The following is a 139,122-nucleotide window of genomic DNA, read 5'->3' as shown; positions in this document are numbered from 1 at the left end:
AAGTAATGATCTGCAAGCTTTTGTCCAAACCCACGCACTTCTTTTCCCTATCGACCACTGCAGTATAAAGAAACAACGGGTCCAAGGACACAGCTATAACACAAGTGATCACAAATATCTTGTTCCAGTTCTGAAGAAATGACCCCTGAGGGTCAAGAATTTTCCTCCGAGAGCCTGATTCCCTTGCTGACCAGTTACCTACAGAAGTGGAACTTGGTGGTTTTTTCAAGCTTCTAATCCGATCAGAACCTCTCTCTAATCCTCTCCGGAGACCCCTGAAAACTGCATTCACAGATGGTCTAGCTCTTCTTGGATTTAGTCCATGACCAGTGGAAGCTTCGTGCTCAGAGCTTACAGATCGATCCGAATGCCAATCTTCAAACCTGGATAAAACAACAAACGTAACACAAAGTCACATGAATTTGTAACATCACAGAGGTGCACAAACAATTGTATAAAATAAGAATAGATACAAAAAGTAACACCAACAACATTGGACTTTATTGGTACTCAAGACATGAACAAACTAACCTTACAAACTTATGCCGCACGGAATTCATATTTTGGTATCAGGATTTGGTTCTTTTACTGCTTGAAAGAGCTAATATCCAGGCCCTGCAAGAACCCAACTTTTATATTGAAATTTTCTTCACTAGAAACTAGAGGCACACAACGATAGACTTAATCAGAACAGCATTAGTGATTAAAACAACAGCTTTCAATGAAAGTTTCAATATGAAAAGCCAGTCTAAAAAATCAATGTTTCGATGCTTGAAACAAAATAATTATGCAGTGATTATATTCTTCTAGGGATAGTATTACTGTCAAAGATCATTGTAAAAGCATTGACTGAAAAGACTGAACCAAAGATAGAAAATTATCAAAATAGGAGAAAGACAATGATGAACATAGCAATTGAAAATAAGTCATAAATCATTCTAAATAGCATCAAACATGAAAATAGAAACAATCACCCCTTACACAAGTTAACTTTCTTTTTGGTTTCTGAGATAAACAAAAAATCAACAGTTATGTGCTTTATGTTGTACCTTATATTCCTACAGCATGAAAAGCTGAAAACCCATGTCAAAAAAAGCAAGACTGCTGCATCAAATCAAACCCAACTGGATGAAGTTTCTTTCATTTATCAGATTCTATTTTTTTTCTTTTCTTTTCCCACCTTTTCTCAGGCCTCAAACAGAATCCTAAAACCAGAGAGAACCTGAAGAAATTACAGCAACAACAAGATGAAGAACTTGTAGAGAAATTTCGTTCTGACAATCAAGAGATGTTGCAGAGAGCTATAAATGGCAGTTAATACTGTGTGAGTTTCCAGGAGAGAGGTATAATAAATAGGGAGGGAAACAGGGTCCAAAAGGACAACACAGACACAGTCCACGCTTGAGAAGAGTCTCAAGTCAAGCCCAACGAACCTCCGGAGAAATTGATGATTGTTAAGCATTTTATTTTCCATGATTTTACTATATAATAAATACTGGTGGCCCTGTGGCTGTGAGGTATATTTCTGGGGCCCACCAACTACCATGTTGAGCATTTGAGTATGATATTTTAATTAAGGAAAATGATAGGCTTACCCTTTAATTAATAGTAGCCTAAATGTGGAAATAACATAAATTAAGGTTAAAATTAGTTTTTTTATATAGAGTTTTTCTATTTAAACCTCACACTTCTCGTTGTTCATCCCATATTCTAAGTTCACCCTAATTTCTAATTCAAATTTTCACAATTTCTAAGAAAACCTACTGTCTTCCCAAACTACTTCTAAATACACACCCAACAAAAAAATAAAAAAAACTCATCAACGTCACACCTTGCACTCCGCTGTCTTGACCCTCACCACTCTAAGTTCACCTTAACCTCACATTATTTAAAGAGATAAAATCACAGTTGTCAAATGTGTAGCAATATTGAGAATGAACTATGAGGTTTTGTGAAGAGAAGATGATAGTGTAGTAGGTTTCTTGAAAGATGAGTAATCTGGTAATAAGGTGTAGAAGAGTTTGTGTTTTTCCAAAACTTAATATGAAAAGTGGTGGGGTGTGTGTATATATGTTAGCGTTAAATGTTAAGTTGGATGACTCTTTTTTTATTTTTTATACATAATAATAAAACTTGAAGAGCTTAATTATTTAATTATTAGAGTGAACAAAAAAAATTATGGGGGGAAGAAAAAAAAAATGCCCAGTTAGATAGGAGGAGTTAAAAGGCTTGGTCAAATAACCAAGGTGGTTGGTGTTAGTGGTTCGGCACTCTCATTCCTTAAGAGAGGTCAGGGGTTCAATCCCCGCTCTTGTATGGAGTCACCACTTTGGCCAACACTTTACCCCTTACGGGCCGACCCGGTGTGAGCGGGGATTAGTCTGGGTTGTGGTTAAGGCTTAAAGGTGCCACTCATAGTTGGGGCCCATCCAGGACCACCTCGTGGTTCAGACCAAAAAACAAAAAGAGAAATGCTAGCAACCTTCTCTTTTGGACCTTCTCCCTTCTCCTCATGACAAGTGTCACTTTCCTTACACTTAAAACAATGTCATTAATTCATCACACAAGTTAGTTTTTGTTTTCCAAGTTTACCCTTTTAAAATGTATTGGCTTCTATATTTCCTTCAATTTATTCAAATTTTGTTACAACTTCTTTAGCACATTATTAAAAATTAAATAATAAAAAAACATAAGAAAAACGTCATATTTTATTTTAAAAAAAATAAAGTTCGTTTCATGACATTGTTATCATCTTTATTTTGTTTATAACAAAACACACGTTCTCTTTGGAAAGTTTTTTTTTTTATAAAAAACTTCAGTTTTTATTTTCTTATTTAATTTTTTAACAAGATGGTAAGAAAGTTGTAAAAAAATTAGCTTGTTATTAAAAAAAAAATTAATACATTTAATAAGGGTAAACTTGGAAAACAAAAACTAGTTTGTGTGATGCATTAATGACATTGTTTTAAGTGTAAGGAAAATGACACTTGTCATGAGTAGAAGGGAAGGTTAGAGAAAAGATTGCTAGCACTCCGAAAAAAAAAAAAGGCTTGGTCAAATCAAGTGACATATTTTCATATAAAAATTTCCACGTAAGATGACCAATATTTTAATTTTGAAATGTCAACCTATACTTGAACCGAGTGATGCATTCGAGTTCCAAAGCTGAGTTGAACCCGGATTGGTCACCTAACTCGTCCAACTCACTAAGATTTGCACCCTTTTCTGAGTAAATACTAGATTTGCACCATTTTTTTTAGTAAATACTGGATTTGATGTTCTTCAGCCTTAATTAATTAAAGCAACATTTTTTGTTATTGCCATTTAAATAAAATTATTCATTTTTAAAAATTAAAAATTAAAAAAAAAAAAAAAAAAAAAAAAAACTGTAGAAAAATGACCTCCCATCTGCATGTACATTGTAACGTCATTGGCACGTTTCCAAGAACAACAATAGTTGGTTTTGTGTTTCACGTAAGGAGGGACCCTTTTGCCCAATAATCCAACCATCCACAATCCCATCGTTTTCACAACGACATCGTTTTCTGTTGCATTTCTCAAGTTCTTCTCTTCCATCAAAGTCTCACAATCTAAACTTTATTAGATGATTTGAGCTCAATGTCTCACCAATTAAAACTTAGTCGAGAAATGGTTACGAAAAGGAATATTCAACTAACTCTACATGCAATTCACCACATGTCATTTATATCTCTTTTTTTATATTTTTGATTCACTAATCTCCTCACCGTGAATTTCAATGAATGAGATTTTGACATTATGTTTGATAAAAAAAAAGCATCATAAATCGTAGCTCAAATCATTACAGCTCAAATCATTACAGAAAGTTCAAAACTACCATTTGATTACTTAAGAAAATGAAGGATTAAGAGAAAATTGTTACATATTTTGAGGTACTTATAAAATTTAGGATTTTCATCGTTTTACCTCTTGAATTATGATCCTTATAGAAATTAACTCCCTAAACTAAAAATTCTTTCAACTTAGCATCCGAATTAATTAAAATAGTCAATTTAGCTCTTACTATTAATTTTTTAGAATTTCATCCATTTTTTTGTCTAAAAAGTCTTATGTGACATGTCATTCACGTTACTTACTATTTGATTTCTTTTATTATTATAAAAAACTAAAATAGTTACAAAATAGAAAAATGCAAAAATAAATAAATAAATAAATAACTCTTTCTCCCCATCTCTTCCCTCCCCCCGTCTCTTTCTCTCTCTCTCTCTCCACCCGTCTCTTCCCCTCTCCCCCCGTCTCTTCCCCTCTCTCTCCCCATCTCTTTCTCTCTCTCTCTCTCTCTCTCTCTCTCTCTCTCTCTCTCTCTCTCTCTCTCTCTCTCTCTCTCTCTCTTCCCCGTCTCAGAGTGAATCGCACATGAGTTTCACAATATTACAAGTCTTTTGGGCAATTTTTGGAAATAAAAGTTGGAGAGCTCTAAAAGTAAAAGGGGCGTTTCTTTTATATAAACCTTTTGAGTTAAATTAATGTTATTTACACTGCTAGTAAAAAATTATAAATGTGAAGATCAAGAAGGAAATTATTTGTGTATCTTTTGGGTACAAAGAGAGGCTATGAGGAGATGTGACTAGTAACAACTAAAAATAATATTAGCAGACGAGAGGTTGATGTTAAGGGAGCTGAGCTTGCATCGGATCGAGTTGAATGACTGACTTCAGCAGCAAAGAGATGTTTTTGACTTGAAGGGAATGATTGGCAGAAATTTTCCGCTTTATTCCATGTTATAAAAAATGATATAATTTTTGTACATAGAAAACCATCCGCTGTGAATGTCATATCACACATGAAGGTTGTATGGCTCATAAAACAAATGAACTCTCAATGGATCGAAAAGGAGAAATGAAGAAAAAAGCTAAGTTAGATACAGAGGGAGGAGGTTCACCAAGTCACCAATATATTACCATACACAGAAACCTCCAAGTATAAACTTGTATCTAGAAAGCAAAACTTAGACGCTAATCACTTCATAACAATGTACTACTAGTCATGATGCTCTGCGGTAAAATCAGGCTCAGCGGGCTTCTGAGGCAGCAGTGGCAGCAATGTCGGTGAAGGTCTAGTGTCGCGCTTACCATTTTTTCGCAAGTTTCGTAGTGCATTGGCTGCGAACTTTGATGCATATACAGTGGCAAGTAGGCTTGGTGAGCTTCCAGCTTCTCTTGTCAAAGCATCTTGCAGCCTGTCTTCTGCTTCACGTAAAGACTTCTCAAGCTTTCTCTTGCAGTGCCGGCGCCAAGCTGCTTGTATGAAACAGGCTGACCATGTCCTCCACTGCAGGGAGTAAAACCTGAAAAGTAGACATTATGGCATGAGAAAACTACGTACTGAAATCAAAAAAATCAAGAAGAATGGTAATCACATTCCAAATATAATGCTTTGATTTTGCATAATATAGCATGCTTGTTCTGTTGCATACTTGAAGAGAAAGCAATGTTATGAGGTATTTTGCTTAAAAATCAAATGAAGGTGGAAATATGAATCTTTCTGTAACTGTTCTCCTTTTTTCAGTTCATATATTAGTAGTCCATGATGAAAAAGGAAAAAGCATGGTTAGGTTATTTGAGCCTTGCCTGAAAGTGTGCTGGATCTGCTTGCTGTGTAGGCGCCGAAACTGGGAGGCAACAAACTTCAAATCATCAGCCATGAGAGCAAAGGCTTCAACTTCTGTTTTAGCTTCCACTGTCCTAGTTGAGATGGGAAGATTGGTGGAGGAGTTTGGATCCAAGGCCCATGTAAGAAGCTCTTCTCCACAAAAGTCACCAGCCTTAAGATCAGCAGTGTTGAAGAAGCCAGTTCTTCCACCATTGGTAGTCATAGTTGCTAAATATCCACGCATGATAAATAGCATCTCATCAACTGGATCGCCTTCTCGAGTGATAACACTCTTGTCTGTGTAAAGAACTGGCTTGAGACGATCACACAAGGCATCCATCAGTTGTTCATCCATTTTCTCAAACATTGGCACCTGAGATAATTAAGTGAGCTGATGAACACAACTGCTAATAGTTGGAGAGAAAAGGATGCATAAATTATTAGTGAAAGCACTCACTCTATTGAGAAGAGCCAAGCAAAGATGGCGCTTTATGTCCTTCCGCAGATCTTTGGGAAGGTTACGAACTAGGGTCTCTTCCTCAACACCTCTTGTTTCTTGCCATTTATACTGATCATAGCGTCTAATCCTTTCCCTCAATTTCTCGGGGAGCATTCGGTGTGACATCCACTGTTCTGCATCTCGCCTTTTCACTCTCATTTCTTCAACTCTCAAAGTTGTGGACTGCAGAAATTTCTGTAACATCACAAGAAACAAGGTTAGAATGTTAGGCTTTAGCTCATTCAATCCAAGAATAAAGTACATCAACTAAGAACACTGCTAGCGCTCAGAGATTTGATTTAAGACAGATATCGATGTGTTAATTTCATGTGCTCAATCCGTAGTCTAATTTTTGGCCTGGATGCCATGCATAAGAACAAAGCTGCGTACATCTTTTGTGTTACCCCATAATGCTTACAACATATATAGGTTGTCAAGAAAATCACGGCATCAAATATTACCTGCATATTGCCAATGAGTAATGAAAATAGCACCAATCCAAAGATAGATATGAACACGGCAAAGACTATCTCCCAAACAAAAGTGCTTGTTTTGAGGTTTTGACCAAGAGAACTGCAAAACCGGTACAAGTTAAAAACGGCTACATGCATGTACATGAAACCTGAAGAAAATTTTAGCTGCTAAACTCAGCATGCTAACTGATTAAGAATAAATTTAAAAAGTTTATGATTACAAACCTAAGGTTGCGTAGACCCCACCAGAAGCAGTATAAAAATTTCTTTGGAAAATCACGGGTCTCTAGCACACCAGACTGCAGAGCATCAGTAAATATTCCAAAGTTGAACACCGTTGAATTTTTTATTTCATCGGGGTCAATAAAAGGGCAAGAACCATTTAACTTCTCAATAAAGCTAGCATTATTGTCAGAATCACAGTACAGGGATTTCTTACAATCAGCATTCCCGTCACACTGATCACGCCAGCAACTATACTCTCGTTCCATGGAGAACAAGTACCAAAAGGCTCCAACTAGCTGGTATGACACATTCCTTATCAGATCAGAAATCCCACATAATTTCTTGGAGGATTCAAAAACTATCAAATCAAAGACTTACGTGACTGGCTAGCATGTAGAGCAAAAGATTGTAAGCAGCTCCAGCCCATGCTGTTTCAGTCAAGAAGCCCGAAGTTCTTGTTACTTCTTTGTATAATGGATAGATCCGCCAAAGCCTTGGCACATATTGGACAACAATTACAAACAGCAACAAGTCCTTTGAGATGCTGGGAACTGGACGTGATATTGGGATTATAAGAAAAACAACCATCTGAACAAATTAAGCAGAACAAAATCGTCGGTATTGTGAATTATGGACATAAGCTACAACCAGAGATATGGTTAATAAAGTCACTCTGTTCTAATAATAAAACTATGTAAAAACTTTAAAAACCTTTCAGATATTAAACAAAGAATTCAGTTTTCTGCAATTGATAATGATTGGACATTCTGTAAAAAGCCTGCAAATTCAACCTCCTGGCTATACACACAATTACACACATTGTTTCGAGGACATAAGATTAGGACCCCAACTTCTAGTTTGTTCCACTCACGATGGTGTTTTTTCTTTAGTTGTTTGGGTGTAAAAGAACCAAAGGAAAGGTATTGAAGTGGAATGCATGACATTAGAAAGCATATTCTGAGTTCTACTAAAACATGAATGCCATAATAGCGTATTTGATTGAAAGAACGTTTTCTGAGAATATCTTTATCAAAATAACTCAAGCAAATAAAAAAAGGGGGAGTCTGACAAGCAAAAGAAAAGTTAAAAGAATGGTTTGCAATAAAAGTTTAGGGGAACATAATCTGAACCTTCCATAATGTCATGAACCTAAATCTTTCTTATGAAATAAAGGGAAGGGCTGCTACCTGTGGCAGAGGAAGAATAGCTAGAACGTCAATGATGAAGTATGAGGACAAGTATCTTTTTGCAATGGCCACAGGATCGTCAATTAGCTCACCCCTTCCGAATACTCGAGAAGAGGGGGCAATAAAACCAGTGCGAAACTGAAAGATGATATGAAGTATGTGAAAGACATCAATGAAGGAACGAAGAACACAAGTAATGATCTGCAACCTTTCGTCCAAACCCACGCACTTATGTTTCCCATCGACCACTGCAGTATAAAGAAACAACGGGTCCAAGGACACAGCTATAACACAAGCGATCACAAATATCTTGTTCCAGTTCTGAAGAAATGACCCCTGAGGGTCAAGAATTTTCCTCCTAGAGCCTGACTCCCTTGCTGACCAGTTACCTACAGAGGCGGAACTTAGTGGTTTTTTCAAGCTTCTAATCCGATCAGAACCTCTCTCTAATCCTCTCCGGAGACCCCTAAAAACTGCATTCACAGATGGTCTAGCTCTTCTTGGATTTAGTCCATGACCAGTGGAAGCTTCGTGCTCAGAGCTTACAGATCGATCCGAATGCCAATCTTCAAACCTGGATAAAACAACAAACGTAACACAAAGTCACATGAATTTGTAACATCACAGAGGTGCACAAACAATTGTATAAAATAAGATCAGATACAAAAAGTAACACGAACAACATTGGACTTTATTGGTACTCAAGACTTGAACAAACTAACCTTACAAACTTATGCCCCACGGAATTCATATTTTGGTATCAGGATTTGGTTCTTTTACTGCTTGAAAGAGCTGATATCCAGGCCCTGCAAGAGCCCAACTTTTATATTGAAATTTTCTTCACTAGAAACCAGAGGCACACAACGATTGACTTAATCAGAACAGCATTACTTGACCCCAAAAAAAAAAAAAAATTCAGAACAGCATTAGTGATTAAAACAACAGCTTTCAATGAAAGTTTCAATATGAAAAGCCAGTCTAAAAAATCAATGTTTCGATACTTGAAATAAAATAATTATGCAGTGTAAAAGCATTGACTGAAAAGACTGAACCAAAGATAGAAAATTATCAAAATAGGAGAAAGACAATGATGAACATAGCAATTGAAAATAAGTCATAAATCATTCTAAATAGCATCAAACATGAAAATAGAAACAATCAACCCTTACACAAGTTAACTTTCTTTTTGGCTGCTGAGATAAACAAAAAATCAACAGTTATGTGCTTTATGTTGTACCTTGTATTCTACAGCATGAAAAGCTGAAAACCCATGTCAAAAAAAGCAAGACTGCTGCATCAAATCAAACCCAACTGGATGAAGTTTCTTTCATTTATCAGATTCTAGTCTTTTTCTTTTCTTTTCCCACCTTTTCTCAGGCCTCAAACAGAATCCTAAAACCAGAGAGAACCTGAAGAAATTAGAGCAACAAGAAGATGAAGAACTTGTAGAGAAATTTCGTTCTGACAATCAAGAGATGTGAGAGAGAGAATCTATAAATGGCAGTTAATACTGTGTGAGTTTCCAAGAGAGAGATATAATAAATAGGGAGGGAAACAGGGTCCAAAAGGACAACACAGACACAGTCCACGCTTGAGAAGAGTCTCAAGTCAAGCCCAACGAACCTCCTGAGAAATTGATGATGGTTAAGCTATTTTATTTTCCATGATTTTACTATATAATATATACTGGTGGCCTTGTGGCTGTGGGGTATATTTCTGGGGCCCACCAACTACCATGTTGAACATTTGACTATGATGTGGAAATAACATAAATTAAGGTTAAAATTAGTTTTATTTTATTTTATAGAGTTTTACTATTTAAACCTCACACTTCTCTTTGTTCACCTCATATTCTAAGTTCACCCTAATTTCTAATTCAAATTTTCACAATTTCTAAGAAAACCCCATTATTTTCCCAAACTACTCCTAACTACACACCCAACAGAAAAAGAAAAACAAAACTCATCAACGTCACACCTTGCACCCCGCTATCTTGCCCCTCACCACTCTAAGTTCGCCTCAACCTCACATTACTTAAAAAGATATAAAAACACGGTTGTCAAATGTGTAGCAACATTGAGAATGAACTAGGAGGTTTTGTGAAGAAAAGATGATAGTGTATTAGGTTTCTTGGATTGGAAGATGAGTAATCTGACAATAGGGTGTAGAGGAGTTTGTGTTTTTCTAAAACTTAATATGAAAAGTGGTGGGGTGTGTGTATAGATGTACTAGCATTAAGTGTTAAGTTGGATGACTTTTTTTGTTGTTGTCTTTTTACATAATAATAAAACTTAAGAGCTTAATTATTTAAGTATTGGGGTGGGCAAAGAAAAATCTAGGGTTTAAATAAAAAAACTCTTTTTTGAACTTAATCGAGAAATTGTTACGAAAAGGAATATTCAACTTACTCTACATGAAATGCACCACATGTCATTTATATCTCCTTTTTTGATATTTTTGATTCACTAATCTCATCACTGTGAAGTTTACTGAATGAGATTTTGACGTCATGTTTGATAATAAAAACATCATAAATCGTAGCTTAAATCGTTACATAAAGTTCAAAACTACCATTTGATTACTTAAGAAAATGAAGGATTAAGAGAAAATTGTTACATATTCTTAGGTACTTACAAAATTTAGGATTTTCATCATTTTACCTCTTGAATTATGATCCTTATGGAAATCAACTCCCTAAACTAAAAATTCTTTCAACTTAACATCCGAATTAATTAAAATCACGAATTGAGCTCTTACTATTAATTTTTTAGAATTTCATCCATTTTTCCGTCCAAAAAGTCTTCTATGACGTGTCGTTCACGTTACTTACTATTTGATTTTTTTTATTATTATAAAAAAACTAAAATAGTTACAAAATAGAAAAGTGCAAAAAAAAGAAACTCTTTCTCCTCGTATCTTTCTCTCTCCTCCCCATCTCTTCCCTCCTCCCGTCTCTTCCCCTCTCTCTCTCCCCGTCCATTTCTCTCTCTCTCTCTTCCCCGTCTCAGAGGAATGTTGAGACAGACAGAAAACAAACAAGAAGAATTGCTCAAGTAAACAATAGGTATCAGACCTTAGATACCAGTGCACTGACCCTTAAACATTGCCAACTATGCAAGAAAAATATGGAATCAGTCTTACTTGCTCGAGTGATCATTTGAGTAGGAGTAATTATGCGTGGTTCAGGCTAACACCTGTTGAAAGAGAAATGATGACTGGCTCTAAGAGCTGGAGCTCGGAGAAGGTAAGGACCAGTTCCCGAAGTCGCCGGCTCCGATTACGGCGTCGATTATGTTGTTGAGTTATTGGCTGAGGAGGCCAGGGATGGCAGCAACGGAGGTTGGGGGCTATTGGGTGGCTGAGATGGGTTGTGGCAAGGGGAATAGGGCTGGGATGGGTGGGTGGATGAGGAAGAGGTGGGTTGTTTTTTTATTTTTATTTTTTACCAATATAAATAACGTTATTTCATTATTATTTTGGCTTTATTATTTATTATTTTCATTTTATATGTATTGACTATTATTTTATTCAAATTTATAAATTTATAATATATGAAATTTCAAAAAAATTTAACAGCAAGGGTTAAATTGACCAATTTAATTAATTCGGTGTTAAATTGATTCACTTTTTAGTTTAGAAGTTAAGTTTGAATGGAGGGTTCAAAGAGGTGTATGGCAATTTACTCAAAAATTTATGTAGTGATCCCACCATGCGCTTTCCGGAAAAATAAAATAGAAAAGGGAACCTTCTTTCTAGTAACTAATAAAAGTAATCAAAACACAATAAGAATTTAATACTATTTATTCAAAGACTTCATTTTCCATATGTGAACATGTCATGGTTGTCCACAAAACATACGAAGTAAGCTTCATTACCAAATAAATTAGAAGAAATTGTCTTGTGTGTGGGTTTGCTTTAATTAATCAAAAGGCAGCCTTTCTAGATTGAGAATTAGTCAATTTTAACAATTTAAGAAGACACTTCAACTGTCCACAAGTTCAAAGGGGTATGCGGGTACGGCAATTTACTCTAAAATTTATATAGTGATTCCACCATGCGCTTTCCCCCAATAAAAAAAAGAGGAAACCTTCTTTCCAATAACTAATAAAAGTAATCAAAACACAGTAGGAATTTAAGACTATTTATTCAAAGACTTCATTTTCCATATGTGAACATGTCATGGTTGTCCCCAAAACATATGTAGTAAGCTTCATTATCAAATAAATTAGTAGAAATTGTCTTGTGTGTGGGTTTGCTTTAATTAGTGAAAAGGCAGTCTTTCTAGATTGAGAATTATTGAGAATTAGTCAATTCTAACAATTTAAGAAGGCACTTCCACTGTCCACAAGTTTTTTGGTTAAAGATAACGAAGAACTACACTTTCGATTGGGAGAAAAAAGAAAAATACAACAATGTTTTAATATTAAAATTAGGACTAAGGGGTTTGCACTTTAATAAAAATATGTTATTTGTTAATCTCAGTTCGTGTTAAAATTTGCAAAAACACAAATAATCACGCGATATGGGTGTTGAAAACATGGGACCTTTTTCCTCTTTTCAAGTCTTTAGATTTACAATCTGAAAATTTGGCAAAGTTTCACCCATCATGCATGGCACACGAGTTCAGTTCACTGTTACAATTTAAATTGATATATATCTGAAAATGCCTCGTCTTTTTTTTAATAATAAAATTGTTTTCCCCCTCGAACTCGAAGTCTCATGTTCAAGTCCCTCATCTTCCAATATCACTTGTACCAAAATATTGGTTTTCCGTTATGCAAACCATGGATGCAAGAGAGTCTAACGCTTACGCTGTTAGAAATAGTGATAAACTCAAAAATAAGGCTAATTTAATTTCTCCAATTCACGAATTATAAAACCAGCCAAAGCACGTTAAGTTATTTTCTGCAATTAGCGTGGCAGTAGGGGTTGAAACCAAAAAAGAAAAGCAGATTTGAGGTTGAACCTTCCTTGGGAGTCTTATTAAGCTCTCATTCATCGACAATAAATCAGCATCCATCAAAATTCTGTGTTGTTTGATGAGGTTTTGATCGCTATAATAGTTCTCTAGCTAATGTCCTATTATTACCAACATAATGCATATAACATGTAATTTTTCGTAGCATCGAAAGTAAATCGAAATCAATTATGTTCTGCTCTAATGTCCTACAAATGGGAGAAAATTCAATGTAACATTCAATCAGATTATTATGGCTGCAAATAGATGCCAATTTATCCAAATACATGACAAGAAGCCAATTATGGTCCTCAATGTTCTCAGATACTTTTCAGGGAAAAGAAAATTACAAATGCTAGTGATGTAACAACTTTCCTATCTGTATTCTAATACAGATCAAACTAGCTATCCAGAAAGATTCAGCTGTTGATAACAAGACCCTGAAATGCCTAGTAAATAGATATAACAAATTCTAACTGATTGATTGTCATTCCCTAACAATTAAAGTGAAAAGGGACTTTCCTCACCTTTGTCTAGGGTTTCTCCTCGTCTGATTGGGAGCACGGTGGCCCGGGGACAGAATCAACAAAGAACTCCTCCACTGAAGCAAGGTAAAGTAATTAATGATCTTCTGAGGGTGTATTTGCACATCCAACCAATACTTAAATCAGTAAAACCAATAAAGCATGTAGAATAACTTATGCAATTCCAATTACCTATACCCTCTTGCTCTGGAGAGTCAAGTAAAATTTCCGAATCAGACGGCAGAAAGGGGGAACCAGGATAGTTTCCTAAGGCTCCTAAATCTGCAAATAAAATCAAGGCAACGCATTAAAGAAACCATTAGATATAAGCATTATTCCAAAGCAGCTTTATTGCTAAATTCATGCTTGGATCCAACATGTCATTATATTTTCCCAGGCATGCAAGACCGAAATGCTATAAGCCTTTCAAACATCTTTAAACGTAAATACATGCTGCCATGGCAACAGAAGTTTTATGTTATTCAGAAGACCATTTACATAATGTAGAAGGTAGTAGGAAAGGGAAATATTCAAAAATTTGTTTCAATGATTCTAAACGCACACTTCCTTCTATGCATTTGGAGGAAGTTATGAAAGCTTGTCTAAGCTTTTGTAACTTAGCATGAATGCTTCCTGCTATAACTTGGAGACAACTTAAGTGTGACTAGACGGATATCACGTGTGGCTTTCAACAATTTATTCGCTTTCTTTTCAATGGCAACTTAGCTTGCCTTTATGTATTCACAACTATTTCCTTTTTTAGATTGAGTATTTGCAACTAATTATAATTAAAATCTCAGACATAATTGTAGATCTGCTAATTGCTCGACACTACAAATTACCTCCCAAGTTTGACAAATCTGCTGTAAGATCTGATAGGCTGAAATTCCACTGAATCTGGTCCAGTGATCTCAGAGAATCCCGAGAATTTCCAGCCCCGCCATCCGGTGCAAGTTGCAACCCAACAGAACTTGCCACATCAGATGTAAATGTTGTATCAAGTGTTGATGTGTCTACTCCGATTCCTGATATGTCTGACGCGGTGAATGGGAAGTGACCACTGGATGCAACTGATGTAGGACTTACAGGAATCTCTGACATCGATGACATGGCACTGTTTGGTGGAATGACAGGAACCACATCAGCACCGCTGCAATCCATCATCATACTTACAAAAAGGAGAAAAAACAGCTGCCATTAGCAACATTTCTATCAAACAAAACAGGATACAGGTGCACATGACAAGCCAATGTCATCCAATAAACATGTTCCCCAGGGAAAAGAACATGCTTGAACAATTGTATTTCTTATTAGAATGGGAAAGGGGGTACCAGAGGAACACAAGAGTCTTTATGGTTTTGGAAACAAATTAACTGTCATGTTAAATAGGTAATTAAAGAGAAAATGGGCAAAGGACAAATTCTCACTCATTCCCAGAATTCATCCGCATGGGATGAAAGTTGCTAGGTGCAGGTACTCCATTAACTACATGACAATTAGATATTCCACAGCCCATGGAATCAAGATGGGGTTGACCTGCTGCTGGCATTGGAGGTTGCTGAAGGACAGGGTATCCCATTGGTAAGTTGTTAACTGCACTGCAAACAAGTGACAGTGAGCACTTTCTTTTTTTGGGTCAACTATTATGAAAATTATTATATAGAAATGTCAAATTACACATTACCGCAAACTCGCAGGCTTATATAGATCTGTACCCACAATAGAACTCACAGAAACAATAATGCTTTAATACTCACTATCTAGAATCACATTTTAACTTTTAAAGTCAAGCAAGAGTTTATCCAAAGTTCTAAAGAAGGAAGCACAGCTCTGTTAGCATTGAGAAACCAACTTATGATCCCTATTCCTTCCTTATGCATCCAACAAAGGAGTAATGGGGATAAAGTAGAGCTACTGCTAAAGAGCTTTTTTGAAGGGGAAAAAATACCATAAAAGGATTAAGTCATGCTTTTCCACCACCATGTTACTGCAAGCAGAAAACTTACCAGGCATTGGATGAATCCCATTTTGTATAGGGGCCAAAGGAACCTTTGGAGACATGGGATTATACTTTGAGAGATGGTAATGATGCTCCAGTAAATGATTGAACAGGATGATTTGTTTTTTCAGTTTTAGCCTTATGTAATAAGCCCTGAAAAAGTCTGCATTTTCTTCTTCCAACTTCTGCCATACTGAATCAACAAAATCCAAAAAAAAGAAGAGCAAGTCAGCGTTTTCTTCCGACTTACTTTTGAAAAGAAAATGATAAGCATGTAGCTTCTCGAGATTGCATATTTGTTCATTAATTTCTCTTTGTAAGAAGAGAAAAGGTCATGTATAGTAGTAGTAACATGTCTAGTTATAATCATAACATGTCCGGTTCCACTTCATGGAGTCATGGATCCCTATGCCAAAGGAAAGGCAACGAGAGAAAATTTTAAATGAAAGTTCTGGAACATTCTATCTACAATAGCTAATGGAAAACAACTACGTCAGGATCATCTTTTTAGAAATCAATCAACTTACAATATAAACATGTAATGGCAGTAATCACAGTATAAATAGGTTTTAAGTTGCCTACCCAAAGTTGTAAATCCAGGATCTATCCTTGCGCGAGTCAAGAGGGTTTTAACTACCTCATCTCTATTCATATATAATTGTAAACACCGCTCTATTAGATTCTGGACCTAAAACGTTCATTTTGCAGAATATTCCATCACAAAGATGAGAAACAGATTAGTCAAGCTACTTCACAAACATTATTTGGGGAAAAAAAAGTAAAGAGTAAAAGAGAATAAAATAGCAAATGTACAAAAAGGAAAGAAAAGACTGCAAAATTAGGTTGAATTTGATATCTTACAAGTTCGATATCTTGACGTGATACTTTCTTACTGTCATTGCCTGAAGTGGATACAGAAGCTGAATCTGTTGCAGGAGCCTCGGCAGTTTGGTTTTTGACTTCACCTTGTGAATCATGTATAACTTGACTTGATGATTGGATTTCTTGAGTGCTCTGCACATCCCAAAATAGGACTTTTATATTGGTAAAAAGTCGTATGTGCAAGATATGACACACTAACAACATGAAAAATTATGAAGTGACACCTGTGAGGTCTTCATTTCAGCTGAATGCAGGTGGACGGCATGTCTTTACACTTCAGAATGACTCTGGTATCTTCCAAGCTAAGGTCATGTTTGCGGAATCAATATTTATTCACTTATAAATAGCAATGTAAACTAATGCAGTCTTTACCTGGAATGGAAGATCAAGGACAAAAAAGTCACTTACATATTTGAGTCAATAAAATCATGAACACTTATGAACGAAAACACATAAATTCATAGAAGCTAGATCTCTTCTATCAGTAAAATAATACTTATTCAAAATTTAGAAGCATTTAGATTATAAGTTTCTACAGGAATATAACGATCATAGATATGTTTTGCATTGTGAAACGCTCATCTAAACTTTTCCTTCACTAGGCTCAGTGCAAATCATTAACAAAATTTGGAAGGCATTATGGGGTCTTTCATCTACTATATTGGTCAGGAAAATTGGCCACTATAAGCCTGCAAATACACAAATAGTGCACGCAACAATCAGAGAGAGATTAAGCGGACACTTAAACAAAGTTATGTAGAAAGTTGAAAGCCTACATATGGTAAACACTTAATGTACCATGTTTCAACACATTGCATTAAAAACTCAATTTTATAAAATTCAATGAAGATCCCAACTGCTTCATTAATAATAGTTGCCTAGAAAAACTCATTTATCAAACTGGCTATGATTTACCACAACAAAACGGCGAATTGCCGTCCCAATGACAAGCATTGATGCTTAAGTAGCTTCCTCTTTTCAATGACACTAACAACACCAAACCTGAATAGATGTATTTCCAATCTGACAAATTTTATTCTGAAATCCTTAGAGTTTTCAATTCTGAGCAACAAAAACAGAATCCAAAGCTTGCTTGGAATTTTATTTTTTGCTATACTCTTTAAAAGGCAAACCAAACCAGCTTTGTTACCACAAAATCCTAGTGTTTAATACTATATAAGAATGCCTTACACCCTAAATAACTGAGAAACTCTACAAAATTCATAAATTTATAAGTACATTAACAAAAGGGTGCAACCTTGTAAATCTCAGGCAGATAAAGAATTTAAGAAACAAAAATAACTTCAATCAGATCTCAGCCAAGTATATATAATTTGCTACCTTACACATTACATACAAGCTTTGCCATTAAATAAACTAATAAATATCTTTAGAGAGAAGTAAATTTAAAATTGGAGAGAGACATACAGTCTGCAAACAGAGAGAGAGAGAGAGAATACACAAAATAAGTTAAAATAATCAAAAGAAGAAGAGGTGAAGATCTAACATATAAAAGGCAAAGACACTTTATTTCGACGAATTAAGAAAACCCAGCTGCTCTTTCAAGCTGAAGAGTCAGCAAAAATCCAGCAGAGACCAGTCTCCAGCAGAAAGAAAAAAGCTTCAGCAACTACAAAGAAACACACTTGGAAGCTCAAATTTACAGCTAGCTACTATTAGTTCAAGCACTGCTTAAGAACATCTTCCCCCATCAACGCTTAAAGGAAAAGAAGAAAAATGAAACATTGGTGGAGGCCCTGGAATGATATTTACACCAAAAGACTGAGGAAGAAGAAATAGTTGAAAGGTTGCTAACTTGCTAGCTATGACATTATTGTAAAGCTGAAGCGACTCAGAGATGGAGAGAGAGAGAGAGAGAGAGACTTAAAAAGACAAAGAGAAACATAGAAAAAGAAGAAAATCTCACACCGAATTGAGATGATATTTGGGTTTGGCTTTTATACAGTTGGGTTTTCTATTTTGATATGTATTTTTTTTTCCTGGAAAATAAATTACGCGAGAAACTTACTCGAAAGGGAAACGTTTTCTAAAAAACTATAAAAAGTAAAATAATATTAACAACGGTTGATATAGGCTTGGGACACGGGGTTTTTCGAGTGTACGGATTTTATTTTAATTATTTGTTGGTGTAAATAAATTATAATGGGTCACTGTTCACGGCTCACGAGCCCTCTGTGCCGCAGGCGCTTGTCATGGCTCACGAAAGCAGCCTCCTTTTGTTTTCCCGATTTGTTTTATTATTTAAAGGGAATAATAAAACCTTTTTAAAAAAAGGTTAAAGTTTTGTTTAAAATATTTGTTCCTTTTTAGTGATTTACTGTGCTAATTTTTATGGGACGATTGTGCACTTTTGTATACCCTTTGTAGATTTTTTTAGTAAACTCCCGAATTGCCCCCCAAACTATTATCTAATTTTCGATTTCCCCCGTAACTTTGTTTTTACAAACTGACTTTTTTCGCCAGTAACCCCATACCCTCAAATTCCAAATATTTCATCCATTTCTCCGTCAATATTAAAGGCAAAATTGTCCATTCCGCAGCCTTCTCCCTCTTTCCTTCCTTCTCCCTCAAATTCAATGCAACCACCACCTTCGTTTTTCTGTTCCATACGGTTCTGTAACTTCTTTCTTCTTCTTGTTTTTTTTTTTTTTGTTTTTTTTTTTCTGGTACGAACCTTCAATCCAGTCCCCTCCCTCTTCTCAGCTCTCTCTCTCTCCTACGATAAAGGACAACTATGCTCTCAATATTGACGAAGAAATAGATGAAATGTTTGGAAATTTGACGGTAGGGGTACATTGGCCAAAAAAATTAGTTTGTATTCTTAATTGAATAAAAATAGTTGAGGGGAAATCGAAAAAATTAAGTGATAATTTGCGGGGCAATTCGGTAGTTTACTTTTTTTTTTTTTTAAACAATTCTATAACTGTCATTTTACATTTTCAGTTTTCATAGTGCTTCTAGATGGGCGTGAAAGCATTTTTTTAACAACTAAAAACGTTTATGACTACACTTAGTACAACAATTTAAAAATACTTATGGATCATAAAAATGTTTTTTTAGAGAAGCACTAATCACTTCCAGGTACTTTTGAAAAAGCACTTGAATTTTTAATAAAAAGTTTGACGTTATTGTAATGAAAACGTTTATAACAATAAGTGCTTAATATAACAACCGTTCCAAATGAGCCCTAAATCACACATAAATCAAAATGTTGAATTGTTTTTAAATGTAACGCAACAATTTGTTGAAAAAAATGTAAGCGTCAATAATGGGAAAGAGAACAAAATTTATGGGTTTTGCGGTGTGTATTTATAGACCAGTCTTAATAAGATCATATAAGAAAATGACAACAGTGCTGTAATAATGCATGATATCCAAGTTGTTCATTGTTGTTTTTGTTTCACTCATTTTCTGGCCTCCACACTAAACACAGCATGGTGCATAATTATTTACCCATTATTTTTGTATATATGCATAGGAGGGAGGGAGGGGCCAATATCAGTGTGGTCCAAAACCATGGAAAAATCTCCTAGCCCATCAAGCTGATTCTTCGTTGTAATTTATAAAAGAGATATTCAAGATATTATTCTTCAAAAGGCCAAGGACCACTTTTCTACAACCATAGTGTCATAGTAAAATAAATTATGGGTAATGATGCACTCCTTATTTGTGAGCGGTTGAGGAGTGCCAAAATCATCCCGTTATACCACATTATTGGTCTGTAAAATTTTAAATTTCGCATCGGAAGGTAAGAAGATTGAAAAGATTTTTTTTATAAGTCAAATTCATGAGCCATATAGATCTCGTTTGTTTTTCTTAAAAGATATTTATTTTTACAATTGAATAAGTGATCTACAATTGAACACGTTTGTGAGTTGTCAAACCGTGAAAGTTGAGTAAAGGAGAGATGATGTGTATGTGTTTGGAAAAACCATGTGACTTGGAATGATGGTTTGGGTACTTTTCTCGACTAAATTTCTCATCTTTGTCTTCCCTCAAGTTAAGACGAGTCTCATCTCTCAGATCAAACAAAGAAAAGCAACAATAATTTGTCATACCCTCAACTTAGAGGAAAGAAAAGGCCAACATTTATATATGGCCGACCAACTAATATGAACTCCATTTACCTACCAAATCTAAGCCACAAAAATCTACCAACAACTATAATGTCTATTCTCCCATATATTGTATGTATTATGAACCATAATTATAATTTTTTTTTTTTCTATAGTGCGAATTCGTACGTATTGTATGCATATATTTCATAACGGGATAAATTTTTCATATTAGGGTTTAGATTTGTGTATCAAAGCTAAAAACAGAGAGTGGTCTTATTGACGTGAGAAGATTGAGAAAAATGGTGTTGGAGACAATCCCAAATATCACAGGTAGTGTCGTAACCAACTGTGGGATGAAGAATAGGCTCAGAGAGAGCACTTGTGAGATAGTTAATTAGGAGTTGATCTTGTTGATACCAAAGGGCATGAGCGGGGTTAGGTTGAATGAGAGTGGCAGTGGTGATGGTATTTGTATCGGTGATGGGAAGAGTAATAGTAGCAGAGGGTTGGGTATGAGTACCATCAACAAATTTCTATAAATCATGGCCAATTGGAAATGATTTGATTTGGCGAAACTAGAGAAGATAATTAGAATTGATAAGTTTGATGAAATGGGAGGAGTTTGGGAGGGAGGGCATAGTGGAAGAGGAAAAGGAAAAATCGGTGGACGCCATAGGGGTTGTCGGTGAGGAGAAAATGAGAGGTAGGATCAAGAGGAGATAATCCTAGGGTTTAAGCTAATACCATGTAGAAAACATGTTTTTGGTATTAGAATAATTGTAAGTACTACATATTTATATGTATACAAGTTGTCTAAATACAATAGGAAAGTAATACATGCCAAGATTACAGCCATGTCCTGTAAAGAAACTAATTATTTGGAGAGAAATTTGGAGTTGACTTGATTTGTTGCTTTCAATAACATAGGCATTTGCTCTCATCAGTGTGGGAGAAAATTTCCCCACAAGAATATTCGCCCAAGATTCCTTCGTCTTCTCCGCTTTCCTTTCTTCCTGCAAAATGAATAGCAATAAGAGGACCACACCCGGGGGGTGTTGGCCAAAGGCCCTTCGATGCCTAAGTTAGGTTGGGTGTTACAAGGAAAACCGGGTGGCCGGAGCCGTGTGTGGTGGCCGGAGCCTTGTGTGAGAGAGAGAAAGAACAGGAAGGGAGAAGGGTTTATGAGAAATAATTTATGCGGAGTTTCAGTAGGAATTCGGACGTACCTCTATCCTCATGTGTAGCCAATATTTATAGAGGGTCTCAGAGGCTTTAATTTGGCGAGGTTGGTGGGGTTGGTGTATTTAGGGGTTAGGGATTTAATCAAATCCCTAATTAAGACATAAATCAAAGACATCTAATTTAAATCAAATAACCTCCTAATTAATTCAAATAATTCCCAATTGAGCTAGGTAACTCCCAATTAGGTCAAATAATTTCCAAATTGGTTGGCCTAATTATTTGACCTAGAGTGAGATAATTTGCTTCCACAATCAGAATTCCATACTAGAGATAAATATTTGATTGAATTTTGAATTTGATTTAAGCATTCTTTTCAATCATGAACACAACAACACAAACTCAGAAAATGATGGTGCGAAGGAAAGCAAAAATACCTTTGTCTTTTGCCTAGCTCCTTTTTCCAATTCTAAAAAGTCAGTTTTCATGAGCAGCAGCGTGGCATCATCGTATTGGAAATTACTGTTTCAGGTTGAAAAGCATTATAGAAAAAAGCGGATTATATAAAAAGTCCCATTGTATGCATCAAGACGTCCAATCTAATTTCTTAGTATGCAACAGACAACTCAGACACCTCTTGAATCCAAAAAAAAAAACCTCTTTGATAAAAGGTTTTGTTGTGTTTGTTTGTTTGTAGCAATGTTTGGGGCCCGAAGGTTGTTCAGACCTATTAGGGAATTATTGGAGGGAGGCAAGGACCACTTTCATTCATATCATCTTTATCTTCTACCTTCTTTCTACTTCATGCTTATGTGACTTTTGTCCATGCTCTTGGTAATTTTGGTTTTTGCTCTTTAACAACTCAAGAGTTGTGTCAGCCCAAATAAGGGAGCATAGTACTTTAGGCCACTTCCGAGTCTTTCTAGATCTTGGTTATAAGCTTGATCAACGGTTGTTAGTCGTTCATTATTGATTCTAATAAACATTGCTTGCAGGGTTTTGCCGCTACACATTATTTTCCTCTTTGCCATCTCGAATTATTAAAAAGAAAATTATGTATTTAGTTTTTATTTTATTTTATGATTTTACTCTTTTTGTGTGTTATAATTTTATATTAGAGACATGCATATCTAATATAAAATTCGTGTCTAGAGGCGGGAAATCGGGGATGGATATGAGGGTGGTAAATTCGACCTCACCTTGCCTAGTGCGTAGCGAATTGTTTCTTCCATTTTTTTTTGGGTAAATAATTAAATTTATAGCAGATGTGGGTTAGACTGGTTCGTCAAGGCAGTGTGCCCGCCTCCATACACTCAAGTTTGATCCCCGTCCCCTACATATTCGCATTGTCAATTTTTCTTTAAAAAATTTCTAATTTATGGTTGGCCAAATTTGATGGTGTGAAATGCTTGGTGTCTCTTTGGCAGCAAACAAATGTTGATTTGGGCCAGACTAGTTTTGACAAAATTCCGAGTCTATGACGGGCCAGCCTTTGAAAAAGCAAAAAGGACCGAACGTCACTGGTGTGGGTTTATACACACCAGCACTCGAATAAAAACGGTGTCGTTTATGTTTGGAGCCTAAACCCAACCCTATCCTATCCTATCCTAAACTATAAAAACGATCACTTGCATTTCCGTAAAACCCTAAACCCTAAATCCCCATTTCGGGGACTTCTCACACCTCTCCACCACAAGAACCTCCATGAAAACGACGTCATTTTCGACTACGTTCATGCCCGTTAGACTCTTACCCCAACTCCGACTCCTCAGCACTTCTCTTCCGGCGACCCATTTCCCACCCATGAAGTTCGCGCCTACCCTTTCGTCCTCTCGGGCCGTGCCCATTTTGTCTCGGGTCTTCCCATTGAGGCTGAGGTACATGGGCTTAGGTTTTCGTCGTTCGTTGCAGACTGAGCGGGCATTCTCGACTCGTGCCTTCCGAGGCCCCAGAACTGGATCGGGCTCCGAGTTGCCACGTGGGTATGAGAGAAGGGCGGGTGGAGCTTCGAAGAGCCTGATAGAGGACGAGGCTGAGCTCAGTGACTGGGTCAGCGAGTTGAGGAGTGTCTCGCCCCGTGGCCGCGAGGACGAATTGGAGGGTCGTAGAGGTAGGGTTAGAGAGAGGGGTACTGACAGAGAGTCTTATCCGATGAAAAAGAGCAGGAGAGAGAGTGACTCGGGCGATTTTGGTGAGTCTAGAAGGCGAGATTTTCGGTCCCCAAATCAGTCATTTCCGAGAAATGGAGGTATAAGTAAGCGGTTCGATAATAAATCTGAGGGCGATAAGAAAGATAGACCATTTCCACCCAGAAACAATCGCGGGAATTCAAATTCAAGTGGCGAGTTTGGTGATTCGAGCAGGCGAAGATTTCCCAACCCAAATGAATCTTTTTCGAGAAATTCAGGGATAAGTAAGCGGTTTGATAACAAATTTCAGAGTGATGATGATAAGGAAGACGGGCTGTTTCCGCGCAGAAATAATCGCGGGAATTCAAATTCATTTTCGAAAGGGAATTCGAGTTCAAATTTGAAAGCGGATTCATTTACTAGGAATAGAGGTGTCGAGGGTCTAAGAAGAGGTGGAAGAGAGACTGGTAAAACATTGCGTGTGATGGATGATACTGAAGAGGAGGAGGAAAAACCGACGGGTGTTAGGATTGAGGATTTGCTTAGTGAGGAAGAGAGTGACACTGCTATTTCTGATGATGATGATGATGGCTATGGAGTATTAAGAGAAAAAAGTGCAACTTCTTTGTTTGGTTCGGATAATGAAGTGAGCGTAAAGGTTTTGCCGAAAAGTTCACCTGGAAGCTCTGACTCTTATTTGAGTGAATCTCGGTATATATAAATCACCATTTCTATAATGAATTTGGGTATACGTTTCTTGTTTAACTTGTCTTGAATGTTTTCAGGTTTGATCACTGTTCCGTCTCTCCGCTGTCCTTGAAAGGAATCAAGGATGCAGGATATGAAAAAATGACTGTAGTACAAGAGGCTACTCTTCCAGTAATACTCAAAGGTTTGTTTCTTTACAAAATGTTGCACGAAACCCTGAACTTTACGATAACTACTGTAAAATCCCAGTACCCATCTGGTTTTTTAACAATGGGTCTTTGAGATGACTACTGTAAAACCCCAGTAACCATCAATTTCATTGTTTAATCCGCAATAACCATAAGGTCAAGTTACTTGTGTCCTCATAAGTACGGCTGTTTTTTAATTTTTTAACTTTACCTCTTTAGAGTTTATTGTTCTGCCATGTGCGTCCATTTTATTAAAGTGCTTATTCTAATTAATTATGTTTTCTAGGTAAGGATGTTCTGGCCAAGGCTAAAACAGGGACTGGAAAAACTGTGGCGTTCTTGGTATGACACCTCATTTGTGTCTGTCTGTGTGAATGAATGGTCCATACTACCTTTTATTTATTTAAGGCACTGCATTTGTACTGTTAATATATATAGCGGCAGGGGATTTTTGATCCTATTTGATGTTGAAGTTCTTTGTTTCAGCTTCCATCAATTGAAGTTGTTGTAAAATCACCTCCTATTACCCGTGATCAAAAGCGACCCCCAATTCTGGTACTTGTAATATGCCCAACTAGAGAGCTGGCAAGTCAAGCTTCTGCAGAAGCCAATAAGTTATTGAAGTATCATCCTTCTATTGGCGTTCAAGTTGTGATTGGAGGTACAAGACTTGCTTTAGAGCAGAAACGCATACAAGCAAACCCTTGCCAGGTAAGATTTTTATCATTGCTGGAGGACTTTGTGATTTACGGTAATGTCCTGTTTTATTCACTTCACTGTCGATCATCAACTGAGCTTATACATTGACAAAGCGCTGGAATGTCATGGGATAGGCTTAAGAATGAATGGTTGATACTGGCTCTTTGCTATGAGTATGCTGTAATAATGGTGCCAACTATGGACAAAGATGAAAATTCACGTCAACATATACATGTTTATAGACGTTTATTTGTGATTTGACACATTAAAAACTTGCAGATTCTTGTAGCTACACCTGGAAGGCTCAAAGATCACATTGAGAATACCGCAGGTTTTGCAACTAGGCTGATGGGTGTCAAAGTCCTTGTACTTGACGAAGCTGATCATTTGCTGGATATGGGATTCCGTAAAGACATTGAAAGGATTATTTCAGCTGTCCCCAAACAACGGCAGACACTTCTGTTTTCTGCCACAGTTCCAGAAGAGGTTTCGTTCACTACTTTTTTGTGTGGTAATGTGTTTTTTTGGGGGAACAAAAATAAAAGAAACTTATATATATGTTATATGTGAACATCAATCTTTCCTGATTGTAGGTCCGTCAAATATGTCACATTGCTTTGAAAAGAGATCATGAGTATATCAATACAGTTCAAGAAGGCAGTGAAGAGACGCATGCACAGGTAGGTTCTTTTATATTATGTGTGTGTATATATATGTGTGTGTGTATATATATATATATATATATCTATTATGCATTGTTGATATTTCTATTCTAAAAAGATGGATGATTTCAGGTCAGACAGACGCATTTAGTCGCTCCATTGGACAAGCATTTTTCCCTAGTATATGCTCTTCTTAAAGAGCATATTGCAGATGATGTTGAATATAAGGTATGCATTGTATTACCACAAAAGCCCATGCTGTTGACTTCATGCATCTAAACTTTTGGTTGAACAGTTGATAGTGTTTGTCATTAGGACTACTTTATTGAATCGGTAATATCACGGACTTTTTTCAGAGAGGCATTTATGTTACCACCGTTATTACAATCTTGAACAAAACATGTGGGTCTTCATCACCATTATTGCAATCTTATCTAAACATGTCATCTTTTATTTTGCATAGGTTCTTGTATTCTGCACTACTGCTATGGTCACACGATTGGTTGCAGACCTTCTTGGTGAGCTGAACTTGAACGTCAGGGAGATCCATTCTAGGAAGCCACAGAGTTATAGAACCCGAGTTTCTGATGAATTTCGGAAATCAAAGGGTCTTATTCTTGTAACTTCTGATGTATCTGCACGTGGGGTCGATTATCCAGATGTTACCCTAGTCATACAGGTAATATACAATGTCAATTATTAGCTTATGCAGACTTTACTTGACTTCATGGCCATTTGTCATTGTTTTTAGCATGCAATATTTAGGACTTTGCATTTTAGTTGTTGCTTGTTAGATTCATTATTGTGACACATTGACAAGGTAAAAATATATATCTTGTTGCTTTATTCCTCCTTATGAATCTTTTACAGAGTTCCTAGGCATTTCAGAATTTGGCATTTAATTTGTAATGCAAGACTGGTTACTTTATTTGAACAAGACTTGAGTTTCTTTACCTTTGTTTAACCCCCAAGGTTAGTTTCGATAGATATTATTTTGGAACTTCAGCTGTCGCAGATTTAAACCCAAGCTTCCCCCACCCCCCTTTTGTTGCAATCACAGGTGGGCGTGCCAGCTGATAGACAACAGTATATACACCGACTTGGTAGAACCGGTCGTAAAGGCAAAGAAGGGCAAGGAATATTGTTACTGGCTCCTTGGGAGGAATTCTTCTTGTCCACTATTAATGATTTGCCAATAACCAAGGGTTCCGTACCTTCAGTTGATCCAGACACTACGAAGAAGGTGGGTTTCTCCGTCTCTCTCAGTTCTCTCTTCCCATTTTCCTTGAAGCATACAGTTTTATCCAAAATTAAATGTTGGCATTGTATCTAACAGGTGGAACGAGCGCTATCCAAAGTGGAGATGAAGAACAAAGAAGCAGCATATCAAGCGTGGCTTGGGTATTACAATTCGAATAAGAAAGTGGGGCGCGATAAGCATAGGCTTGTGGAGCTTGCTAACGAGTTTAGCCGAAGCATGGGGCTGGATAATCCTCCAGCCATTCCCAAGCTTGTTCTTGGCAAGATGGGGCTTAAGAATGTCCCTGGATTGCGTTCCAAGTAGTTAGCAGCTTCGGGTGTTGATTTGATTGCCCCAATTACTACTTGTTGACAACTGAAAAACTATATCAAATAGAAGAGATTTCTTATATTTTACGTTTTCCATTAAATTTGTATTTGAAGTTTAACCTTGGCTTCTGCCATGCACGGCTAACAACACGAAATTAAACATATTAGTTGAAAAATCTGGCTAGTTTTAAGAAAACTTATTTTGTCAACTAATAAGAAGTAATAAAAGAACGAATGCATTGCCAAGGGTCTAATCCGTGAACCAAATGCGCCCTTAGTCCTCATTTGCAAGCTTGGCTCCTTTGTTAATTTTATTTCTGATTTCTGCTTCGGGCAATCGTCCATTTTCAGTTTGTATAAAGAGTTTTGGGTGCTAATGGGCGTTTGTCTAATGACGTAAGCCCTTCATTTTGTTGGAGGTCATGGGTCTCATGGCCAACAGTTATTGACCTTTTCTTTGAGTGTTTGTTGTGAAGATTAAGCTGCACCAAAATGGGTTCAGTTGCATCCTCAACTTGTGATACTCGCAAGTGCACGAGCCGTTTGGTAGTATAGCATATGTAAGTGCGAGGTCGATCCCACGAGGATTGGTGATTGAATGATCCAATTCATTTTCCCTATACAAAACAGAAATGAAAAAGAAGGGAAATAAATCAAACAAGGAAGAAAGAAAATAACTAACTCAAGCAGATAAGTTCCCAAGTTCAATTAGATTAATGGATTGATTCTAGCTAAAGTATGGTTAAGCCATGGTGTGTGGTCATAACCTTGTGTTCCTAATTCCCTAATTTGATCATTTGTTGTCTAACCTAAAATTAAGCATTAGGAACCCATTAAGCATAGAAGAACAATTTAAACAACCAAGCATGTATCTAATCCCTGTTGTCGAATGTCCATACATACTCTTCCTATTCATAGTTCAATTCGAATTAAAGCATGGTGTATACTCTTAATTCAAACCAAGATAGCTAACATGCAAGCCTAAATGGTGATCAATCATTCAAACTAGCATATTAACTTATAAGCATAATGAATAAGAACAAAAATCATAATTGAAACTTGGAAACTAATCAAACTTGAAACTAAAGAAAAGAATTTACATAACAATGAAAATTAAGTAGAACTTGGAAAAACTTAAGGAGCTTTTCAGCACAAATATTTCATTACTACAATTGAAAACTAGAAAATGAAACTAAGAGAATTTGAGGGAGAGAAGGGAAGGGAGCTCTAGAGAAGTGTTTGAGAGCTCCCCCCCTTGGGGTGTGTTTACAAGCTTGGGAAACCTCACTATATATAGGCCTAAGGAAGCTGAAAATCTGAATTAAGTATGGCTAATGCATACAACACTTGTTTTATAAAATCTGAAATGGTTGATGCACTTCACTAATAAATCCCACCAGCAGCCCTAGCTCATCTTCTTGTCACCATGACCAAGCTTCCAACCAGAAATAATAGCTCATCCTGAGGTCAGCATGACTAGCAACTTCAAGGGCTTACGAATTGGGCTTCCCTTAAGCAAATTAAGCCTTTAAGCACTCAAACTTGAAGTTCAGAATGTCTTCTTTCCAGCCATATATCATTTGGGCCAATCCAAGGTCGGAGGAGGAAGTTAAGGCCAAAACAAATTGCTAACTCATTTTGCGCGCTGATAAAATCCATCCTGAGCATGGCTCTGTGTTTGCTAGGTAACAGACTCCATATTTATCCAATGGGGCTGAATTTTGGATATGTTATATTACACACCCATTGGAACAACTTTCATGAAGAATGTGGCCTCATCCGAACTATGTAGGTTGCTGAAACAAAGCTTGCAATATGACCTACGAAACTGGGCTGGCAGGGGACTGTAGCCAAAATTGAGTTTGTCTTTAAGCTCTTCATCCATTCATCCAAATTAGGCCCTAACATGCATGGATTGCATCATTTACTATCCAAAGCCCTCATTATTACCTAAAGCTCAATGAACTGAAAGATAAACACAAAAAGGATTAAAAGCACAAGTTTAACTCAAAAACATAACCAAATCATAAGCTAGAAGGGTACAAAATGATATACAATTATGAACCGATCAAATACCCCCAAACCTAGATTTTGCTAGTCCTCGAGCAAAACAACACAAAACAAAGTTAAAAACAAAACAAGAAGTTAACTAGACCACTTTCGTAGGTAACTCGATTGCATTGAGCGAATGCAACAAGCCTTTAAACCTCTAGGCATCCCTAGTAGGAGGAGTTGTGTCTCCTGAGGGTTTAACAGAAACGATACCCACAAACGTTTTACTAACTCTACAAAAAAAAGTGGTTAGAAAACTTATTAGATTTGTTAGTCTTTAAGCAAAATAAAAGAAACACAAAAACCAAAACAAAAATAATTACAAAAACAAAACAAAAACAAAAATAAAAATAAATAAATAAAAACTCAAAACCATCATTCCGAACATTTTCTGAAGAGAAATGACTCATGCACATGACTCAAAAGTTTTAACAATAAAAACTCAATTTTAGACATTATTTACAAGGTGGCAAAGTTCAAAACACAACATGCTCAAAGTGTATAGTGTGATAGCCAAATGCAACAAATTCTCCAATCTTAGTTTCCACATAATTTCAAAAATCATACAAAGCAAAAATTCAACTTCAAATCTCACCAAAATTGTCCTCTCACAAATGAATCACTCGGAAGAGGGCTACAATGCAACACTCAGTTATAAACATGAGATTAGAGTTAAACCATAAGGGACTTAACTCGCAATAGAAAGATGAAGAACTTGCATTAATATGATCTCAAGAAGGATGCAAAACACTTAAAAGTAGAAAAATAAATGCAATTCAACCACATGACATTTAAGATCAATTTAGGTCTTTAGCATAGGTTGTAATGGGGCCAAGGGTGTAAGGTGAGTAAGAAATGAAGGGTATGGATAAAACAAAGTCCAAGAAACTCAAAATATAAGAGCATAAAACAATTGTTTACAAGACTTCGAATCATCACGATTAGATTTTTTCTTTTACACGATCAAAACTCCTTATACCTTCATTTACATTGATTCATACTCCTTTCCAAACACCAAATTATTTTGAAGCCCCAAAAATGAAACCCAAAAACAAAATTTCATTCAACTACCATTTAATCATAACTTTTTTCTTTTCTTTTCTTTCACCAATTGTGTGATTTTCTTTTTTTTCTTTTTTTCTTCTATGTAATATCTCTTCCCAAACTTAGCATGAAAAACACATCCGAATTAGAGCTCATGAATTCCTTAGAAAGGTAAATATTTGTTTTTCGGGCTAAGGCGAGGAAATATAATTGGTAAAATGAAAGAAAAGGTTTACATGTAGGCTCAAAATGGTAAACAATGGAAAATCATGCTTAAGCATGCATAAGGTTAGCTTGAAAGGCACAAACGATCCAAAGAAGGCCTTAATATCACTTCTTTAAATGTCATGAAATCACATTGCATAAGAATGAATGACTTTTAAGTGTTCAACCAAATCAATGAATAATGAGATCAAACAACAACTTTGATGACAAGAAAATAAGAGTATGTGTATAACACTCATGAAATGAAGCACAAGGCTCAAAAGCTCACATTATATGGTTATATAAGTCTAATTTATGCTTGATACAATTCTTTGGGTCATGCAAATCCTTTAATTGGAAAATTATGAAACAAATGGCAAGTGCAAAGAAGGTTTCGAACATATCATGCTAGAACGATGCCAAATTAATCAATTAATTAATTATTATTTTTTTTACAATAAAAATTTACAAGGAAAAAAAAAATAAATAATAAATAAAATTCAATTTTCATTTAAGTCATGCAAACATTTATCACAATCTCATCAAATGTGTTCGGAAAGTGAATAAAATCAAAATCAAAATCAAAATCAAAATCAAAATCAAAATTAAAGCAAGACTTAACAAAATAAAATAAAAATAAAAACAAGCAAATAAAAAAAAAATTAAATTAAATTAAGGAAAAACCAATTTTACATGCTAAACTCCAATACCCCCAAACCTAGAAATGAACATTGTCCTCAATGTTTAAAAATTAGGAACAAGCAATGTCATAACAAGAAATGAAAGGTACTAAAGTAAATATAAAAAAATAATAAATAAAAAAAAACACAAATAAAATAAAATAATTACAAAAATAAAAATTACAAAACAAACAAACAAACAAATAAACAAAAAAGAAAAAAAATGAAACAGTAAAACACTCGAAACAGAAAGCCCTAAACAGACAAAACAGTAAGCCCTAAACAGACAGTCTTACGCAAACCAAAACCCAAACAATTGAAAGCCCAACCCAAAAGAAAGTTAACCCACCTTGAAACCTAACAACGGTGAAAACCTAACCCACAATGAAATCTGAAGCCCACACGTTTGTTATTATTATTATTATTATTATTTTTTAAATAAAATGAAACTTGAATTGGGAGCGCAAAGGCGGGATTTCTGAAAAGAAAGTGTGTGGTCCCTGATGCCTTGGTTCCTGGGAAGTCACGGGTGAAAGGGGTGAGGGACGTGTCGCTGCGCAGAAGCAGCTGTCACATCCCCCAAGCCAGAATTATTAGCTTCTTGGGTGAAGCGGGACGACTTTTTCACTAGAAGGTGGTGAAATGTGAAAATGCAATTAAGGGGGGTTGGGAAACGGGTGCGGCGACATATAGAGATAAGCCGTAAGGGCCGCACAGAACTCAGAACCCCAATGGCTAGGGTTAGCAAAAACTAAGTCTATAAAAGGTAAAAAGAAAGGGTAAAAAAAAACACAAACTCAGAAACACACAAAAGAGAAAAGAAAGAAAGAAGAAAAGAGAGTGAGAAATCAAATGGCCTCTAACTACCCATTTTCGTTGGATCTCAACCTAGCTCCACCGACTCAGACACGAGGCCAAGCAGCGGCACCAGTATGGATGCCCTACTTTGCTTCCGCACGGGGGCCTGTGACAGTAACTGACTCAATACTCCTAGACAACGATGTTGCCATTGGAGTGGCTAGAAATTTAGTGACTCCTAAAGATATACGTGTTCTGGGGACAAGGGATGACAACCGGGTCGTGAGCGATGCCCTGGCACTGAGCGTGCAGAGTACAGCAACAGTCGCAAGTTTGGGTCATCGCCTACTTGCGAAGTCCCATGAGGTAGAGGTGCTGAAAGGTCAGTTGGCGGCAGAGCGAAGTATGGTTGAGGAGTGTCAGACTGCTATAAAAAGCTTGAAAAGGGAGAGGTCAAGGATAGTGGAGGTGAATCGACACCAGCTAGAAGTATTGCGGGACGAGAATAGAAACCTATCAAAGATGGTAGAGTTGTACTCTCGCGACATGCGAAAACAGCTGGAAGACCTAGACCGACCGGGTAAACGCAAGCAAGCAGATCGTGAGAGTAGTTACGCTCAAGCTAAGATTGCGATCTTTGGGAGCTCAAGTGATGAGCCCCAAGAAGCTGTGCGTGAAGCCCCGGAAGAGGACAGCCAGAGGGCTAAACTCAAAGCTCCAATGGTCGAGACACCAAGCACCGAGAAGAAATGATTTCCTACTGCATTATTGTTGTTTTTATTTTATTTTGTTGTTTTTGTATTTTCGTTATTTTGTTTCGGAAATAAAAGAGTAAGGTTGCAGAAAGAAAAAGAAAAAGAAAAAGAAAAAGAAAACAAAGACGACAAACGGAAAAGAAAACACATTTCCCTAACTAAAATAAGATAAAGATGATAGCCGAAAGGGAAAAGCAAAAACACAAAGCTCTAGAAAATGAAAGTAACGGGCAAAAACATTAAACACCAGAAAACACGGAGGAAAAAAAAAAAAAAAAAAAAAAAAAAAAAAAAAGTAAAGTAAAGGTGCTCCCCCTTGAAGCGATTAGGTCGAGCATGCCCGGGAAATCCGAAATGGTGTTGGCTCTCTCTCATCAGCATATGTCTATTTAAACCACACCTCTGCAAGCAGATGATACCCAGCATTTCTTCCTGCAACTCAAGGAAAAACATCAAAAAATCCAGAAACAGAAAAAAATGGCATCCTCATGCACTCACCTTGATGATCTCAACCTTGAGCTCTCACTTGCACCACCGAATGCCCAGACAAGGGCTCCTCCAAACACTGTCTTTCCAAACTCTTCATATCATCACGGCACGGCCTCAAACTTTGCTGAGGCAATACCGAACTTTTCTGAGGCACTGTCGAACAGAGCAGTGCTGCTAGGAGGCATGATTAGCAGCAAGCTCACTCCGACAGATCATCTGCATGTGGCACAGAGGTCTGATAAGGCAGCGGTAGAGGAGTCCCACAATTTAACTGTGCTCCACGCGGTCTCCGCTACCAATTTGGGCATGCGATTACTGGCGAGGACAAGGGAGTGTGCCGCGATGAGCGAGGAAATAGCTTCCTTGAAGGCTATGGTGGCGGACTTGCAGAAGCGGCTCTACTGTGCCAATCAGCACGTGGAAGCACTGCAGAGAAAAAATGAGGACCATGTGGAGCTGCTGCAGATTCTACAAGTGCGAGAAAATAGAGGCAAGCCATGATGATGATGGAGATGAAGAAGATGAAGAAGATGATGAAGATGTTGTTTTTTTATTTTTATTGTTTTTTTTTTATTTGTTTGTTTTTTTATTTGTTTTTTGTTTTATTTTATGCAATGTTTGAAATAAAATAAAAAAAAGTTTTAACACTCAGAAATAAACTAACTAACCATACCACATAAATAAATAAATAAACTAACATAACAAAACAAAAACAGAAACAAAACAAAAACAAAGACTCAACAGAAAAGAAAACAAAGAAAATAAAGAAAACTTAATTTAAAAACACACGAATATACAAGCAACTCACGGATGACCAGTTAAGGGCCTCAGAAAACACAGCCAGGGGATCCGGGAAGGTTGGAGGGGTCACAATGGTCCCGCTTAAAACCCAAACTTCTTAGACACCGAAGGTGTCGCCTAAAGAACTCCTAGACACTGTATTAACGGAAGTGCTCACTGGGGTTACCATAAGTCGGCTCATATGAAAAATCTTTTTTTTTTTTTTTTTATTTTAAAATTTTTAAGATAAGAAATAAAAACAAATTAAGATAAAATGGAACAACAAACCATAAACGAAAATGAACTAAGTACTCTAAACAAATTCAAACAAACAACATAAATTGTTGTACTAAAAGAAACAAACCAATAAACCAAAGAAAAACACAAACAGCACTTTCTATCACCCGTTTATCACCATTTGGACAGATTCGTTTATCTGTTTTTCAGCTTCGACCTGTGTTCAGTTTTTAGGCTATAACTTTCCAACCGTAAGTCCAAATTTCACGTTCTTTATATGGTTGGATTCAGCATAGAAAAACAAAGAACTCAACGCGGACCAAAAGGCAAAAACAACTACGAAAATAAACAGAATTCAAAGAAGAGAAAGGATTGAAATGCTCCCCCTTGAAGCGATTAGGTCGAATGTGATGCACTTGGAGGTCGCGACTTCTCCCATTGCTCCACACTTCCCATTCTTATGATTGAGGTTGCCATCTCTCTCCATTTATTATTGAGCTATAATAAATTGCTAAAACAAACACACAAACTTGAAATGGAATTAAAAGGATTAGGAAATAAAAACTAAAATGAAAAGGAAAATCAACACACATCCAATTTCATGCTTCAAAGCAACAAGCACCAATGGGTTGTGTAAGCTGGGACTTAAACCCAGTTCTCTTGCTTGTTGGGCAATTGTCCTTTTCTGTTGGACTACAAACACAACTTGTCCATTAACGTCATTAACTTTAAAACTTGAAATTGTCTAGAAAAACATGAAAATGAAAAATAAAAATAAAACAAGTAGGGAAAAGAAATAGAACCAAACTAAGTTGCCAATCCCCGGCAACGGCGCCAAAAACTTGTTGTGAAGATTAAGCTGCACCAAAATGGGTTCAGTTGCATCCTCAACTTGTGATACTCGCAAGTGCACGAGCCGTTTGGTAGTATAGCATATGTAAGTGCGAGGTCGATCCCACGAGGATTGGTGATTGAATGATCCAATTCATTTTCCCTATACAAAACAGAAATGAAAAAGAAGGGAAATAAATCAAACAAGGAAGAAAGAAAATAACTAACTCAAGCAGATAAGTTCCCAAGTTCAATTAGATTAATGGATTGATTCTAGCTAAAGTATGGTTAAGCCATGGTGTGTGGTCATAACCTTGTGTTCCTAATTCCCTAATTTGATCATTTGTTGTCTAACCTAAAATTAAGCATTAGGAACCCATTAAGCATAGAAGAACAATTTAAACAACCAAGCATGTATCTAATCCCTGTTGTCGAATGTCCATACATACTCTTCCTATTCATAGTTCAATTCGAATTAAAGCATGGTGTATACTCTTAATTCAAACCAAGATAGCTAACATGCAAGCCTAAATGGTGATCAATCATTCAAACTAGCATATTAACTTATAAGCATAATGAATAAGAACAAAAATCATAATTGAAACTTGGAAACTAATCAAACTTGAAACTAAAGAAAAGAATTTACATAACAATGAAAATTAAGTAGAACTTGGAAAAACTTAAGGAGCTTTTCAGCACAAATATTTCATTACTACAATTGAAAACTAGAAAATGAAACTAAGAGAATTTGAGGGAGAGAAGGGAAGGGAGCTCTAGAGAAGTGTTTGAGAGCTCCCCCCCTTGGGGTGTGTTTACAAGCTTGGGAAACCTCACTATATATAGGCCTAAGGAAGCTGAAAATCTGAATTAAGTATGGCTAATGCATACAACACTTGTTTTATAAAATCTGAAATGGTTGATGCACTTCACTAATAAATCCCACCAGCAGCCCTAGCTCATCTTCTTGTCACCATGACCAAGCTTCCAACCAGAAATAATAGCTCATCCTGAGGTCAGCATGACTAGCAACTTCAAGGGCTTACGAATTGGGCTTCCCTTAAGCAAATTAAGACTTTAAGCACTCAAACTTGAAGTTCAGAATGTCTTCTTTCCAGCCATATATCATTTGGGCCAATCCAAGGTCGGAGGAGGAAGTTAAGGCCAAAACAAATTGCTAACTCATTTTGCGCGCTGATAAAATCCATCCTGAGCATGGCTCTGTGTTTGCTAGGTAACAGACTCCATATTTATCCAATGGGGCTGAATTTTGGATATGTTATATTACACACCCATTGGAACAACTTTCATGAAGAATGTGGCCTCATCCGAACTATGTAGGTTGCTGAAACAAAGCTTGCAATATGACCTACGAAACTGGGCTGGCAGGGGACTGTAGCCAAAATTGAGTTTGTCTTTAAGCTCTTCATCCATTCATCCAAATTAGGCCCTAACATGCATGGATTGCATCATTTACTATCCAAAGCCCTCATTATTACCTAAAGCTCAATGAACTGAAAGATAAACACAAAAAGGATTAAAAGCACAAGTTTAACTCAAAAACATAACCAAATCATAAGCTAGAAGGGTACAAAATGATATACAATTATGAACCGATCAGTGTTCTTACTCTGAACCTATCTGGAGACAGGTTATGTGTAAGTGTAGTGGAGTGGGCATTCCTCAATCTTGGCATCTGTTAATTCCTTGGGCCTCATCTTCTTGGAAAGGAAAATCTGTGAGATCCATTGTCAAGCGACTCTGTCTTGCTGCATCTGTCTACTACATTTGGAAGGAAAGAAACTGTAGGATTTTCAGAAACTCTTCTTGCCCCTGCTGTAACACTCAAGATGGTTTTGAATTCTGTTAGGAGTAGGCTTTGCTCTATAGGATTTAAAACCTCATATGCCAATGTCGTAGAATTATATAGTGAGGGCCTTATCTAAGACCCTTAGATGATGTCCTATCTCTTAACCGTTGGATCAAATTGGTTAGCCGCTAGATCTAATTCGTTAGTTTGATCCAATAATAAAAAGATAAGGTCTCATCTAAAGGCGTTATAAGACCCTCACTATAGAATGACTCTGCCAAGTGTCTTCTTTGATAACTATGCTCTCTTCTCCTTAATTCGGTGGGAGTGCCCTTCCGTCGAGTCCTTGTCACTAGCTTCATGTTCTTTTGAGGATTCCCTATTTATTGTTTCAAGTTCCAGTCTCAAATCCTTGGAGGTTAAGTATTGCATGGCTCAGAAAGTTGAAGTTGATGAATATGTGAATCTTGAATGTTTTACCCTCTTTTCTTCACAATTTCCGCTTGAGGAGATGTGTGAAAGGTTTTGAATATTCTCGATGATTTTCATTGAACAATCGTATGATAATTATATACAATACTTTGCTTGGTGTCTACACAAAGGATTTCCTTTTCTAGGCAAGAATCAAGTCCTTGAGAGACAAGGACTATATACAGCAAATCTATGAAATAAATACAAATAAAACACGAAACTAAATCACGTCTCATTACACCCTCGCAAGCTGACGGGGCGAGGGAGCACATGCAGCTTGGACTAAAGGAAAGAAAATCGAGCAGGAGATAGACCCTTAGTGAAGATATCAACAATCTGATCAATAGTAGAGCAATAAGCAACAAGCAACTCATTGCGCACCACCTTTTCATGAACAAAATGATAATCAATCTCAACATGGCTAGTGCGAGAGTGAAACATTAGATTAGAGGCAAGAGAGAGAGCACTAATATTGTCACACCAAAGCTCAGGGCACAGAACTAGAAGATGATCAAGAAATAAAGGTCGTAACAAAGACAGAGTGGCGGCAGTGTAGGCAAGCTGATGGTACTCTAACTCAGTACTAGAGCATGAGGCATCGCGTTGCTTTTTGGGGCTCCAAGAGATTAAGTTAGTACCCAAATAAACATAATAGCCACCAATGGAGCGACGATCGTCGAGTCCCCCACATAATCGGCATTAGAACAGGCACTGAGATGAATGGTGTTGGGCGAATAGAGCAACCCATGAGTAAGTGTGCCATTGAGATAACGAAGAATGCGCTTAACAGCGAGCCAATGAACAACAGTGGGTTGGTGCATAAACTGACAAACTTGATTAACAGCAAAGGCAATGTCTGGGCGAGTAAGGGTTAAGTACTGAAGAGCACCAACAATACTACGATACTCAGTAGGATCAGAGAGAAGATCATCATCAGAAAGGCTAAGACGACGACCACCGACAGCCGGGGTAGCACGGGTTTGGCTTCGTGGATGTTAGCACGCTTGAGGAGATCCATAACATATTTGGTATGAGTAAGAGATAGACCGGACGAAGTACGAGCAAGTTCCATGCCCAAAAAATAATGAGTGAGCCCAAGATCCTTCATAGAAAATTGACGACCCAAATCAGAAATAAGAGCTAGTGACAAGAATATCATCGACGTAAATCAACAAATAGATGCGAATAGAACCAAGAATGTAGATGAAGAGGGAAGAATCAGATTTAGAGGCAGTGAATCCCAACTGAAGAAGATGAGAAGAGAAACACTGAAACCAAGCGCGGGGAGCCTGCTTGAGACCATAAAGAGAGCGACGTAAACAACATACATGATCAGGATAGGTGGGATCCACAAACCCAACGGGCCGGCGCATATAAACCTCTTCATCTAGGTAACCATGCAAAAAGACATTTTGAACATCCAATTGACGAACGATCCAACCAAACTGCACAGAGAGAGCCAAGATAAGATGAATAATAGAATGATTAACAACTGGACTAAAGGTTTCACCATAGTCCAAGCCCAACTGTTGATGAAAACCATTGGCCACTAAGAGAGCCTTGTAATGTTGAATAGAGCCATCAGAATTACTCTTGATACGAAAAACCCACTTGTTCGGCAGCACATTCATAGTGGGAGTACGAGGGACCAAAGTCCAAGTCCCAGCACGAAGAAGGGCATTAAACTCATCTGCCATAGCAAAACACCATTCATGATGCTTATTAGCATGTGAAAAAGAGGTAGGCTCAAAAGTACAATTAGTAGAAGATAAAACCAACACATATTAGCATATTTAGGATTGGATTTACAGATACCGATTTGAGCACGAGTAATCATCGAATGAGCATGGGAGTCACTTACTAGAGACGTATCAGAAATAGGAGGAGAAGATGTACTAGATGAAACAGAAGTGGGAGGCAGGAAGAAAAGTTTGCGGTTAGGGTTCCTAGTGTAGGTTTGAGAGAATCAAGAAGCTGAAGGCACATGGGGACCAACCAGCGGGTGAGAAGGGCATAAGGGATCAGTGGGCACAACGGGAAAGGTGGGCGCAAAAGAAGGTGCGGCATGGGTGATGGCAGAGATGGACGGGACGGGGCTGGAAGCACGAGTTTCTGTGGAGGCAGAAGGGTTAGGTGCTGGAGAAGGGGGACTAGGTGGGGGCTGCGATGCTGGAAGGCGTGGGCTGCAAGAAGAAAAACTTGGGCCAGAGAGGATGATAGGCAGGTTCGATGACGGAGAATGGTCTGGAGCAGGAGCAGCATGGGCCTTGTTAAACGAAAAAGAAAATTCATCAAATAACACATGATGCGATAAAAAAAAACTCGATTAGAAACAAGATCCAAGCATCTATAACTAGGCCTCATCATTTGGCCCGCGGGCTCATGGGCTTACGGGGGCCCGCCCGGCCCGGCCCGGCCCGTTATGGGCTTTGAGAAAGCCCGGCCCGCTTGGGCTTGGGCTGGGCTTGGGCTTGAGTGTTTGAAGCCCAGCCCGGCCCATAGGCCCAGCCCGATGAAGCCAGATGAAGCCCAGCCCGGCCCGCCCATAAAAGCCCGGCCCGATGAAGCCCGATGTATAACTATATCTTTATATTTATGAGAAAAAAAAGAGAACTATGAAGTTATGAACAAAGAAAAAAAAAGAGAACTATGAAGTTATGAACAAAGAAAAAGAGGAAATATAAAAACACATCAAAATAGGCCTCATATTTATGAAAAAAAAAAGACAAATATCTTTACATAATAATTAATACACAAACACCTAATCCCGCCTCCTTTGACAATAATGACACTTGAAACTAACATTTCCTCCAGCTTGATTGAGCATTAGAGCACTCTGAAATTTCATTAATGTGAGCATTGGCTCTCATTAATGTGAGGCTTGTCACAAGGTCCTCATAGTTAGAGCACTTTGGAATTTCATTAATCAGGTCACATTCCTCCATATAGGCCTGTAAGTCGTGTGCACTCTGATCATTAGGGTTTGCTACAGCATATGCTTGATCCTTGAGGAAAGCTAACTGTGCTTGTAAGTTGACCACCTGAAAAGTTCAAACCAAAAGCATATACTCATCATTTACTTCAACATACAATCTGAACATACAAAGGGTACTAAATGATTAACCTGCTGTTTGAGAGCAATAATATGTGAAACGCAGCCATATATGGGATCTTGAAGCCTGGCTACAGCTTCATGCCATATTGTCGTTGCGGCCTCACATCGATCGCTCAACGGAAGGTGAGCTAAAAGATTCGACACATTGCTTGCGCCAAAAACCTTGTGGATGGCAGAAAAATGGGTAGCTCCCTCTTCATAGGAGAAATAAGGCTAAAAAATACACCCTATCACACATTTTCTTCTTAAGAACTTGCAGGCTCCACAGGGAGAACGAGAACTAGCCATGGTTTTTTTTTTTTGTCAAGACCAGCCATGGTTTTGATGATCTTTTTTGTTGGTGATTATTGCTGGCTAATCTCCTAGAGAAAGAGAAAGTGTGGGTGAAGGGGAAGGGGAAGGGAAGGAGAAAATTAAAAAATATCAGTCACAGTGGAAGGGAATAATTGAGGGAAAGCATCACGGTGGAACGGATATCATTTGAAGGGAATAATATCAGTCACAGTGGAACGGATATCATTTGAAGGCATCCAAAGCGAATAATTGAGTATATTTGAATTTGGGCCCATTTCGGCCCGGCCCGTTGGGCTTAGCCCGGCCCGGCCCGGCCCGATGGGCTTTTTCAAGCCCGATTCATGGGCTGGGCTTGGGCTTTGAATTTTTTAAAAAAGCCCAGCCCGACCCGGCCCGATATTTTCTCTCTCCTCTTTAAAGCCCGGCCCGACCCGGCCCAAGCCCATTAAATTTGGGCCGGGCTTGCCCGGCCCGGCCCATTGACGAGCCCTATCTATAACCCTGATGGTTCAAATAATAACCAAGAAACACACACTTGGAAGACCAAAATTGTAATTTATTATGATTATATGGCCGTAAATAAGGAAAACATGCACACCCAAAAGTTTTTAAAAACGAATAATCAGGTTCTTTGTGAAACAATAATTCATAGGGTGATTTGTGCTGAAGCAACTTAAAAGGAAGACAATTAATTAAATAAACAGCGGTGTGCATGGCCTTGGCCCAATAAGAATGAGGCATAGAGGCATGGGCTAAAAGAGTGAGCCCAGTGTCAACAATGTGACAATGCTTACGTTCGGCTAAACTATTTTGCTCAGGATGATGTGGACAAGAAAGACGATGATGAATGCCATGATGTGATAAAAAAAAAATCCTTAAATTGTATTCCCCACCCCCATCGGATTAAAATGCCTTAATCGTAGTGGAAAACATATTTTCAACCAAAGCCTTAAATTTAACGAAGTGAGAGAAATTTTTTGATTTCAATTTCATTCGAAAAATCCAAGAATAATGAGAAAATCATCAACAAATAAAACATAATAATTAAAACCAGAAATAGATTTATTTGAAGAACTCCATACATCAGAGTGAATAAGTTACAGCGGAGAAGAAGTGACAGAAAAAGAAGGACTAAAGGGTAATTTAACGCTTTTATCCAATGGACATGATTGACAGAAAGAACTAGACCGAGAGCCAGAAGATGGCAGTTTGTTATGAGATAACAAAAATTGCAAAGTAGATGAAGTAGGATGACCAAGGCGAGAGTGTCACACGGTACGGTCAACACAGATACCTAGTAAAGCAACAAGATCAGACAAAACTTGAAAAGACTCATTCAGTGTAAACGAAAAGGGATATAGGCCATTGCTACTCTTACCCGAGAAAAGTGTCTTCCCCGTCACCAAATCCTGGATAAAATAAAAATCAGGAAAAAGAGTGAAGAAACAATGGATATCAGTAGGAAATTTATGAACAAATAAGAAAGGAAGAGAAACATCGGGACAGTGAAGAACATCATTAAGATGAAAAGAAGAATTAAGGTGAGAGAAATGAGAGTGACTAATATTTTTAATAGGCAAACCTGTTCCACCAAGTACACCTCCAACATTGTTAGAATCATGATACTCTCTAGCAAGGGATAAGTGGCTCAAGTTGTTGGTAATATGAGTGCTCGCACCAGTATCAGCAACCCATTGTTGATGGCCACCATGCGAGGTTATTGAGCAGTCATGCCTTGAAGACGAGACGGAGGAGGAGGCACAAAAGACGCCTTGGAGGGACAGACAGCAGCTATATGGCCAAAACCATGACAATTGAAACATTGAAGAGGCCCACGAGCAAAAGGAGGCTCAAAAGCGGAAGCAGTAGAGCCAGAATGAGGTGGGCTACGAACACCCGGCCCAAAAATGCTGCCAAAACACTGTTGATGTGAGGCAGGATGACAGGCAAAGCGCTGGGGGAACCGCGACCATAAGAAAAACCAAGTAGTGAGGGAGAGAATGAGCTGTGACAATTCGGACTAGGGGTGGTTGCAGTTCGGTAACCGCGAATTTTTCCCCGAACTGCAAATCGACCAACTATTTGCGGTAAGGTGATTTTTGAAACCACAAACCGACCTCTTTTTGTGGGACAATTTTAGATCTTTAAGTGTGATTTTTTTGTGTCATACAAATTCAATCTTCCACACTTTTAAGCCTAGGTTTGATACTTCTTTTGAAGCTTTTTGAGTTCAAGCATACTTTAACCAAAAAATATAAATTCACAACCTCAACTTCTCAAGCATATATAAGTTTACAACCTAAAGAAATAAATTCACAACCTCAACTTCTCAAGCATATATAAATTCACAACCTCAACCTCAACTTCTCAAGCATTCACAACCTAAAGAAAAATCCAATTCAAAGTTAATTAAAGTTACAAACCAAAAGGAAAACTCAAGTGTGTATGGTGGTGAGTGGATTTTATTATAAGAAGAAGCCCTTCTTTATGAGTTGGAGTGGAGGTTGTGTTTCGGGTGTATCGGTTTGTGTTTGGGGGATTAGAGGCATTAGGTGTGTTAGAATGGCTAGACTCCATCTATAACACAACACAACACAAAAGCAACAACATAAAAGCATATTAATAACATATTAAACTCAACCAAATTAAAACACAACATCTAACTACTAAAATGCAATTTAAAAAAATATATATTTGCGGTTTGCGGTAACCGCAAGTTGCTAAAATCACATACTAAAACAGCAATTTTTGGTCGGTTTTTAGCTATTGCGGTTCCAATACGGTATAATGTCGGTTGATTTTTCCGATTTTTCGGTCTAAAATGCCACCCCTAATCCGGACCATGACCAGCAAACCCACAGCGATCACCCGCGACCACCACAGGAAGTTACTAGAGCCGTCGCACCAGAAGAGATGACCGGAGAAGAAGAGGATTGCAAGCGACATTCCGCAGATAAGAGGAGAGCGTCAAGATCAAGCATACAAATGTGTTTCTCACGAGCTTGAGCAACGAGAAGAAACAAAGAGTTGCTGAAGAAGAAATAACAAAAGGTGTTGATGACATAGAATCAGAGGATACTAGAGATGAGCTTGCTAGGGAAGATGTTGATAATGGTTTTAGAGGCATTGATGCTGAAATGTACAGATGAGCATTAAAATTTCCTTTTACATGGATGACTGTTTCGTACGTTTTCCGAATAGACCACCACAACCTACGAAGCTCCATGGAAATATTGTGCTTCACATTGCAGCTAATGTTAGCAATACAGAGATTGTCTCCCAGATACTTGATTATCATCTGTCCCTTCTCGACATATAGAACAAAAATGGAGATCTTTCACTACATGTAGTTGCATATGCTGGGCATCTATGTGTAGTCGAGTGTTTACTTCTAGTATAAAACTTCCCCTTTCAACGTCCAGAATCAAAGAGGCAACACTGTGATGCATGTTGCCATGGAAAATCACCACCTAGAGGTGGTTGCATTATTGTTGAAATGTGAGATTAGGGGCAAATAAGGGAAATCTGACAAATGAATACAAAAAGACACTCATATGCATGGTTGTTGAAGCTGGAAATCTTGGTCTTGTTAAACGAATGCTATCCATCAAAATGTTAGCAATTGACAACTTAGTTCTGCGCGCTGCCATCGAAGGAAGGGATAATTAATGACAGCACACAAAACTAAGTTGTCAATTGCCGACATTCTGATGGATAGCATTCGTTCAACAAGGCCAAGATTTCCAGCTTCAATAGCTATGCACATGGGTGATTTTTTTGTATCCATTTGCCATATTTCCCTTATTTGCCCCCAATCCATCTTCACATTTCAACAACAATATAGCTACCTTTAGGTGGTGATTTTCCAAGACAACATGCATCACAGTGTTACCTCTTTGATTCTGGACGTTAAGAGGGGAAGTTTTGTACTGTAACAGTAAATGCTCAACTACACATAAATGCCCAACGGATGCAACTAGATGTAGTAGAAGATCTCCATTTTTGTTCTGTATGTCCAAAAAGGACGAATGATAATCAAGTATCTAGTAGACAATCTCTATATCGCCAATTTAGCTACAATGTGAAGCATTGTATTTCCACAGGTTTTCGTAGGTTGTGATGGTCTATTCGGAAAACATACGAAACAGTCATCAACGTATAAAGAAATTTTGATACCCATTTGTACATTTCAGCATCAATGCCTCTAAAACCCAAGACTTGCACTCTTAGCGGTATTACTTCTTTTTTAACATGCAGCTCTAGGATTTCCTCCGTTATGCTTGGTACTTTACCACTTTTGTTTAGAAACTTTAGGACCACCCTTAATCCTTCTTCTGGTCAAACATTCTCCATTGCTTCTTATATAAGAGGCTCCAGAACCTCCTCTGTTATTTTCTGTAATGCCCTTGCCCTCTTAACACGCTAGGTGAGGTCATTCGTAATCTCATAGAATGGTTCCTCTCTAACATGCCCCAGCTCTATGCAATGAATACGACACGAGTCATTAAATTGAGGTAAGAGAAAAAAGTAAGAGAAAAGGCCAACATGGTCGCGAGAACTTAATTTCACACACACATAACTTTGAGTTATGTTATCAGAAATAGCCAAAATTCACAAACACATATGCGCATAAGACGCCATGTACAACAATTCAAAAAGAATTTAAGAAGTGAAAAGTTTAATACAATGGAAATCTAAAAATAAAATACATATCAAACAAATTCGGCTAAAGTATGAGTATCTTTGTAACTTGGAACAAAACAAACCCATGAAATTTCATATGAAAATGGAACTTAATAATCTAGAGAGAGAGAGAGAGAGAGAGAGAGAGGTCCCCATTATATTAGAAAGGAGCTATGACGATTAGGCTTCGGTTGTCCGTATGCGAGGGTTTATGAAGAAACCTAATTTTGTTTGTATTGTTAGATTGGGGTGTTTCGCTCTTTACAAGTTCGAGAAAAACTTCCCTGGCATGGGAATGCAGGGTAAGTAATCCACCTAAGTATCCCCACCTAATGAGCTTTTGACATGACAATGAAAATTCAAAAATAAAATAAATATCAAACAGATTCGGGTGAAGTATTAGTGTCTCTGTAACTTGGAGCAAAACAAAGCAATGAAATTTCATATGAAAATGGAACTTAATAATCTAGAGAGAGAGAGAGAGAGAGAGGTACCCATTGTATTAGAAAGAAGCTATGACGATTAGGCTTCGGTTGTCCGTATGCGAGGGTTTATGAAGAAACCTAATTTTGTTTGTATTGTTAGATTGGGGTGTTTCGCTCTTTACAAGTTCGAGAAAAACTTCCCTGGCACGGGAATGCAGGGTAAGTAATCCACCTAAGTATCCCCACCCAATGAGCTTTTGACAGCTGTCACCTACTAAAACTTGGAGAGAAACAATATATTAGCAATATACAGATTAATATACAAGAAACCAAGAGCTGCTGAAGAAGAAATAACAGAGGAGGGTGCTGATGACATAGAATTATAGCATGCCAGGGATGAGCTTACTAGGAAGGATGCCGATAATGGTTTTACAGGCATTGATGCTGAAATTTACAGATGGGCATCAAAATTTCCTTCTACGTGGATGACTGTTTCGTATTTTTTTCGAATAAACCACCACAACCTACGAAGCCCCCGTGGAAATACCGTGCTTCACATTGCAGCTAATGTTGGCAAAAATGGAGATCTTTCACTACATCTAGTATCTCTGTATTGCCAACAAAAATGGGAGACGATCTCTGTATTGCCAACATTAGTCGCAATGTGAAGCAAGATATTTCCACGAGGGCTTCATAGGTTGTAGTGACCTATTCGGAAAACATACGAAACAATCATCCACGTAGAAGGAAATTTTGATGCCTATCTGTAAATTTTAGCATTAATGCCTCTAAAACAATTATCGACATCCTTCCTAGCAAGCTCATCCCTAGCATTCTCTAATTCTATGTCATCAACACCCTCCTCTGTTATTTTTTCTTCAACAGTTCTTTGTTTCTTGTATATTAATTTGTATATTGCTAATATATTGTAGTTTGTTTACCTGCAGAGAGAATGTCAAAACTCTCGTGTGAGTATCAACCCTCGTGGCCACCATAACCTTTGCCGTTGGATTCGCAATGCCGGGTGGATATAACAACTCTGGTGATCCTCAAGATGGCATGGCAACTTTGGGTAGTAAATGGTCATTTCAAATATTCTTGATATGCAACACCATAGCAACCTACAGCTCCATCACTGTCATACTTGCCCTTATCTGGGCATAAATAGGTAATCTTAATATAATTTATGCTGCCATGAGATTTGTATTACCCATGTTGAGCATATCCCTTACGATGATGTCCATCATATTCCTTGCTGGTGTTGCTCTAGTTGCGAAAGATCGTTTTTGACTTTCCTACATTGTTCTGGCCATCAGTTCAACCTTCATCATCATCATATAATAATTCATTATTCCACTCGCCGTCACAATTTCCTCCAGGAATCGCTTCATCTTGCTAGTGAACTTCGCTATGTTGATGTACGATCTAAGTAGAATAAAAAACACGAGCCATTAAATTAAAGTAAGAGAGAAGGCCAACAATTTTATAATCACTTGAAATTAAGGTCGCAAGAACTTAATTTTACGTACACATAACTTTGACTTATGTCATCAGAAATAGCCAAAATTCACAAACACATGCTTATAAGCCATTACTGGGATTTAACAAACCAAAATGGACGCCATGTACAACAGTTCAAAAAGAATTTAAGAAGTGAAAAGTTTAATACAATGGAAATCTAAAAATCAAATACATATCAAACAGATTCGGTTAAAGTATCAGTATCTTTGTAACTTGGAACAAAATAAACCCATGAAATTTCATATGAAAATAAAAATAAAAATAAAAATAATACTTTAAAACCAAAAAATCCTCAATTCCCCCTCCTCCCCTCCAACCCCATTATCCCTTCCCACTCCTCTCTCTTCCCCTCTCACAGACCCAAAACCCAGCCCCCTCCCTAAGCCAAAACCACAGCCCTCATCTCCTAACCCAAATCATCATCACCCTTCTCCAACCGTCGGTCGTCCAAAGGGTCTGATATAAGCAAAGCTCCACATATACCAGAGCTATTGACACCAATAGCTATTAAACGAAAAATAAATAGCAAAAATAGAAAGAAACAAAAAAAAAAAAAAGAATAATGAGTTCATATCTCAATGCTTAGCAAAAGTATTTAATACAACAACCGAAAAATTAGAAATTTGTATTATAAAATTTCAAGCTGACTTCAACCCAAGAAAGAAAAAAAAAGAAAATCAGATTACTTTTCCTACATTTTCTCAACAAGCAAATGGAAAAAGATGGAAAGTTACCAAATTTGGCGGGAAGGTCCGAGAACACCCTAGCAAATGGTTTCAGAACGACAATAGCTGAGGTTAATTGGACAAGGTGAGCAAAAACAAGCAAGCATAATCCCAGAAGGGTGATGATGATTTGGGTTATTAGATGAGGGCTGTGGTTTTGGCTTAGGGAAGGGGCTGGGTTTTGGGTCTGCGAGAGAGGAAGAGAGAGGAGTGGGAAGGGATAATGGGGTTGGAAGAGGGGAATTGGGATTTTTTGGTTTTAAAGTATTATTTTTATTTTTAATAGTTAAATTAAGTTTTTTAAAAGACAATTTTTAATTTTTAATTTTTTTCTTCACACATGGCACTTAGTTTATCAAAATAGTGAGTCCTATTGGTGCCACATCAGCATTTTTTAAGGAGTTTTTAACAAATTTGACGGTAAGTAGCAAAGTGAGACATAAAACATTAGTCAAGGGTCAAAGTAAGTCACTTTAACTTTAAGAGAGTTTAGTGAGAATTGACCAATGTTTCAAGGGGCACTGTAGCACTTAAGCATTTAACTAATAGGGGCCTTGCCCTATGATCTAGGGGTGGGCATTATTACCGAAAATCCGACCGAACCGGCCGAATTGGACCGTTTTCGGTGGTTTGGTTCGGTTTTTATAATTAAAAATGCATGAATCGGTAAAAAAAACCGACCAAACCGGCCATGAATCGGGTTGAACCGATTTAATTTTCTCCAAACCGGCGAAAACCGGACCGGACCGAACATTTTAAATTATATTATTTTAAAATGAATTAAAACATGTGGCAGCAGCCATGGTCTTAAATATCGGAGGTATCGGAAGTATCAGAAGTCAAAAAACACGGAAATATCGCAGGAAATATCGGGATATTATCGGTATCGGAAAAAATTGAATAAAAACCACGGAAATTGTAAGAAAAACTTGGAAATTTTTATTGAAACTTTGTAGGATGTTTATTTAGTCAATTATCTATTAGTTTATCACAAAAAATTGGAAGGAAATACATTGCATGATGGATTTAATTGATTTAAGTTGATTATATAGCGAGCTGGCAAACACCGTAAGTGTAGAAATATGTAGTAATTAATGAAAGAAGATTAAACACACCATAATCATTTATATATAATGAATTACTACAATATTTTACACTTTATACATTGCATGGTAAGATACATGAGTGACTTAGTACCACATAGAGTTCCTATGAGGTTCAAAATTTTCACTATCTTCATCATCTCTATGTGTAGAGTAAGTATATTTTGAAGAGTAGTCATCAAATGATAAATCCCCAAAATAGTTTTCCATGTAATTGTTAACATGCCACCCATATGGATCCGAGATTGGTTGACGTTGTCCATAAGCAAAATCATTTGAAGATTGAGTCTCGGATTCTTTCCATGTGTCACTTGATTCCATCCCAACAGGAATGGGATATGAAGGGTAGGGAAATGGTTGGTTATGAGTATAACCATAGTTACTACTTCCTACTCCAACAGAGTTCGAAGTTATAGATAACGAGTCATCTTCTTGACTTGACAATGTCCCCTCGCCTCTTTCTCTACGAGTATAGTTCTTCCCTATAGCACCAATTCCTGGTCCTGCCCGCCTACTGCCATGGTAGGGTAAGTAAAAGCAGGTGAGTGGTTGAATGGTAGGGTAAGTAATGTAAGTTGAAAAAACGTTGGTGAGTTTTATATTTTATCCATTTTGTAAACCAAGCCAGGAATCCAAAGCTAAGTTTTATATTTTATCCATTTTGTAAAAGCATGTGAGCATTCTGCCGGCTAGACATGCTTTGTTTATTAGCTCAATGAGCTACTTTTGTATTACTCTAGGAGACATGCTTTCCGTAGAGTACCCAAATCAGTTCAATGAGCTACTTCAGTTCTCTACATTTTTTGAGTTTCATATTGGGATATTATCGGGATATTATCGGGATATTATCGATAATATCTCGATATATTGACCAAATCATTCATAAAAGTGTTGAAAATATTTTTCCGATATTATTGGGATAATATCGGGATAATATCGATATATTGACGATAACTATATGGTTAGTTGTTAAAATATCGGACCCCCAAAAATCAGATATTATCGGGATAATATCGGGGATATTATCGATATTTAAGACCATGGCAGCAGCTGATTCGTCCATTTTAAACCCAAGTCTACACCTTGCCACACTCGATCGCTCGCTCAAACAAACCCTAACATTCCATTTCTTCAGCCGCTCCAAATATTTTTTCACTTCTCTCTCTCGATTAGATCTGCTGCCTCTGCCTCTCTCACTCAACCTCTCACTCAACCTCCTCTCACTCAAACAAACCCTAACCTAAGTTCTAACATTTCATTTCTTCAGCCGCTCCAAATTTTTTTTCACTTCTCTCTCTCAATCAGACAGATCTGATCTGCTGCCTCACTCTCTCACTTAACCTCCTCTCCCCAAAAACCAAATCCGTCGACTTCTTCTTTCAATCTCTCTGTCACTATCGTTCTCTCTCTCGCTCTCTCTCTTTCTCTCTCTCAGTCACTCGCAGGGTGGCTCTCTGTCACTCTCGCTCTCGCTCTCTCTCTCTCTCACTCTCAGTAACTCGCGCTCTCTCAATCAGTGTCGCTCTCTCTCTCTCTCTCTCTCTCTCTCTCTCTCACGGTCACTCTCGCTCTCTCTCAGTTTTCCTCACTCGATTTTTCTGTCAATTTGAGCCGCAAATTCTCATGAACGAGTCTGACTATGTTGTGATTTTTATTATTTGTATTTATTTATTTTAGGGCCGAAAATTTATATTTATTTTATTTATTTTGTCTAACTATGTTGTGATTTTTTTTGTTGGACAGATTGATTTTGAAGGCTAAGGAAAGGATTGGCTTGCTGCTGGTTGTGTTTTTATTTCTGGTAATTTTCTATATTTTTTGGTTCAAGAATTTTTGGTGTATGTTATAAGATGTTTGTTCACTGTAATGAATAATGTCTGATAAAAGGAACTACTATCTGGAAATTTTCTTTTTATTTGATATTTTTTGGGGGACACTGCCCAGCAACCGAGTTTTATTATGTATTGCATTTTATGTACTGGTTATGTGCTACGTATATTACTATATTTAACATCTCAAAAAATTCATGTGCTAGCTATACTAAACGAGTTTGCTAAAATTTCTCGGGTTATGTCTAACACAAGTTATAATCCTTATCTCTGTGTGTGTGTGTGTGTCTGCTTCTATACTAATCGAGTTTCCTAAAATAATGAAAGAAGAGAATGGAAACTTTTTCATTTGAAACAGAGTTCATTTTTTGTTCTCCACTAATGTTCCTTTGTGATATCATTATCTGTACAGAATTGATTTGCAGGCTAAGGAAAAAGGATTGGCTTGCTGGTTGTGTTTATTTCTCGTAAATTTTTATATTTTGGTTGTTATTTTGGTTTCTGTCATGGAAATTTATTTGTTTTCATTTGGATTTTCTTTTAAACTTTGCAAATATGCAGATTGTGATTGAGATTACTCTCACAATCAGCTATGGTTTGTAATAATTATTGGATTATTTCGACATGAGTGGTGGTTGATAATTTTCTTAGGTTTTAAGTGTTTTTTTTATATTTGAATGATGATAAACTTTAAATAGGAGAAACTGGAAAAACAGAATGGGCCTGGAAAACTGTTTTTTTATAATAAAAAAATGGGCCTGGAAAACTTTAAAAAAAAGAATGGGCTTGAAAAACTTTAAAAAAAACCTTCAATTCTTGCTTTTGTTGGGCCTCGGCATACATCCAAACCGAACCAACCTGACCCGTTTAATTCGGGTATCGACTTAAGTCGAAAATGGGCTTAATAAACAGGTGTGAGGTTAAGGATTTGGGCCTGACGACATGACCCGATTCGGTGAACGATTTGAGCCCATAACCGACCCAACCCGACCCGTGTGCAGCCCTACTATGATCATTGAATGCCCTTTCTGACTTAGAAGAAGGCGACAACTCCTGCACTAAAGCAAGCGCAAGCAGATTACCAAACCTAAGCTGGTTTGGGGCAACCCCTTTGTATTTCTCTTGGTTGGTCTGTTGACCTTGAGGTTTTTGGTTCTCTGGCTTTGCCCTCTTTTTGGTTTATAAATTCATTTAATTACCCCAAAAAAATACAATTGTTGAATAAAAGATAGGCTTTTTATCACAAAACGTCCCTGAGGTTTGCAAAACTATCAGATTGCGTCCTTTACGTTTTTTTGTGTCATTTGTGGTCCTTAAGGTTAATACGTGTACTCACAAATAGTCCTTCCGTCATGTTCCGTCCAAAAATCTGTTAAATTGATGATGTGGCGCACATGTGGGTCTCACATATCCAATGATATGATGCCACATGGATTAAATAAAAAAAATACATTTGAAACTTATAAAAAATTTAAAAAAAACTTAAAAGAAATGAAAACATATTAAAAACCCAAAAAACAAAATCACCATCATCTTCTCCATCACTAAACCCCAACCCCCACCAGTCTTCCCCTTCCTCTTAGACCTCCAACAGCCGCACCCCATCCTCACCCACCCTCCGCACCACTGCCCCGCCCTCCTCCTTTTCTCTCCCTCTTTGTCTCTCTTCCCTCTTCTCTTTATTTGACAGCAACCAACTCTAAACTCCACTCCCCTCTTCTCCCCTCCCCCCACCCCCCTCCCCCCCCTCCAAACTCAGACAACCACTAAGCCCACCCAACCCACTCCAGATTTGGCCTTACTAACCACCATCTCCTCCGGTGAAGGCCTCGACTTTACCAACGACTCCGAAGAAGGCAACAGCAAAATAGAATCGAGTACCAAAATTTTATCCTTGAAAATTCACAAACAAGCAAGAATTCATGTAATTTCACCATATTTTTGTATTATATAAATAATTACAACATACAATTTTGGTCTTTGGTTGTTGAGATGAGATAGGCAGTGGGTGATGGGGAGTTTAGGTTTGGGTTGGCTGTTATGGGTGTTAATTTGGGATAGCGGGTTGGAAGGAGGCTGGATGTGGGGGTTTGGTGCAATGGAGGAGGTGGTGAATTGTTTTTCTTTTTGGGTTTTAAATTTTTTAAAGTTTTTTTAATGGTTTATAATTTGAAATTATTTTTTAAAATGTAATTTTTTATTTAATTCACATGGCATCATATCATTGGATATGTGAGACCCACATGTGTGCCACATCATCAATTTAACAGATTTTTAGATGGAACCTAACGGCAAGGACTATTTGTGAGCACACGTATTAACCTTAAGGACCATAAATGACACAAAAAAACATAAAGGATGCAATCTGATAGTTTCGCAAACCTCAGGGACGTTTTGTGATAAAAAGCCTAAAAGATATAAAAAACAGAATAGAAGGGAGTTTTGGTTTTCGGTTCCGAGATTCATTTTGTTGAACTATGAAGGAGGCTTGTTCTTGGAAATTACATGTTAAAGAGAAGCAGATTAATGCCTAAAGAAAGGTAAAGAGCCCTTTCAATGGAGGTGTAGGTTTATTTTGAAGTTGTGTTTACATAGGAAGACCGAAGACCAACTTACAATCAGACACTTACGTGCAACTCAGAGGCCTACAAACACTTACAAACAATATGATATGTGAACCTTGGTGCACCTGTTTCTCAACATTTACTACCAAACATAATTTACTATTTGGGAAATATTGAAGAAAAAATTAACGCAAAATGACCAATTTCCTGTATCAGAAAAAAAAAGATTTGAAAGAAAGAACTAAAAGATTGTCAAGTAAACCAAACATGACCCAATTTCATCTATGGTGGTGTAATTGCTACACTGTTGAAAATCTTAAACAAGAGTACATAAAAGAGAACTGATACACAGCTACTGATCCAAAAACCCTAGTACATTGTGTGAAAGAGATTTCAGGTAGACCAATTATGTAACACAGTAAAATCCTAAGTTCTGAACCTAAAGCGAGTTTCTACTTCAGTAGAGTTACAAAGTGCCTAACCCTAAACTGGAATTTAAGACGCCGAGTCCTGCCTTCCCCTTCATCATCACACCACTATCACCCTCATTTACCACCAAATCTTGTATTCTTGAAAATGGAGCAAGTAAATTGCTTTCTAGTGTACACAAAAAGCTCCAAGCAGATATGATGTGATTAGGAAGATATTAGGAAATCATGGAATGAAATAGTCAAATTCCTTCCTTTTTAAGATTGGGGTGAGAACAAGAACGCTTGGTAATAGGAGGGATTCTCATTGTAGTTTCTTCCATCATCATTCCCTCCCTGACCAGTTAAAGCTAGAGGTGGAAAATCCTCATCTTTCATCTGATAATTCCTCTGGGCCACTGATCTCGCAAAATAATCAAACTCCCCTGTTAAGATAATTGAAAGCATCATAAAACAATCCCATTGAAGAAGTGATAGGTTGAAAATAACAAAAATAAAAAAGGAAATTGCTCTAAATAAAATCTTAAGAAGAGTTTGGCCTTTGAGACACTACCATGGCACCCAGAACCACCAACCACCAAAACCCCTCCCCCAAATGAAGGAAAAATACACCTGAACCAACTACCTTTGGAGGTGGGGTGAAGAAGGCTGATCAGGCGAAGATCGTTGAGCAGAGCCACCATGAAACCTTTGTTCCTCAAATACTCCACTCATCCTGTTCCCCTCATTTAGCTGTGAAACTTCATTCAATCCTGAGAAGCCCACTGGTCCAAGAGAACCAAACTCAAGTTGTTCTGCAGGTGGCCCATAGCCAGTATTATGGTCATAAGGATACAACATGACAACTGATGGAATGGAAGGTCCATTTGATGACACCCCACTGGGGTTCACGGCTGGTAGCGGATACATGCCATATGCAACATTTGTGGAACCACTCTGCGTAGTGTTTGAGCGGATAGGACCATTTTGAGATTGATATGAAGGGAATGAGTCCTGCCTATGTGAGCTCCATGGCCTTTCGGCTCGGCTCTCACTAGCTGCCAAACGGTCTGCTCTTGAATTTGGCTTCTCACCTTGGTTGCGACTGTGGTTGCGGCCAGAAGCTCGTGACTTTGAATTAGTATTCCAGTTTCCTTCTCTATCACCATGGTGGTCATTTCTTTCATAATTGTAATTCCCCCTTCTTGTGCTTGAAGGATGCCGATCCCGTACAGTAACCTTCTGAAGTAATTAAAAGGGGATAAAAGGGATAAATAAAACTGCAGCAGTATGTAAGTGATCACCTAAAGCTGTAGTGTTTTTGTTTTGGGTAAATCAAGAGAAGTAAAATAAAATGATGGAAAACTTCTTTCTACATCACGTTTAATTAAAGCCTAACTTTTCAGAAACCATGCACTGGTCCAACAGACAAGATTGGTGGGTGCAACATGCTTAATGAAAAATAAAATTCCAAAATAATCAGCTGATAAGGAACAGGTATATGTTATCTTACAGGATTTGGCAGGTAGGTCCCAGTCCCACTACGATATCTTGGAATCTCTTCGACATAACGTTGATAAACACTGGCAGGCCTGTTAGAAACAGACTGGAGAGGAGCAACAGGAACCAGTCGAGGCCCATAACCCACAAGCTGAGTGAAAAGATTCATGTTGGCTGAAAGAGGTCTCCCAGGGCCATCCCAAGGAAATCGTCCTTGTAAGTAGACAGGGGGCCCCATAACTTGTGATGGATAAACCATAGGTGAAGGATGCCGATTATTTTGGCAAATACGTCCATATTGCAAATTCTGCCAATGACTTGCAAAATCGCTGTGTAGAATGTCAGACTTATGCTCTGATGCCTCAATAGGAGCAGCCCTTCCAATAGAGTTAGAAATACTTAATACCTCAGCCTGATCAGCTCCCTCAGATGAATCAAAATTCTGACCAGAATCACTATTATCCGTTCCCTCTTCTCTACTAAATTGGTTAGCTGATACATCTGAAGTTCCTGTCTCTGTTGAGAAGTAATTATAAGGAAGCATTGTAACAAATGGAACTGGAGGCCCCGTAGGATAAAAAAGCATCCCAGCATCATTTGAAGCTCTCTGTCGTGAACCAGGACCTAAGAGCACTGGAGCAAATGGTATCAACGAATCTGATCCACTTGTCTGAGACGGTTCAAAACCTGGCATTTGATGCCTTGGAACATGCAAAGATGCAACAGGTTGAGGTCCTGTGCTTCTTTCTACCATTTCAGCACCTAAAGTCGTAGGCTGATTCCAATCTCTGTTGTCATCATCTGCCTGGGTAGATGAATGTTCAGACACACTCTTGCCTTTCCCAAATGCAGCAGACGGCGCTGCTGAAAGAGCAGTTCTCCTACCCCGTTTTTCCCTTGTTGACTTTGAGACCTTTGCTGATGATCCTTCCCAAGAACTCTCAGAGGAGGTCTTACTTCTCACTGAACTTGTATAAGTTGCAGACCTAGAACTCACAGTTCGGTCATCAAAGTATACCTCATTTCCTTTGTTATCTTGATACTGAAAATTATCCACATGATCTTCCCTCAATGCATCTCGGTTTTCTTTAGGCTTTTGTTGAACTCGCATAGAACTTCCTGAGGTGCCCCGAGATGAAGGATGAAAGTTATAACCAGCTGAAGTGGACTGGTGCTTATCATCTTCCTGAAGCAATTCAAAACTTCCATTTTCAAGATCAAACCCACCAGTAGAGCCCCTTTCCTGCTGATGCCAGAAATCATGATCAGTTTCACCTGAGTTCATTTCCACAGATCCAAAATTTTCATTACTAGGTTCCACTGAATCTTCAGGATTCGAGGACAACCCCAAGCCAGGGAAATAAGGGGCTAATGGCGATGGGACAACACCTTGGGGAAATTGCATATTTGTTCCCCAAGGAGTCTCAATCATGGGAAAATTTGTGGGAACTATTCCACCCATATTTCTCTGAGCATATCCCATAGAAGCAAGAATGGATGGTGGGATTGGAAGTGGTAGGTGACTCGAAGCCAAATTCAGTGGAAGATGGACTGGCCCATTAAAACCATGAGCTGTAGAAGATGCCATCATGTTAACAAGATCTTGCTCCTCCTGGTGCATCCCTTGTGTCCCCGAAATAGAAGCATAATCATCAGCAATGGCACTCAATCCCAACTCGTCATGGTAGCTATTTGAATCAACAGTAGCATCAAGGCTTTGACGGGATGAGATGTGTCTAGCAGACGAAGGATCATCAGTTGAAGATCTAACTCTGTGGCTTGCCATACTGTCAGAGTCCAGGTTTTTCCTCCTGCTATTATCCAACCTTGTCGAATAAGTTTGGCTTTTCCCACTCTCGGGGGCTCTGTTGCGTCTACCTTGAGAGGAAACTTCACCATACGAATCAGTAAGCTCAGGACTAGAACGTGTCCTTGCAAAAAGAAACCTCCCATGGAGGTCATTCACCAAGTTATCAGGTCTAGCACTTCTCTGACCTTTATCAACCTTTGCACCCAGATTGGAATTGGTTTCCTTTCTAATCTGATCAGACGCCCAAGCAGTGTTTGTGTTCCCATGATTCTTTTGGCTTTGAGCATGAGTTCCAGTAGGCACATCACTGTTCCCGGATGTGCTTTCTAAAGGATAACTACCATGCTGGGAGGGAACACTAAGTGAGCCGTGCGTCCCGTCACCATAAGTAACACGACCAGAGGAACTTTCGTTTTTTTGGTCGTTTGAAATGTTCCTGAGATTCTCAGATCCATGTAAGTGGTCTGGATTTGAAAGTCTCATGTGCCTCAAATTGTTTCGTGGTGCATCAGGTCGATGACCACTCCCATGTCTATCCCAAGTGTTCAGGAAAAACTGATTTACTTCAAAATATAGATCCTCTTTGGCACAATCAAGCAACCTGGCCAGCCTTTTAGCCCCAAATGCAAATGCACTGCGTATTCTGAAGAAGTTACCTGGAAAATATGCATACACATATATAATAATTTAAACAGCCAACAATGTGAACAGATAGGCAATCAAGCAAGACAGTTGCACCTTACAAACAGCATTAAAAAAAATTGAGGACAGACAATGAAGTTTACATGTATTCACACCAAAAGACTCTTTGGGTGTCCTATGAAACAATCACATTCTCTTACATATAAGACTTTGGGTCTGTCATTTGAATGAGCCCATTTTCAAGTTAACATGGATATTGTTGCCTTCCACATTATCAGCTGTTTTCAGTTGTACTTTTTTTTTACTCCCATAAAAACCATAGTTTCATCATCTTCTGTTCTACTTACAGGAAAAATATATATATCTAAATCACGTTCTTAATGATTTGAAGTCCAAAATTTTTATTATTTATAATACACATAATTACTTCCAAAATAGGAAGCATACTGTTTCACACTTGTAAACAAGTAATGAGTGCGACCAATTAATTGAACAATGTATTCTAAATGTTGGCCAAAAAACAATGGAAAGTAAATCTCTTAGAAACAGTGATCCCAAAGAATATAGTTTCAGAACGGCATACCTTTACTAACACTACGTCCCAGGTTGTTATTGATTCGCAAAGGATCAATAACATTAAAATGTTTGGAAACAAAAGGCTGGCCCTGATTTTCTTGACCGCCAGGGAAAACAGCATACACTGAGCTACAGGCATCAAGAAATAATTTGCTCAGTAATAACTCTCCACCATCTTTTCGAGGAGGTTCAGCTGCAATATAAACAATAACAAATTTAAACAGGAAATTGTCAAAAATTGAAGTAAAAAAAAATGGACGCTTGATGGTCAAAAGTTTACTAAAGCAATTAATCAATACCAGTTACATCTGGAAGTGCACTAATGGGCACAGGACCCCATAGGCTAACACAAAAATTGTCCCAGTCAAATTTACTAAAAAACTCTAAAAAACGATACAGGACCTGCACAAGCAAAGAAAACCATTCAGATGGATCCACAAACAATAATGCCAATATAATACACCAACTTAACCATAGCCACCTCAAGTGGTCCAGCAAAGGAGTTGTTGAAAACGTGAAATATGTATAAAACCAAAGTTTCCAGCGCGTAAGTTGAGATAAGTCCATGGTGAGCACCCAGTATTCGGCTCTCATAATAACACCAGGCCTTTATCAGTATGATACTACGCTTGAACAAATGATTTTGATTTATCAAATGATCAACCTGCAGAAGCAATTAATACAATTAGTCAAGGCATACAAATATTAACGTGGTTTACAAATGCACCATTTACCTCCTCAAGGAAACAAAGGGTGCACAAGCCCCCGAGCTGATTGAATGATATGTCTACTACAATGTTTTCCACAAGGCACTTGATTATCTTCACCTGTAGATATACAAAGAGAAGTATTACAGTTAAATATAGTATCAGAAAAGCAAAATTAAAATATAAAGAGAATCAAATATAGACAAAAACTAACGAACATTGCCACAACAGAATCTCAAATAAAGGAAAAAATGCTAATGAGAATAAGAGGAACATACTTCTGCCTGAATGTACTGAACCTCTTTCACGCGGAATTCAGCATTCTCGTTCTTCTCCTCATTCTCCAGCATATCACGAACCTGATGGGCCCATGTGTCCTTCAAATTTTGAGTCTTACTGAAGGCTGTCAGGTCAATATCTCCATCAGGCAAATACGTCTTGAGGGGTACAGACCCAAAAGTGAACACCTGGACATAATCACAAACATTTAGGTCAACAAAAATAAATGCATAAATAACATGAAACACAATAAATATGCACCAATTCAACAAGTTAACAAACAACTTTTCATATCATAACCATCAGCATTGGGTCCAACTTTGTCACATTGAAAGACATGCTAAAAAAACCACCAGTGGACCCCATTATATGTCATTTCCCCAAAAGCCCACAAGTCTCAAAGTTCCACCCGGCCTAAGGTTATACACATCTCTCTAATCCGATATAATTCTTGAGTCCCCTTTAGTTCTTGTTAGCTTAAACTACAAGACTTATGCAATCATCCTTCTGCGTTCAGAACCTTGAACATCCTAAAAATCCTCAAGTTATTGGTTTTTACGCATTACCATGAAAATATTTCAAAATTTACCTGTGGTATCCAATACCTAGATAATGCAATACAACATTGTAAAGTGTTTTTCTTTTTCTAACAAAATGAGAATTCTATCAGAAATTGAACATGTAGTTACAGTTATTAAAGCAAACAAATACTGTGTATACATATTAATAAGTATGTCCCACCTGGCAGGGGAAGCACTTCATGATGAGCCGCTGAACATAATCGGCAACGGCATTTCTGCGCTCCTCGGAGGGTGGATTGGGCTGAATGCAGGCAATAAGCTCTGCAGTTCTCTCCTCCGCCTTCAACCATCGCTCTGAGTCGAGCACTCGCATTACCGAGGCAGCTTCATTGGGCAATAGGCCATTCGGCAAAAGCCCACTTGGTGGCTGTGCCCACCCCTCATGTTCGCCCATGCAAGCTTAAGCTTTCCCTTCACTTCTACACCAAACAATAACTCTTCCTTGTACCCCAAAAGTCCCAAAAACAATACAGCAAAGCTGAATCTTTCCCCAATCCCAAATAACAATGGCAACAACTAAAATACAAAAACACAGAAATCAATTTTTTGCTCTAGGTAGACCCTTTACTCCAAAAAACCAAAAGGAAACCTTCAGCTCCAAAACCAATAATAACCCAAATAGGATTTTTTCTGTTTTTCCCCTTTAAAGTTCAAATTTTCATTTGCTGCAAAAATACTAACCAACTTTTGCGTACTTCAGGAAACGAATATCACAAAATAGAATCCTACCCAGTAGTTAAAAACCTAAGCGACAATTAGAAATACAATTAAATATTAAATTAAATCCCCAATCTGATGAACAGGGACGAAACCCTAGAAAACCCAGCAGACGAAACCGTAGGGGATGATTGGGAGATTGGAGAAACAAAGAGATGGGATTATAGGAACCGGAACTGTGCAATCCCAACAGTGGGTAAGTGTCGGCGAATCAGAAAATGAGGGAAGTGCAAGCTTGGCGAGGGAGAAGAAGAGGAACCAAGGAAGAAATGTGGGCAGAAAGGTAGGGAATTTGATTGAATGGGGCTTCAAGTTTTGATCAAAATTAGGTGTTTTTTTTCTTATTTTTCAAAGAGGGAGAGAATTTGGATTGGAGGAGGTTGTCAGGTTGGGGTGCATTTGTGAGGGGTTTTTGAAATGAAAATTTATTGGAGAAGAAGAAAGAGAGAAAGCATCCAAAACAAAAGAAAAAAAATTTTGATTATTGGGGAAATTAAAAAATTATATTTTTTTAGGGGTATTGTTTTTATGCGGTTTTTTAAGGGGTATGACCTGGGCCAGTAGCCTGGGATACTTCAACCTAGACTTGGTTTTAATTGGACCATGGCCTCATCAAATTGAAGGGTAGTTGCTATAAACACCCAAAAATATCATCACTACATTTTTCATCCAAAAGAATTTCCAAACTTTCTAATTTTAGCCTCTCACTTGTTTTTCCCTTCTTTTTTTTTATAAATGTGCTTGACTTTTGAAAAAAAGAAAGAGGAAAAAAGAAAAGTCATGACCGATCTCATAAACGTCAACTTACACTCACTTCCGATGAAGAGATAAAGAGCATTACTAACTCCATATCAAATGGAGGCTGCCATACTCTATATTTCAAATAGAGACTAGTGCAGCCTACATTTCCATTGGAGGCCAATGTCCCTCATCCAAGATAGTTTATGTTATGTAGATATGGAGGATATGCCGATCTTTTTTGGAGAGATGAAAACAATGACGATGCTACTTGACTAGACATACCGTATCGATCTTTTATGTAGAATGTTAAAATGTAATCTAGACATACCGTACCAAAGTTCATAATAGAAGATTTCTGGTATGTTATGGAAAAAAGCTTCACATACTTTTTCAAAATTGTAGGAAGGTAACCTTGGCACCAACCTCTCATATGGAAAAAAAAATCTATGTATAGAAGACGCAAATGTTATTTCGGTTGGTGGTCATGTAATATTATTGTCAATTTTCAAAAGAAAAGAGGTTGATATTCAAAAAAATAATAACTGTCATTTTTTTTTATTTGACATGAACAAGAAATTTCTGGTTCCGCCGCCATCACATAGAGGCGATGGGCTAGCCATGAGCTTCTCAGTTTTAAAAATAAAATAAAAATAGGCAAGTGTAAAATAGAAAGCCAAGAAAAATAATTAGGTGCTGGGTGTAACTAGCAATTCCCAAATTTAAAATACCATGCAAGTCCAACATCAGCAAGCCCATGGTGGCATAATAGGCCATCCCAAAAAGCCCACCCCAGTGACCAGTTCGGCAGAGCAGGTGCCTTCTTCTTCTTATTCAATCCCCCATTTTTTGGGGGGATTGCTGCTGGCGCTCAAAAAAACTTCTGGGTATTTCAGACAAAGCTGTAGCATTTGCATGGCTAAACAGGTTTGGGCTTAGTTATGAAATTCAAAAGCAACTTCTTTCTTAGAGTTTTATCAAGTTTTAAACTTTAATTAGCATATACTCCCCTGATCAGTGTATCTCTTCCTGATTTCTCATTGTATTGCCTCGAAACACTTTCATATGTCAAATTTTGGGCCTGAAGGCCTATATTTCATTCTTTGTTTTTGCTCAAAATATATTATGGGTTCATTTTCTTCAACTTAAATATCATAGCCTGCAAACTCAAATTTCCATATGCGTATGGTAATTTTTGTTTCTGTCATTATTGTTATTATTGGTCTTTGCTTGATTTGCTACCACTAGCAAAGATGGTTATGATTGTTACTTTGGGAGGATACAGAGCTAGTGGTCGGAATGGTGTTTATTTCTTAGTTCCAGATGGAAAATTGGGAACTATGGTTGTCTAGGCAGGAAGAAGGCAAATGTGATCAGCCAGTGAGAAAGCTGGCAATGAAAAGTTGTATAAAGGGGGCCCATGCATATACTGATTACAGGGATGGGTTATGAATCAAATATAATAGAGTCTTTCTGTTTCCACGTTTTTCTTTCGAGTGTTTTCTAACCCTTCCGCTTTTCATTCACGGCACCATTCAAAGAACAAGAAGTGCGTTGTGTGCGACAAGCAAAAGGATGGCTGCAGAGGGTGAATTACATTTACTACATTTACTTATTGATCTATTTGCTTTGAAGTCATGTGGCAGGAATGCTTCTTCCCGTCCCCACCTTTGACTAAGTGTTGAAGAGGAAGTTCACTTTTGACTCTGATAAAATGAGGAAATGCATAACAACGGTGTAAGTTCACTTTGGTAATGTAAGTTAACGGTCAGCTTTCGTCCATTTTGTGGTGGTGATGTTGTCTGAAATTATCTTGTGCTTAGTATACTCTTTGTTTTGAAATCTGTACCCACAAAAGAAGAGATTAAAGGAAAATACTTTACAGTAGAATTTGAATTCTGTACCCACAGTTTAGTAACCTTTTTTACCAATTCTTAACAACAGGGACTGGAGGATTTACATAGATACAGAGATGGTTAGGAGGTAAGAGATGTACACGACAAAACAGAGACGACAGATTAAATCCTCTACTTATTTTCATATGAACATCTCCTATATGCATGTAGAAAAATCTAAGTAGAATGGAACTAAACTCCTGTGAGTATCTCCTTGGTTGCCAACCCGCTGCTCTCTAGATTATTTTCATGGTTCCATGAGTGTGGAGATGGTGAAGTAAGTAGTGGCCACAAGATATTCCTCTGTTTTCTCACTTTCCGAACAACCATCCTCATGTGTTGCCTTAGGACTCCATTCACAGCCTTTAGATAGTTGCTCGAGTCATGGTCTCGTAGGATTGTACCTTCTGAACCATAAGCTGTAGGATCACTTAGAGTTTCTAGTGGATGTGGGGAGTTCAAGAAAGCCCTAAGTAGACTTGAAGAGAATCCACATTGGGTCTTGTCCAAAGCATAGAGGGCACTCCCCAGAGGAAGTAGAGGGTGTGGAGGAGATGAATTTTCGTCAGGTTGGAGAATGAATAGTTTACCCATGGGAGAGTATAATATTTTCTGCACAAAAACACAGACATTAGAAGAAGAGAATGAGAAAACTTGCTTGTACTTCAAATTCAGTAGATAGGTTATCTATATCAAATTCTACATTTTCCTATATCTTTTTATAAAGCCTTTTGATTACATATGTTGGTCCTTACAGATTCTGGTCTTAACTCTACTCTGTGCACGAATGGCATTCTTTGAGGTTAGAGTGGGAAATGACAGATGAGTTTAAAGCCATAACCCTATCTATTTTTGGTGGACTTCGATACTTACATTTTTTATCAGACAAGGGTGTGACCGAAATGAGCCATTTAAACGCTTGAGAAGTGTGGCCACATGGTTAGGGTAGTTGCAGGAGAAGGCTCTAGGGACAATATCTCTATGCATCATCACGGAATGGATTTGATTCTCATCCACGCCCAGTTGGTCAAGTATTTTCTGGCCTCCGCAGAACACAAATGGTGAGCCAAATGTGACAACTGGCCGAAGAGTGGAGGGTTTTACAAGCTTCCTACTCAGTAGCATCAAGTGGACTAAAAGAGAAAGGCTTCCTCCAAGAGAATGACCTGTAAATTGAAGTTTTGCTCGCTCACCGTGTTTATTCAAGTGGTCGATTATTTCCGGCATAAATTGCTCGTACATTCCCTTTGCTGCTTCATAGATTCCTCTGTGAACAAGTACATCTGTCCCCTGTACAAGGACATTGGGTTGTCAGTGGTTTCTCATTTTCTTTCATTATGCAACATTAACAAGTGGGGAATCCAAATCTATGCGTACCTCAAATTTGGTGGGTTCAAAGAAGAGGTTTGCTTGCCAGGAAGAGAGGGAGTCGGAACCCTGCAAGCAAAAATAATTTGCATGTTAAGTATTTACCAATCTGCTGCACACTATCTCTTTGTTTCAGAAATCAGAAGATTGTGCCACTTGAACTCTGCCTTTTTAATTCATTAATTGGATATCAAAGGACCTTGTAGAGCTATTGCCAAATGAAGGTAGAGTTAATGATTTGTCAAACACAGATCAAGTGGGATCAAGGGCTAAGACATTACCTGAATCACAAAGCAACGAGTATATGTACTGGAGTCATCACAAACAAACCATTCACAAGGTGAGGAGTGGAGTGACTGAAGGTCCTTTGCTGTTTCTTGTTTCTCCCTTTCCCCTGCTGCAACCATTACTGTCATTGTCGATGCTGCCATGGAAACAGCCACCTCTGGTTTATAGCTTCGAGGTGAGCTCCCTCCTTCCTCCCGTGAATTCTCACAATTTCTGCCTGAATTCTCGCCATCACCCTCCTGCTGTGATTTAGACCCAAGGGGAAGGCTATCCTTATCCCTTGAGCGCACATAAGACGCAGCTGAGGCAGCAATATTGTAAGCAACAGATGGACGGATTGAACACTTCTGCTCGGATTCTGCCGCTTTCTCTGAATTGGATTCACTAGATTCGGCAGCTACAGGTGCACGAGTAGAGTCCTCATCAAGTTTTGCTTTGATTTCATCTGCCTCGGCTTTCTTTTCTAATGAAGATGTTACAAACTGTAGCGCATAATACCTCTTCAAATCATTGGCCTGCACATGCATTAGTAGTGTGAATTTATTTCCTCATGCTTGAAATATCCAACCTCTGTTTCACTATAAATTTTTTCTGTAAATGCTATGACTTCTGAACCATGCAGAACAAAAACGTACCTTGATCTGTGGGATCACATATGCCAGGTTGCACAAGAAGGCTAGCTGAGAAAAAAGCTTGGTATCAGACCATGGTACTCTAACCAAAAATTTTGAGAAAAATTCAGGACTAATTTCTCCATCATCTTCTTCTGAAGTATAATCCACTGCACAACCACCTTCCTCTCCACCACATTCACAATCACCATTTTCACCATTGACACAAAAGTTGTCGTTTGTGTCTTCATCCGCAACGTCTTTTTTCTGCCTATTCCTCCATTTACTTCTGATTTCCACAAGCCTCTCCACCCAATTGGCTCTTTTTCTCTCCTCTTCACCAGCACTCTCCTCAGAGTTCTCCACCATATTCATGTCCTTCTCCACTACGCTCATATGCTTACTCGTGTCTGGATCAAACAAGAATGATCGAACCGAGTTTGGGAGAATGGAGCTCGAAAATTGAAATGGGAAAATCCCCATCGAACGGCTGTTTTTTAGTTTTGGTTGTGTTGAAGCAGCATGGATACGATTAATGCAGTGACAAAGATGGTTATCCGAATAAGACCTCCGGATAGTAGCACGATTGTAAAGGTCTTGGCTAGAGTGTGACCGCCGGAGACCACTGTGCTCTTTGAAGATTTCTGTTCTCCTGGAGGAAGCCGGAGAGGTTGGAATAACCAGTGCACTGCATGCCATGGTTGCACCAAACTACAAGCAATGAAGGTTCACTTCCTATGTAGGGATGACTTGCCTGGAAAATATTTAAACTCTTTTAGCCAACAACTTGTAACCCATAAGAGGATCAGATGTTCCTGAACTCCTAATTGCTTTTTAGCCGAGTTCCTGAAAGCAAATCAACATATGGCAATGGAGTTTTATAGTGCTCCCCTCTAATCAGCGATCTTCTCCTTGTTAACCACGGAAGCATTATGAAACTACCATTTTGTCCACAAGGCAAACTACCAATCTTCATATAATGCAACTTTGTGGTAACCCAAGGTTGAGGGGTTTAAAGTCATTTGGCATGCGAATTAGACAAAGTAAGACGTAGTAATATTCGAGAACATAATAAATACATTACGTGTATATAGTTTAGCCTTTTACTATGATCATATCGTAAATCCAATGTAGCATACGTATTTAAAGTTTGACCCTCATAAGCATATAGTTGAGGAATAAAACCCCACCTGAGGACAATACTGTCGTGAAAAACCATGCAACTTTTTATGCCTAAAACGAGATTGCATTTGAGCAAATAGTATCCTCTACAATGTATTTTCTTCAATCTTGTACTTGTATGTATACCGTGTTCAAATTTAATCGTATTTCAAATTCATAATATTAGATTGTATCTACTCATTTCAAATACATTACATGTAATATTTCTATACTTTTTGCAATCAATGTGATCTTCTTGTTAAAACTCAAGTTCATTTTTTTAAATTCCTCCATTCCAATGGGATATCAAAAATAAATAAAGAAATGTCGGTTCTCTATATTTGTTGGCTTTATGATACAACTAAAAATCAGCATGTCCTAGGTTTGAGGATTGGCATCGATCGAATCCACGTATGTCCATAAAATAAATAAAGAAATTAAAAATTCCACATCCAATCCAAATGAACACTCATTAAACATAAAGCAAGAAGTGTGGATTTTCACATAAGTGTCACATATGGAGGTGATACCAAATTAAAACCAACCACAATTTCTGTCTTTGTCACTTGGAATTAAAAAGGATTTGGTTATTTGTTGTCAATTTCAATGGCTTACCTTGGCTCACCCGATTGACAAGAATCTCTCACCAACCTTTAAATTGTCCGCCTTGCAATCTGTTTGGGGATTGCAATAAATTTGTTTTTTTATAATCACTTTTTCCTCCAACCTACAAACCCATAATCTTTGTTTGTGTTTGAGATTCTAGGACAAATCTTCTAACCACTCCCCTCTCTCGAAAGCATCGTAATTAAGTTAATTAACAGAACTTAGAGTCGACAGTCTTATTAAAACAAGCTCACAAGACTCAAAACTCTGATTAGCTCCAAAACCAGAAAATACTAGAACTAGGGAAGCATCATAAGTTTGATCAAATTAAGGATGTGACAGATGATATGACACTCAACCATACCCTCCCCAACCAAACTTTCATATCATTCATGACAAATTAAATGACTCAAAGATCCAAAAAAAGGTAACGATTTTTTCAAAGATTTCTGTCTCTGATTTGAAGGAAACAACCCAAAAGAGACAAATCAACAAGAAATTTCAAAAGGGTTCCCAAAACTTTTTTCTAAGTAGACAAAAAAAGAACCCAAAAATGAAAATTTAGAAACAAGAAAAGAAACCCAAAAAGGAAATATGAGTAAAGTGGAGATATATACCTCAAAGAATTAACCCTACCCTTCACATGTCTTCCATGGCATCACATTGTGAAGGAGATAGAGGACTGAAGCTGGTGGATACAGAGTGAGAATGCAGCTATAGCCAATTTGAAAATGCCTGAAATTCTGTGAGAAAATGCAGTATATACAGAGTGAGATCTGTTTTGGACTTGGTGGTTCGGAGACTTCTTCTTCTTCTTCTTCTTCTTCTTCTTCTTCTTCCTCCTTGTGCTTTGTTTTTCTGAGAGTAAGATCTGGCTTTTACTATAATTAGAGGTTCCGGTTTTAATATGTTAAGGGGTTATAGAAACAGCCATGAAGAATCTGTTCACGTGGACTTTACTTGAGGAGCTGCCACCTTCGAACCAATTTCTTATGGTCGAAAATACCCCTATGAATTTTTTTAATATATATTTTAATTTTTATAAATGGGGTTGGTGGCTATTATATCATACTAACTTCTCCGCACGCGCTTCCGCGCATACGAGAGGCTTTTTTAAAAAAAATTAACATTTATTTTAGAATTGAAAAGGATAATGGGTAGTTGTATTCCATAAAAATAGGCCATTATCTGATTTTTCTTTTCATTTTAATTTTTTTAAATATGAAAAAATGTGAATTTATCAAATTATCCTTATTTAATTAATAATTTCAATTCTTAATGTTTGTATTAACCAAGGGTATTTTCTGGTATTTTGAATGTTTTACCATTCTTTGCCTTTTGCTTTATATATAGATAATTCACAAACCTTACATATCGGTGATTGAAATTTTGATTTCATAAAATTGATTGAGAATTACATGTTGATACAAAGATATATCAACTCTTAATATTAGAAGAAGTACGACTAATGCTACTTCCATAACTATTACCAAGAATCTTATTTTGTATCATATATATATCTATCACATTATACATCACGGAATTCGTCTAAACAAATAAATTTTTATGAAGAATAAATCGATCTGAAATTTACAAATGTTTAATCAACCTCTTGCAGGGCAGGTGTGTTCGTCAACATGATCACTTCTTTAAAGGATGATTGCCTATGTAATAGAGGATGAGATTAATAAATATGATACAAATCTCTTAATTAAGATAATATTTATGTTATTGATAGTCTAGTCGCGTTTGAGTTGTAAATTGATCATTATGAGTCTCCGTTGTATATCTTATGATATTTTATCAATAGTGTCTTTAATGATAAAAAATTATTATTAGAACATCACATATCATATTTCTTCTTATTTTGGTATATTTCTAAAACAAAATAAAATGTGTCAAACCAAAAAAGAAAAGGAAAAACATTTCCATGTGTAAATATGTATGGTAATCAGGGTTGTTTTTGTCAATTAATGCTATACATTCTTTTGCACCTGGAGGGACGGTGGTGTCACAATAAGATTGTAACTCCTCCTCCTCATAAACACCTTTTGTCCCAAGTCATACAGACGGTTGAAGCAGAGCGTCTCATGGGGACAGATGTGCGGTTGCATGAACCACCCAAACCCAGTAGCTTACACATTTCGTTCACCCGCTAGTATACTCTGCTGCACCTCCTGTTTCCCTCCAAATTCCTTCGGCATGACGTGGCACTCAAGCGCTGTGCGGCCACGTCTCGCTTAACTTAAGCCTAGAAAGTACCCAAGGGAACTCGTTTATATATACTTTATCTCTCCTCTATGTTGCATTAATTTGTGCCAATTATTAATACAATAATATTGTACTATAAATATGGCCTTCTAGAAATAGAAAAATACACAAAAAATATTCATAGATTTCGAACAACAAATTTCATAAGGATGCAAAATGACGTTCATAGATTTCGATTACAAGTTGCGGATGACTTCTCTTTAGCTCCGCGTACTCATCGCTTGAAGCAAGCTTTTCGATGTTGTTTGTGATCAACTTCAAGGCTGCGTCGATGATCTGCTTGTCGTTACGATCGTGGCCGAAGGTGTAGGTCGCAAGTGAATTGTCCCAGTTGAGGTTGGACACCAAGAACTTCTGGCACAAGTCTTTGAGATGATGCAACTGGTACTTTTCAGCCACTCCAAGGAGTGTACGGGCCAATTTCTGGTCAAGGCATATCTCGGCCGTGTAGAGGTAGTTGACAAAGTCACAAAGGTCTCCGAGCATCAATTCGTAGAAATGGATTTCTGTTGCCCCATTGTCAAGGATGGCTCCGAACACCGGAGAACGGCTTGCCTAATCGAGTGCAGCGAAAATAGACATGGTTCAAAAGGAATTTGAAAGTGTACATTGGACAAAAACCAGATAGAATAATAATATTTTCCCAGGAACATGTGAAAAGCTGTCTGAATATGATCAACAATAATTAGGAGCAAACATTAAAGGAATTATGATGCTCATAGAGTCATAGGCCACATAGCATCACAACACCGTCCATATAATCAAAGGTTTGCCAAATGTCTAGTGAGGAACGAGAAATGATGATTAAAAGTAAAGCCACCAAAATGTTTGAACAAAAATCACTGCTGAAGTAAAGTAGCAAGTTGGAGAAATGGGCACTGACCAAAACGACCGTATGGGCAGAAACTTGTACAGGGCCGTCGGGATGGCCGTCGTCACAGGCAAACAGTGAGAGGTCGGGGGCGAAGCTTATGGAAAACTGATGGGGCATCGTGAGAAGAGCGACCTTAGCCTTGAGGTCCTCATAGCACTGCTTGCAGGCGCCGGCATCTCCGTCGTATTTGCCCTTGCAAGTCATGCACTTCATGTTGCGGTGTTCGAAGACAAACAAAAACAGAGAAGAAATTTCAAGAACATGTAATTTCATTTTCATCCATTGATCATTTATGCTGGCTTGTTAGCTTCATCTCCGCGCTTTACTTTTCCTTTCAATTACGAGTCACTGAATTATTGGACTACTTTATCTGGAAAGAGCCCGCCACTTTGCTTTCCCTGTATCTTAAGGGCTACGTCTCGCTTAAGCCTAGAAAGTACCCAAGGAAACTCGTTTATATATTCTTTATCTCTCCTTTATATTCATCAAACCCGGCAGCGGAAAACTTTTTAATTTTTCTATTTTTGGTGAAGAATAGATTTTGTAGGATTGGGCCTTTCATATAATTGGGCTTGGTATCTCATACAAAAAGATTGGGTGTGTAAGTGGCAGAGTGCTGCTTTACCTTATTACCAGATATTTTTACTTTTCTTGGGTCATATTTGGGCTTTGATTACCAGACACAAAAATCTGTAGAGTTGGGCTAGATTTGGGAAAGTTCATTATCTACTTTCGGGTAATGAGAAAACTTTCTCGCCTCGTGCTCCCTCATTAAGTCACTTGATCACTATATCAATGTCTACTCTTTAATATAAATTGGAGCGATGTGATTCAAACTTGATATTCTTTTCAATCTTATCTAATCTCGTTGTAATCGTCTCATGTTTGCGACAAACATTGGATTGGGACTGTCAAGAACACGTATATAAGATGTATACCACGTGGCTGTACTACAATGCCGACCCTGACTTTTGAGTGGCCCATGACCAAAAATTAAAATGACACCTTTAATTTGACTTTGTATGTAATCATAGTTTAACAAGAAATAAATATTTTACACATGTATTTTCTTAGTTGTTGAATTGAAATAAACTAACAAATGCAAACTATAATATAATTCCAACAACAACAAAAAAACCCATCAAACTGATTAATTGCATATTTGTTGTTTCAAAGTAAATTAATAATTTTTAAATGTTGGCCCTTGTATTGTTCAAGATTTGAAGTGATTTTGATTTGGGCCATTAATTTCGAACTCTCCAAAAATCACTTTCAATATGAACTTCAATAATTATATTTAACATATACGAATATAAATTTTGTTTGGCCCCTTTGGTCTACGGCCCTAAGCCGTCGCCCTCGGGGTCCATGCCCACACCCGGCCAAGGGTTAGTCTATTATGCAAAACCGTAGCCTAAAACATAATATCCAAAGCTTAAATCTCTCAAAAGAGGTCAAAGAAAGAAAAAGAAAAAGAAAAAGATGCAGTGGATGGAAACGTCGATAAAAACAAAGAGTAGATTGCCAGATGCTTTTGGTTTGATGTAGATTCTAGATGCATATTCTTTTACTTTTGATGGCATACATTGAAGCTCAGAACCTTATCCACACACCCCACCCCCATCAGCAACTAGCCAACAACAGCCAAAAGTATCAAAAACCTACCCCTCTCCGAAATATCCAATCAAAGTAACTCCTTTGAAAGCAAGGCTTGTACCTGAAAGTGAAAACTAGTTTTTTTTTAAGGAAAAAGAAAAGCAATCCAGAAATTAGGGTTTTTCTACTTGTGGTGTGTGCGGTAGGGTTTGCATATAATAATTGACTGAAACTTTGCATGAGACCCAACCCTAAGATGACACGTTTGGCCTCACATGCATGCCCCCCTTGATGTATACTACTTTGGAGTTTTGTATTCATAATTAAAACTTTGTTGGAGTTAGGTTAACTTGAAGTTGTGGTCCTGACTCGAGAAATTTTGCTGTATTTATTTATTAATTAATTAAGATTAGCTTCATCAACTTCCTAACACACAATAAAGAAGAATAAGATTAGCTTCATGAATCTTATCTCTTGCTTTCCCTTTTCTACAATATTACGTCCTTGTTCATTTTTCTTCGTACCCTATTGGCCCTTTACCTCTTTTGTCTAGTAACCACCCAAAGTAAGCTTGATATTATCAATAGGTTTATCCAAACGCAATTTGGATATAACGAACTACACAAAATGTAATTGTCTTTTCAGCTATAAAGATAATTCATAACTCCTATAAAGACAATTCATAACTCATACGGTTCGGATTATTAAAATACAATGCACAGTGAGCCGACAGCGAGCTTTTCAAATGAAACTTTCTACATATATATACCCATAAGAGTGATGTCACCTGATTTATGCATGCAATGCAAGGGTTGAGCCACTTTACGAATGATCCAATGAATTCACTACAGATCGATTGTCTAGACAATGGTAAGAAGAAAACTCAAAGCAAAATAATTTGTCCTTTGAAATTTTTTGATTTCCCAATCGTGTTTGCGCCGTATGTATTGCCCCATACAACCTATATTGGTGTTTTTTTCCATGTCCTGGTTGCATTGCATGCCCATTATTGGAGGAAATTTGTATGCATGAGTTGAAATATATGAATGGACAAGTCTTACAAGTTACAACAGAATCTCCTTCACCAACTGCCTTCAATTTCTTATCTTGAGACTAAAGAAAGCCTCTCTTTCTTTTTTTGGGGTCGGGGTGGGGGGGCGGCAATGATGAGAGCTTTGCAATTGACACTGAAAATGGAAAAAAAAGTTTTATATTATTAAAAAAGAAAGAGGATGAATTGATAACACGAACAGAATTGTAGACTTGGAAGTTGATGGGTAGGTAACTATCTTGTTAATCATGACTTTACCGTCTCTCTTTTTTTTATCAAAGACTTGAAAAATGGACTTTTCTTTCTATTCTACAGTCTATTGATCATGAAATTTCGAAAGAGCAATTACATAAATATGCTAGAACTATGTGTGTATGCAAACATTGCTGCTAGACATAAAATGTGAATATATATATATAAATAGGTTACGTGTATATTGAAATTGAATTTTTTTATTAATATCATCGATAGTCTAAACTACATAAGGAAGAAGATTTCACACATACTACACTATATGGGGATTCAAACTTAAGACCGCTGATCCACACACCTTCCTTAAATATCGCTAAAATCGCCATTATATTCTTGATCACTTTTTATTTTCATTTGTATAATCACTTTTTAATATTTGAGTGACCGAGTCCACGTGCTGTAACAAAGACCTCAGAAAGAAAGCAGTATTTTTAGCAAGAGAGATGCGCCATTGCCTTTGTGTTCAAGAAATTCGAGACCCTCGTAATTGATTCATTGTATGTGCAACTGTGGGAGAGTCACGTGTTCTTCTAGAGATATATGCACACAACACGTGATGGCTTACCAAACCCCGGTTTCTTTTTCTTGTATACATCAATCAAACCCAACCCATAAACATGCAGGCTCAACACCCCAAAACATTTGGAAATGTAAAAGAGTTCAATTTATTACAGTCTTATAAATATATCTAAAGTCATTCCCTTGTTTCTTTATCAAATATCTAAAGGCTTGTCCCTTGTCTAACAAACATTTTTTATTTATTTTATACAAACGATATTCTACTTAAAACTGCAGGAAGGTGAATTTGAACTCGGATGTCAAGTGAGGAACACATCCGCTAGCATAGCCAACAAACATGTTTTATACACGGAGTAATGTTTCATATTTACCACACAACCCAAAAAAAAAAAAAAAAACGAGTCTGGTGAGGGGGGTAATGGGGAAAAAGAGAAAAACACCTACAAAACTATATTGATGGAAAATAATATTACCAAAGAATAAGACACACTGGCAGAAAGTTGTAAGTGGAGGTGGGGTCCTGAAAGACGTGGCTTGCAAAAATGACAGAATACGTTAGAAGTGAGCAAGAAAAGGCATATGTTTATAAATGTAGAAAATGACAAAAACATGGACCAGAAAAAAACTATTTAAAAAATGAAAAAATAGTGGGCAGAATTGGGGGTTTGCTTCATGATATACCAAACTGTCAGCTCTCTTGTCTCCTTTTGATTTCACATGGCAAGTGTGAGGAATTTAAAAGCAAGTGGCAACACACAGAAAGCTTAAAGGGAAGCGACACTTGCACTAGTAGCAGGGAAAAAAGAGACGAAACCCTAGTGGGCATAAAGATCCATGTTTAGGGTTTACAAAACGTTCTACTTGCATTCGTTGCCCCCCTTCCCATTTATAGATGAACTCAGAGGATCAAAACCCAAGATGACTTGAGGAATTGGAAACCCCAAGTGCAATTATGATCTTATCCAAACTAATTGATCTTATCTCTTGGATGATTTGATTCCTAAGAGATAGCATGTTTTAATGTCTTGCAATGTGTTGTGCTACAAAAGATAAAACAAACTTAATTTGTAAAAGAGGTAAGGTTTTATGGCCAAAATGAGATACCTACCTTTGACTTGTGTGAACATAATTTGTAAAAGAGAGAATGCAATTTATTCTAAGTAGTCTTTAATTGGCAAGTTAGTAGGAGCTAATCTTAGATATAACAATTTGGATCTTTAACCCTCCAATAGGTAACCCCACAAATAAGGATTTTAAAACTTATGATCTAGTTGAATTGGTTATCATTATTATAGTATTTGATATAATGGATTAAACTCATGCATCATAAACTTGGGAAAATAGATAATACCTTTTGGGAGTCGAACTACTTACAACTAAAACGTCGTTGTTTGAGGTTTTTTAAAAGGGCAAAAAGTCACTTTTGTCCTTGTAGATTATCAATTTTACCAGTAAGATCCATGTACTTTCAATTTGATCAATGTTGTCCATGTAATTTCAATTCCAAGCAATTCAAACTCAATCCCTAATTTCTATAAAATTAAGAGGGACATTTCGGTCCAATCTTGCAGCCCCTTCCCAACCACTTGATCCCATCCCATCCCTCCACCCCCTCCCGACCCAACCTCATCCTCTTAACACACATGTTCCCCACCCTATAGCTAGCCACAACCCAACCAACCCCACAACCACCTCCACGCCCTCCCGAGCCAACGTTATGCTCCCCTCCCTCCACCACATCCACCTTTTTTCTCACTCTTATCAAACTGTAAGCCTAATTTCATGCATCGCCCAAAATCTCTCATCATGAGCCCAAATTTCAAAAAACAAAAGCTAGAGTTTAAGACTAAAAAGTCACACAATTGTTTATTCAATATTGGAGGTAATGGACGTTGGGACTTGAAAGCATAAGAAAAGCTACATAGAGGCTGCTAGAGTGGTTGGGGAATTGCTTGAAATTAAAATTAAAGGGATAAAATTGATCAAATAGAAACTATTGGGACTGTAGGAGTAAAAGTAATAAACTATAGGGACTACAAATGACACTATTGGGACTGTAGGAGTAAAAGTAATAAACTATAGGGACCACAAATGACTTTTAGCCTTGAAAAATTTGGCGTTATGAATTCAGAATTTGTACTGAAAAGTAACAACATAAAATAATTCAGTTTTAGGTACAAGTACAAAATTCAGATAAGGAACCTGAGATCTATAGCCACAGGATGAACCCTGATATCTTAGCAACTAATGTATGTATGAGATGATGTAATAATTCTCTTCCAAATTTGCCCTTGAGCTGAGGCCTTTCCATGGACTGCATTCTTTGCAATCCACCCAAAGAAGGTGATGGGTTTATAGGAAATTTCCTTCTCATGACATTAAGCTAATAAAATAATGTGAAAAAAATGATAAATGATCTGTAACAGTCATGTTAGCAACTAAGCAAAGCAGCAAGCAAGTGGGCATCATCCCCAACCCCACTTCTCAAATCTTGACTTTAAAAATCATCCACTTACTGAGTGGCTAATAAAACAAAAGCCAGCAGAACCCAAACCCACTAAAACCAAAAGCTATACCCATAAAAGCACCCACTTGGCCAACCAACCCAATTCAAAGGCAGAGAGTGGACTGTGACAAACAAAACCGTCACCATCATGTAACGCTAGAGAAAATGTACAATTTTTTTTCCTATTTTAAACTAATAAAAAAAGAAGAAGATAATCTGACAAAGGCATAAAGCACTTTTAAAATATAAACCAATAATGGGCCCAAAGGAAAAACGCAGGCTTTGGGCTTATTATATAGATTAAAAAATTGTATTGTCGGTGGAGAGAGTGGACTCTCTCATGGATTGTTGATAACCCGCCAAGCTAAGCTAAGGCTGTACTTATTTTTTTGCCTCTCTCTTTCTCTGTCTACAAGAAATAAAAGAGAGAAAAATAAATAAAGGAAAAAGCTTTTTACTCTTTCTCTCTGTCTTTCTCTGGAAGCGTCTGTCTTCTTGTATTGCCTCTCTGATATCCTCATTTGTGGAGAAAGAAATAGTTTGAGAGATTGGGATTGGAAGTAACCAAATTTATCAGAAATGAGCAGTGGTGGTGATTCAATGGAGGCGCAGTACATACAAAGGCACCACAGGCATGAGCCCAGAGAGACCCAGTGCACTTCGGCTTTGGTTAGGCACATCAAGGCCCCTGCGCATCTCGTAAGTCTCTCTCTCTCTCTCTCTCTCTCTCTCTCTCTCTCTGTGGACCGTCTGGTCGAGCTCTGAATTCTGTTTCTTTTGATTTGGTTGATGTTGGTTTGTTTGACTTTTGTTAAAGAAATGATTTTTGCTATGTTTGACTTTCTTGGTTTATGGAGATCTGGGAAATTGGGGACGATTTGAAGATGTTTTTGGTTTCTTTTTTATGTTTATTCTTCTGGGTTTTCGTTGTTATGGTTCAATTGGGTCGGGTATGTGTTAAGAATTAGGCCTTTTGGGTCTTTTTAAGATTCGAGTTTGATTGTTATTTTCAATGAATTTGTGGTTACTGAAAGTAATTTTGGTAACAGAGGATGATAATTTGTACTATAATTGACATGCAGCTTCAGCTGGTTTGGTTTGCATGCCATTTTGGAGGCTGCAATCTGATTAGGGGAATTGAATTTTAAATAGCTGGGCTTAATATGTCTTGAAGTTTTCCCTTCCACAGATTGTTGTATTGTTTTGTAAGTTTATAATCCATATGGTTGCTGAAAAGTCGTAAGAAAGTCTAAAAGAAAAACTAAGAATTGAATGGTTTTTTCTTTCTCCATTTATTTCTTCAAACTTTAGCTTCTACTGAGAGAAAAGCAAGTTGGTACAATTTCCTTTCTTGCACTTTCTCAGTAACCAAACAAATTGCTAATATTTTAATGGCAGAGATCTAGTAGAAGTTTCGCAACTCTTGCTTTGACGCCTAACTCATGTTTGATCTTGTCTTTTATCAGGTATGGTCATTGGTGAGAAGATTTGATCAACCGCAGAAGTACAAGCCCTTTGTTAGCCGATGCACCATGAAAGGGGACCTTGGCATTGGGAGCGTTAGAGAAGTGAATGTTAAATCTGGGCTTCCTGCAACGACCAGCACTGAGAGGCTGGAGCTTCTTGATGATGATGAGCACATTCTTGGCATCAAGATTGTTGGTGGTGATCATAGGCTAAGGGTAAGAAGTCTTCTTGTCTCTTTTGCCTACTTCTGTGGACTTCCTTTATCCATTTTATTGTATAATAGGAAGTGAACTTGTCTGGTGGTGTGGATGTGAAAGGAATTGTAAGAAATACCACTAAGATAGCTGCACTCTGCTTGCAATCTAATCTGGCCGTCTACTTGGCCCTTTTGTTATTATGCCGTGCAAATGTGGTGTATTCCACAACTCCAGCGGTATACTTATGGTGCAGTCTGTGTAACTGGTTGGAGATGACCATACTGATAACTGGTGACATCACCATGGATGGCTAGTTTTTAGATAGATTAAAGTAAAACTTGTGGTACACATGGCAGAACTAAAGTGAAAAAACAAGATATTTTGGCGCAGAACTGTTTCTTTCTGCATGTTTAAGGTTTTCATCTATGTTAATTTGTGACTGTTCTTTAGTAAGCAGAATATGTCATGAATGACCCCATTTAGCTTGGAGTTCATTGCTTTTGTCAAATTTTATTTTGAATATATCCATTTGCCAAAATTCAAGTAATAGCTCTGGTCCTGACGACTTGGACCATCTGAGTATTAGAGTATGCACTAGAAACTTAACATTTGTCTTTCCATGTATTCATAAATGTAGAAGCAAGATGGCTAGTTACTGGTTAATGACATCACTGCTTATTTGTCTGGCTGGCTGTTCTTAAGCACATGGAAAATGAGTTGCCTTAAGTCACAGTTCCAAAGTCGGTAATTGATTTGTTCCACTTTCTCCTTATAAAAAGAGCAAAGAGAATTTGCACAGGACTGCTGGCAACAGCTGCTTGTTGGTGACAGCCACCGGCACTTAGACGTCGTTGGGGCCATGTCTAGGTCCCAACCAATTACCTCACATGCTACATTGTGGTGGTCCATGCATGTAACATGCGGCCCTTGAAATGGCAGGTGCCTGCAAATTTTGTTCCTTGGTGATTGCCCTTGGCAATAGTCAGAATGTGTCTGTAGATGTAATCTTAAAACGTGTAATATTGCCCTTAGCAATATTTGTCTGGTTCAGTCTGTTTTAGGCAGACAAGGCTGCCAGCATCTCTGCCTTCAACTGCAGTATGCATTTGGTTAATTTATATAAAAAGTGAATTAATTTTCTGTTTTTCCCTTAATATTTGAAAATTTCTCTCTACTCCTGTATTATTATGTGGCAAGAGAATACCTTTCTAACCTCATTTCTATATGTCCTTTAAATTTGCAGAATTACTCGTCAATTATTACTGTCCACCCTGAGGTTATTGATGGGAGACTAGGGACGCTTGTTATTGAATCCTTTGTAGTGGATGTGCCTGATGGGAATACCAAGGATGAGACATGCTACTTTGTTGAGGCCCTAATCAGGTGCAACCTGAAGTCTTTGGCTGATGTCTCAGAGAGGATGGCTGTCCAGGACCGAACCGAACCTATCAATCATTAGTGGATTTGGGGGATGGCACAGGAGTACGATGACTATAGCTATACCATCCATGTTTTTTTTGTCTCAGATGCTGTGTAGAGATAGTACGAGCTTTCCTTCCATTCACAGAAGTTTTGGGAACATTGCTGGTTTTTGCATTTCTGACCGATGAAGCTCCTTCTACTCTCTTTCCAATTGCTCTTGCACAGTCTTTCTTACTCTCAAAATGATGCTGGGGTTTCTCGTATTTGTATTTGAAGGACGAGCTTTCTTGGTTTTTATAAGCTCTCCATGAATGGAAAGGGAAAGCTACTGTGAGTTTTATTGTTCCTGGGTTTCGTGCATGGTGGTATTAATGTTAGTATGACTCTGATCTGTAAATATTTATCTTGGAAAGAGATGGTATCTATGGACTGGGGTTTTTCATCTTGTAGTGCAGGGAGGATTCAGGGGGGAAGAACCACTGTTGCAGTTTGTTTTGTATATACCTATGTATTCGCATTCTTAATAAATTATTGTAATTGCTTGACTTCTGTTTTTTAACTACTTGGATTATATGTTGAAGTTTCAATAAAAAAAATGACATATTCTTTGTTATATAAATTTTAATGTTGTAGAATTCAGTGAAACTCACTGCACATATCGGTGAAATATGGAACCCTGAGGACTTGTACATGTCAGGGTCTTCCTGGTAACCTGAATTCCATTAACTTTGTATTAACATTTATAGGTTGACATGCTACAGAAAGTTTCCATTATTTAATCTCAACCGTCCAGCACCCCTGCATCGCTGAGCCCTATACCTATTTAGGGACTCCATTATTAACAAACTGTCTTAAGCAGTCATCACACACGTGAAAGAATAGTGTGTAAACTTCACTACAACCTGAACTCTTGCTGATAAGGTTTGTGCATTATAATGACCATTCACTGGAGACAGGATAATTTTGAGGTCAAAATTCTCACCCCATCCGCTTTGATCTTAGTTCTTTCAGAGCCGATTGAAGCATCCAGTATCCTCCCCTTCAGAATGGGTGATGGCAATGTAGGATTCAAGAGAGCATCTAACTCCCTTCTTACCAGCAGTCATTGCAGGTACACTCTCCTTCTCTGAAATGGTGAAACCGGATACCATCCTTCATGAAAATCTCACATTTACGTACTAATGACATGTATTTTGCTGCTGTATGACAATCAGAACAAACTCGCGTGTTCTTAATCACCCGGATAGGTTCTCCACTTTTCATATTCATCAGTCCAAAGGTAATGGCCAGCTTCTCTGTGTGACTTAGCAGCAGTTTCTTCTTCTCCGCCTCATCAATGTTCTGATGTACACAGCTAATATCAGGCTCATAGCCTAATTTCTTCATTTCATGAACCAAATGATACAATTCAAAATATATTTTTCCTGCATCAGTGTGAGGCTTCCCTTCTGCAGAGAACATATGAATTGCCTGATCAATTTTTATCCAGCTCCACACAGGTCCATTTTTCACCCCGGCATTCTTCATCAAGTCTTTAAGACGCTCCACATCATCCCATCTATTTGACATAGAATATAAGTTCATCATCAAGACGTAATTGGCTGGGTTATGAGGTTCCAACTCAAAAAGATTCTTTGCTGCAATCTCTGCAAATGCCAAGTTTTTATGGATTCGACAGGATGCAAGAAAAGCACCCCATATAGTGGCATCCGGCTTTAATGGCATCGTTTGAATAAAATCCCAAGCTTCATCAAGATAACTAGCTCTTCCAAGAAGATCTACCATGCAAGAGAAATGCTCAATTGTTGGAGCTATGTTATAGTCTGTGCTCATGCTATCAAACAATTTCCATCCTTCATCAACTAAACCTGAGTTCTTGCAGCCAGAGAGCAGAGCTGTGAAGGTTATAGCATCTGGCTGCACACCTGCTCCTCGCATTTCATCAAACAGAGAAATAGCCTCTTTCCCAAAGCCATAAGTGGCAAACGCCATAATCATGCAATTCCAAGAAGCTAACGTCTTGTTCTTAATCTTCCTAAAAACCTCATGGGCACTTTTGAACTTTCCTGACTTACTGTACATGTTGATAAGTCCTGTGGCTACAAATATATCCTCAACAAAACCTTTACGGATACAGACACAATGTATCTCTTCACCCTTGTGCAACAAAGATAGGCCTGCACAGGCTTTAAGTAGGATGGATATGGTGGCAGAGTTTGCCCTGATACCTTCTTCTTGCATTTGGATAAAAAACTTGAGGGAGTCCGCGTAATTCTTATTTTGTGAACAGCCTGATATAAGAGCAGTCCATGAAACCACATTAGGGGTTAACCCTGAACTTTTAATCCGATGAATCGTTGATAAAGCTTCCTTATGGCGACCCCACGTTGCATACCCTGAAACCAGACCATTCCATGTGACTAAGTTGGGTTTGATTCCTTCCTCACCAATGCTATCTAATAGCCGTTCAGCATCTTCAAAAAGACCCTTGAAGGAATACCCTGAAATCAATGAATTCCAAGCAAAAATATTCTTGTTCTTCATGTTAATGAAGACATTTTGAGCACTGGACAAACAATTGTTCTTCACATACATGTCCACTAACGAAGTTCCTACATAAACATCATAGTCATCAAGCCCATTTCTTAAAACAAAACTATGAATTTCCTTCCCATGTTTCAGGAAACATAATTCAGTAACTGCTTGAAGAACACTTGTAATGGAGCTTGAATTTGGCTTGAAGCCTGCGTCTTGCATTTTCTGCAAGATGGCCTGGACTGCTTCATATGAGCCATGAAGAGAGTGTCCTGACAATAGACAATTCCAAGTCACAATGTCTGGCTTCACATCAGACAATTCCATTTTATTGAAAAGAATCCAAGCATCATTCAAACAACCAAGTGCAGCATAAGAAGAGATAATTGAATTCCATGATGATACATTATGATCTTCCATTGAATTAAAAACTGTCCTAGCTAAATCTAGTCTGTCATTTCTGGAGTACATGCTAATAAGTGAATTGCATATTGACAAATTTGAATCCAATGCCCATCTTAAAACATACCCATGAATTTGCTTTCCTTCTTTGAGAGCTCTAAGTTTGCCACATGCTTGGAGTGCTTTGACAATTGTAGTACTGTTGGCCTTAGCAGATGAAAACTGCATACTTCTGAACAGTTCCAGAGCCTCAACACTTCTCCCATTCTTCAAGTTGAGCTTGATTATCTCATTCCACAAAATGTCTTCTTGATCAGACATTTCATGAAATAACTGATCGGAACTTTCTATTCCCCAACAAGTCCCATAAAAATTAATCAATGTACACTTCAAATACACATCCAAATCAAATCCACTTTTGATTAAACAAGCATGAATTTCCAACCCAAGCCACAAATGCTTCAAACTTGTGCAAAGTTTCAAAACTATGCAAAGAACTTTGCTATCAAGCATCAATCCCCCACTATGAAACTCACAAAAAAACTCAAGCATTTGTAGGTCACCCCCAAATCTTCTAAGTTCCTCTAGTGAAGAACTCCATGAACGGTAATCTTGTGCAGAACTCACAAAGAAAGCCATTGCAGCTGATCTACAATCACCAAATTCCAAGTAATATGTGACCAAATTTTTTCCCTTGGTATCAATACAATTCTTGTTAGACATTTTTATCATCTGGGCATGCATTGCTTTCACTGAATTCAAAGTTTTGAGTTCACCCAAGTCATCCAAGAAGGTAAAGCTTGAAGAAAGTGTTGGCAAAGAAGATGGAAGAGAAGCAAAGAGTTGGGAATCACAAGGAGCAAGAGAAGGGGGTGAGTGGCTTGTGGGAGGCTTGGAGCTTAGTGGGTTTTGAAGGAAAGGAGTGGTAAGGTTGTGAAATGGAACTACTTTGTCCATGGAGGTTTGATAGTTAACCAAGAAGGCCAAGGTAGTTTGGCAGTGAAAAAAGGGCAGTGGAGAGAATACTGGGGAGCTTTCATTTGTGCTGCGTTTGGAAACTGGAAAGCACGTGGAAATTTGGATTCTCTTGGATAAGGTTCATCCTCCTACGTAATTCTGTTGAACCGGCCGGCTCAGTCAGGGTTGTGGTCCGGCCCGACCGGAGTACTAAGCCTTTATGCCTCCGAGTATAAGTGATCAAAAGGGCAAGCAATTTAATTGGTTGAGTTTGATACTTTATACTTGCTATTTGTTAGTCAGATTTTGGTGTTGTCTTTATATTTTGAATCGCCTATTTAATCTATATTTTTTCGCATTTAAAATTTTATATGATGGCTGAAATTTTCACCGTAATCTTTAAAATTTTGTCCAATAATACACGTACATATTATACTCATCACATATTTTACTAACTATAATGGTATATCTAACAAGCCTATCTGTACATACGATTTGCATAAAGTCTCACAATGTACTATTGGTAACATATATTAGTACATATTAAAACTATTTCTTTAATTGTACATACAATACTATATCAATAAGAAGTTTGGAATCTTCTTCAATACAAGTATTCCTTCATGATGAAGAAGAGCCACACTTTCTTTCACTTGTTTCATTCGCGTTTTTAAGATCGGAGATGTCAATCGCTTTGCCATTTCTCAGAAACATCAATCTTGTGAGTGCTCAGCCTTGAATTCAATCTTGTGACTGCCGGTGGCTTATATATGGCACCAATTCATGGAGCTGGAGATTAGGATATATACAATTTTTTCTCTGCTTCTTGGGCTGAGAAATCATGTCGTCTAAGAATAGTTGATCACTTGCAGAGATGTTTTAGTGAACAGTTGATGCGGCCAAGAACATCATGGGGTTATAACTTGTACGTTTTTCATCATTTTTTTTCTTGTATATGATAATCATAACAAGGTCCTTTATATATCAAGTTCTCTATTATAGTTTTGTTGTTTCTCATAATAATTTTACTGGTTTTTTTTTGGTTCATTTATATATCTTAAAAGGAAACATGCTTACATGATAATGTTTGATTATATTAAGACGAAAGACTTGAAAGACTGACTGGAAACAAAATAGAACTTGAAGTGGGAGCACTTACATGAAAGCGCATATCCGTTCAATCTCCCTGAAGACTTGGAGCCTTTGAGTAATTAGTTAAGTGCATGAGCAACAACAAGTCCTGAGCTTAGGATGACCAGATAGGTATACATGGAAGCAAGGCAAGCCTTGTCCATACCCCGACAATGGCCCCCGGCTATGTCTCACTTGGTGCGGTAGATATGACAAAGTCGGAAGCCCTTGAGGGGGAGGGAACAACCAGTGCCTTGAAGAAGCCTTATGCATAATGAGAGACATGCAAGCTCTTGTTATGTTTCTTAATTGTGAGTTGGGAATGTGTACATATTTAAGTGCGCACTTATTGTATGCTCTGGTTGTATATAACTTTCCTTTTTATAGTGTGCGTGTAGGACCTCTCATATAATACTAGGATTTGCATTCATGTTTGCAAGAGAAGTGTTAGATATAATCGGCACATACAATAATTTTGGGGTGATAGAAAATAGGAAGAGCAGTGGGTGATGGAAAATAGGAAGATACAACAATGGTGGGTGACATGAATGGCATAATAAGATCCTCAGGGTCACTCAAAACCCAAATGGACAAAACCAAGTGGCCCTTGGAGCCCTAAGCAAATCAACCAAAATCCACAACAGCTGGAGAATAAAGCAAACATGGTTCCTCCCCATCTAATATATATTCAACATTGCAAGTTAGAACTTGTAGGGTTTGCAAGTTTCTTAATCCAATCACAAACATTTGAACCACAATTTGTTAACCCCCCCAAGATTCTTAGATTCCCTCTCATCACATATCATCGTGACCAGCTTCCAAATCCTCTTGAATATCTTTGCTTCATACAAAATATTCCTTCAACCCTAACACCTAACACCTCTTCACCAATCCCAAATGGTATGCTTAGAAAGACTGCACACTGTGCCGCATCTCACACCCCTAAGCTTCACTTGAAAGTTGAAACCAACTTAACTAATACTAATTAATTTGTTAATTAGTTGATTAATTAGCGTGATGAATAACGAATTGACGATTAGTGGAGAGGTTGACGTAAAATAATTAAGAACCAATTGCATGTGGCCACATCATTTTTCTCTTTGTTTCATTGAGATTGTACTACATATGCTTAGGTTATTGTTAATTTTTTTGGTTTCTTCCTACCTGCTTAGATTAGTTCACCTAAATGCAGCTGTTCACATCAAAACAAGTGATGAGCATGTAAGTACAATCTAAGTTAAGATTATCTTTTTGTTTTCATTGGGATTGTACTTTACCATAACCCTAACCTACTTAGGTTACTCCTCGTATGCATTCTAGTTTCATTTGTATGTACTTGCACAACAATTAACGTTGATCCCAATAAAAAAAAAGTACAAGATGTTCTTTTTTTGTTGGGGTCATCTTCAAATGTGAGATGATAAAAACTTAATACTAGTCTTACCATATTTCTATATCATAATTTTATACCACATGATGTGGCAGCTGATGTGTACATTCCACATCAGCTAATTAATGTGATTAGCACTTTTTTTATTTTTTATTAAAATATACTTCATTGATTTAATTGATGTAGCATATGATATGGACATACAACATCATGCGATATAGAAATGTGGGATAAAAATATAGTAAGTGTAGTATTACTCAACTTTAAAACATGTGATTTATGATTATAGTTCTTATTAAATACGTCTCCTTCATTTTTTCTATCATTTTTCTTCACCGTTGTAACTTGAATATTAAATAAGAAAATTGAAGAGTAGATTCTGAGCGACATGCCGTTTTTTTTTCCATCTAAATACATTGACCCAAAGTGTGATATATGACATGTCGTTTCAGCAACAAACCAACTGAGAAATACTTGTCAGTTTCCTCTCCAGCCAGCAACGACACAAATGGCCAAGAAAAGAGACCGCCGAGTCGCGCCGAGTTCGAACCGCGGCAAAGACCGAGTTGAATCGTCGGATCAATCCTCAGACCCAAAGCTCACAATCACCTTGGTCCTCTCCTTCTGCGTAGCTGCAGCAGCCGCTGTGCTCGCGTACCGCGTCAAATATGCTCATCCGATCGCGAACCGTGCGCAGTCTTACGTGCACCAGCGAGGCCTAGTTAAGATTGATGTGAATTACCAAGAGATCCTCACTGCAAGTACCCCACTGGTTACTAGCTTGTTCTGTTCTGCGTTTGGTCTGTTTGGTTGCCGAGAAAATGTGGGAAAATGAGAGAAACTGAAGTTATAGTATACTATCTTTTAGCTTTTATTACTCGGGAAATGTACGAAAGATAAGAAATTTTTAGTGTTTGGATTTGTCTCAAGCTTTTCCCAGATTTCTCAGCAGCCAAACAGAAAATTTTATGCTTCACTACTCTGTTTTGTATCATCGTGAAATTGAGAAATAAAGTTCATGTTATTATTGTTAATTTGTTGTGGGAATTTCAGGAAAATGCGAAGGTCTCGGAAAATACGACTGGCAGGCACTATAAGTACCCTGTATTGGCCTACATCACTCCATGGTATGTCTTACAGTCTGTTTGGCCATGCCTTTTGGGATTGCATTCTATTCTCTGTAAAATTTAGGTGTTCGAATTCCATTCTCTAGCACATCCTGTGGAACCAAATACAACAAGAATTTTAGTTAACATTTCAAACAGGAGAAGAAAAGAATTTGGAATTTAAATATTTAAAAGTTGAGGAAGTCATTTGGTCCCTAACACACTCTGAATCAAGGTTTGTTAGCCTTTCTTCCATACGAAGTGCCGGTCTTTTGGTTTAAGATAGCTTGGTGCATTTGATATGATTCTGCACAGTTTTTGGTTGTAAAAGTTTGACGTTGTTTGACAACGTAGGTATCTGGTTAGTAGTTTGTATAGCTGGGTTTCTCATATAATCATATCAGACATATTTGCATTAGTGAGCTTGAAATGTTTGTGAACTCCTTTTCACACATCAAATTGTGCAGGAATTCTAAGGGCTATGATATGGCAAAAAGGTTCAACTCGAAGTTTACACATTTATCTCCCGTCTGGTATGATCTAAAGAGGTACGCTTCCAGTTTTCTTAGTTTGACATAGTGATGTAGTTAGTGTCTGTTTTGCACCAGGTGAGTAACTATTTCATTGCTGGATGAGTTTTTAGTAATTTATTCTTTTTATCATCAGTCAAGGGACGGGCTTAATTCTGGATGGTAGGCATAATGCTGATATGGGATGGATCTCAGAGCTTAGAATGGCAGGAGATGCTTGGGTATGGAGAAGATTTTTATAACCCCCCTCCTCTTTTTGGTCAATGGCAAACTATTGGCTTTGGTATATTCTGCAAGAACACATTAAAAGCCAGAATAAGACATAGCAGGAGTAGATCTTGCTCGTTTGCTCTTGATTTGGTTTCTATTCAGGACCAGTGATTGAAAAATAAAATTTGGGTACGCATGTAATAAAATTGGAGAGGTCTCATCAATACATTCTCGACTTAGAAAGAATTTAAATTTTTGTTAATAAGTCCTAGATATATTGCCTGTGCTTTTATTTGAGACACATTTTAATCTAGATGGGCCGATAGTCTCATATGTACAATACCTTTCTAATGTACAGGTATTGCCTAGAGTTGTTCTGGAAGCATTTCCAGCCGAGCTGCTGACAAAGAAGAAGCAGAGGAGTAAAGCTATTACTCTTCTAGTAAGCGAGTGCAAGTAGGCCTCCAATCTAGACTGTTTTGTATGTTTATTTCTTAAGATATGCCCAGAATCTACACAATAGGGTTCTGACTGTGTTGGACTTTGGTTACTATTTAATGTTTGTGTAGTCTACCAATATTAAGGTCGATTTTCTTTATGTCTAACCACTTTTTGATTTTAAAAAAGTGTAATTTTGGGTTTTTGGGGGATTTATTTCTATTCAGGGAAATGGGATATGATGGTATCGTGCTGGAATCTTGGTCAAGGTGGGCAGCTTACAGGATTTTGCATGATCCAAGCATGAGGAATTTGGTAAAGTACTAATTTTGCACTCTCTCTCTCTCTCTCTCTCTCTCTCTCTGTGTGTTAGTAGCTTGTAAAATGTCCTCTTTCAAATATGTAAGATCTGAGGAATCTATATTGTTCTGCAAGTGTAGGCATTGCAGTTTATAAAAGAGCTTGGAGATGCATTGCATGCTGTGAGCTTAGAGAGGAATGATAAGCAACGGTTGCAGTTGGTTTATGTTATAGGTCCACCACATTCAGAGAAGCTCCAAGAGCACGATTTTGGACCTAAAGATCTTCGGAGCTTGGGTGATGCTGTGGATGGATATTCACTGATGATGTATGACTTCTCGGGGCCTCAAAATCCAGGTCCCAATGCACCTCTGAAGTGGATTCATTCAACCCTGCAGCAGCTCCTTGGTACCGATATAAACAGTGTTCTGGCCCACAAGATATTTCTTGGCATCAATTTCTATGGGAATGATTTTGCCCTCTCAGGAGGTAATTTTTCTTTTTCTTTTCTATCTATACATTTTTTGTTGTTGATTGGCATTGGAGAATCAATATTTGTTTTATCATTTCTTGGTTGCTCTTTCTCGTAGGGAGTGAAATATGATGGGCGTCTTATGAGTTCCAATGAGAGGTGGCCATGTGCGGGTTGGGTGTGTTAGAGGTTCTAATAGTGCCTGTCCAAGTTACAATCCAATTTGTCCTAGGAACATATTAGTAGAACAAAGAAACATTGCAATTTTGCATGACGACTATATTGGATCTGGATTGATCATCTGTAACATCATAGATTTGATTATTTATCTGAAGCGTCTATCATTGTCTCTGGCTTAAAAAAAATTCATTTCATTGTCTAGTATATCTCTCGAAGTTTACTTGAAGTTGCATGCAAATGAATTCTTCCTTGGTTTTTCATTTTATGATGAGAGTACTCAATGTTATATAAAAAAATGCAGGTCCAGGTGGTGGTGCTGTCACTGGAAGGGATTACCTGTCCTTGTTGGAGAAGCACAGGCCTGCGTTGCGATGGGAAAAGAAGAGTGCAGAACATTTGTTCTTTTACTCTGATGATGAATATAACAACCACGCTGTGTTCTATCCATCCCTGATGTCAATTTCCATGCGGCTAGAGGAAGCTCATAAATGGGGATGTGGAATCTCGATATGGGAAATTGGGCAAGGTCTGGATTACTTTTTTGATCTTTTGTGAAGCAGTCCTCATTTGATCTTCTACACGTAACAAAATTTTGTTCATTTTGGGTTGAACTTTTCTGTCCACGGAATAACAAAGTTTTAGTTAGAGGTGACAATAGTTTGAAGAATTCTCAGGTCACTACATTTGAAGAAAAATAATAATACTAGGATTACATCTTCTTGTAAAGAATTTTGTGATCATATGGATGAATGTAACAGATTTGGTTTTTCCTTCTTGCTTCGAAGTTCTTACTGTAATTGAATGGCCAGGCTACTTATCCACCTGATAAAATTAGCAAGCAGGCTAGCCCTTTCAGTGCATCTTAACTATTTCTGACGACAGATGGGAAGTTTGGGATGAAATTCATTTTTGGTTATTTCAAATAGAGTTATCCAATCACAAATTTTAGTGTAAACCCAAATTTTAAATCCTTGGCTTAAGGTTTGGGGAAGGCTCTAGGAGCCACTTCCGGTTTACTGTAATCTGTACTGCTGCACAGTTTCTCAGTACTTCTGGGAACTTTTTTTCTCAGCCACACAAACATGTTCAACGCAAAGTCATCACGCCTTTGCCGTCAACAACATAAAATGATCAACTACCCCGCAATCCTTAATTACCACGTGTCATGCGTTGAATGGCCAAGTTCTCATCCTGCATGACACGTCAGCACCACCCTCCACTCAAAAGGCACCAGTCAATTTGGACCCGCTGAAGCTAAGGCTTGTAAAGCCTTGCATCATCCTAGAAAGAAACAAAAATTCTGCATAAACCATCCATCCATCTCTAAGGTCATATGATGTTTCAGGCTTTTGCATCAGTTTTCTGAGACCCCCAAAGAGTGTTTCTCTGCTTCTTGCATATAATTATGCCATGGAGGCCCTCAATGCAGCAAGCTTGACCCCCTTATCTGTTCTTGGTGACAGAAAAAAAGAACCCAGAAAATTTCCATCACTGCCCACCATTTCCCTACCCAAATTCTCAAATCCCACAAGTCTTAGCACCCCACAAGCTTCACAGGAGTGGTCATCTAGGAGCTTTCATGGTGGCCTGTTGCTTTTATCTTCTGTTTTCAATACTGGGTTTGCCAAAGCTTTGACATATGAAGAAGCATTGGGGCAATTTGTGAGTACCAGTACAGGTGGAGACTTGGAAGCAAGTCGGATTCTTGATAATGTTACTGCTTTTGTGACTGAGAACCCTGCAGTTATAGCTGGTGGTTTTGCCATTTTGGCTGTTCCCTTGGTTTTGTCTCAGGTTCTGAAGCCTCCCAAGCCATGGGGTGTTGATACTGCAAGAAATGCTTATGCAAAATTGGGTGATGATGCCAATGCTCAGTTGCTTGATATCAGAGCACCAGCTGAGTTTAGGCAAGTTGGTACGCCGGATGTCCGGGGTCTGGGGAAGAAGGCGGTGCCAATTGTTTACAAAGGTGAAGATAAGCCAGGTTTCTTGAAGAAGCTTTCTTTGAAGTTCAAGGAACCAGAAAATACCACATTGTTCGTCCTAGATAAGTAAGATTTGACACCCGATTCTGTAGTTTTTTCTTTCCTCATTCCTCATTCCTCATATCTCATCAATTGGCGAGCTAATTCAAAAGATACTATCAAATGCCTGGTAGTGTACATTATGCAATTGATTTATGTAGGCATCACTATTTGAACAACAAAAGGGATTTTACATGATAGCGTACATTATGCTATTAATTCACACAAACAATTAATTTGGATAAGGAACATTTTACATGAAGAAGATATTTCACACAATGCAACTCATTTTTCACTTAAAAGACCTTCGTTTTCCTACAATTTCCTAGAAATTGTGATATGCCAGTGCAATAATATCAACTTTGGTTGTGAACATTCCAAACCCCTCTCTGACAAGCAATGCTTCCAATGGGTGGGGAAAAGGGATGGAATCAAGCTGAACTGAATAACTTCGTTTAGTAAATAAATGAGATGAAAAGAACTGCTTGATGACGTTCCAATTTTAGTTCTATCATGAACTGGATCCTGATTATATTGTTCTTTCCTTGTATTCCATTTTAACATGCTTGTGATGTTGTGACAAATCTAGTAATTTGTGACTGGATTTTTGTTATCCCAAAAGCCAATACATGAAGCTAATGCTGCTTAATTTCTGATGGAAGCCAGATTTGATGGGAACTCCGAACTGGTTGCAGAGTTAGTCACTGTAAATGGGTTCAAAGCTGCGTATGCCATAAAAGATGGCGCAGAAGGACCCCGGGGATGGGTGGTCTGTCCCATTTACCTTCCACAGTTACTCCTTCTTTCTATACAAGTCTTATCAAGTTTTAGTACCTTGACACGGATTATCATTTTGCAGAATAGCGGTCTTCCTTGGACACTACCAACAAAAGGACTGTCTCTTGATTTTGGCAATTTAGCGGATGCTATTGGTGATGCAGTTGGAGTAATTATCTTGACTTTCATTTGTTGTTTGCTATATTTTCAATTATAATGCATACGTGAAAATCTATTGCCTTGTTGAACTATATGGTGCCATTTGACCTCTATCTTGTACTTTTCAACAGGGATGTTATTAGTTGAAGACAGATGATAAAAGTTTGATAGCCTTCAAAGTTTAGTAGAAATGCGTAGATATATAGAAAATGTGGCTGAAAATAAAAAACGAAAAGGCAAAATGAAGTCATAATAGAACATCTGCATGTATTTGAAACATCCACACCACCCCTAGTTCATATTTTCTTAAAAAAGGATCTGTTGATGTCTGCCATTGTTCACTGATTCCCTAGTTTATGATTCTCTTCAAAAGAATTTTGATTCTTTTAGCAGGATTCTTACATAGCTATGTGGTAAATTATGTACAGGAAGGATCAGGTGCCTTGTCTGTTTCCCTTGGGATTGCTGCAGCCACTGGATTGGGTTTATTGGCTTATGCTGAGGTTGGGCTGCTAAGTCTATTGCATACTGAATTTATCTTTTGATTTGCCCTTTGGTGTGATATGTATCCTTTTGGAAGAGCTTCCAAACTGATTGTTTCACTCTACCTTTCTAGTTAGAAACAATCCTCCAAGTCTTAGGCTCAGCTGCACTAGTTCAGTTTGCGAGCAAGAAACTCCTTTTTGCTGAGGTGAGTCTCCTATTATTATTATTTTTTACTTTCAAGAAGTTATTTGATGGAAGTTTTACTGTGGTTGATAAGAATGTAAATCTTTGAAATAACACATATTACCCAACGTTCATCATCCTGGCTAATACGGCTTGTTTCCCTTTAGTTATTTTCAGTCTTACAGTCTGCATCCCTTCAATTTAAATTATCCTTTTGACAAAGGTCAAACTCATCATAAGTTTGAAGCTGCAAAGCTCATGCATGCATGTTTGTGTTGTATGTATCTCCTTAATCATAGAGAGAAGTTACTGTCTTAAATAAGAATTGAAAACTTGAGGATTAACATTCAACTTCACATCACCTAAGTTGCTTTTTTCTGATAGGATCGAAAAGCAACTCTACAAGAAGTTGATAAGTTCTTAACCACCAAGGTTGCCCCTAAGGACCTTGTTGATGACATAAAGGTATGAGATTATAAATGTGTTTTCAGCATTTTCAACAGATTCTTCAATTAAATGCATCATAGACTAGAGATATTTTTGTTTTTCCCTTTTCTTTTGAAATTAGAATATACTAAATTCCATTGTCTTTATCCTCAATTTCCTTGAATTTCAGCAAATCGGTACAGCTCTTCTGCCAGTGTCTGTGACTAGCAAAGCTCTTCCTGCACCTGCAGAAGCAACCCCAGAGCCTACTGCTGCTAATGATACTGTACAGAAAGCAGAAGCTGCTCCTGAAATAAATTCAGTGCCCAAACCAGAAGTTAAAGCAGAATCACTACCTGGGATTTCGAAACCACTTTCTCCATTCCCTTATGTAATTCTTCACTTCAGTTGCTATTTGATTTTTTTTTTAAAATTTTATCAAGCCTCATGATGATTGATTATTTTGTGGAAGACTAGACCAAATCTTAATTCTTTTGTGTATTTATGGTTGCAGTATCCCGATTTCAAGCCTCCAGCGTCTCCCCGCCCATCCCAGCCCTAAAGACATATCTCAAAGCAGCAAGCTGTTTATCTAGGAATCTTCAGAGCTACACTATTAGTTGTGCAACTTATGCTCCTGTTGCTGTGTTACATGAAGTTTTGGAGGCTACATTTCTCTGAAGATATATAACACTCATGAGTTGGATAAAATAGTTTTCCAGAAGTAGCCCTCTTCTTGCGTTTTTCTCACTGCTTAAATACACTATTTGTAAAATCAGGTGGATATTTGTAGTTTTCCATAAGTAGCCCTCTTCATGTATTAGCTCTGTTTGGATTCTCCATAAATAGTATCTCTGAAGGGTTTTTGGAACAGGCATAATAATGACTGATTGCTTGCCTAAGAGCAACTACTAGAAATAAAAAAGTAAAAATAATAATTAAAACAATGTATTTTCAGTACAAGCAATTGGGGGGAGGGGGTTTCGAATCTCTGCCCACATAAGTGGAGATAGAACGGAAATATACCTCATTGGTTTTTTTTTGGGTGGACTGAAGCAAACCAGTTTTATTCTTGATAGAACTCTATTTGTATTGGTTTGGTGCCTCGAAAAAACTGGCTGTTGTCAACTTGTCACATTTAAGAAAAATAATTACCATTGGTCTCCCGATGTTTTCAGTTATCTTTTTATTTATTTATTTAATATATTTTATTTTGCAGTTTACCATCCCCGTTGTAAACTTGTCACATACATACATGATACCGTTGGAGACCATTTTGCTGAGGTGGCAATCCAATTTTGTTTTGTTTTTTTGACCTATGCCTCATCGACAACAAAACGTCACCGTTTCTAGTGATGCACTGCATTCTCAAACGGACGCGAAATCAAAATGCAATCGAGCGGGAAGTATTTTTATTTTCACTTAATTACTAAAATCAGAAATGTTTTAATTTCTATTTCGCAGTTGCTAAGTTGTTAAGTTGCTAAGTTGGTCGGTGCAGAGCAGATGATGCCTCTGAGGATCTAACTCTGAGTCTGAGAGGGCTTCAACAAATAGAAATCTGACTTTTGCTCTGAAAAAAAAGGATGTCTTCTCTTTAGTCTGGCTTTCCCTCTCCTTCCTTCTGTGCTTCAAACTCCGCGCTCCAGAAATCAATGGCGAGAGTCAAACATACAGCTAACCGGAAAGACAATAAATCTTCTCGCAACCAACCTGGTCTCTCTCTCTCTCTCTCTCTCTCTCTCGTTTATATGCATTTGTAATTTGTTTGTATGCCTTGAGGATTATGATTTATGCGTTTCACAAACCCTAATTTTCTCAGTTTTGATCTACAGGCGGACGCTCACCGGCGCCATCACCTGCAAAACAACCGGTACTCTCTCTCTCTCTCTCTCTTTTTCGTACTTCATTCTCGTTAATTACGGCTGTTGTTTTTCATGTGTTTGGTTACTTGGAAAAGTTGGGAAAGAGGAGTGCGAGGAGGGGAATCGGGGAAATTGGTTTGGGAATTATTAAATTTCTTTACCTGCATTTACTTATTTGCCGAACGGAGCTTAGTGTTGGGTGCTAATTCTCCGGTTTGTTTTTTTTTTTTTTTTTGCACTTTAATGATATTTGGTGGAACAAATTACTAGTCTATTCATTTTTTCTGTTTGGTTGCTATGAAAACATTGGTAAGTAGAAAATATATAAATAAGAAAGGAAAAGCATTCAAGCAAGGTGCATATGGTTTATGTCTATTATATCATTGATTTTGATTTTTTTATAAACAAATTCTATAGCATTTAAGCCATTGACAAAACTTAGTATTCTATTTTTGGTTTATATCTCTATTCTTTTATCTCATTTCTTATTATTTGAATAAAATCAATAGTTGACCTACTCGAGTTAAAATCATATTTGAGGGGAGTGTTTGAATATGAATCTATAGTTAGTCTATATCATAGTTTTAGCTCTTGAATGTAGTGGTAAACCAACCAAACTTATCACTTATCTGTAATCTGGTGACGAAAAATTTATATTTATAATTTTGACATTCCTTATTGGCTTATTTTACTTTTATATTTTTAATAAATTGAAGGAACCTTCTGGAAGAACGCAGAGATCAGAGAGGAACAGCCCGACAAGTAAATATGCTTTCCTTATTTTATCTGTTTTTAGATTTGTTTGTTGCGGACAATGGAGGTGGTGAGGGTAATGGAAATAAGTTGATTTTGAATGATTGTTGTTGTTACATCTATAGCTCCAGGAACACAGAAGAAGAAGCGACCTCAGAGGGATGCTCCCACAAGTAAATATATATATTTCATATTTATTTATCTGTTTCTCTATTTGTTTGATGCTGATAATTGTGGTGGTAATGATAGTAGTGGAAATAAGTTGATTGTGAACGATTATTTGTTGTTGCATCTATAGCTCCAGAAACACAGAGGAAGAAGCGGCGTTTCAGGCCAGGAACAGTGGCTCTTCGGGAGATTCGTCACTTCCAGAAGACATGTTCGTTGCTTATCCCAGCTGCTCCTTTCATCAGAGCTGTGAGTCCTTATCCCGCTGATTGATGTATATACGCACTTGCACCCACATATACAGGGGCTTGTGCAAATAGGTACATGAGGCCCACACAAAAGGACATGAACAGATAGATAAGAAATGTTAGGTAGTGTTAGTGCTAGGAGTTAAATGCTGAGTCAACTATCTGTTTGCACAATCAGAGAACTTTTTATTTGTTGGCATGGAAACTCAGTTTTGTGTTTTCAATTTATTCATGATGTTTGTGTACTTGCAGATTTAACAAATTCTGTTCTCCTTCTGATGTCGATTTGATTTTCTCATTTTAATTTGTATAAACAAGTTGAACTTTACATCTTTGCAATCTCAGAGTTAAGTAAGCTTTGTTAGTCAGGCTAACATTGGATTGTGCAAAAGAATATGCTTTCTTTCTTTGTTAACTTTGTGTAGGTTGATATTATCTATTAAATTTGATGGACTAATTATGCTAGTGAGGTTTGATCACACAATGCTGACAATTTTGTCACTAATTTTAGGTAAGAGAGGTCTCCAACAATCTGTCTCATGGTTCTATACGTTGGACACCTGATGCTTTATTAGCAATTCAAGAGGTGAATAAATATTTTAAATGTGGTTGCATGTAACAGAATAACCATGCAAAGGCTACTTGTCTTACCCCCTTCCTCTTTTCAATCTGTTTAATAAACTAGTAAATGTCTGCATTCCAATTTCAGTAAGTCCTAGCATCATTTTGTTTATCCATCATCTTGTTTATCCAATTTCAGACTCGATGAGTGATGCTATGCCATAGGTACCATAAGCATCATGGAAGTGCATTGGATACTTCCTTCCAATTTTCTGTTTATTGTATGCTTTGATTACACAATGGCATTGCTGCCAACCCAAGATTCTTAAGGCCTTACTCATTCTGTTGAAACTAGAACACTGTTCTTGATAACAATCTATAGTTTCTTGTTACTACCACTATTGTTCTACTCAACAAATCAAGCCTATCCAACAAACTGCTTGGATTTGGTTGCAGGAATTTCTTTTCATTATCCCAAGCATACCATGTAACCATAGGCCACTATAGCAATCCTTTGTGCAAGCCATTCATGCTTATTGGTATTTTCTTCTTTTGTAGGCAGCAGAGGATTATTTAGTTCATCTGTTTGAAGATTCCATGCTCTGTGCAATTCATGCAAAGCGTGTCACTCTTAGTAAGTAAATTTGCGTAATTAATTGATTTTTTCCTAATGCTGATGTAAAACTTACTAGTTGTGACTGATGCTTGTAGTGAGATATTGCCTAAACTATGAAAGCTTGCACTCTTTTCTGTTTTTTTTCCTTCAAAGAACAGATTATATTCAATTTAATGAATCTTTGGTATTAGAGGAGCTTCCTTAAATGAAAGATGATTTAGCATTTCATATGCCTATTTCAGCAGCACTAATCTCTTTTGGAACCATGATTTTAAATACTACACTAATGCAAAATGAGTTTTGATGCACTCAAAAGGGATGTGCAGTACTACTTTCTGTATCATTTGATTAACTATCCGATAAGCTGTTGTAATTGCCCTAAATGTGTCAAACCTTTATCAGTTGGCACTGTTACATCTTCTGCTTTGAGTTTCAGCCAGTCTTTGACGGTTGTACCATTACATTGCACACAATATTGTAACAAACCTGTTTCATTTGCTTTTGTTTCCTCAGTGAAGAAGGATTTCGAGCTGGCTCGTCGAATTGGAGGTATAGGGAGGCAGTGGTGAGAGCATCACGACCGCAACTGACACCATAATCACTGATCATAACAATTTTAGAAACAATGGGCATTTGTTCTCTGGTAGTAGCCAATTTTATTTTTGTTGTTGTACTTGTAATTTCTTAGAACTAGGAAGTAGGCAGCAAACTCGACTCATAGTACTGTAGTTATGTATACTGCTACCGAAAGAAAAAACAAAAGTTGAAATAATCTGTTTCCCAACTGCTTGTGATTCGGAATCATCCTGTATGTCAGATTTCGATCAATAGGACGTATTATTGCAATTGTTGCTGGATGATTAAACCCTAAACCATTTGTTTGTTTGGCTCTTTGACTTTAAGTTTGATTGAAATTCAACTTCCCGTTGCGTAGTTTATTTTTGGGTTGGCTATGGTAAACTACACTATTTTAAAAGCACTTTTGGGTTAATAATCAAATCAAATGGAATTTTATAGTTATGCCATCCGTGTAATTACATAAAAACCAAACCTTTTCAGAAACAGTTTTCTTCAGAAAATACTTGGTAGACGCAAAAGAATCAAAAGGTGGAGAGAGAGGGAGTCCAGAAAGTTCTACAAGTCTTGGGCACGAAGAAATAACCTGACTTCCCGCTAGCGCGCTCCAATCCCTAAACTGTTTTTAACTCCCTCCCGTTCCTAGAAATACCACCTACCTCTCACCCCCCCAATTCCCAAAAATCACAGAGCCAAAAAAGCTAACAGAGCAACCAAACAACAACAAAAAATCTCAATTTTCTCACTAGGATTTCTAGGGTTTGTTCATCGTTGGTTTTCAGATTCTCAAGGTACGTCTTCTACTGCATGCTCGTTGATTATGCTTGTGATCTGCGTAAGAATTGCAGATAATTTGAGTATGTAAACCTTTGTTACCCTATTAAAGATTGTAGTTAGAATTAATATATCTTTGAATTTTAGGCCTCTGTTTTGGTTTTTTGTTGTAATCTGTGGAAGAAAATCAAATCTAAGTTTTGGCCTCTAAGGTTTCTTATTCTTACTAACTGTTGTACTGTACAGATGCAGATCTTTGGTTTGACACTTACAGGGAAGACCATTCCTCTTGAAGTTGAGAGCTACGACACCGTAGACAATGTGAAAGCCCTTATTAAGGACAAGGAAGGGATACCACCTGAGCAGCAGAGTCTTATCTTTTCTGGGAAGAAACTTGAGGATGGTAGGACGCTGGCAGACTATGACATCCAGAAAGAATCCGCTCTGCATTTGATTCTTCGTTTAAGGGGTGGCATGCAGATATTTGTGAAAACCCTTACCGGCAAGACTGTCACCCTTGAGGTGGAGAGCTCGGACACTATTGATATTGTCAAGACTAAGATACAGGATAAGGAGGGGATTCCGCCTGACCAGCAGAGGCTTATATTTGCTGGAAAGCAGTTGGAAGATGGTAGGACTTTGGCCGATTACAACATCCAGAAGGAATCTACTTTGCACCTTGTTCTTCGATTAAGGGGTGGGATGCAAATATTTGTTAAGACGCTGACTGGAAAGACTATCACTCTTGAGGTGGAGGGTTCGGATAGCATAGACAATGTCAAGGCAAAGATTCAAGACAAAGAGGGAATTCCACCAGACCAGCAGAGGCTTATATTTGCTGGAAAGCAGTTGGAAGATGGTAGGACTTTGGCTGATTATAACATTCAGAAGGAATCTACTTTGCACCTTGTTCTTCGATTGCGGGGTGGGATGCAAATATTTGTCAAGACTTTGACTGGAAAGACTATCACTCTGGAGGTGGAGGGTTCAGATACCATAGACAATGTGAAGGCAAAGATTCAAGACAAGGAAGGGATCCCACCTGACCAACAAAGGCTTATTTTTGCAGGAAAGCAGCTTGAGGATGGCAGGACTTTGGCAGATTATAATATCCAGAAGGAATCTACTTTGCATCTTGTTCTTCGACTAAGGGGTGGGATGCAAGTATTTGTCAAGACTTTGACTGGAAAGACTATCATCACTCTGGAGGTGGAGGGTTCGGATACCATAGACAATGTCAAGGCGAAGATTCAAGATAAAGAAGGAATCCCTCCTGACCAGCAGAGGCTCATTTTTGCTGGAAAGCAGCTAGAGGATGGTAGGACCCTTGCTGATTATAACATCCAGAAGGAATCCACCTTGCATCTTGTTCTCCGTTTGCGAGGTGGTATGCAGATCTTTGTTAAGACCTTGACGGGCAAGACCATCACTCTTGATGTGGAGAGCTCTGATACCATAGACAATGTGAAGGCAAAGATTCAAGACAAGGAAGGGATCCCACCTGACCAACAAAGGCTTATTTTTGCAGGAAAGCAGCTTGAGGATGGCAGGACTTTGGTGTTGGAAATCCCTCCTTAGTGGAGTCAAGATGTGCGGCTGGTATTTTTCCCTTTGGAAATCACACGGATGCATGTATGGGATATGCATGCATGGTCATTAATTGATGGCTGAAAAGGAAAAGAAAAATGGGGGGAGCTGCACATGCTTTCGGCGCCTTGGGTTTCCTCCTTAGTGGAGGAATAGTTTTTGTATTAATGATGTCTTTGGTGGGAGACAAGGTGCAATGATGGGTGAGATTCTTTGACCAACATCATTGTGGCTTCCTTGGGCATGCGGCTGGTTTCTTTGGCAAGCACGTGGGCTGTTTTTTGGTGATAAAAAATCAGCCCTTTCATTTGGTTATATAATGGGCATGCAAGGATGTGAGATAAGAGTGTGCATGTGTGCTTGTGTCGCACCATATGGCTAAAGAGAGGGAGTTTGAGAACCCACGGCAGAGATGTGGGGAACTCCAGGAAGCCATGGAAGGGTGCATGTGAGCTGCACCAAAGGCATGAGGGTGTGGGCTGGTGTGCTTCAGCCACACCAAAGAAAGGCACCAGAGAGAGAGCACGGCAGAGAGGGAGAGTGGGTTGCTTGTGAGATGCAAGCAAGCAGTCCCATGAATTCCTGGAGGATGTTTCAGCTGTGGGAGTTAGCTGGGTTCATCAAAGGTTCAAGGGAGGATATATCTCTTGGGGAGTGACAGTGAGTTTTGGGAAATACTGTGAGTGGGTGTACAAGGGACTCGGGTTTGGGTATAAAACTCTTGAGTGTTATATTGAGTTATGTTGATTTAACTCAATATGTATTTTGTACGGTTAATATTCTCATAGTGAAAAACTAACAATACTGTCCGGGGATGTAGGCAGGTTTTTGCTGAACCTCGTAAATTCTTGGTGTGTTCTCTCATGTATTTACTCATTGTCATCTTGAGCAGCTTGGTTTGTTTGTTTATTTATTCCATCGGTTGTGCTGTGACGTGGGGGGAAACTGGTGTTTCCCCAACATTTGGCAGATTATAATATCCAGAAGGAATCTACTTTGCATCTTGTCCTTCGCCTTCGTGGTGGAATGCAGATTTTTGTCAAAACTCTGACTGGGAAGACAATCACTCTTGATGTTGATGGTTCTGATACAATTGACAATGTGAAAGCTAAAATCCAAGACAAAGAGGGTTTCCCTCCGGATCAGCAGAGGCTCATTTTTGCTGGGAAGCAACTTGAGGACGGACGTACCCTGGCTGATTATAACATCCAGAAAGAGTCTACCCTGCACCTAGTGCTTCGTCTTCGTGGGGGTGATGTTTAAGATCAGATGTATCTGTTACTATTTCTAATGTGGTTTAGAACTTTTTTCTTTCTTTTTTTTCCTTTTAGTGGAATAGGGTGTAGAACTTTACTTACACCTTTTTGGTAGTGATTTAGGGTTGGAATTTGGTAGACTATTATGTTTGAATGAAAGCTTAGTATGACTTTGATTTGGTATTATACGTTACTTCGATTGTTGCGTTATTTGGTTGCCTTGTTATGCTGGGGTAAAGAATTTCAACTATTATATCTTGGCAGTTTCATGAGGCCTAAGTTTAGGTTCAATTTGTCCAAATATCCTAGACAGTTTGTAATAGCTTGACATCATATTGAAGTTGGAACAGAACTTTTAAAATGGGTGAAATAGGTTTCGTGTATGCATAGTACGCCAGCTATATGTTTTGAAGGCAAAAAATCTTAGAGCTATATAAGATTTTGGTTCATTTGGTATAGAATTTTGAGATGGGGAAAGCATCAAGGTAACCATAGATTCAGAGCTGAATCAGTATTTAAGATTCTGCAATCATTTAGGTGAGACTAGCTGGTTTTCTTCTGTTCAATTCAAACCGAGCTCCCACCGTAAACTTCTTCCATATATTACAGATAGGCAGGGATTTCCATGCATGTGATGTATGATTAAAGCGTCATTTTCATCCAGGTTGTCTTCGATGGATCGATAGACCCTTAGAAAGCCTTTTGGTCCACCGGATCCTTTCACAACTAACTTCTCTACAATAGTGACTGGTTTTTTTATTTCCTTGATGAACATAGGCAAGAACATGAGGTGTTATGTGTGGGAACCGAATTAATCCTTAACCTAGGTCAAATAATTCCTTCCATTTGGGGATTATTTGACCTAATTGGGAATTGTTCGATTTAATTAGGGATTATCTAATTAAATCGGATATTACCTGATTAGGTTGATGATTGATTTGATTCCTACGAATATTCTCAATTAATGGAGGAGTTACCTAATTAAATTAGTGAAATCTCGCCAAATTGGGGAGGAATAATTCCCTTCCATCTACGGAATTATTCCTCTGAAACCCTAGCTCCCGAGACCTCTATAAAAGGATGGCCACATACAAAGGTTGAGGTACGTCTAAACTCCTACTGAAACTCTGCAGAATTTATCTCTCAGAAACCCTAGCCGCCACTCTCTCTCTCCCTCTTACACAAGGCTCCGGCCACCCGATTTCCACCACAAACACATATAACTCCGTACCCTATTTTAGCTATCGTTTCTCTTCAGATCGATTGAACTGACTTAGGCATCGGAGGGCCTTTGGCCAACACCCCCCGGGTGTGGTCCTCTTATTTGTTCTATTTTGCAGGGAGAAAGAGAGGCGGAGAAGACGAAGGAATCTTTTGGCGAATATTCCCTTGGGAGGAAATTTGCTCCCACAAATTGGTGCTTTCATTGAGAGATTCGAGATATACTCAATGCGATGCTCTCGAATCCAAATCAAGGGAAATTCGTTTCCCCCCCCTCATTCATTGATTCCATCATCAATCCGAAGTTCTCAAATCACCATGGTGAGTGGCCCAAAAACGAAGAACAACTACCATGGTTGGCGATAATTTCTCTAGGCACCCATGGCCATTTTCCTCTTTGTGATATTAAAAAAAAAAAAAAAAAAAGGAAAAATGGAGATCAAAAGAAATCTCTCTAGACACCCAATGGGCGTTCTCATCTCGGTGATTCTATCATTCCTCTGAAAAACCAATTCAAAGCCTAGAGGAATATCTCCTCTCCTTTTGGCGCGACTGGAGAAAGGCACAACGACAACAAAGGTGAAAAAAAAAATCACGACGCAGAGGAGCACGGAGCTGCTGCTTGCCGACATCACACCCCTACTAGCGGCGCAGCCTGTCCTACCGCGACCAGGGGTGTTCGACCTCCAAGCCTAGCGACTGGCATCGTCTGCAGCCGCAAGAAAACTGTCCAGCGGCGGCGGAGAAACTCTCCAGCCACTGCCATCGTTGAAACGACGGCCTCCGCTCCTTCCCCGTCACTCCGACCATACCATCAGATTCATCAGCGATAGAATAGAGAAATTGGCTCTCCAATACGACGCCGGAATCTCGTCGGGACGTCGCTGGAAAAGACGGAACTCTCGGCCAAGCTTCGAACGGAGACCTTCTCGGAATCTCCTTGCGACACCACCTGCGCCATTGGAATCATCGGACTCCGATATGCACAAAACCGGAAAGACGATGCAACCCGACGCCGGAGGATCTGCTTTGGGTCGTCCACGCCCTTTCGCTCAATTCCTCGCGACGTCGCAGCCACCATCGGAACCAGTTGACTTCGGCCAGAAGGTTTCAGAGAACACCCAGCCTTGCAGTCGCGCCGCCGACGACTGTGCCATACACGCAGGCAGACTTGGGCTGTTGCTTCTCACGCCAACAATGGCGTCCAAACAGAGATAAGCTCTCTCTGAGTTATTATTTGATATTTTCTAATAATTATATCAATATTTAATATAATTATTAAATATTTTCTGATTTTATAATTTTTAATGATAACATTAACGTTTAATGTTTTATTTTGAATTAATACACTTTCTTAATAAGTATTGGTATTTAATATTTATTTTGAATTAGTGTTTATTCTTAATAAATATTAACAATTAATATTTTATTATGAAAATATTGCACATGCCTTATTTAATAGATTTATTATTTAAAGGCACAAGTGATATTATAGTTGGCATATAATTGCGTTTTTATCATGCGAGCTAATTACATTTTATCACTAATGATCAGGAAAATACCAAATGACTTGGTGACCAACCTGTGAGTCCTTGGTCTACCCGATCAATGATTCTCCGGTCAATCTGATCCATGATCTGTCGGTCAGCTCGATGCATGATCCCGCGACCGACATGGTGGCACCACCACCTCTCACCACCGCGTCGGCCACCGCCGTCACTCAAGGCCCCGTGGCCGACTCTAGCCACCCTCATGGCACCATCGCCGAGCATGGTGGAACCTCCCATCAAGGTGGGCTCATCACCACCGCCGACTTAGGCCCAATCTTGGAGCAACTTCAAGCGTTCCCTCCTTTGCCTCCACACTTGACGCATGCTCTCGCGTACACCTCCCATGAAACCCTAGCCCGTATGCAGTTGGGCTCCACACACTTCTCTCCTCCCGATCCACGAAGTCAAGCAGACCTCAATTTGAGAGTTGACCAGCTAGCTCTGAGAATGGACGACCAAAGCAATTTGATGAGGCAGCTTCTCAACCAAATCAATCTAGCTCAAAACCTTGGCCTTGGACCACTGGGCGAAGAGAGAAGGATGGACGACTGCGCCAACAGGCAGATCGACGGGCGCCGAGCAGGTCAAGCAGGCATGAGCAGACAAGGAGAGGGACAACAACGTGATCAGCTCGCCAACATATCACAAGCATCCGCAAGCCACGCTCAGAGCGACGTGCGAGGAAGGCAGGGCCCACGACTCCACGTCCGCGACCGCCTAGGCCCGCAGAGGAGTGCTCCTCGCGGGCTAGGCTCCCAGAGAGATCAGCCTGACGACCATCGCAATGAGGATCGTGAAGAAAGGCGCTCTGCTGTTCACTCGTCGAGGAACATTCTTCAAAGGCTAGGCTCCCAAGGAGGTCAACCTGACAACCTTCACGGTGAAAAGTGCGAGGCAAGGCGCTCCGCTGCTCACTCTCGAAGGACCGATTCTCGTCGACAAGCTGCGGAGAATCACTCGCAAGCGCAGTCCACCAACACGCCGCCTAGGCAACACAGCCAAGAAGCTCGAACCTTGCAGATCAATGAGGAGGTCAGTCAACGTCGCCCGAATCGCGAGCGTCGCCAACGTGTCCAACCAGAAATGCGTGCAGAAGACGTCAAGAAGCTTGTGAGTGACCAACTACGAGACTTGAAAGCCGGCGGGAACTTCGAAGATGCCCTACGTAAGGAGATGGACCAAGCTAACTCCACGCCTTTCACTGTCGAAATTGAGCAGGCGGCTCCCCCGAAGCGATTCTCGACGCCTTCGTTTACGCCCTTCAAAGGAGACTCCGATCCCGAGAGCCACCTAAAACACTTCAAAAGTGTCATGATCCTCCACAAAGCCGACGACGCGTTAATGTGCAAGGTGTTTGACCCTGCGGGGAGCAGCTCAGGACTGGTTCCACACCCTACCATCTGGGTCGATCAGCAGCTTCAAGGAGTTGGCATACGTCTTCGTGAAAGAATACACGTCTTACCGGACAATCAAGAAGAACCCCGACCACCTGTTCAACCTACGCAAGAAGTCCGACGAATCCCTTCGAGATTACATCAAGAGATTCAAAGCAGAAAAGGCCAACATCGTAGGATGTGACGACCGGATCGAGTCCTCTGCTTTCAAGAAAGGCCTTCCAGCTGAACACGACTTATACCGCGAGCTGACTATCGCTCCCAGCCAGACTCTGGCAGAGGTCTTCACAACCGCGGAACGCTATGCGCTCTGGGATGACGATCGAATCGCCGCAAAGAAGTCTACTAAGCAGGAAGATCAACCAACCAAGCGGGCAGGCCAAAAGAACGACGGGTTCAGCAACAGAAACAAGGACAAGCGCAGGTCGCACCTAAAAGAGGACGCTACGGCAGAAGAGAATTACACCAAGTTCTCCATCCCCATACACCAAATCTTAGCCCAAGTGAAGGACAAACCTTGGGTAAGGAAGCCGTCGCCCTTGAAAGGGGATCTAGACAAAAGGGATACCAGAAAATATTGTGCCTTCCACGGGACGCACGGGCACACAAAAAACAACTGCTTTGCTTGGAAAACGCACCTTGAGGAACTCGTGAGAGAAGGTCACGGCACGGAGTTCATCGCGAAGCAGGCCATCCAGCGGATTGAGGATCGCGACGCCGCCAAGGAGCCACCTCAGAAGGTCATAAGGATTAACACAATCCTAGCCGACTCCGAGGAATCTGGGCTGACCAGCAAAGAAAAGAAGAGGAAGATCAAACAGGCCATTGTGGTCTCCCAAGTCTCGATCGACCTTCCACCGGCGGAGGACGACCCTGTGATCGGCTTCCAGAAGAAATATCTGATCGGCCTCGATATGCCACACAACGACGCCCTTGTCGTCAGCATTCAAATCACTCCGGCCATAGTCGACCGGATCCATGTGGACGAAGGCAGCGCGGCCAATATCCTGCAACTGGCGGTCATCCAGCAGATGGGCCTACAAACAAAGATCAACAAATCAGCCAGGTCGCTGACTGGCTTCAATGGCGCAACGACGATTACCATGGGCACAATAGATCTCGACGTCTACTCCCCACCTATAATCAGCTCTCAAACATTCATGGTGATTGACGAAGTCTCTCCTTACAAAGGCATCCTGGGCAGACCATGGATCGGCAAGATCAACGCCATCACCTCCGCCACACATCAGAAAATCCGCTACCCAATTCCTGGGGGCGGTGTCGACCAGATCAACAGCGACCAGGCAATGGCGAGGAAATGCTCAGCTCAAGGGCTGAAGAAAAGCAAGCCAACACAGTTCCTCCCTATGAACCAGGCAGATCTGAAGGGAGTAGAACAGCTAGATCCCGCTCCTAGCAACCGAGCAGGCCAAAAGGGGAAGGGAATAGCTACCCCATTATAGCAATCAAAGCATCAGGACCGAGTCGAGGAAATCCGTCCGGAGGTCTCTCCTGAAGAAGGATGGAAACCCAAAGAGGACGTCGAGCTAATACTCTTGCATCCTGACCAGCCAGACAGAAAAACGCGGATCGGCTCGCGCCTAAGCCCAAACGAGAAGGTGGAGCTGACCACCTTCCCCCAGAACAACAAGGACATGTCTGCGTGGTCACCGTCAGACATGCCAGGCATCGACCCAAACATCTTCTGCCATCGACTCCACGTCAACCCTGCTAGCAAGCCAGTGGCACAGAAGAGACGCAACTTCGCCCCAGAGCAGGTCACAATCATTGAAGCCGAGATCGACAAGCTCTTAGCCGCCGGCTTCATCGAAGAGGTCTCCTATTCAGAGTGGCTAGCCAACGTTGTTCTAGTGGCGAAACAAGAAAAGGGCAAATGGAGAGTTTGCGTCGATTACACCGACCTCAACAAGGCATGCCCTAAAGACAACTTCCCGTTGCCGAGAATCGACCAACTCGTGGATTCAACCTCCGGTAATCAGCTGCTCAGCTTCATGGACGCCTACTCCGGCTATAATCAAATCCTGATGCACGAGGACGACAAGGCAAAAACTTCTTTCATCATCGAGAGAGGAACCTACTGCTCTCAAAGCCAGTCCCAGGCGAGGATTTGTTCGTGTACCTGGCAGTGTCCAACTCGGCTGTTAGCTCAGCTCTCATCCGAGAAGAACTAGGGGCCCAACATCCGGTATCCTACACGTCAAAAGCTCTCCTCGATGCAGAGACTCGCTAACCGAAATTGGAAAAGCTCATTTTGGCCCTTGTAGTTTCCGCGAGAAAGCTGCGACCCTACTACCAAGCTCATCGAGTCATCGTCATGACCGAATTTCCTTTGAGATCAATACTTCACAGCCCTGACGCTTCTCACCGACTCATGAAGTGGGCTATAGAGCTAAGCCAGTATGATCTTCTCTACCGGCCAAAAACTGCGATAAAAGCCCAGGCTTTAGCAGACTTCGTGGCAGAATCCACCTCATCAGCCGAAGAAGAGAAGCTGATCAAAGGAAAGTTCAAGAGCAGACGGCACCTCCGCAGAACCTGGCCAACCCATAGACATGTGGCAGTTGCGCGTAGACGGATCGTCGAACCAAAAAGGAGCAGGAGCAGGTGTCGTCATTATCACTCCGGATGGAACCATGTTGGAGCAAGCCATCACACTTGGTTTCCAGGCCTCGAACAACGAAGCAGAATACGAGGCATTACTCGCTGGCCTGCGCTTGGCAAAGGAGCTAGCGATAAAGAAGCTAGCCATCTACTCAGATTCTCAGTTGATCACAAATCAAGCATCAGGTGAATACATGGCGAAGCACCCAAGGATGATCTTGTACCTTGACAAAGTCCAAGAACTATTAAAGGCGTTTCCTACCTTCACCATCCAACAAGTGCCTCGAGCAGAGAACACACACACCGATGCCCTGGCAAGCCTAGGGTCCGCGCTGGATACCCAATTCAGACGCTCCATCCTGGTCGAACACCTAGACCGACCAAGCATTGAAGAAATAGAGCTAATCGAAGCAATGCAGATTGACGAGGACCCCAGCTGGCAACACCCCATCATCGACTACTTGATGAATGGAAATCTACCAACGGACAAGTCCGAAGCTAGAAAAGTCCAGCAGAAAGCCGCGAGATACTACATGCACAGCAACAAGCTCGTCCGCAGATCATACTCCGGCCCTTATCTTACCTGCATAAAGTACCCTCAAACGCTCGAGGTCCTTTGCAAAATTCACGACGGCGAGTGTGGCAACCACTCTGGGGGCAGATCGCTCGCCCAGAAGGCTCTAAACATAGGCTACTTCTGGCCTACCATGCGCCACGACTCCGCTGAATATGTCAAGAAATGTGATCGCTGCCAGCGATACAAGCCAATTCCTAACTTGCCCGCCGAAGTCTACCATCCACAAAACAGTCCATGGCCATTCATGCAATGGGCAATTGACCTAGTGGGTCCTCTGCCACCGGCGCCTGCCAAAAAGGGCATGATGATCGTCGCCACCGACTACTTTACTAAATGGATCGAGGCCGAAGCTCTATCCTCTACTAAAGAAGCCGATGTGGAACGATTCATCTAGAGAAACATCATCTGCCGGTCTGGCTGCCCACAGTCATCATCTCATTCCAGAATGTCTCATCTGCCTACACATAAGTCGCCCATAAGCAGCGTCCTTCGGGAGACGCAGAGCGACGACCAAAGCGTCCTTCGGGAGACGCAGCCCATAAGAAGCGTCCTTCGGGAGACGCAGGGTGCGCCAGGAATTTCCTAAGGGAGGTATCCAAGTTCCTATCCGTTTCCTAAGGGAGGCAGGATAGCCACACAGTCGCCCATAAGCAGCGTCCTTCGGGAGACGCAGGGCGACGACCAAAGCGTCCTTCGGGAGACGCAGCCCATAAGAAGCGTCTTTCGGGAGACGCAGGGTGCGCCAGGAATTTCCTAAGGGAGACGTCCTAAGGGAGGTATCCAGGTTCCTATCCGTTTCCTAAGGGAGGCAGGATAGCCACATAGTCGCCCATAAGCAGCGTCCTTCGGGAGACGCAGGGCGACGACCAAAGCGTCCTTCGGGAGACGCAGCCCATAAGAAGTGTCCTTCGGGAGACGCAGGGTGCGCCAGGAATTTCCTAAGGGAGGTATCCAGGTTCCTATCCGTTTCATAAGGGAGGCAGGATAGTCACACAGTCGCCCATAAGCAGCGTCCTTCGGGAGACGCAGGGCGACGACCAAAGCGTCCTTCGGGAGACGCAGCCCATAAGAAGCGTCCTTCGGGAGACGCAGGGTTCGCCAGGAATTTACCTACATCATATGCAGACCACGCCCGGAGTCCCTCAAGGGGGACCCTGGCAGTTGTGAATCTCCAAAAGAAGATGCGTAATCAAAGTACAGGCTGGTTACTCAGACGGTTCACAAGCCAACATGCAAATTGAAGTTGAAAAATAACTGAAATTTCCATAGCAAGCTGACCAACCGGCCAAGTTCAACAAAAGGGAGATGGTCGAATAAGACCAATTATTCTAAACAAGAAAGCAGACTACAAATGCTGAAAATAAGTAAAGGAGACTTCATCTACTCCGAAACGCCGGCAGGAGGCCCTTGATCTGCAGTCTCCTCTGCACCCGCCTGATCAGCCATGCTTTCAGCAGCTTTGCCTGCTTGCTCCGCGACATCTGCCATCATCTCACCCTCCTCAACCGCATCCGCTCCAACTACCTGCTCTTCAATTCCTCCCTGCACACGGAACAAGTCAGGGCAGAGCGTCTCGATGTCTACATCTTCAATTGCATAAAGAGGAGCAGCCCCATCCGCACAGTGCAGGTAGCCCAACTTGTACGCGTCTACGGTGGCTTCAGACTTGTGGTGAGCACGAAACCTAGCCAGGAGCTTATCATAGCTATGGGAGATGTCAGCATTCCTGCACTCAAGACGGAAGAAGACATCTTTTCGACGAGCCAAATCAGCAGTAGAAGAGTTGAGCTCGGAATCCTTCTCAGCAAAGGAGCTTTTCAGCTCTGATATCATTGCCCTCAGATCAGACGTCTTCTTCTCATAACGGACCTGCTCGGCAGAAGGCTTACTGGCCAGTTCAACATTCTTCTTCTCCAGCAGATGAGTTCCGGATAGTCTCAGCAGTAAAAACCAGTCCCTTTTTGAAGCAAGTGAAGTGACACTTCCCTTTGATTTTCCAAGGAAAGACTCGAAAATGTGCCAAGATCACCGGCCTGACGGATATGATCGACCAACTCAGCACAGGAGGATGGGTTTGATAAGAAGTTCATCTTGAGCAGATCAGACACGCATACATCTCTTACAGGGCTGGACTTATTCACCTTGGGATCAACCGCCGACGCTGAAAGAGAACCCTTTGCCCGGGCAGACGACTCTCTCATCTACTTAGCCTCTGCCAACCTCGCCTGCAAAGGAGTCAATGAGGCAGAATCAACTCCGCACTTGACGGCCCGTGTCTCAACAACTGGGTCATGAGCAGACCTCCCGCTTCGACCTCAATCTTTTGACTGATGCAGACGACTCGAACTTTGAGGAGGAATATCGGCATCTCTTTGACGCTCCGCAGGACTAGATCAGGCACGGGTTGCCTCACGAAGCAGATCATGATTTTCACCAACCTTCCTGCTATCTGCGTCGACAAGATGTTGGACCCTGGCAGATGACGATGGAACAGACCACACTTGAGTCTTCTCAACAGAATGGGACTTTGGCTTCTTCCTCAACGGAGACACATCATTCGCATGCGAAGTCGCAACTCCATTTCTTGAAGACTTGACATCAGCCTTCCTTTGGGCAGATCATCAGAGTCTGAACCATTTTGCTTCCATCTCTCCAACATCCTGGGCAGGGGGCAGACCACCAACTTCCTCCCGATACTTGCCCAGCAAACGAGTCCTGCAACGCATGAGGCCAAGCATGCTTCAGCCCAGACCTGCGACGACAAGCAGTAGATGGTCCACCTGCGCGCACCTACTGTACCACGGCTGCCGCCCATTACCAGCCATCGCCTGTCACGACGACTAGCCGGGCTTCCCCTAGTTGATCCTCGAAGCAAAAAGAAGAAAAGATGAAGAAAAAGAAACATATGTGCTCGACTTACCTTGGGATGCACGGCGACTCCTCTCTTCGACAAGCAGTACAAATTCTCCAAGATCTCTCTCAAGCTAGAAAGTAGAGAAGTTAAGTTTGCGATGTGAAGAAGAGTGAAGAGAAGCCCTGCATTTATACATGTTGGGCATCCTAGGTCAAGAAGGAATTGCAAGCCCATTCCTACTAGGAACCCAACTCCAAGAACAGTCAAAAGCTCACTCCAATTGGGAACCCAAATCCAAGAAGGAAGCCCAGTTACAGCTGGACAGCCCAACAGATGATCTACATCTCCTACATGCCACCATGCGCCATGCAGAAGCTGGGGGGCATTTGTGGGAACCGAATTAATCCTTAACCCTAGGTCAAATAATTCCTTCCATTTGGGGATTATTTGACCTAATTGGGAATTGTTCGATTTAATTAGGGATTATCTAATTAAATCGGATATTACCTGATTAGGTTGATGATTGATTTGATTCCTACGAATATTCTCAATTAATGGAGGAGTTACCTAATTAAATTAGGTATTGATTTGATTGCTATCCTGATTAGGGATTTGATTTAAATCAAATAAATCAAATCCCTAATTAGTGAAATCTCGCCAAATTGGGGAGGAATAATTCCCTTCCATCTACGGAATTATTCCTCTGAAACCCTAGCTCCCGAGACCTCTATAAAAGGATGGCCACATACAAAGGTTGAGGTACGTCTAAACTCCTACTGAAACTCTGCATAATTTATCTCTCAGAAACCCTAGCCGCCACTCTCTCTCTCCCTCTTACACAAGGCTCCGGCCACCCGATTTCCACCACAAACACATATAACTCCGTACCCTATTTTAGCTATCGTTTCTCTTCAGATCGATTGAACTGACTTAGGCATCGGAGGGCCTTTGGCCAACACCCCCCGGGTGTGGTCCTCTTATTTGTTCTATTTTGCAGGGAGAAAGAGAGGCGGAGAAGACGAAGGAATCTTTAGGCGAATATTCCCTTGGGAGGAAATTTGCTCCCACATTATGCATGAATTCTAGTATCTGCATAGTTCTTGCAAACCAGCCCTTAACAATTACTGCTTGTAATTGTATTGCAGCAATGAGATAATAAATCCATGTGCCAAGTTTCAACTAACTAGCTTGTCTTTAACTTTGCTGCTTGTCTGCTTTGTAATTAGTTATGTCTCAACCATTTTGGTTGCCATATATGGACAAGGTCCACAAGGATGGGTAAACCCAGCTCATTTTTATGTTCCAATTTATAGCAAAACAACAAGCATGCAATTTATTTTTTTCGGTAAAGAAACCACAGCCTCTGTCCCAGAAGTCAGAACACTACTGTGTTATATATTTCAACCTGAACCAACCCTATTAACATCCTGCTAGGTTGTGGTCCTTACACAGTAGGGTGCAGATTGGGTCAACTCTGGTGACTGGCTTTTTGTTTGCTTACCTTATAGAATTAAGAGCTATTATGATTATTTACTGAACATAATCTGCTTCTTAGACCATCCATTCGTTGCTCGAAAAGAACGTCAAACATCGATGGATTGTAACATGCTCACTTCGGTTAGCCCCTTATCGCACTGCGGTATTGAGTTGCATAGTTGGCATCCCTTCTGGCAATGTTGAATCATACTTAAAAGACATATATGATATATTCATTGAGTTGCTTATATGTAACATTCTGACAACATCCGAATCGAAAGACTAATCATATGTAGCTGGTTATTTAGAAAGGATTCATTAGCCTATTTCCTACCTACATTGATTTTCAGGTGATCTTGTGTCAGGTTCATATTAATCCAGCCCATGGTTGATTTCTGCAATATTGATGTTGAATCCGTTCAAATTCTAGGTTGCTAACAATCATTTCATTGCACTTGGAGTTTGGTAAGTTCATAGACTTTCTTAGAGCATTGCAGATTGTGGACCTGTGTTTGCAGATTGTGGACCTGTGTTTGATTTTTACTGAGCCCTCAAATTATCTCTCTTCAATTCAACCAGAGCTCCCACCATAAATTGTGACTGGTTTTTCATGATTGATTGAATGTAGGCAAGGCAGCAACATAAGCAGTGAATTGATAATGATTGAATTACATATAGCATATCATATGCCCCCATCCTTGTTAGCCATGCCTTTGTTATTGCAGCTATGAGCCAATAAATGCATGGGCCAATTGGGTTCCCCTTATTTTTCGTTAGCTTTGATTGTTGTCTATAAGTTGTTAGGTCCAAACAATTGGCAGATGTGGGCAAAAATACGGGTAAAGCAATTCATTTGTGTTTTTTTTTTTGGTGGTCAACATTTGTGTTCCCCTTTATGGAAAAATTACAACATTCCTCTTGAAGTCCATTTAAGTCCTTTTCTGTAAAGGAACCACATAACTTAAGCCTTTAACAGAGTTATGTTTCCTTTACCTATTGAATCCTAGCCTCCTCCTGCTAGGTTGTGGTCCTATTAACACCCGTTGGGCCCAGATTGGTCTTTTTGTTGCAAGAAACTAATGTTATGAAGATATATAATTCGACAAGCCAACGGCTCACTACTAGCAATACCGACATTGTTCCAAATTTAATCACCTACAAAGTCCAGTAGTTGTGAAATTTTATCACAAAAGACATCGGTGTTATTAAAAATGGTGTCATATTTCATTTTGTCAAGTTTTCAATGTAAGGCTTTATATTCTTCAACAACTCTCTACTTTCGAAGCCTTACACCTCCTTGAACATAAGAATATGCGGATGTAGTAAATTGAAAATTCCAATTTACCATTCATGGCATGCAGCAACCAAATGTATATCTAGTGCAATCCATACACAGACGTGTTCTTATTGTTCAAAAAAGCATCTTGTGAAGTATGGATATTGGGAAAAAGGAAAAAGAAAAAAAGCAGACAAAATTAGGACTGTCCTTGAAAATCCAAGCCAGGGATTTCATTCGTTTCTTTCTTCCAAGTTAATATAAAACTACGTCACCAAGAATTACGAATGGCAGGCCAGGCCTTACAGCAGATATGACTTCTGTTCATTTCCTTTTTCCATCCACCATTCTGCTTTGGCCCCCAAACCCAAAGTCAAAACTAATTTTGTAGTTGCTTTTAATTTGTTCCTCTTGCTCTCTGAGTCTCTCTCTTGCGCACAGAGCATATTCATTTTTATATATTATTTCAGTGCAGTGATATTGACGATCATATATCAATTTTCTAATTCAACTTGACATATTTGAGTTCCGTGAAACGACATTCTCTTATTCCCCATCAAATAATCAAACTTAAAATGAGGGTGTCAGGTTTCGCACAAGTTATTACTTCAAAGAAAAAACACACACACACAACCAAGTATTTAAAAATTACCCAAAATTTTATAATATTCTCACGGAAGAGAAGCCTGGGTTCATATTTCATATATAGAGATCAAAGAGATTTGTGCTTCTGTAAATTGTGGGCAAAATCTATCCTAAATTCTAACCCAATTCTACCTTCCTTCATCGCTTAGGCTAATTAACCTTGAAGCCTATGGTTGTAATTTTGGTTCTAGTTGCAGTTAGGTTCAGTACAGAAATTTGAAATAAAGGATTTGGATTTAACAAGACTATAAAAACTAGCAAATATTACATTGAATATATTTGAAATAACTAGACGTAGTACACTTGATATGGATTTTATCAATATATACAATGGATTTAACTACTCGAAGGGGAGGTAGAGCAACGCGCGCGAGGGCAAATAAGGTAAACTGCATATTTGGACCTATGACTCGTCCTTTCGAAGAGAATGGCGTCACAAACTCATTGCTTTACTATGACTTATGGGTTTTTTTTTGGGCGTTTGACGTCATTTAATAGCCCAAAGAAGCATTTTAGTTTTTGAGCTAGTTTTTGGAATTTTTGTTATTTTAGTTTTTAATTTCTATTTGGATTCCTAGGGGTTTTAGGACTTGAGGCAGTATTTAAACCAAGTTTAGCTAAGGATGTCGGGTTGTTATCCTTATTATTATTCAATAAACTTTGAAGTTTTCTCAACTTCGATGGATTCCAGGCTTTGATTCTCTTAGGCTCATCATTTAATTGCCTTCCGTTTATCATGCTGCTTCATTAACTTTATATACATCCCAACCAAATGCACTCTAAAAAGCTTGAACTACCATATATTGACCAAATCTTGACAAAGTCATCGTAATATCATCCCAACATATTAATGTTTGATTGCGCTATACTCCACTAGCAAAAATATTTTGAACTTTTGAGCAAGATGTCTCTCGTCTGGCAAATCAAATTTAGGGAAATATTTTTTAACCGAAGATTTTTTGTCCATTTGTGTCCTCACTTGTGTTTGGGTGCTGGTGTTTATCTTTTACTTAGCACTCTTATTTTCAATGATTTACTTCTGGAGTTTACGATTACTCTACTTTTGGAGCTGTGATTTTTTTTTTAAAACCATGGTGTCGGTTAGCCAGCTATAGATATAAAAAAAACCAAGATCTGAGCTCATGAAAATGTGTCAAGTAGCCTACTTCGGGAATTTTGAAGTTACATAACTTGGAAAGGCTCAGAAAAGTTATTAAATTAAATCCTGCAAAAGCTGTCAAATGTGATTTATGGGGAGCTCTGTTTTAGGGCAACCCACAAAGGTCCAGCATGAAATCGAAAGAATAAGACATAACCTTGAAAGTTAATTGGCTTCTCTCTCCTTTTTTGACCTTTCTAATTGTCCTACCAAACATTCATCCATGCACGAATCTTCTCAAGGCTAACCTTTAAGAAGGTTTTGTAAGTAACAATTAGTGTAAAGTCATGCACAAACCTTAGAATTCATATTTTTATCAACTTCCCCACTAACAAATTTCAACTTTTGGGGTAAAATCCCATCCTATTTTGATCAAAGTCAAAATTTGAGGAGTGAAAACAACATTAGCTTGCACTTTGGATCGCCTTTTAATTTTTAAAATTTTTTCCTTTTGTACTGATGTGATATTATGACCAGCATTCAGAATAAAATCTTGTAAACTACATCCATTTTCTACCATTAATTCTTGAAAGTGATGGTCACCACCAAATAGAACAAACAAGAAAGACATATATTTTTTTTTTGTCTGACTTCCACCCTCACTCAAGCACCAATGTGATGTGAAGAAGCTAAAAAGGGAAGTGACTAAATGGCAAGTTAAAACAGATAGAGTTATGATTGGCCCCAAGAAAAAAAAACAAGTAGAGTATGAGCAAACATTATCTTTTATTAGTATATATAGATTTAGGTGACAAATTCTTTTCACTGCAGAATTTTCTGGAAACCAATTATCCATAATAGCATTACAACTAAAAGTAGATTTTTAGCTTTAACTGTAAAACTAGCAAACAACCCCCTTGCTTTTTGACATTGCTTAACAAATTGATTACAATATAGAACTAATTTACTACTGTCTAGACATTGGATATGACAGATCAACATCAGTTAATAATTGGAGATGTGTTTAACTTATCAGTTTGTTTTTTAGAACTCTGTTACGAGGCAGGTCAGAGAAAGTCTTTTACACTTGTATTAGTGAATCTAAATTTTTCATGTTGTGTAGAACTTACATGCATGCACGGCTGAAAATCATCCGCTACTACGCGATGAGTGGACAGACATTCCTCCTAGTAGTAAAACCTTACCTATATTTAAGACTATTCTTACTGTCCAATCTTAATAATTTAGGCCCTCTAAATGAATGGACAAGGAAAACTTAATAGAGATCCAAATTGCTGAGATATAAACAGTCTATCCAAATTGCATGGCTGTTGTTGTTGTTGGCTTTGTAGCACTCCTCCTGTGCCTCATGTGTTATTTTCTTGGTGTGTCAGTCAATGTCAGCAGCAGCTAGTTGTCATGACAGCTTCAGCACCCTCAAATAAAATTTGAAAGAACCCACTTTGATACGGAGCTAGTCGGAAGTCACATCGAATTATGTGCTACTTGATTATATCCACAGTTACAACCTGAAGGGGATTAACATCTAATTAATTAATTATTTAGTTAATTGTGATTATATTCCAATTATCTACTCCACTCCACTCCACTCTCCATGTTTCATTTTCATACTAGGGAATGCACTAAGTTAGCTTGGGAGTGTGCCACATCACCATCTTCAAGTGGACACATCACAAATACCCTTGGCAAAATACCAATGAAGCGCCAAGGCCACCTCAGAAGTCAAATTAAATAACACATACGAAAACAAAGGGTATTTATGTCATTTCACTAAAAGTGGATTCAACAACCCTTTGACCTTGTAAACGTACGTCTACAAAGACAACTACAAGTCAACATAATTTTAATTTGTTTGTTCGGTAGGACCTGCCATTCCATATTTCCATTTGCTTTCTTCCCCAATGCGTTCAAGCTCTTCTCTCAATGAACATTTTTTTTTTATAAAAAAAAACACACACACACAAGAACTCCTTGAAAACCCAGCAAGCTATATATTTCCTGAAATCCCTCTTGGGTTTCTCTCCCTTTGTTCTCTCTCTAGATTCTTCTCTGTCTTCTCTCAAATTTCACTTGCTGCTAATATACCAACTGCTGCAAAAGAGAAGCAAGCTATGGACAGACGCCGCAGAAAACAACCCAAGACCAGCACCTGTTGCTCTGAAGGCAAAGCATCCAATTCATTCTCTCTCTTTCTCTCTAAAATCTCCTTATGGGTTCTCCCTCTTTTCCTTTGTTCTTTAATGGGTTTTCTTCATTTTTTGCTGTCCTTTTTTGTTTTGTTTCTTTCTTGGACAAATGCCATCCTCTGTAAACTTACTTTTCCGGGTTTTTATCTTTTTAGAAAACAACCCAAAAAGATGCAAACTTTGGGTTAACTTCTTGGTTTCTTTTTTGTTTCAGTTGGGAGTTCATAACTAAAGTCTTTGTGTTCTCTGTTTCTCGCTGTTGCATGTGTTTTGCAGAGGTGAGCAGTATTGAGTGGGAGTTCATAAACATGTCTGAACAAGAAGAAGATCTCATTTGCAGAATGTACAAGCTCGTCGGAGACAGGTAACAAATAAAAACGTCAAATTCAAAAACACTGGATTTTTATTTTTTTGCTTTTCCATTTTAGGCAAACTATAAATGTTGCCTTTAAACTTGGGAAGCAGAGCAATAGAAATAAATAATTATTGTAATGTGGGCACGCCATAGCCAAGTACAAAGTTTCTTGAGTCACGGGTGACTCCTCCTCATGCATTTATGTAGTTCATGATCATGTGATCATATCTGATTGTGATGCCTGCCAGCCTTCACATTTAAGAATTTTTCAAAACATGCTCTAGTGGTAATGGAAAGTTTTTTAAAAAAAATAAAAATAAAAAGACCTAAAGAACTTTTGTTGTGGTTCCAAAATAGTCATCTTGCACACTTTCATACGTAAAAATTTATTTATGTTTTTAGACCGGAGAATGGCGGTATGGCTATTTTAGAGTGTCAATAACATGTCAAGCTCAAATAATCTTTCTTGTTGAATCTCTTCACATAGTTTTCTTTGTTATTTGAGAGAGAGGGGGGATACAAACTTGGTCCAACAAAGTGGAGAGAGAGAAGTAGCTAGACCAATTATTATACGTGAACATGATTTGTCCAGAAATGTTTGTGGTGTGCAAGAATCCTATGCAACCAAATAATGCATTTCTAATCTTAATCAGTGCAAAACATTGAAGTGGTTTTGGAAAATGGTTTTCTAACTAGACTTGTGTGTAGCTCAGGTGGGGTCTTATAGCTGGGAGGATTCCAGGCAGGAAAGCAGAAGAAATAGAGAGGTTCTGGTTAATGAGACATGGAGAAGTATTTGCAAGTAGAAGAAGAACAGAGCTTAAGAGTAATAATAAGAGATACAACTCCTGATGATGATTTCCCTTGTCAGTCGGAAATCCAGTAGGTTAGGCTAAACAAATTCAATTTCCCCTTAACTCCTATCCATGTGTTTATTTTTCCCTTTTAACTCCTACCTATGTGTGTCACAAGGTGAGGTAGTTGTAACTTACCTGTTTGGCTGAAGTTATTGAGACTTGCCTGCCTTCTCTCTCTCTCTCTCTCTCTCTCTCTCTCTCTCTCTCTCTCTGACACATTTTCACGCTCTCACTCTACAACACAACACACAGCACAAGCAAAGACAACATTGGAGAATGATTGAATTAATAAAAGATCTTTAAACTTAGATCTCCCCATGTACTTCACATTTATGGTTGGCCTATGCAGCTTGTCTCTTTCTGCTTTTTGAGCAGATGATTGGTCACTATCTTCACCCTGCAACTTTAAATTTGGGTTCATCAAAAGTATCCTGGACCAAAAAACTTATCCACGTCTATTTTTGGTCTCATGTTATTTCAAAACTGGCTTAAATTCCTCATTTATACTATGGCGCCAACAGTTCATCACGAAAGAAAGGAGACTCGCTGAGTTGAGATCACTAACTAATAATAATCAAATACTAATGGTAATAATAATATAATAAAAAATAATTGTCTTTTCTGTATACTTTCCCTAATTCCGGGCAATCAATCGGATCATATAAATATCCCTTCAACACAACATAAGTTATTAAAAGGATCTCAAAGACCCACCTAAGCGCAAAGGCCAGAATATTTCAGAAAATGGATTCCAATTCGAAGCTTAAATATACAAATCAAAGTCCTTGACTGTGAACTCACTTAAATGTGTAAATACCACTTGGCCCTTATCATCAGCATTCTTCCATATAGTACCACAAATACACGAAGGATGGTTGTGAAAATAATATTGTATACACTCGTTACATGCAAGAATTTCAATTCAATTCAATTCTTATCTTGATGCGAAGTTAATTCAGTGTGAACATCAAGAAAACAAGCGTTCAGTGAAATCTCTTCCCAAAAAAATTCTGCTGATTCAAATTTAAGAGGTAAAAGTTGACAAATTTTCTATCATCGTACGGTTTGTAATTAAAGCCACAAAGTGCAAGTTGCTGAAGCAGCTCTTGTTGTGATGCTGTGGTCCTGCTGATCTTCAATGAAATTGGCTTTTGTGGTGTCCATATGAGCCAAGGTTTGCATATAAGCCTTAGCCTGGTAGCCTGGCTGGACTATCCACCAGTCCAAAAAGTAAAGCTAAAGCTTTCAGGTTGACATGTCAAAGAAACTGTGCGCCACAGTCCACCACCGGTGACCACAACCCCCACCCCAAAATGAAAAGACCCTTCATGCTGCCATGATCTTACACTTTTGTACCAAAATCTGGTTATGGTAAATTTAAACTAAATGGGTTTTGTTACTGTCAGATCATATCCCACGGTAACATTTCAGAAAGTGATCGTATGACATATGTGGTTCGGATAAAAATTGTTAATCATATAGTTTAATTTCGAAAAAAATTATTCCTCTCAACAAATATCGTCTATAAAACTTATGATTTGCTTCAATAAAATGGAGATCGAGTGTCATTAAATTGAATTGTTATTGTTAGTATTTCCTTGAGATATTTTTACACCACTAAATTTACCACATGGCGATTGGAGCCCAAGGGCTCAAGACAATGTCCAAAAATAGGTGCACAGAACCCATTTTGAGAAGCAAAACGACGGAGCATTGAGTAGTTGGCAGGTAAGGACCTGGATGAATGCTATAAGAAAGGTCTGGGCCACAACCCAGGCCTGTCAAGGTGACAGAGAAAGCAATAAATATTGTGGGCTTACAAAGAAAAGAAAATTTGAACCCAGAATAGGTATTCCTCTAATCCATGAACACGTCAAATTGGTCAGCAGCCAGTAGGTTTTCCTCTCTTTTTCTGGTCTGGGTATTTGGGGGATTCATGCTCTTAGATAGATGGGGCTAAAATTCAGGAAAATTATTGTGACGTATGAGTATCATCCATTTATATTATAACACGTGTATGCTGCATATTTTAACTTTGCTTTCTAAATATGTTTGTTCGACCAATGGCATTACCACTAGGGGAGGAGTGAAAGCCACGCCTGAAGTGACCTTGTCACCCCACCCCTTTTACTAACCCTTTTAACATTTGGGAAGAAGAAAAAAAATGATATTATACAAAAAGAAAATCACAATTAAGCTTGTGATGGCTCTCCATTTAAGGTGATAAAGTCATTTCCATTTTCCCAAGGTTGTGAAAGGAAAGGAGAAGGAAAGGTGTCTTTATTGACTAGGGAAGAAAGGAAGGCCGCAACTATTGAAAAGAGTCTATTTTACTGTGTTTTTCCATAGCAATGATGCCTTCTTTTTCTACCGAATTTTGGAAATTACTTATACCGCGTTACTAGTCATATCATTTTATTTTACTTTTTACTTTTGTTTTTTGCCAAATTGATTTTACTTAACTCTTCTTTATTTCTTTTTATTTTCAATTCAAAACTAAGTTTAAAATTTTGGCGAACTCCCAATCTAAAAATTATAGATCCATCATTGATTATCATCTTAGGCTTTACGACACATTTATGTTTCCAATGTGATGATTTTCTTAAAATTTTTAATTTTTATATAAGTGATATTTTACTTTAAAATTATGAAGAGGGAGATTCATGTTGAAGAATATAAGTCTCACATATCATCGAGGCCTCTGGTGATAAAATCTCACTACTAATAAAATACAATATATAATGAATTGTTCTACTACTAATATCAACGAAGCCTTTTGTGATAAAATCTCACATGTACTGGGCTTTATAGGTGATTAAGTTGGGGACAATATCGGTGTTATTAGTAATGGACCGTTGACATGTCTCTATGAAATTTAACAATTCAAACTCATGTGCAGAATAGGGAGCACACTTAGCTAAACCCATATTTGCTAGGTTTAGAGTTTAGAACTTATATATTAATGATAAAATTGCACGTGTGTTATAATATGGTTGTTGAATATACACACTCGTTTTTCTATTCAATGAATTAATGAAATTAAGCATTCAAATCTCCTACATATGAAAGAACCAACAGGAACCCCTTGAATACTCTGACTGAGTCTTTGAAACCGAGTGGCATAACTTGTTCACCGGGAGCTATGTCTCTTTCTCATTTGACATATTTATAACGCTTTTACCTTTTGACTTGGTTAAATCCCAACCCCAAAAACCAAAGAAAATTAAAAATAATAATAATAATAAAGAAAAAATGGCACGAGCTAAGAAGAAAAAGTAAAAGAAAAGCCCCACACGGTTTGCATCAAGACCCAAAATAAAGAACTGGAGAGTGGTAGGGACCCAACAAAGTTCATGCTTCATTTCGCTCTTCCTCTCTTTCTGCACAATCACTTGGCAGGTTCTTGGAAATTTATACTAACTCGGTTTTTTTTGTCTCTTTTGATGTTGACAGGAACGGAAAGTTTTGAAAAAGTTGCTCGGTAAATTTGTATGTGGTCCAGTAGCTTAGAAAAGGCAATGTAGACAGCCGACATTCAATGTGGTAGTAGATTCAAAGATTATCTTTTCCAAATATTGAATCATGTCAAGATCTTGCGACTTAGTCCTGACAATTACACAAGTGATGTAATGTTCACGACACGCATCAACTCTTAACTTTGCGGTAAGTGTTGAAATAAATTTCAAGTTTGAAGTGATTATTTTCTTCGCAATGAACGAACGACAATTTGGAATTTAACAGTATCAAAAACACGGTCATTAATGTTGGCATCTTATCTTAAGCTTTGCGATTCCCTAATTGCAAGCCAAATCAGAAATTAAATAGAAGTAATCACCACATGCTTTCCCATCAAAAGAATAAAATTCTTTCTTTGAACCAGTTTGTTAGACAAATGCAGTGCTTCCAACTCACGTCATTTTCTTCTCAAGATACTCTTCTTTTCAGTTATAACTACCATTCTTCGGAGAACTATTTTTTTTTCCTTTTCATTTATGAGTTTGTTAATTCAGATATTCATGTTACTGATGGCTCACTTGTTTTTCTTCGATGAAATGGTGGTTAGGTTAGTTTAGAAATGTGAAGAAGAATAATATCTTAGAAATGCGTTTTGTCAGTCTCTGCAAAAGAACTGAAAAACAAGAAACCAACCAGAAAAAAAAAAAAAAGACAGGCCACTCTCACCACGAAAAAAAAAAAGGCATTTAGCGACGTGCAAAGTCCGTCACAAAAAGACGAAAAAGCATTGTAAAAAAAAAAAAACCCTAAATCCTTATCTTGTATTTCACCTTCACCCCAACCTGAAAATAGTGACAAAAACATAAATAAATGAATGGAAAATAAATAAATTTTAATTTTACTTCGAAGATGTCTATCTACCCTTTTAATGAAAACAATTGCTTCTATGTCTCCAAATCTAAATTAGGTTGCAGGTCGCTATTAACACTAATGCCTAGTTTGGGATTGCTGTCACTTTTAAAAAAAGTTGCTTCTGCTGTGCTTTGAAAATAATTAGCTGTAAAGTAAAGTAGCTCCATGTTTGGTAAACAATATTTTTAAAGTGCTGTTAGTACAAAAAGCAGTGTCAAAACCGTTTGGTAAATTTTAAAATAAAATTGTTGTAACTGTTAATAATGACTAAAATAAACATGATGTTAAAAGTGTTATGTACTAATCGTGAGGTGGTAGTGGTAGTGATGGAGTGGAGGTTGTGGTGGTGATGAAGGTGGAGTTGGTGGTTATAGTAGTGGTGGTGGTGGGGATGGCGGTTGTGGAGGTGGTGGTGGTAGTAGTAGTGGCAGCATGGTGGTGGTGGTGGTGTTGGTTGTGGAGGTGGTGGTGGAGGTGGAGGAGGTAGTGGTTGTGGTGGTGATGGCAGAGGATGAGGAGGAGGAGGATGTGGTGGTGGTGGTGGCGGTGGCAGTGGTTGTGGAGGTAGTGAATGTGGTGGTGCAAGTGGTGGAGTTGGATGTGGAAGTGGAGGTGGTGCCATTTTTTAAAATGAATGATGGTTTTTTGGGAATTAAAAAAATTCATTAAAGGTTCATCTCTGCTTCTTTTGAAAGCAGCTTTGAAAAGCAACCCAGAGTATGCTTTTAAAAGCTGCTGTCAAAAGGACACTGCTTTTAAAATAATTGGGATATTTTATTTTTACCAAACACCTTAAATTGCTTAACTTTAAAGTGAAGAAGGTTTTTGGCCAAAAAAAGCAATCCCAAACAGGGCCTAAGGCTTCTTCAGTGCATACTTGAGGCATCCGGAATCTATTGATGACATCAAATATAAAATATTTCGAAGTTCCATAAAAACTAAGATCACTTAATTTTTATCATTATTTATTCTTTAATAAGAGAAATACATTAAATATAATGTACTTGGCTGCTTCCGTTTTCTTCTGTGGTGGTTTGGAAACCAACATGAGTCATCACTTGACTAAGTTGTGAGCTAACTTCATCCAACTTGGATTGAAGATCATCTATTTTTTACTAATATTGTTTCTCTAGCTCCTCTCTTATCCTATTCTCATTATTGTCAGAATTTGAATTTTGGCCAAATACTTGAGATGTAGTTACACCAGCCCCATAAGAATTCTAAAACATAACTCAATTTTTACCTATGTTATAACACGTGAATTAGTAACACTAGTTTTTGATGGGATGGTAAACTAAAAAGTTTCTTGGGCCATGAAAAACTTAAATGTGATTCTATTTCCCTAGATAAAATGTTTAGTGTCAAGAGCACAATAATTTTCCACTTAAATGTGATTCTATTTCATTCTACCCTTCCGTTTACATGAAGTATGTATGTATTGGGAAATATTTCTTTAGATATTCTTTTTATGTGTTTTATGTTAACCTAGTTTTTTTTTTTTTGGTCGTGGATGATCTAGCGAAGTTCTCTTCTTCCACTTATATGTGTTTATGCTTTTAGTCCTTTTTTCGTAGATATATATAATATTCTATTTTATAAAATATAGTTTGTATTGTTAGTTTTGCCAAAAATTATGAATAGAAGTACTATCTTTCTGTTTTTTAATATTATTTTCTTTTTAAAAAAATTTCAAGACTTTTACACTATGACCCGATGAGGTCATAATCTTGCGTCCGCCACTGGTTTCATGGAATTTTCGTGTAAAAGAACAAGGGAAACCAAAATACAATACAAAAACAAAATATGATCAAATAGGACTAAATAAAATAACAATTAGTCATATGAACACCAAATACTCAAATAACTATTTTATTTTATTTTTTGTAAAGAGGAGATTTAATTAAAACTAAACGACAGAGAGCTAAAGGGGCACTATAGAAACTAAAGGCAAGGAGTAATACAATCCCAAAGAAAAACACAAAGGAAATAGAAAATTCATAAACCAAAAAGGAAAATGAGCAAAACCAAGAAATTCCATAAACCATGATTGGGAAAAGCAAAAAACTAATGAAAAAAACCCGCACTAGATACATACCTTGATTAGAGGAGGAAGGGTTCCCAAAATCTAGAAATCGTTGATAAGATTAGAATCGTCTCTTTGAATTGGCTGAAAACCTAGAAATTTTACAGCAAGAAGTTCTGAAATTCTAAACACAAATAAATTAGAGAAGCCCAATAAAGAGACTGAAAGAGGGAGAGATAGAGAATGACGAAGAGAGAGAAACCAACCGATTGTTGTAGTGATCTCTGGCCTTTTTGGGTATTGATTTGGGGCTAAGAGTAATCAGAAGCATAAGGGTATTGATTTGGGGCTATGAGTAATCAGAAGATATCGGGTTTTGATTTTGTGCGGGAAACTGAAGCGCCTCCTCAAAATTTTGAGTTTCCACGCACTTTGTCTTCCATCCTAAATCTAACTTCAATTAGGAGATATACGACGGCAATCATGTAACGTCGCAAAGTTAACACTTTCAAACCTATTTGCGACATGAGATGCAACGTTACTAATTAAGGTGTCACAATTATGTTAGCGCAAATCACCAGAACGCAAAATCACATGTATTAGCGTGGGCCGCATCGACCATCGCAAATACTTGTCGTAAATATGCATTTTTCTTGTAATGTCTGCATCTACCAAAGGTTGCTTATATGTTTTTAAACCTATACTTAAAATGCTTTTTGATTGCTAATGTGAGTTGGTCCAATTGATAAGGTCCTTGCACTGTGTGTAGTCTCATCAGTGTTCAATTCTCTCTGCCATCAGTCCTCATTGATGCGCAATTTGTAATTATCTACATAAATTCATATCGGTAGCAGCAAGTAGTTGTGTGCTACAGGTAAGTCCTTCTGGCTCGAGGTTGTGAGTCTACCTTGGCGCTGGTGGTGAGAGTAGTCAATCTCTTCATAAACTTTTTTTTACCCAAAAAAAACTTTTTGATTAAAAATATACTTAAAAGTTTTTTCTTTTTCTTTTTACTAGTGGATATATATGAGTATTAATATGCAAATAATTGAGAATAAAAAAGGAGAAAAAGGCACATGTTGGGCTAGAGGGAGACATTTACAATTTACCAACTTTCACAAGCCTATCAAATTAAAATCTGAATTTCCCTAAAAAGAAAAAGGCATATCTGATTTGAGCAATGCAGGAGGCCTACAAACATAAAAACCAAAAAACTTTTTATCCCCTGACAAAAGAGGTTTTAGCATGTGAAGATATCTAAAAGGAATAAAAGTGTACAAATTTTGGAAGAATGCTAGCAATCTAGCAGATAGATAAATAAATAAATAAAAAAAAAATAGTGAAAAGGCCGAAACTCATAATTTATAGGAAATGGCATTCTTTCATTTTTACTGTTTAAATAGAAAAAAGAAGAAGAAGAAGTGATATGTGGGCCATTCACTTTGCTGAACCTCTTTGGACGGATTACCATTTTTCAAAGTATTACAAAGTTATGTACTCATGCTCTGACCCATATATAGAAGTTGTGCACATTCAATCTTCTACTGACCTAAGAAAAGTTCTTTGACGTGGTGATTGGTAACAAAAAGGTGAGATAACAATTTTGAAAAGAAATCAGAAAAATCATGCATATAGGACCAAAATACAACGTTTTTACAACTTCTTGTGAAGAGTTGTGCTAATTGTCTCTAAATTGTATCGAGATTTATTCATATGAGTCTATGGGTCTTGTCAACTTTTAGGGGCGAAGTTAGAATTATAGAGTTAAGGGGCCGAAGTAGGAAATACAAGTATATAAAGCACTTAAGTATTCAATAGTTACATGTTTAGAGCTAAATATTTCTAATTTAATCATGTCTAATTTGTTTTAGAGGGAATGTTAACTTAACTTATAACTTGTTTATTACAAATTTTGTATGTTATATATAATATAATAGAGGAAATATCAAAATTTGGGGGGTCAGGGCCACTCTAGGCCTAGGAGTGGCTCCGTAACTGTCAACTTTGATGAACTTAGGTGGTTAAGTTAGAGACAATAAGGGCTCGTTTGAGAATATTTTTGTTAGAATTAATCACTTCTATACATAAGCGCTTTTTTAGAAGAACGTCAAAAAATTCATTAAAAATTCAAAGTGCTTTCTGAAGAAGCATGTATTAGGTGCTTCTCTGAAAAACACTTTGGTGATCCAAAAGCACTTATAAGCAGAAGCACTCCCAAACATGTCATAATTTATCCTTTTACGGAAAAGCTAAAGGAATTTGGACCTCAAATTTTGTGGGTCGTTTTGTGTTTAAAGAATTTTGTAATATTTCTCGACTTGTATTAATTTTTAGTTAGTTTCTTCGTGATTGAATTTCAACACGACCGGTTTACTTAAAAGAGAAAGTAAAACGACGTTTAGCTCGCAACAATTTCTCATGTATTAGTCACAAGATTTTGTTTCAAAGCGATGATAAATACATTTGTTGTAGATAAGAAGTTTCGAAATCCAAGGTGTGAACACAAAATAGGAAAAAGATATAAGGTGTGAACACAGGAGTTAGCTAGAGAACTCCAAAATCAAGAACATATGATAATGATATAAACATAGATTAAGAATATGTTCCAATCGCAAGTAATATTTTAATTGGATCGTTTGATGATGAGTCGAATATATTTAGTAGATGGAATAATACATAAAGTAGTGTTCAAGTGGGCAGCTCATATTTGTGTGCGCTCGTTTTCGTGCCTACGTGGCCTGCCCTTTACTCCATTATCTATCAACATCGACGTAAGCTAAGCTTCACATTACGCCACTACCCTACGTCAGATACCACTCTCTCTTTCTCTCCTTATTTTGTTCTATTTATTAAATAAATAAATAAAACTGTCAACCGTTATTATTATAGGTAACAAAATTACATAACAAACGTGAATTAAGTCAGTTAGTCAGTTCTTTTGCACCTAAGTCTGTATGTTATCATAATGCTAATGTTATCAATTATTATTATTTTGATATGATATAAATAAATATTTTTTCCATTATAGATATTATTGATTTTCTACGTAGTGTACATCGATAACTTGCTAAAATAAAAAAATTTACTTTTCACGTTTCGTTTTTTCATTTTCGTAAGAAAAAAGTTATTGGAAAGTCAGAGATTAATTAAGGCCAGAGGATGAGACTAAGAATCTTCGTTTCCTCCTTCCGCGTAGTCGCTCACTGGTCACTACTACTTTAGAGAGAGACAGAAAGAGAAATGGTTTTTGTGAGTATAGTGAATTGTTGTTGGGGTTGAATTGGTCAGCAATGGACTTTTCTCTTTACATCTCTCTCTCTCTCTTTTCCATCCCTTTTCCCAGCCCCTTATATCCATCCCCTTCTTCCTCGCGACTCTTCCTCACACTTTCATTAAGAAATCAAGACACATTTCCCTTCTCTGCATAACATAGCTACCTATAGCTTCACCCTCTACTTTCTTCGTTAATTTATAACTCTCTCTCTCTCTCTCTCTCTCTCTCTCTATCTCTCTCTCTCTTACTACTTAAGCAAACTACCCATCAATCTTCAATTGGAGCTTTGGTGTTTCTGATCAAAACCACTCTCACATTCAGCCAATTTTACTTCTTTCAGCTAGCTAGTTCTATGTTTGTGGCTTCTGATTGGTTATTTTCCTTGCTCCTAACATTCAAAGTGTGAAACTTTGCCTTGATATGATCTAAATTCTACCTCAATTTTAATCCATCTGCTCAATACTTGCACTTGTTCAAGTATATAGTACTTGAACCATTTTCTGGTTCACATTTCTAAATGGAGAAGAGGAAGAGCATGGAGTGGGAGCAAAAGACTCTAACCAGTGAGCTAACCCAAGGGAAGGAGCTGGCAAAGCAGCTTATGAACCATCTTCACCCTTCTGCATCCCAAGAAAAAAGAGACGTTCTGATTTCAAAAATACTATTTTCCTATGAAAGGGCACTCTCACTGCTCAAAAGGGATGTTGGTTCTGATGGAGAGTATAACCACATCCCCAACATCATGTTGGAATCACCTAGCCCAATGAGTGAGATCTCTGACCAAGATTGCAAGAACAAAAATGTCTTCAAGAAAAGGTATTTTTTAACTTGGATTTTAATTTTATTAATTAGGGCAATTTTGGATTAGCCTAATTATGGTTGAAATTGATCTGATTTTGACTGTTGGGATTTCTGTGTTGCAGGAAAACAATGCCCAGGTGGACTGAAGAAGTGAAGGTTTACTCTGCAACAGGGGTAGATGGGAGTCTTGATGATGGCTACAGTTGGAGAAAATATGGCCAAAAGGATATCCTTGGAGCTACCTATCCAAGGTGAGAACTTTTAGTCTTTAAAGTTTGAACCATTACATGTGCAATTTACATAATTAATAAAAATAAAATAACACAAAAACATGATCAGTGGTTGGATTGGATGCTCCACCAGTGAAGTCTCTATTTTGCTCATAGTGAAAAATACCTCTATCTATTTATCACATGAGCCTGATTAATCATTGGTCAGACATCAGCTGATGTCCTAAAATCAAATATATGCAGCACATGAATAATTAGAGTTCTTATTATTGCTAGGATGGGGAGGCTTTTTTTAACTTTTTTTTTTCTTCTTCTTTCACAACTGGCACAATGAAGACAAAAAGTACTTGAGCTTATCTAAAGGTGACTGTATGTAGCTCCATAAGCTAGCAGTCTTTAAATCAATTCACTCTATCTAGTTGTTCGTGTTTTTTTGTTTGGCCTCCAGGATTGACAATTCTTCAGCCTGGACATCACCTTTTAGCATTAAAAACGCCATGTCCTGGCAACTGGTCCAACTCCCAAAACGGGTCCCTATTGGCATCTTGTGTTGATATTTAGTGAAGAAAATGTCATGTAACGTTTCACTGTTGATGAATTTGGTCTAAATTGCAGAGATATTCATATGAATCATGTTCATGTCCCCACGTTTCTCAAATAACAGGTTTTTGTTTTCTTTGTATTGCAGGGGCTACTACAGATGCACACATCGTGGCACGCAGGGTTGTTTAGCCACCAAGCAAGTTCAAAAGGCAGATGCAGACCCATCAACCATAGTGGTAACCTACAGAGGAGAACATACTTGTAGCCAAGTCCTTCAGTTAGCCAGGTCATCAGCATTATCCCTAGCTAAACAAGCTTCAACAGGAAATCAAAATGCAACCCGAGAAGCAGAAAAACCGAAAGCATCACAAGAGATGTCTTTCAGTTTTGGGGCAGGGCTTAGAGTTAAAACTGAGGATTTGGACACAAGGGAAGATGATATATTTCCATCATTTTCCTTCCCTTCTACACCAATTGAACCTGATAATGTGGGAGACCATATTTTCTGTGCAACTTTGATGGAGAATGATTTGATGGATGGCTATTCTCCCACATTTGCATCTCCAGCAGCAACATTTGAACCAGACTACTTGCAGGCAGTGTCACCATGCCAAATGAGCAGTTTCGGACTTGGCCATGATTATGTGCAGACTTCAGAATCTGGTCTCAGTGAGATCATCTCAGCCCCAACTTCAGTGACCAACTCACCAATTGGGGATTTTGGTTTCTCACTTGATGATTTGGATTTTCACCATTTTGAAAACACAGAAAGTCTTGCTTACGAGTCATAACTTTCCCTTACCCTTTAGAGAGAGAGAGAGAGAGAGAGAGAGAGAAAAGCAGAGAGAAGGAAATGATGCTTGTGAAGAGAGAGTTTTCCTCTGCCTAGGTATTTAAATTCTAGATGTAGTGTGCTAGTTACTGTTTCTATGTGTGTCTTTAGTTTATGTTTTCCTCACTTCCAGTCCCATTGATTTGTAAATTCTTTGGTCCAAGAGGATTAGTTCTGATGATTGTAAGAAATTAAATTCCATTCCTGATCGAATTAAACTGTTCTAGATTTTCAATATTCTGAAATCAGTGGTGCTGCTGGTGTTCCTTGAGATAATAAGATTAAAATCTTCATCTTTTTAACTGGCACAAGAGACTTATCAAAGGCAAGCACTTTGTTTGGCATGGTCATTACTTGGATACAATAATTTCTTGGCTGGAACCAAACTCGCCCATCTTCTGTGCCCACTTTAGAGTCTCATCCAATATCACCTTGGCATCAAATTTGTACTCGAATCCGATTTTCTCTAGCTCTGTGGAACCCCAAACAATTTCTCTCCCTAAATCTTCCACAAACCTGAAACAAAACATGAACAAAATCCTCTGTTAGGGTTTAACCATAGAGGCCAAAATCTTGTAAACCTTCCCAATAATTGTATGTATGGTAAATTAATAACTTACTCTTCAGCTATTCTGATATCTGGGTAATATGTTTTCCAGTGAGATGCTATTTCTGCAGATGACAAATATGCACTGGCACATAGAAATCTGCCACTGATGCAGGACTTCTCTATGCATAGTATGTGTGCCTCACAAACATCTTCAATGTGCACAATTGGAACTTTACCCAACAAGTCCTCCAAGAATCTCAGAGTTTGGTACCTCCTTTTATCGCTTGCAATTTGCGAAATGAGCACCCCCATGCTTTCAGGCATAACAGAGAGAAGGGTGTCCCCTCCCACAAGGCCACAGGCAATGCTGACTACTTCAAGCTCACTGCTAATGTGCCTCAGCACTTCTTTCTCAGAAAGGGTCTTTGAGTGTGTATAATCCTATAATACATGGATATGCTAGTGTCAGTCGTACGTGGGCGCATGACGCAATACAGTGAATCTCACACTCATCAATGGCTGAGATTTCTTCCCACGCCCACATACATATACGGCTAGCAATATAACGCAACTCAATTTAACCATTAAAGTTTCGTAACTTTAATAACTTTGATGCTTACCATCAATGTTTGATTGGCAAGAGGATATAAGAGATTGAGAGGAGTCCAGCAGGACTCGTCCATATATTTTTGGAAGCCAATTCCAGAGTCTTTGATTGGTGATGCAGCAGCCACAGAGGCTGTGTAAATGAGTCGTTTTACGGTGCCTGATTTGATGCAAGACCTCACTATGCTGTTAAGCCCAGAAACTGCAGCCTCGGAAGTGTTTTTGAACTATTTCAATAGCAAACAAAACAAACTGTGGCATTAGGGAACTCTTTTAAGTCTGCATTGCAATAGTTTGCAGCCGTTGGATTCAATCAAACGGCTGCTGGTACACTATTTTAAGGTGAGTGTATGTGGTCAGCATTGATGCAATCTCAATCTTAACACTAGTACTTTCTGAATCAGATGGCAGAAGCATAAGAAATTAACAATTCTTTCAACCCTTTTCAGAGTTTCTAGTTAAAGAACAAGCAAACCTGAGTGTCCTTGGGCTCATGCTGCAAGGGGGTAGCCAAATGGAAGATATATTTGCAGCCTTGGATTGCTGGCTCAAACTCATAAGGATTATATATGTCTGCTTCAAACAATCTTAATCTCTCCTGTGCATTTGGAAGACCCTTGAGAAGCCCCATTTTAAATGGATCACCTGCACAGCACAAATATATTCACCATAAATATATGGAAGTTAGAGAGAAGCAAAGGCAGAAGGGGGGAGAGAGAGAGAGAGAGAGAGAGAGAGGAGAACCTGCCAAACAAAGTGTAGAGATTTGTGTAGAGATAAGCTAGAATATGAGAATGTGAGAATGAGAGAAGATAATTTTCTGGTTTTAGAATTCTTTCTTATGTCTTACATTACTTACAATCAACACATATATATACAAGTTCCTAAGCCCCCCAAGTTAGGCAACCAACCAAGTTAGGCAACCAACCTAGTTAGGCAACCAACCTAGTCAAGCCCCCCAAATATTGTAGGTGCCAAACATAGTAGGTGCCAAACATTAATTGACTACATAATCAACACATTAATTGACTACATAATTAACACATTAATTGACTACATAATTAACACTCCCCCTCAAGTTGGTGCAAAGATGTCACGCATGCCCAACTTGTCAATAGACTCATTGAAAACTCTACTTGATACTGCCTTTGTCAGAATATCAGCCAGTTGATTTTCTGAGTTTACGAACGGAAACTTAATCATCTTTTTTTCCAATTTTTCTTTGATGAAGTGTCGATCGACTTCCACATGTTTAGTACGGTCGTGTTGTACTGGATTATGTGCTATCTCGATGGCAGCTTTATTGTCACAATATAGGTTTGTGGCATTCACTTGTTTAATGCCAAGATTCTTTAGTAATCTCCGCAACCAAAGCAATTCACATACTCCTTGAGCCATTCCTCTAAACTCGGCTTCAGCACTGGATCTTGCTACAACTCTTTGTTTCTTACTCCTCCAAGTAACTAAGTTACCACCCACAAATGTAAAATATCCAGAAGTTGAACGTCTATCCGTGATACACCCTGCCCAATCAGCATCAGTGTATCCTTCAAGATCCATGTGTGTATGTTTGGAGAACATCAATCCTTTTCCAGGGGCAGTCTTCAAGTATCGCATTATCCGTATTACTCCATTCATGTGAGCTTCACTTGGTTGATGCATGAATTGGCTTACCATACTCACAGCATAAGCTATGTCAGGGCGTGTGTGGGATAGATAAATCAATCGCCCAACTAACCTTTGATACCTTTCTTTATCAGTAGGAGCTTGATCTGGATACATTCCCAATTTGTGATTCTGTTCAATAGGTGTATCAGCTGGCTTGCAATCCAGCATTCCTGTTTCTGTCAACAAATCTAACACATACTTTCTTTGGGATAGAAATATGCCATGTTTAGATCTAGCAACCTCAATGCCAAGAAAGTATTGTAACTCATCCAGTTCCTTCATCTCAAATTCACTTCCAAGGAGCTTCTGTAGATTCTGCATCTCTTCATTGTCATTACCAGTAACCACCATATCATCTACATAGATGATCAGGGCCGTAAGCTTTCCACCACGACGCTTTAAGAACAATGTGTGATCTGAGCTACTCGGAGTGTACCCAAATCGCTTCATGGAATCAGTAAATCTCCCAAACCAGGCTCGGGGTGATTGCTTTAGCCCATACAGAGATTTTCTTAGCTTGCATACGGTATTAGGACCGGATGTCATAGGAATCCCTGGTGGTGGATCCATATATACTTCTTCTTGTAAGTCCCCATGAAGAAATGCATTTTTTACATCATATTGCAGCAGTGGCCAGTCAAGATTTGCAGCCAAGGATATGAGAACATGTACAGTATTGATTTTGGCAACTGGTGCAAACGTCTCCTGGTAGTCAATTCCATATGTTTGTGTATATCCCTTGGCCACTAATCGAGCTTTGTATCGGTCTATGGATCCATCAGCTTTGTATTTAACAGTGTATATCCACCGACATCCAACTGGTTTCTTCCCATGTGGTAAAGGAACCATTTCCCATGTAGAATTCTTTTTCAAAGCTTCCATTTCAATTTCCATTGCTTCAGTCTATCTAGAATCTGTCACAGCATCCTGCCACTTACTTGGAACACATACAGTAGATAATTGATTGACAAATGATGCATATGACTTTGACAATCTATGAGTGGACACATGGTTATTGATGGGATATTTAGATTTAGCATTAAGGTCAGGGCAATATTGAGGTTTAGGTTTTCCCCTAGTGGATCTAGGTGGAAGTGTATATGGTGCAACATTAGGTGGTTCAGTGATTACCTCAAGTACTTCTTCATCACTAGACGAATGATGCGATGGCAGGGCATGAGGGGTTGTATTTTGTAGTTGATCATCAGGGGCATCTGGATCACCTTCTGGTTCCATAGTCTCAAGGTCTTCACTGAGGTCAGGACTGAACAAATCATGATTTTCTTCAGAATTTTCAACTCTATGAAAAAACGACCGGTCACTAGATTCTTCACGACCGGTTGCATGGGGTACTTCGTGACTGGTTGTCAATGGGTCACGACCGGTCGCCTGGGGCACTTCGTGAGAATCTTCAACGTTTTTTTTAGCATTTGTTTCGATCTTCTCTTCAAATGACAAGTCCTTCTCTTCACTCCCCCTCTCCCCCTAAAGAGAAGGGGTCTTGAAAACCATAAAGTAAGCCAAATCTTCATGAAAAGTGGTATCCATAGTGACAAAGAGTTTTTGAGTAGGAGGATGGTAACACTTGTATCCTTTTTGATTCAAGCCATATCCAACGAACACACATCGGAGGGCACATGGATCCAGCTTACTCCGTTGATGAGAAGGAACATGAGCATAAACAACACAACCGAACACACGAGGAGGCAACTTGAGGATGGTAGGAAGAGAGATGTGATGAGCCAAGGTATTTAGTGGAGTTTGGAAATTCAAAACGCTACTAGGTACCCGATTAATCACATAGACTGCAGAGAGAAGAGCATGACCCCATAAGTGGTGAGGAACAGATTTATCAAGCATGTAGGCACGGGCAACTTCAAGTAATTGGCGATTCTTCCGTTCGGCGACACCATTTTGTTGTGGAGTGAAGGGTGTGGAGGTTTGATGGATGATGCCTTGGTCCTTGAAGAATTGAGCCAAGGCACCATTTACATACTCCCCACCATTGTCGGACCGGAACACTTTGATGGATGCTTGGAACTGAGTGGTGATCATAGCATGGAATTCACGGATTGTGGTAGTAACATCACTTTTATGGGTGAGCAAGTACACCCATGTCATGCGGGTGCAGTCATCTATAAATGTAACAAACCACCTCTTGCCAGTAGAAGAGACTTTAGCAGGGCCCCAAACATCGGAGTGAATCAACTCAAAAGGAAATTCTGTTTTACTATCACTTGATGGAAATACAGTGCGATGGCTCTTGGCCAACACACAGGTTTCACACTGAAACTGAGAATCAACTAAACCTCGGAATAAAGATGGAAACAGTCGTCGAAGGTAGCCAAATGATGGATGTCCTAAGCGACGATGCCATAGCCAAATCTGTTGTTGAGCACGTGAGTTTTGAACATGGATAGCTCGTGGTGGTGATGAGACCGTCAAGGTATACAACCCCCCTCTCCTTTTACCATGCCCAATCGTCTCGTGAGTCGTAAGGTCCTGAAACTTACAATGAGAAGGATAGAATGTGGCATAACAATTATGTGAGTCAAGGAATTTCCCAACAGACAACAAATTGCATTTAATAGAGGGGACAAGTAGTGTATGAGATAAAGATAATTTAGGGGAAAGTGATATAGTCCCTTCTCCAGCAACATTAGAAGAAGCCCCATTGGCACTAGTGATGTAAGGATAATGAGATTTAGGAGATAAGGTGGAAAAAACAGTGGAGTCAAAAGTCATATGATCAGTGGCACCAGTATCAATTATCCATGTAGTAGAGCGTGTACCTGAGTCGGGGTTGGAGTCGGAGAGTAAGGCAGGAGATGGAGACTCACCGGTAGTCATGACATAAGCAGCCTTGGGTGCCATGTTGCGGGTCTTGTGTGAAAGTATGGATACGTAAATGTAGCGGAAGATTTAAAGAACACAATAGGGGTACAACAGAACAAAGTAACCAAAGGGACACAAGTTTGAATTATGTAGGGACAAGGTTATGGAAGATAAGGTTATGCATAGGCACAGCAAGGCAAGGACAAGATTTAAGCAAAGGCAAAGCAATGGCAAGGATAAGGGAAAAACAAAATTACGTAGGGATAAGTATATGCAGCGGAAGGATAAAACAACAAAGGGAACTCAACAAAAATTTTGTGTTGGAACAATATAGGAGCAAAGAAGTAAGGGCAAGATTAAGTAGAGGCAAGGTAAGGCAAGAACAAGGTAAGAGCAAGGTAAAACAAGGTTATGCAGAGGCAACCAAAATCGATTGCTCTGATACCATGCCAAACAAAGTGTAGAGATTTGTGTAGAGATAAGCTAGAATATGAGAATGTGAGAATGAGAGAAGATAATTTTCTGGTTTTAGAATTCTTTCTTATGTCTTACATTACTTACAATCAACACATATATATACAAGTTCCTAAGCCCCCCAAGTTAGGCAACCAACCAAGTTAGGCAACCAACCTAGTTAGGCAACCAACCTAGTCAAGCCCCCCAAATATTGTAGGTGCCAAACATAGTAGGTGCCAAACATTAATTGACTACATAATCAACACATTAATTGACTACATAATTAACACATTAATTGACTACATAATTAACAGAACCCAGATTTCTGAGTGTTGCATGGACAGTGTATCCTTTCTCTAAGAGCCTTTTGACAAGAGAAGAGCCAAGGTAGCTTGAGCTTCCTGTAACACAAACCTTGGTGTTCCCCATTTCCAAATCCGAGCAACCTGGCCAATCCAATCCAAGGATTATTTCTGTGGCTCTAGTCTGCTACGTTTGATGTTATGATTTGAATTTATAAGTTGTGATTTATAGGACCATCTAAGCTATTGGGCCGGCAAATGTTCCAAGGGGTAAATGAGGACATGTGGAATTGCACAAAACTTCAGACAATGTTCTTGATCACGATGACATGATATATTTTTTTTAAAATAGA

At 38.6% G+C, this 139,122-nt stretch overlaps 16 protein-coding genes and 1 long non-coding RNA gene across 23 annotated transcripts in view; 9 read left to right on the top strand and 8 right to left on the bottom strand.

The window, feature by feature from the left end:
* The window catches only part of LOC110757832 (cyclic nucleotide-gated ion channel 1-like), a 3,654-nt gene extending 3,079 nt beyond the window's left edge, over window positions 1–575 (bottom strand). The window contains exons 1-2 of the mRNA XM_021959565.2: window positions 532–575; window positions 1–383 (exon numbers count right to left, since the gene is read on the bottom strand). The exon at window positions 1–383 is cut by the window's left edge and continues 191 nt beyond it. Of these exons, the coding sequence (XP_021815257.1) occupies window positions 1–383; window positions 532–560 (412 nt within the window). The 5' untranslated portion in view covers window positions 561–575. The remainder of the gene's footprint in view (window positions 384–531) is intronic.
* A 3,883-nt stretch (window positions 576–4,458) lies between these two features.
* Window positions 4,459–9,647, bottom strand: LOC110757846 (cyclic nucleotide-gated ion channel 1-like). Its single transcript, XM_088249281.1, has 9 exons — window positions 9,253–9,647; window positions 8,738–8,821; window positions 8,016–8,589; window positions 7,207–7,416; window positions 6,829–7,124; window positions 6,592–6,703; window positions 6,089–6,325; window positions 5,617–6,004; window positions 4,459–5,333 (listed from the first exon to the last, which is right to left on the bottom strand). Exons 2-9 carry the CDS (start codon window positions 8,764–8,766, stop codon window positions 5,020–5,022), a joined length of 2,160 nt encoding a protein of 719 aa, XP_088105407.1. The 5' UTR covers window positions 8,767–8,821; window positions 9,253–9,647; the 3' UTR covers window positions 4,459–5,019.
* Window positions 9,648–13,198: 3,551 nt separating this feature from the next.
* Window positions 13,199–18,317, bottom strand: LOC110757834 (helicase with zinc finger protein). 2 transcript variants are annotated; one of them, XM_021959571.2, is made up of 9 exons: window positions 17,885–18,317; window positions 16,602–16,749; window positions 16,357–16,509; window positions 16,078–16,183; window positions 15,503–15,688; window positions 14,924–15,089; window positions 14,339–14,664; window positions 13,689–13,778; window positions 13,199–13,573 (listed from the first exon to the last, which is right to left on the bottom strand). In XM_021959571.2, the coding sequence occupies exons 2-9, from the start codon at window positions 16,614–16,616 to the stop codon at window positions 13,506–13,508; spliced, it is 1,110 nt and encodes a 369-aa protein (XP_021815263.1). In that variant the 5' UTR covers window positions 16,617–16,749; window positions 17,885–18,317; the 3' UTR covers window positions 13,199–13,505. The 2 variants fall into 2 exon arrangements, with proteins under 2 accessions (XP_021815263.1, XP_021815264.1); XM_021959572.1 differs by having other exon boundaries at window positions 14,339–14,610.
* A 4,947-nt stretch (window positions 18,318–23,264) lies between these two features.
* LOC110757836 (DEAD-box ATP-dependent RNA helicase 31) lies at window positions 23,265–27,675 on the top strand. Its single transcript, XM_021959573.2, has 10 exons — window positions 23,265–24,475; window positions 24,550–24,656; window positions 24,947–25,002; window positions 25,147–25,371; window positions 25,639–25,845; window positions 25,953–26,039; window positions 26,154–26,249; window positions 26,485–26,700; window positions 27,082–27,264; window positions 27,358–27,675. Exons 1-10 carry the CDS (start codon window positions 23,340–23,342, stop codon window positions 27,583–27,585), a joined length of 2,541 nt encoding a protein of 846 aa, XP_021815265.1. The 5' UTR covers window positions 23,265–23,339; the 3' UTR covers window positions 27,586–27,675.
* Window positions 27,676–50,726: 23,051 nt separating this feature from the next.
* Window positions 50,727–52,083, top strand: LOC110757849 (uncharacterized). The gene is made up of 2 exons (XR_002526850.2): window positions 50,727–51,405; window positions 51,846–52,083. It is a non-coding gene; the product is annotated as an uncharacterized LOC110757849 (long non-coding RNA).
* A 2,171-nt stretch (window positions 52,084–54,254) lies between these two features.
* On the bottom strand, window positions 54,255–61,696 carry LOC110757829 (nucleotidyltransferase). Of its 2 annotated transcripts, none has more exons than XM_088247882.1 (9): window positions 60,660–61,696; window positions 59,918–60,106; window positions 59,667–59,759; window positions 59,414–59,596; window positions 59,232–59,334; window positions 58,940–59,125; window positions 55,918–58,370; window positions 54,979–55,646; window positions 54,255–54,850 (listed from the first exon to the last, which is right to left on the bottom strand). In XM_088247882.1, the coding sequence occupies exons 1-8, from the start codon at window positions 60,891–60,893 to the stop codon at window positions 55,047–55,049; spliced, it is 4,041 nt and encodes a 1,346-aa protein (XP_088104008.1). In that variant the 5' UTR covers window positions 60,894–61,696; the 3' UTR covers window positions 54,255–54,850; window positions 54,979–55,046. The 2 variants fall into 2 exon arrangements, with proteins under 2 accessions (XP_088104008.1, XP_021815254.1); XM_021959562.2 differs by having other exon boundaries at window positions 55,051–55,646.
* A 2,143-nt stretch (window positions 61,697–63,839) lies between these two features.
* Window positions 63,840–66,815, bottom strand: LOC110757820 (alpha/beta-Hydrolases superfamily protein). The gene is made up of 5 exons (XM_021959553.2): window positions 66,141–66,815; window positions 65,499–66,020; window positions 65,227–65,286; window positions 64,723–65,139; window positions 63,840–64,461 (listed from the first exon to the last, which is right to left on the bottom strand). Exons 1-5 carry the CDS (start codon window positions 66,813–66,815, stop codon window positions 64,042–64,044), a joined length of 2,094 nt encoding a protein of 697 aa, XP_021815245.1. The 3' UTR covers window positions 63,840–64,041.
* Window positions 66,816–70,158: 3,343 nt separating this feature from the next.
* On the bottom strand, window positions 70,159–71,433 carry LOC110757844 (BTB/POZ domain-containing protein At4g08455-like). Its single transcript, XM_021959582.2, has 2 exons — window positions 71,038–71,433; window positions 70,159–70,709 (listed from the first exon to the last, which is right to left on the bottom strand). The coding sequence occupies exons 1-2, from the start codon at window positions 71,305–71,307 to the stop codon at window positions 70,296–70,298; spliced, it is 684 nt and encodes a 227-aa protein (XP_021815274.1). The 5' UTR covers window positions 71,308–71,433; the 3' UTR covers window positions 70,159–70,295.
* A 5,856-nt stretch (window positions 71,434–77,289) lies between these two features.
* PYL7 (PYR1-like 7) lies at window positions 77,290–80,597 on the top strand. The gene is made up of 3 exons (XM_021959564.2): window positions 77,290–77,651; window positions 78,419–78,634; window positions 79,860–80,597. Exons 1-3 carry the CDS (start codon window positions 77,532–77,534, stop codon window positions 80,073–80,075), a joined length of 552 nt encoding a protein of 183 aa, XP_021815256.1. The 5' UTR covers window positions 77,290–77,531; the 3' UTR covers window positions 80,076–80,597.
* Window positions 80,143–84,019, bottom strand: LOC110757830 (pentatricopeptide (PPR) repeat-containing protein). The gene has a single exon (XM_021959563.2). It carries the CDS (start codon window positions 83,930–83,932, stop codon window positions 81,131–81,133), a length of 2,802 nt encoding a protein of 933 aa, XP_021815255.1. The 5' UTR covers window positions 83,933–84,019; the 3' UTR covers window positions 80,143–81,130.
* A 2,885-nt stretch (window positions 84,020–86,904) lies between these two features.
* LOC110757825 (Glycosyl hydrolase superfamily protein) lies at window positions 86,905–90,468 on the top strand. 3 transcript variants are annotated; one of them, XM_021959559.2, is made up of 8 exons: window positions 86,905–87,210; window positions 87,507–87,580; window positions 88,027–88,107; window positions 88,226–88,310; window positions 88,658–88,755; window positions 88,965–89,052; window positions 89,178–89,526; window positions 89,991–90,468. In XM_021959559.2, the coding sequence occupies exons 1-8, from the start codon at window positions 86,962–86,964 to the stop codon at window positions 90,242–90,244; spliced, it is 1,278 nt and encodes a 425-aa protein (XP_021815251.2). In that variant the 5' UTR covers window positions 86,905–86,961; the 3' UTR covers window positions 90,245–90,468. The 3 variants fall into 3 exon arrangements, with proteins under 3 accessions (XP_021815251.2, XP_088104004.1, XP_088104005.1); XM_088247878.1 differs by having other exon boundaries at window positions 86,905–87,225; XM_088247879.1 differs by lacking the exon at window positions 89,991–90,468 and adding an exon at window positions 89,628–89,945 and having other exon boundaries at window positions 86,905–87,225.
* A 468-nt stretch (window positions 90,469–90,936) lies between these two features.
* Window positions 90,937–94,307, top strand: TROL (thylakoid rhodanese-like protein). The gene is made up of 8 exons (XM_021959560.2): window positions 90,937–91,740; window positions 92,380–92,482; window positions 92,573–92,659; window positions 93,078–93,152; window positions 93,266–93,340; window positions 93,703–93,783; window positions 93,935–94,135; window positions 94,259–94,307. The coding sequence occupies exons 1-8, from the start codon at window positions 91,100–91,102 to the stop codon at window positions 94,304–94,306; spliced, it is 1,311 nt and encodes a 436-aa protein (XP_021815252.1). The 5' UTR covers window positions 90,937–91,099; the 3' UTR covers window position 94,307.
* An 877-nt stretch (window positions 94,308–95,184) lies between these two features.
* HTR12 (Histone superfamily protein) lies at window positions 95,185–98,741 on the top strand. 2 transcript variants are annotated; one of them, XM_021959561.2, is made up of 8 exons: window positions 95,188–95,460; window positions 95,580–95,617; window positions 96,326–96,371; window positions 96,488–96,535; window positions 96,661–96,779; window positions 97,290–97,364; window positions 97,898–97,973; window positions 98,469–98,741. In XM_021959561.2, exons 1-8 carry the CDS (start codon window positions 95,400–95,402, stop codon window positions 98,522–98,524), a joined length of 519 nt encoding a protein of 172 aa, XP_021815253.1. In that variant the 5' UTR covers window positions 95,188–95,399; the 3' UTR covers window positions 98,525–98,741. The 2 variants fall into 2 exon arrangements, with proteins under 2 accessions (XP_088104006.1, XP_021815253.1); XM_088247880.1 differs by lacking the exon at window positions 96,488–96,535 and having other exon boundaries at window positions 95,185–95,460.
* A 276-nt stretch (window positions 98,742–99,017) lies between these two features.
* LOC110757851 (polyubiquitin-like) lies at window positions 99,018–102,334 on the top strand. Its single transcript, XM_088247881.1, has 4 exons — window positions 99,018–99,322; window positions 99,552–100,862; window positions 101,713–101,716; window positions 101,863–102,334. Exons 2-4 carry the CDS (start codon window positions 99,552–99,554, stop codon window positions 102,153–102,155), a joined length of 1,608 nt encoding a protein of 535 aa, XP_088104007.1. The 5' UTR covers window positions 99,018–99,322; the 3' UTR covers window positions 102,156–102,334.
* Window positions 102,335–118,770: 16,436 nt separating this feature from the next.
* On the top strand, window positions 118,771–120,458 carry LOC110751768 (CAPRICE-like MYB3). Its single transcript, XM_021952273.2, has 3 exons — window positions 118,771–119,046; window positions 119,346–119,433; window positions 120,138–120,458. Exons 1-3 carry the CDS (start codon window positions 118,785–118,787, stop codon window positions 120,274–120,276), a joined length of 489 nt encoding a protein of 162 aa, XP_021807965.1. The 5' UTR covers window positions 118,771–118,784; the 3' UTR covers window positions 120,277–120,458.
* A 9,477-nt stretch (window positions 120,459–129,935) lies between these two features.
* Window positions 129,936–132,589, top strand: LOC110751810 (putative WRKY transcription factor 46). The gene is made up of 3 exons (XM_021952331.2): window positions 129,936–130,762; window positions 130,870–130,998; window positions 131,666–132,589. The coding sequence occupies exons 1-3, from the start codon at window positions 130,464–130,466 to the stop codon at window positions 132,309–132,311; spliced, it is 1,074 nt and encodes a 357-aa protein (XP_021808023.1). The 5' UTR covers window positions 129,936–130,463; the 3' UTR covers window positions 132,312–132,589.
* On the bottom strand, window positions 132,334–138,975 carry LOC110751811 (NADPH HC-toxin reductase 1-like). Of its 2 annotated transcripts, none has more exons than XM_088248900.1 (5): window positions 138,785–138,975; window positions 133,984–134,153; window positions 133,523–133,735; window positions 132,973–133,343; window positions 132,334–132,868 (listed from the first exon to the last, which is right to left on the bottom strand). In XM_088248900.1, the coding sequence occupies exons 1-5, from the start codon at window positions 138,894–138,896 to the stop codon at window positions 132,703–132,705; spliced, it is 1,032 nt and encodes a 343-aa protein (XP_088105026.1). In that variant the 5' UTR covers window positions 138,897–138,975; the 3' UTR covers window positions 132,334–132,702. The 2 variants fall into 2 exon arrangements, with proteins under 2 accessions (XP_088105026.1, XP_021808025.1); XM_021952333.2 differs by lacking the exon at window positions 138,785–138,975 and adding an exon at window positions 134,253–135,313.
* Window positions 138,976–139,122: the final 147 nt, after the last annotated feature.

Source organism: Prunus avium, chromosome 2 (genome assembly GCF_965620075.1).
Source record: "Prunus avium chromosome 2, drPruAviu1.hap1.1, whole genome shotgun sequence".
Classification (NCBI taxonomy): domain Eukaryota; kingdom Viridiplantae; phylum Streptophyta; class Magnoliopsida; order Rosales; family Rosaceae; genus Prunus; species Prunus avium.
The sequence above is the reverse complement of the archived record's forward strand: the minus strand, read 5'-3'. Positions and strand labels throughout refer to the sequence as shown.

Coding starts and splice junctions, on each gene's coding strand:
- LOC110757846 (XM_088249281.1), bottom strand. CDS start 8,766: ATGAATTCCGTGGGGCATAAGTTTGTAAG. Junction 8,590..8,737: donor GTGGGGCATAAGTTTGTAAG/GTTAGTTTGTTC, acceptor TGTTTTATCCAG/GTTTGAAGATTGGCATTCGG. Junction 7,125..7,206: donor TCTACATGCTAGCCAGTCAC/GTAAGTCTTTGA, acceptor GTGTCATACCAG/CTAGTTGGAGCCTTTTGGTA.
- LOC110757834 (XM_021959571.2), bottom strand. Junction 15,689..16,077: donor TCCTGGATTTACAACTTTGG/GTAGGCAACTTA, acceptor TTGTTGATTCAG/TATGGCAGAAGTTGGAAGAA. Junction 14,665..14,923: donor CGGATGAATTCTGGGAATGA/GTGAGAATTTGT, acceptor CCTTTTTGTAAG/TATGATGATGGATTGCAGCG.
- LOC110757836 (XM_021959573.2), top strand. CDS start 23,340: ATGAAAACGACGTCATTTTCGACTACGTTCATGCCCGTTAGACTCTTA. Junction 24,657..24,946: donor TCTTCCAGTAATACTCAAAG/GTTTGTTTCTTT, acceptor TATGTTTTCTAG/GTAAGGATGTTCTGGCCAAG. Junction 26,701..27,081: donor ATGTTACCCTAGTCATACAG/GTAATATACAAT, acceptor TTGCAATCACAG/GTGGGCGTGCCAGCTGATAG.
- LOC110757829 (XM_021959562.2), bottom strand. CDS start 60,893: ATGGGCGAACATGAGGGGTGGGCACAGCCACCAAGTGGGCTTTTGCCG. Junction 60,107..60,659: donor TGAAGTGCTTCCCCTGCCAG/GTGGGACATACT, acceptor GATTATGTCCAG/GTGTTCACTTTTGGGTCTGT. Junction 59,597..59,666: donor CCCTTTGTTTCCTTGAGGAG/GTAAATGGTGCA, acceptor TTGCTTCTGCAG/GTTGATCATTTGATAAATCA.
- LOC110757820 (XM_021959553.2), bottom strand. CDS start 66,815: ATGGCATGCAGTGCACTGGTTATTCCAACCTCTCCGGCTTCCTCCAGG. Junction 66,021..66,140: donor ATGTGATCCCACAGATCAAG/GTACGTTTTTGT, acceptor ATGCATGTGCAG/GCCAATGATTTGAAGAGGTA. Junction 65,287..65,498: donor CTCGTTGCTTTGTGATTCAG/GTAATGTCTTAG, acceptor TTTTGCTTGCAG/GGTTCCGACTCCCTCTCTTC.
- LOC110757844 (XM_021959582.2), bottom strand. CDS start 71,307: ATGAAAATGAAATTACATGTTCTTGAAATTTCTTCTCTGTTTTTGTTT. Junction 70,710..71,037: donor CTGCCCATACGGTCGTTTTG/GTCAGTGCCCAT, acceptor GCACTCGATTAG/GCAAGCCGTTCTCCGGTGTT.
- PYL7 (XM_021959564.2), top strand. CDS start 77,532: ATGAGCAGTGGTGGTGATTCAATGGAGGCGCAGTACATACAAAGGCAC. Junction 77,652..78,418: donor TCAAGGCCCCTGCGCATCTC/GTAAGTCTCTCT, acceptor GTCTTTTATCAG/GTATGGTCATTGGTGAGAAG. Junction 78,635..79,859: donor GTGGTGATCATAGGCTAAGG/GTAAGAAGTCTT, acceptor TTAAATTTGCAG/AATTACTCGTCAATTATTAC.
- LOC110757830 (XM_021959563.2), bottom strand. CDS start 83,932: ATGGACAAAGTAGTTCCATTTCACAACCTTACCACTCCTTTCCTTCAA.
- LOC110757825 (XM_088247878.1), top strand. CDS start 86,962: ATGGCCAAGAAAAGAGACCGCCGAGTCGCGCCGAGTTCGAACCGCGGC. Junction 88,756..88,964: donor CTTCTAGTAAGCGAGTGCAA/GTAGGCCTCCAA, acceptor ATTTCTATTCAG/GGAAATGGGATATGATGGTA. Junction 89,053..89,177: donor ATCCAAGCATGAGGAATTTG/GTAAAGTACTAA, acceptor CTGCAAGTGTAG/GCATTGCAGTTTATAAAAGA.
- TROL (XM_021959560.2), top strand. CDS start 91,100: ATGGAGGCCCTCAATGCAGCAAGCTTGACCCCCTTATCTGTTCTTGGT. Junction 91,741..92,379: donor ACATTGTTCGTCCTAGATAA/GTAAGATTTGAC, acceptor GATGGAAGCCAG/ATTTGATGGGAACTCCGAAC. Junction 93,784..93,934: donor ACCTTGTTGATGACATAAAG/GTATGAGATTAT, acceptor CTTGAATTTCAG/CAAATCGGTACAGCTCTTCT.
- HTR12 (XM_021959561.2), top strand. CDS start 95,400: ATGGCGAGAGTCAAACATACAGCTAACCGGAAAGACAATAAATCTTCT. Junction 96,372..96,487: donor AGAGAGGAACAGCCCGACAA/GTAAATATGCTT, acceptor TTACATCTATAG/CTCCAGGAACACAGAAGAAG. Junction 96,536..96,660: donor TCAGAGGGATGCTCCCACAA/GTAAATATATAT, acceptor TTGCATCTATAG/CTCCAGAAACACAGAGGAAG.
- LOC110757851 (XM_088247881.1), top strand. CDS start 99,552: ATGCAGATCTTTGGTTTGACACTTACAGGGAAGACCATTCCTCTTGAA.
- LOC110751768 (XM_021952273.2), top strand. CDS start 118,785: ATGCGTTCAAGCTCTTCTCTCAATGAACATTTTTTTTTTATAAAAAAA. Junction 119,047..119,345: donor CAGCACCTGTTGCTCTGAAG/GCAAAGCATCCA, acceptor TGTGTTTTGCAG/AGGTGAGCAGTATTGAGTGG. Junction 119,434..120,137: donor TACAAGCTCGTCGGAGACAG/GTAACAAATAAA, acceptor TGTGTAGCTCAG/GTGGGGTCTTATAGCTGGGA.
- LOC110751810 (XM_021952331.2), top strand. CDS start 130,464: ATGGAGAAGAGGAAGAGCATGGAGTGGGAGCAAAAGACTCTAACCAGT. Junction 130,763..130,869: donor AAAAATGTCTTCAAGAAAAG/GTATTTTTTAAC, acceptor TCTGTGTTGCAG/GAAAACAATGCCCAGGTGGA. Junction 130,999..131,665: donor CTTGGAGCTACCTATCCAAG/GTGAGAACTTTT, acceptor TTTGTATTGCAG/GGGCTACTACAGATGCACAC.
- LOC110751811 (XM_088248900.1), bottom strand. CDS start 138,896: ATGGGGAACACCAAGGTTTGTGTTACAGGAAGCTCAAGCTACCTTGGC. Junction 133,344..133,522: donor TTGCCAATCAAACATTGATG/GTAAGCATCAAA, acceptor CATGTATTATAG/GATTATACACACTCAAAGAC. Junction 132,869..132,972: donor GATATCAGAATAGCTGAAGA/GTAAGTTATTAA, acceptor GTTTTGTTTCAG/GTTTGTGGAAGATTTAGGGA.